Source organism: Bombina bombina, chromosome 1 (genome assembly GCF_027579735.1).
Source record: "Bombina bombina isolate aBomBom1 chromosome 1, aBomBom1.pri, whole genome shotgun sequence".
Lineage (NCBI taxonomy): Eukaryota > Metazoa > Chordata > Amphibia > Anura > Bombinatoridae > Bombina > Bombina bombina.
Genome location: NC_069499.1, coordinates 871,155,121 through 871,299,299, shown reverse-complemented (window position 1 = coordinate 871,299,299; position 144,179 = coordinate 871,155,121). Strand labels below are relative to the sequence as shown.

The 144,179-nt window shown below is 38.9% G+C and overlaps 1 protein-coding gene across 3 annotated transcripts; it reads left to right on the top strand.

Annotated features, from left to right (window-relative positions):
• The first annotated feature begins 42,889 nt into the window (after positions 1-42,889).
• ESRP2 (epithelial splicing regulatory protein 2) lies at positions 42,890-107,081 on the top strand. 3 transcript variants are annotated; one of them, XR_008400187.1, is made up of 18 exons: positions 42,890-42,992; positions 43,772-43,914; positions 44,804-44,932; positions 57,458-57,571; positions 57,693-57,807; positions 58,748-58,846; positions 72,962-73,016; positions 75,660-75,770; positions 76,369-76,501; positions 76,577-76,619; positions 77,290-77,591; positions 78,118-78,339; positions 93,673-93,871; positions 95,426-95,621; positions 98,109-98,277; positions 99,002-99,050; positions 100,514-100,621; positions 106,224-107,081. XR_008400187.1 is itself a non-coding variant. In XM_053699531.1 (17 exons), the coding sequence occupies exons 2-16, from the start codon at positions 43,780-43,782 to the stop codon at positions 100,601-100,603; spliced, it is 2,100 nt and encodes a 699-aa protein (XP_053555506.1). In that variant the 5' UTR covers positions 42,890-42,992; positions 43,772-43,779; the 3' UTR covers positions 100,604-100,621; positions 106,224-107,081. The 3 variants fall into 3 exon arrangements, 2 of the variants coding, with proteins under 2 accessions (XP_053555506.1, XP_053555505.1); XM_053699531.1 differs by lacking the exon at positions 99,002-99,050 and having other exon boundaries at positions 93,673-93,859; XM_053699530.1 differs by lacking the exon at positions 99,002-99,050.
• Positions 107,082-144,179: the final 37,098 nt, after the last annotated feature.

The following is a 144,179-nucleotide window of genomic DNA, read 5'->3' as shown; positions in this document are numbered from 1 at the left end:
TACAAATTACCATTACGCCCTCTCCCGAAAGCCTCCTGTTTTGCTCGCTCCCTAAGATCAAAAACAAAGCCAAATTGGCCCTTTTGCTGATCATGCTGACTAGAGCCAAAAGACTCATCCCGAAGAGATGGAAATCTGCAGAAATCCCCACACTTGGGGAGTGGTATCAACAGGTGTCAGAGCTGTTATTAATGGAAAGATACCATTATCTCAAAACACAAAAACTAGTCCTCTATGAGTACATCCTGGCAATCTGGCAGAACACAATCTAAAAAATTAAGAAACTAGAGACAAATCCCTCCTTTTTTTTTTTTTTTTCTTTTCTTCCCTACTACTCTTCCCCTTCCTCCTTTCCTATACTTCCCTTGACCAAAGCCTGCTGTGGACACTCCTTTAGTCTTGATATTTAGAGCTCTCTTGGAAAGATGGTGAAATACCAAAAAATGTGATTTGATATCTGAGCTCATGAAAGAATGTCATTATAAAAAGGAAAGAAATAAAAAGAAAATTAAAAATGTTACTATTGTAAGAAGGTTTCGCCAGTTCTGTGGGCGAGACTTTCCAATCACATATATTGATGTAATAAGAATTTGATTACTATGACTTTCGCAGCGTGTGTTGCAAATAACGTTACCTTGTCTTTGTTTAACCTCTTAAGGACATATGACAGAATTTTTACGTCATAAAACAATTGAGCAAACTGAAAGCTGTGTCCTTAAAGGGTTAAATGCGTTTATTGTACTGTTGTTTACATCAATAAAGCTTTTTTTGAAAAAAGAAAAAAAAAAAAAAAGGGACATTATACACTTGCTTTTTCTTTGCATAAATGTTTTGTAGATGATCTATTTATATAGCCCATAAGGTTTTTTTGTTTTTGTTTTTAAAATGGATAGTTTTAGTTATTTTTAAATATCATTGCTCTGATTAACCTTTTAAAACAGAGCTAAACTGGAAGCTTCTAATTAAGTTTTTAAACAGTTTTATACTCGATTTTTATGTCAGTATCTGTACATCTTATTCTTTATAGTAGTGTCTATTACATGCAGTTATATGAAAATTGGTGTATACTGTCCCTTTAAGGGGTTAAGGAACTTTGATCTGTGTTAGCTGCCCATTAATTAAATCGGTTTAAGCAGCCACTATTGACAGGAGTTGTTTCAGATAATTGAAGAATAGTGAATATAGTACCTCTTCATTAAAAAAGCAGTAACAAGCCAGTCGGTTTAACTACAATAGTAGGAAAATTAATGTAAACTATAAAAAATTCACAAACTGTATCTCCTTGGTCTAGACTCAAAAACTGTGAGCTGAGTAGAATGCTGGCTTAAAAAGGGACATAAAACCCAAATATTTTCTTTCATGATTCAAATAGAGCATGTGATTTTAAACAACTTTCCATTTTATTTCTATTATCTAATTTGTTTTGTTCTATTGAAATCCTTTGTTGAAAGAACAGCAATGAACTACTGGTTCCTAACTTATATGCAGCCACCAATCAGCAGCTAGAACCTAGGTTCTTTGCTGCTCCTGTTCTTACGTAGATAAACCTTTCAGCAAAGAATAACAAGAGAAGGAAGCAAAATAAATAATAGAAGTAAATTTGAAAGTTGTTTAAAATTGTATGCTCTATCTGAATCACGAATCAAGAAATAGAAAAACAGAACTTCTTAGTGAATAGAGTACTAGTGGTGTTCCTCATGGGTCAGTTCTGGGGCCTGTTTTAACATATTTATCACTGTGATCTCAAAGGGCTACAGGGGAAAGTATGTCTGTTTGCAGATTATACAAAATGTTCTTGGGGGGAGAAAGGGGCTTGGGGTGGACCAAATGAGAAGCGATATGCATAGGAGCATTCTTTTTCAAAATGAAAAATGCCAGAAGCAGCGATACCTTCGGTTCTTAGAATATAGCAAACATAGGGGCCTATCTATCAAGCTCCGGATAGAGCTTGAGGCCCCATGTTTCTGGCGAGCCTGCAGGCTCGCCAGAAACACCAGTTATGAAGCAGCGGTCTAAAGACCGCTGCTCCATAACCCTGTCTGCCTGCTCTGAGCAGGCGGACAGACATCACTGCAATTCAATTCACTGCTCCAAATCTAGGGTTAAGACCACAGGCAACGACCCTTTCCTAAGTACACTTAGTTAAATCCGAGTTAAGTTTCCTTTTTTCTTTCTGTATTATGGCAGCTTATCATAAGGTTGGAAAACGAGGCCCTCGGTTGTGTTTCTGTGGGGTTTTTTTTTGTTTTTTTTTGGTTTTTTTTTCTCCTTCTTTCATTTCTTTCTTCTCTTCCTGTGATAAATTAGATGGCCAGCATAATAAATAAACTTAAATTTGCCTCCTGGAATATTGGGGGTATTACCTCCCCGATTAAACATAAAACATTAATATCATATTTAAGAAAAATTTACACTGATATCGCTTTTATACAGGAAACCCACCTAAAGACAGAGGAAATTCTAAAACTCAAATGCTCATGGGTTAAGGAAGTTTTATTCTCACCTAGTAAACAGAGAAGGGGAGGAGTTGCAATTCTTTTGGGAAAAAAGTTAAACTATCAAATTCTGCATACAAAAAATGACACGGAGGGAAGATTTCTATTGGTAAAAATTAAGATTGACAATGTAATGTACACATTATGTAATATCTATGCCCCTAATGTGATTAAATTGGTCCTTCTGGGAAATACTACAGGCAGATATTATGACTTATAAAGAGGGTTACCAGATAGTTGGAGGGGACTTTAATATGGCACCCCAATACCCCTTAGATAGATTGAGACAACACTGGGCCCCAGAACTAAAAGAGATAAAATTGAATCAAAATTGTTTAATAGACTTTTCCAAAACCTTGGGGTTAGGGATATATGGAGGTTACAAAATCCGGATCTAAGGGACTACACATGCCTTTCCAAGGCGCATAAATCACTTTCAAGGATAGATCTTTTTCTTTTAGATGAAGAATTATGTAAAACGAGAGTAATAGCAGGAATTCTTCCTATTTGCATCTCTGATCATGCCCCTATTTTTTGGAGTTTCAGGCTAGCTATCCCATTACTAGATATAATCGATTTCATTTCCCATCGTATTTAAGCCATGGACCTTAAATTTAAGAATTGGGTAAAACTTAAGTTAGAAGAATATATTTCTTTCAACCAGGACTATATCAATCGTCCTACCACTTTTTGGGAAACAGCAAAAGCTGTGATCAGAGGCGAGATTTTGGCATATTGTATTAGGAGGACAAAGAAATTTAAATTCAGGGAGAAGGAAATTGTAAAAGCAGTATCTAATACATACAATTCTTATCTCCTACAAAAAAAACCAGAACCTGGAACGATACACGCAGGCGCTAAAAGATAGAGACACTTTTCTTCTCTATAAAACATCTCAAAAGGATCTAAGATTTCAAGCTAAACTTTACAGATATGGTAGTAAATCGGGCAAACTCTTAGCAAGGTTAGTTAAAAAAGATAAAGAGGTTTCCCTAATTGATTCCCTATCTGAAGATGGTAAATTGATAACAAAATTGGAAGATATATCACAGATACTCTTATCTTACTATAAAGATTTATACTCTTTGAAAAATTCAAATATATCTGCCTGTGAAGATTTTTGGAGTAAGATTGTATCTCCATCATTATCACTTGATCAGATGGAAAATCTGAATCTCCCGATTAGTGAATTGGAAATATCAAGAGCAATACAAAATCTATCCTTGAATAAAGCTCCAGGCCCGGATGCCCTCCCCAACGAATTTTATAAAATCGCAATGTTAACAATTTTGCCACACCTAACTTCACTATATAATGACATATATATATATATAAAGGGTAACTCTCCTTCTCCTAACTTTGCCGCCTCTTGTACCACTCTGATTCTTAAGCAAGGCAAGGACCCAAAGAGGAAGGAATCATATAGACCTATAGCCTTGCTTAACTCAGATTACAAGATTCTTACTACTATTCTGGCCTTGAGGCTACAAACAATTCTTCCCGGTGTTATTCATAATGACCAAGCGGGCTTTATGTCCAAGCGTAATTCTTCAGCCAAGATAAGAGAGTTGTTTCTCACTATTGATTTCTTCAGAACTAGGGAGGGGTTGGGGACTGGAGGGTACGGGGTCACCCCTGATTTAGCAGTTATAGCAATAGATGCCGAGAAGGCCTTTGATTCGATACATCATGATCACTTAATTAATTCTCTGCAACATTTCGGCTTCCATGGCAAATTCCTCAATTTTGTTAAAAATCTATATAACGTAGCTTCTACAAATATGTTAATTAATGGCTTGACTACTCCAGATATTTTTCTTAAAAGAGGAACTCGACAGGGGTGTCCTCTCTCTCCACTCCTCTTTAACGTCTCTATTGAACCCTTGGCCATATGCATCAGGCAGCAGCTGGAGGGGATTAAGATCGGTTCAGAAGAGCTGAAAATAGCTTTATACGCCGATGATATTCTTATCTACATGTCTAATAGTGTTAATAATATTCCCAAACTCCTATCTATTATTGAACAATTCGGCTCATTTTCCGGGTACAGAGTGAATACCACAAAATCGGAACTCATGTGGATCAAACCCCCTAAGGAACCCATGTTATGCTTACCTTTCAAAATAGTCTCCAGAGCTTTTAAATATTTAGGGATAATGATTTCACCTATCCCAGAAAAATGGTATAGCCTCAACATTACCCCAGTACTCAATAGAGTTATGAAGATTCTCAAAAATTGGCAGAATCTCCCCCTTTTTTTGTCAGGCCGTATAGCCTTATATAAAATGATATGTCTACCCAAAATTTTATATGTAATACAAAATACTTCATTGATCATAAGGGGAAGAGACTTAACAATATTCAACGCTACCTTGAGAAAATTTCTGTGGCAAAATAAAAAACCCAGAATTTCTCTACTTAAAATCTCTCTCCCAAGAGAACTCGCGGGTCTGGCTCTACCAGACCTAAAACTCTATAACTATGCCTTTTTTATACGTTTAATTATGGACTGGATTTATGAGAGAAACTATGTCACTAATAATAACTTAGAAAGAAATGTAACACATCCATACCTTCCTTTAGCAATTATTCATTGTAATGCTGTTCAATTATCAAAGGTGGTGAAAAAGATGAGAACAATTTATAGTCCCCTTCAAGCGTGGTGGAAAGTGTGTAAACTCCTAGGCGTTGAATATAGGGTCTCTAAATTTATGCCACTATCAGGTAACCCTCAATTCCAGGCGGGAATTCAATTTTCACCTTTTCAGAGGTGGCACAGGGTAGGTTTAAGTAAGGTCTCTCAGCTATTAGATCTTGAAAGGTCATGCATAAAAACCTTTGGCTCATTAAGAGCAGAATATAATATTCCCCAAAAAGATTTCTTCGCGTACTTACAAGCAAGACATTATGTATCTAATTTAATAAGTTCCTATGGATGGAATTGGTCCCAGGGGCCCATAGAGAAATGGCTCATCTTAGCTAATTCTGGTATTATTTCAATCTCAACTAGTTATATAGATTTGAGTTCTATAAGAGGGGTTTCTAATCTGGAAAAGATATCCACTAATTGGGCTGCAGCTCTAAGGCAAAGCCATATAGGGACTAGCTGTATCAAATTTTCAATCGCGGAAACTAAGCGAGTTACCCTTTCTTCCACATGGAGAGAATCCCACATTAAATTACTACTAATGACTTTTTTTACTCCAGAAAAGGGAGCGCGGATTGGTAACCCTAAATTTAGTTCTTGTCCTAAATGTTCTCTCCCTTCTGCTTCTCTCACACATATGTTTTGGGAATGCCCAAAGATGCAACAATTCTGGTTTAAATTACAATATTGGCTTAATACTATTTTAGGAACCTCCTCTCTGAGATTAGAGGTATCTCACATTATATTTCTATGGAAGGACTCAGGAGCTCAGACAGGCAATACTAAAATAGTCAATATGGCTATATTAGCAGCCAGATATTTAACCCTCAGAAAGTGGAAGGGGGGGACTGCCCCCAGTATTCCGGAGGTCAAAAATTGTCTAAAAAAAACAATGTATCCTTGAGCAAATGGATACTAATTTAAATAAGGAATGTGAGGTTATTTTATTTTTTAAGTCATCCTTTATTAAAATCTTTTCCTTCAAATGAAATTGACCTCCTAATTCATCCATTCAGAAACTCAGAAATGGTGTTGCTGGGCATCTGGTAATTCACTTACTTTCCTTCTCTGCTTATTTTTTCCCCTTCTTTCTCTTTCCCTTTTCGTTCCCCCCCCCCCTTTTTTTTTTGTTGTTGTTTGTTTTGCTGTTGTTGGTTTTGTTTTGTTTGTTTTGTTCTGTTGTATGTGTACCTGTGTGGTAGTCTTGTATGTGTGTCTATCAGTTTGTTGATTGTTGCTTGTTGGTGGGCTCACTCCAACTAAGGACGAGGGTTTTCGATAGAATAACAAGACATAAGTTCTGGATAATTCTTAATTGGAGGTATTTTAAGTTATAGAGGGAAAATAAAATCTTCTCCAACAGGTGAGCATTTAGTTGAGTGGAATATACATTGAAATTCAGTAATAGGCAGGTTAGTCTAATTCGAGGTACATTTCTTTTCTTTTTGTCCTTTCTTTTTTTTTTAATTACCTTGTAAGCATCAAGTAATGTATGGTTTTAAGTTTACTAAGCTGCATCTGTTATGTTGTATGCTCCTCTGTGTTAACAGTTGATCATATGAATTTGTATAACCTGTTGGATACTAAATAAAGACTTAAAAAAAAAATTGTATGCTCTATCTGAATCACGAATCAAGAAATAGAAAAACAGAACTTCTTAGTGAATAGAGTACTAGTGGTGTTCCTCATGGGTCAGTTCTGGGGCCTGTTTTAACATATTCATCACTGTGATCTCAAAGGGCTACAGGGGAAAGTATGTCTGTTTGCAGATTATACAAAATGTTCTTGGGGGGAGAAAGGGGGTTGGGGTGGACCAAATGAGAAGCGATATGCATAGGAGCATTCTTTTTCAAAATGAAAAATGCCAGAAGCAGTGATACCTTCGGTTCTTAGAATATAGCAAACATAGGGGCCTATCTATCAAGCTCCGGATAGAGCTTGAGGCCCCATGTTTCTGGCGAGCCTGCAGGCTCGTCAGAAACACCAGTTATGAAGCAGCGGTCTAAAGACCGCTGCTCCATAACCCTGTCCGCCTGCTCTGAGCAGGCGGACAGACATCACTGCAATTCAACCTGATCGAGTACGATCGGGTTGATTGACACCTCCCTGCTGGCGGCCGATTGGCCGCGATTCTGCAGGGGGCGGCATTGCACCAGCAGCTCTTGTGAGCTGCTGGTGCAATGCTGAATACGTAGAGCGTATTGCTCTCTGTATTTAGCGAGGTCTGGCGGACCTGATCCGCACTGTGGTCACCATAAACCTACCTAGAAGGAACAAAAGAGTGGCGGATGAGACCCAAAAAGCTAAAAACCATAATATTACATCTTCTATGCATTCCCCTTCTCCCTCTGTGTCCCTTCCTCCTCTCCCTTGTGCGTCTCCTCTCTCCCTGTCCCCTTCTGCATCTTCCTTTTCCTCTGTCCTTGATTCGCCCCCAAGCGCATGTTTTTCCAGGTCCCCCTCCCTTGATTTAGGCCAGTTCCCCTGTACCCCTGCAATTCCGGTATTCCAAGGTCTCCCCTTCACCTCCCCCTAGCCAAGCCCAGCGAGGGCCGACATAGGCAGTCGCCATTTTGCTCGCCCCCCCGGCCTACACAAAACATGGCCGGCGCACCAACAAGCCCCCCTCCTCCACCCAACCGGAAACTACAGCGGTCGTCTCTTCCGGTCGCTCCATCCCACAGCCAGCGCCAAGCCATTACAGCAGCAGAGCCTCCTCCCAGCCGGAAAACGACATCACTCGTCACTTCCGGTTGCGGAAAGGCTCAAACAAGCACCAGTTAGGTGCCGGGAACGGAGGATAACGCTAATTCCTCCGTTCCCACCCCTCTCTAACAGGCCCCAAATTGACCTGGGCACCGCATCAGGTGGCACAAGGTTTACACATGCCCAGTAGAACCCCCATACCTCTAAGCACCACGCACCAGGTAGCTCAAGGCCCCCGTATTAGAACCCCTCCAACTAAAAAACATAGCTCAGCAAGGGGTAATAAAGACATTACGTCAGAGGAGCAAGCGCATACTTCCTGGTCCCCTCCCGCTTTTCCAAGCCAGCAAAAAGGGCTACCTAGCAGGCTTAAACACCCCCAAAATTAAGAGAAAAAAAAAAGGGGGTAGATCCTGCTACCAGGCCCCCCTTCCCCTCTCCCAGGATGAGAGATTCTCAGGGCATCATAAACCTGGGGCGCACCCTGCACCATACCCCCCCCCCTGCCACCCCATATAAGTACCCCTACCCTCCACCCCTTTCAGCCTATTATTCCCACCCGGGAGAGGGATATCTGCCCGTAAATTTTTCTACTTCACCTCCTAGGGAACACATTAATCCACACTCTCTCCATTTTAATTATTGCAGCGGTAACCAGGGGAAACAGATGGATCCAAAAGGGACACACGGGCAATCGCTAGACATGGAAAGGGAACACAGGACGCGGAGCAGCGCAGAGGAAGGCTGGCAAGAGGGGGTTCTAGGCTATCAGACGGACGGCAACAAGGAAATGAGTGAGTACAATAACTTAAGTGATACAAGTGATCAAAACTCATTATCTGACTCAGAGTCAGACAGCTCTGGTTCTGACTCTGATTCAGACAAGGGAGGGTTTAAGAGATCAAAATGCGATAAAATCCTAAAATTGTTTCAAAAAATGAAAAAAAAAAAATAACAAGCAGGGTTCCATTCGAGGTGCATATGCAGATAGCAAGAGGGTAGCTAGGAAAACAATACAAATTGAATGCGAAGCGGCCACATCAGCGGATAGATCAGGGATCGCATGCGAACTAGACCCCTTATGGGAGCATTTGAGACAAAAGACAATAAGAAAAGCTAGATCAGGCCGTTATATAGATGTATTTCAGTTAAGGAAAGGAGGCAGTGAAGGATAAGGAAAAGAAAAGTGACAAATTGCAGAAAAAGATTGACACCCCTAGGAGGGACATAGTGCAGTGGATGAAGGGTTTTTTAATATATGCAGCTTGCTACTTAAAAGATAGACCAACACAAGGGGAGAGTATGGCTAGATATATGCATACAATATTGGAGGTATACACAACCTTTGGAGGTCAGGTGTGGAGGGATTATGACACAGAATTCAGAAAAAAAACTAGGAAAAGCAAGCTCCAAATATTTTGAAAGAAAGGAATTGGACATGTGGACAAGACTAGTTAAACCAGACAGTAGTCAACGACAGAAGGGAAGCTATTTTGGCTATGGGACAGGAAATAACACAATGGAGGAGGGTTATAAAAAATGATGTTGGGCATATAATGACAAAAAATGTGACAGACAAAATTGTAATTTTAAACATGCATGCAGATACTGTAAGGGAGGACACCCAGGTGCAGACTGTAATAGAAATGCCAGGCGGCCCTTTCGGCCCACACAAGGCAAGGGAAACAACCAATCACAATCTAACTAATCCCATTCAGCAATACACACCCTACAGATCCCCATAATTCTTCGAATGCTGCAAACATATTCTAATACAACAAGAGCCAACTTCCTGACAAATTCATTTAAAAAAGGTTTTTGCATACCAACGCAAAAAATATTATAGCCGGTAAATCACGTAACTTAATTTCCGCCTACCAATACCTTGAGACAATTAGAGACAAGCTTAGGAAAGAGGTAAAGTTGTGGAGGGTAGTGGCCCATTTAAAAACCCACCTTTAACAAATATGATAATCTCACCTGTGGGTGTAGTGCCAAAAAGAGAACCAGGTAAATTTAGGCTCATTCACCACTTGTCACCACGCCATAGATGAGCAGTTATGTTCAGTAAGATACCAATCCTTTGATCAAGCGGTTACAATGATAAGAGCATTAGGGCCAGGCGCAGAATTGGCAAAAATTGACATTGAGGCAGCATTTAGACTGTTACCATTACACCCGCAGAACTATAGGTTGATGGTCAAAAAATTGGGTTGCAACAGGCACAACAAAAAATCTCACACTTTTGGAGCTTTTCCCAATAGTATTCGCCGTGGATATCTGGCACCATCAGCTAAGCGACAAAAAAGTGTTAGATTTTGGACAGACAACATGAGTGTAGTGCATGCTACTAACAATTTGGCGTCACAATCAAAACTGGTAATTAAGCTCTTAAGGTTGTTGGTACTTAAGTGCATGCAAAGTTACATCACATTTACCGCAGTTCATGTGCCCGGGGTTAAAAACACACTCTCGGGGAAAATGGGATCTGTTCTGGAAAATGGCACCTAATGCAGAAAAAACTAGAACAGCATGCCCATGCTATCTTTGGCAGGTGGTGAATACGAAAACATCCTTGGGGAGTTGGTAAAAAATTAATTGGCCCCCAGAACATGGAGCAATTACACATGGTACTGGGGAGAATGGGTAGCATTCCTGAGAGGAAACCAGAGGCAGGTCAGCTCCCTAAGGGCGCTCTGCGAATATATGGCTACACAAAAACTAAAAGGGGTGAAAAAAGGTGTCAGGTTAGGAAAAGTCCAGAAGAAGACCCAAATGCTAGGGCGAACTTAAACAACACCCTTGCACTCTGAGTTTAATCCAGGATGTGACTCCACGACAACCTCTAAAAAACAATGTACTCACGATATGGAGCAGAGTTAGCCTGAGTCCAAAGTAATTCAGGATATCAGCCAAATAGACTTCTGAGTAATGAACTGGTTTCAGGAAATGTTTTCCACAGAATCAGGAGAGCAGGGATAGTCCACTTATACGCAGACAGAGGATGTGTAAAACAAGAAACAGTTAATAATGCAGGAGTAGGTAACTTGTTATCAGGCAGTTTGAAGGCTAACACTGTGTAGTCAGTCCTTGCAGAGTTTGGCAACAGGTTATCAGGCAGTTAGAGGGTTAATACTGAATAGTCAGTACTTGCAGAGATTGGCAACAGGTTAACATGCAGTTTGAGAGTTTCACAGAATAAACAGTACTTGCAGTGTTTGGCAACAGGATATAAAGCAGTTTGAAGGTTTACACTGAATAAACAGTATTTGCAGAGGTTGGCAACAGGTAAACATGCAGTTTGACAGTTTCACAGAATAAACAGTACTTGCAGTGTTTGGCAACAGGATATCAAGCAGTTTGAAGGTTACACTGAATAAACTGTACTTGCAGAGTTTGGAAACAGGTTAACATGCAGTTTGAGAGATTCACAGAATAAACAGTACTTGCAGTGTTTGGCAACAGGTTATCAGGAAGTTTGAGGGTTAACCCAGCATAGTCAGTCTTTGCAGAGTTTGGCAACAGGAAATCAGCAGTTACAGAGTTTCCACAGTGAAGTCCTCACAGGAGCCACAAAGAGAAACAAACAAACTGGCACTGAAGAAACAGGAAGCCCGGAATAAAAAGCCTGGTAGTGACATGAGGAAGGGGCGGCTCAGACTACCTGCCAATCAAGCACACAGAGAGGACAGCTGGAGCTTCCCAGTGGCCGGGCGTGACAGTGCCCCCTCCTCAAGGACCCCTCCGGGGGACCCGACCGGGCCTGGCAGGGTATTTCTTGTGAAAAGACTTGACAAGAGCTGGAGCATGAACATGAGAGGCTGGTTCCCAAGATAGTTCAGAGATAGGATAACCTTTCTAATGGACCAGGTAGTACAGCCGATTGCCCCGTAGCTTGGAATCCAAAATCTGGCTGACTTCAAACTCAGAAGTTCCCCCTACGGAAAGTGGAGGAGGTGGTTTACTCTTGATAGAGTACCGGTTGTAGATTACTGGCTTGAGTAAGGAGACATGAAACACTGGATGGATCTTGAGAGTCTTGGGTAAAGCCAGGCGGTATGCAGAAGAACAAACTTTGGAAACAATTCGAGAAGGTCCCAACTTAGTACAAGGTTGTTTTAGACGTATGAATCTGGTGGATAAAAATACTCTGTCTCCAGTACGAAGTAAAGGAGCCTTACACCTTCTGCGATCAGCATATCTCTTGTGTCTTAAGGAAGAGGAAAGTAGATTGACGAATGTGTTGCCAGTGGTTACTGAGATTTTTCACAATACGATCTGCTCCAGGGACTTCAGTAGAACTGGTAATCATAGGAAAGGTTCTAGGTTCAAAACTATAAGCTGCCTTAAAGGGAGAGGTCTGTAATGAGGCGTTATAGCGTGAGTTGTGAGCTAATTCCGCCAAAGGCAATAACTGAGACCAGTTGGAGTGGTGATGGTCTACATAATGTCTAAGAAAAGATTCTAAGGCTTGATTTACATGCTCAGTCTGTCCGTTGGATTGAGGATGATGTGCAGTAGAAAGAGATATGTTGATTCCGATGTGCTTACAAAAAGACCTCCAAAACTTGGAAACAAATTAAACTCCGCGATCTGAGACTATGTCAGTGGGAAAACCATGTAAATGAGATATATGTAGAACAAAGAGTTCAGAAAGTCTTTGAGCTGAAGGCAAGCCTGGAAGAGGTATGAAGTGAGCAGACTTGGAGAACCGATCCACCACTACCCAAATGGTCGTATTTCCAGCAAAAACAGGAAGATCTGTAACGAAGTCCAGAGACCAAGTGAGACCAAGGGTAATGAGGAATAGGAAGAGGGTGTAATAGACCAAACAGTCGATGAGAAGATTGTTCAAAGCACAAGAACTACAAGCAGCAATATAATCCTTAACATCCCTCCTCATAGTGGACCACCAAACATGCTGCTTCAGTTTCCACAAAGTATTGGTTACTCCAGGATGACCTGCTGAAATGTTGTTGTGAGCCCAACGTAGAAGCTTAAGACATAATCCTTTGGGTACATACAGGATACCAGACGGTAGTTTGCAAGAAGATGGTACCCGGACTTGAGCAGCATGTAAAGCCTGTACTGGAAAAGAGGATACTTGAGCCACAACTTTGACTGGAAGTAGTATAGGTTCAGAATCCAAAAGGAGAAGGCTCAGAAGATTGGAACTGCCTAGATAAAGCATCTGCCTTGGAATTTTTTGAACCAGGAACATAGGAAAGTACAAAATTAAACCTGGAGAAGAACAAGGCCCACCGAGCCTGACGAGGATTGAGACGAGTAGCTGTATGGAGGTATAAAAGATTCTTATGATCTGTCAGAATGAAAAAGCTTGACTGGTACCCTCTAACCAATGCCTCTATTCATCCAAAGCTAATTTTATAGCCAAAAGCTCCTTATTTCCCACATCATAATTTAACTCGGCAGGATTGAATTTTTTTGAAAAGAACGCTCAGGATGTATCTTGCTGGTAGTCGGATCACGTTGGGAGAGAACAGCTCCAGCTGCTATAGAAGAAGCGTCAACCTCCAAAATAAACTGGAGATCAAGAATTGGATGACTGAGAAGAGGTGCTGAAGAAAATGCTGATTTTAGCATTTCAAAAGCCTGTACTGCCAAAGTGGACCAGCTCTTACAATTTTGCCCTTTCTTAGTAAGAGAAGTGAGCGGAGACGTGATGTCAGCAAAGTTCTTAATAAACTTTCTATAATAATTGGCAAAGCCAAGAAACCTCTGCAGGGATTTGAGAGTAGTTGGTCTGGGCCAGTCCTTGATAGCCGAAAGTTTAGCAGGATCCATCTCAAAACCTGATTCTGAAATGATATAACCCAAAAAAGGAATGGAACTCTGATGAAAAGAGCATTTCTCCAATTTAGCGAACAGGGAATTGCCTCGTAACCTCTGAAGTACCAGTCTTAAATGATGTACACGTTCCTGTAATGTTTTGGAATAGATCAGAATGTCGTTGAGATAAATGATAACAAATTGATTTAGATAATGTCTGAAGATTTCGTTAACAAAGTGCTGAAATACTGCTGGTGCATTGCACAATCCGAATGGCATTACTAGATACTCGTAGTGACCAAATCTAGTGTTAAATGCCGTCTTCCATTCATCACCTTTACGGATTCTGACCAAATTGTAGGCCCCATGGAGATCTAACTTGGAAAAAATAGAAGCACCTTGAAAACGATCAAATAACTCAGGAATGAGCGGCAGAGGATAGCTGTTTTTGACAGTAATCTGATTCAAAGCCCGATAATCGATACAGGGACGGAGACCTCCATCTTTTTTCCCAATGAAGAAAAAACCCGCACCCACAGGTGATGAGGAAGGACGAATAAATCCTCTGGCTAAGTTGTCCTTTATGTATTCCTCAAGAGAGACATTTTCTTGACAAGAGAGGGGATAGGTCCTTCCCTTAGGTAGAGGAGCCCCTGAAAACAATTCAATAGGACAGTCAAATATCCGGTATGGAGGTAACGTCTTAGCCTCCTTTTTAGAAAACATATCACTAAAGGCATGATAGTAATTAGGCAATGAATCAGGAACTTCCACCATAGCTACGACAGGACAAGTTGGTTTTGAGGGATTTTGCAGGCAATGTTTGAAACAGGTAGTTCCCCAGGAAATAAGTTCTCCTTTAGACCATGAGAAGACTGGATCATGAAGCTGCAACCAAGGTAACCCCAGAATCAACGGTATGCGGGGAGAAGTGATGACGTCAAAACGAATAATTTCAGAATGGAGTATGCCCACAGACAAAAGAAGAGGAATCCAACAATCCTGCCTCTGCAGCTGCAGACCTTCCAGGCTTGTCAAAAACAGAAGAAAAAATTGACACAAATAATTCCACATCCTGTAGTAAAGGATCATTCTTCTCTAAAAGAGGAGACACCCAGGCTAGAGACTTACCCTTCATGAGGGATATAATAAAGGTGATTTTGGAAGTAGAACTGGAAAAAACTTGGATTGTTTCTGAAGTGTAAACAACATTGATTAAGGAATCCACAGCATTCTTCAGGATTACCGTCATATTTATCTGGAAGTGGGATTCGTGGTATATACTGTCCAACAGGTTGAGGTATGTTAAAGACAGCATTGGAGCTAGTAGCAGCTGCAGCAGGAGTCGCCGTAGTTATGTAGCAGAGCAGTAATCTGGTCAATCTTGGAATCCAAAGATTGCAAATGAGCAGAATGATTTCCCAGAAGTTGCCCTTGTAGAGCCACATCCCTGGATAACTCATCAGGGTCCATATTATGGCCCGTTTGTACTGTCAGGTTAGGAAAAGTCCAGAAGAAGACCCAAATGCTAGGGCGAACTTAAACAACACCCTTGCACCCTGAGTTTAATCCAGGACGTGACCCCACGACAACCTCTAAAAAACAATATACTCACGATATGGAGCAGAGTTAGCCTGAGTCCAAAGTAATTCAGGATATCAGCCAAATAGACTTAGTAAGTAAGTAAGGAACTGGTTTCAGGAAATGTCTTCCACAGAATCAGGAGAGCAGGGATAGTCCACTTATACTCAGAGGATGGGTAAAACAAGAAACAGTTAATAATGCAGGAGTAGGTAACTTATCAGGCAGTTTGAGGGTTAACACTGTGTAGTCAGTCCTTGCAGAGTTTGGCAACAGGTTATCAGGCAGTTTGAAGGTTAATACTGAATAGTCAGTACTTGCAGAGTAAGACAACAGGAAATCAGGTAGTTTGAGGGTTAACACTGTAGTCAGTCCTTGCAGAGTTTGGCAACAGGTTATCAGGCAGTTAGAGGGTTAATACTGAATAGTCAGTACTTGCAGAGTTTGGAAACAGGTTAACATGCAGTTTGAGAGATTCACAGAATAAACAGTACTTGCAGTGTTTGGCAACAGGTTATCAGGAAGTTTGAGGGTTAACCCAGCATAGTCAGTCTTTGCAGAGTTTGGCAACTGGAAATCAGCAGTTAGAGTGTTTCCACAGTGAAGTCCTCACAGGAGCCACAAAGAGAAACAAACAAATGGGCACTGAAGAAACAGGAAGCCTGGAATAAAAAGCCTGGTAGTGGCATCATCAGGAAGGGGCGGCTCAGACTACCTGCCAATCAAGCACACAGAGAGGACAGCTGGAGCTTCCCAGCGGCTGGGCATGACAAAAGGCCTAATCAAGGCAAAGCTAGCCGCAATTTCATTTTTTAATCAGTTGGGAGGACACAGGTACTTCTGTAAGCAGTTAATCATTAAGAAAGTGGTGAAAGGATGGGATAAGGGTTTCGCTAGGAAAGACCAAAGGGATCCGATAACGAAGGAGAGGCTGGTTTTAATACTAAAGAAATTAAAGGATGCGTGTAATGACAAATTTGAAACTAAACAGTTTAAAGCAATATACTCATTAGCATTTGCAGGTGCATTCAGGGTCACTGAAGTAGTAGCGCTAAACAAGAAGGATCAGGTAGGGGGCCTTCAACTGAGGCATATACAGTGGTATCAGGAGTCCATTATGGTATACGTGAATAGGTCAAAAACTGACCAAGAGGGAAAAGGATGTTGGGTATCCATTAACAAGGACACCAATAGATTAACATGCCCGTAAAGAACGTGCATAGTTATATGGCAAACCTTTGTTTATACATGCCGGGGGAGAGCCAGTGACCATTTTTCAGTTCAGACAAATACTTAAGTTAACAGTACAGAAGTTGGGGTGGGACTCCTCCAGGTATAATACGCACTCCTTTAGAATAGGAGCAGCTACGTCAGCAGCATTAAGGGGGGCCACAGGGGAGCAGATTAAAAAGCTAGACAGATGGAGGTCTGACTGCTTTAAGTCTTATGTAAGACCATAAAAAAAAATAAAAAAAAAAATGTTTTTTTGTAAAGTAGTAGGGTAGTTCAATATACTGCTAGAGCGTAACAGCCAATCACATTTCACTGAAGAATTAAGGCCCCTATGGAGATTATGTTACGTTTTTGAAGTGCAATTCGTTAAGTGCTAATGATGCCTTGCTTCCTTTTGTTTCCATACAGATGTCAGGGAAAGAGTGGTGAGAGTATGGATAGTGGGACACTCATACATACACTGGGCAGCAATTAAGGCAGCAAAAGATAATAACCAGCAGTTAGGTTTCCACCTGAAAAAAGCATCAATAAGATGGATAGGGAGGAGAGGTATGAGATGGGAGCACCTCACACAAGCTATTAACCAGGCAGCCGCGAGGTGGGGGGCCCCGGACATCATAGTAATTCATTTAGGGGGAAATGACATAGGTTATTGGCAAAATATAGATTTGATAGCAGCTATCAAATCAGAATATGCAGTGGCTTACCACAAAATGGAAACAACTGAGAATAGTATGGTCAAACATAATATCAAGGCAAATCTGGTGGGGGGTTGAGTTACAGAAGGGAGTATATAGAGCAAGGAAAAGAATCAATAGTGCGGTTACAAAATTTCTAATGACACTACACACGCCAGGGAGGCATGCATGGGCTAAGCATGCGGAAATAAGGGTGGATTGCGCGGAGATGTATAGACCGGATGGGGTACACTTATCGGATGGCGGGCTAGACATTTTTCTGGAACACATAAGAGTGACGGTACAAGGCATGGTAAGTGAAGGTCACAAGCAATTAGAGGAAGGTTTGCTAATGTTACGGGGGTGGCGGCAAAAGAGTACCCTCTTTTTCTTTTCTTTTTCCTAATGTTATGGTGGCGGTAATTTGTGGCCAGTAGTGGTGCACCGTTTGACCGAGTAACGCACACAGAGTAAGTGGAACTATAGGTCTACGACCCCGACGGTCGAACCGGTAAAAGTTTCCACATGCGCAATGCAGCGTTTGGTGCGGTGTAAGTATAGCACCTAGTAGGCTGGCTGGGGGAGCGGGGGCTCCCCTCATGTTTAACAATTGGATGGCAATTGTCAGGTTTGCCATAATTAATGGGGTTTAGTTAGGGGACTCATTGCCGTTAATGATAAATATACATATATACAGAGATATATATGTAGATGTAAAATAAAGTGACCGTTACTAATTTTGCCACTACTTTAGTGTTGTGTATTTACTGGGAACGGGAACCATGGGAGTCTTTTTATCAAGCAAATGGTACTACCATAGGGAAATATAGTTCTATACTGGGAACAGTTGTACATACACCACTTATGAGTGTGGAGTGCCATAGTTGGCAAGGAGCACAGTAAGGGTGGGGGACAATGAGGGAAGTAAGCATGACTGCAGCTCTCCACGCCCTCCCAGAAAGGGGAAGAAAAAGGGGGGGGGGGAAGCTGCGGGCAGCAAAGGAAGGGGAATAGTAAAGGGGACGAACAGAGGGTCATGGAGGGCAATGAGTCCGGATGCAATTCAGATAATGTCATGCTAGTCGGTCGACATGAAAAACGGCAAATATGTTTTAGTTAATGCACTGCTATCCCCATCTGTCGGGTAGCGTACCAAACGGACGTAACTGGAGGTGGAGGAATGGCAAACCCCAAGGGCGGCGGTAATTTGCGGCCAGTAGTGGTGCACGGTTTGACTGAGTAATGCACACAGCTCAAGTGGAACTATAGGTCTACGACCCTGACAAGCGAACCGGTAAAAGTTTCCACATGTGCAATGCAGCGTTTGGTGCGGTGTAAGTTTAGCACTTAGTAGGCTGGCTGGGGGAGCGGGGGCTCCCCTCACGTTTAACAATTGGATGGCAATTGTCAGGTTTGCCGCAATTAATGGGGTTTAGTTAGGGGACTCATTGCCGTTAATGATAAATATACATATATACAGAGATATATATGTAGATGTAAAATAAAAGTGACCTTTACTAATTTTGCCACTACTTTGGTGTTGTGTATTTATTGGGAACGGAACCATGGGAGTCTTTTTATCAAGCAAATGGTACTACCATAGGGGAATATAGTTCTAACTGGGAACAGTTGTCCATACACCACTTAACATAACATACAAGATCATAATCATTACTAGCTGAAGTTGTGAATAACACATCAGATTACATCTAAGACAAATCAATCCAACTGTTTTTGAGTTGTTGGAAGAAAGAAAGAAAGAAAGAAAGAAAGAAAGAAAGAAAGAAAGAAAGAAAGAAAGAAAGAAAGAAAGAAAGAAAGAAAGAAAGAAAGAAAGAAAGAAAGAAAGAAAGAAAGAAAGAAAGAAAAAACATAATTTATGCTTACCTGATAAATTCCTTTCTTCTGTTGTGTGATCAGTCCACGGGTCATCATTACTTCTGGGATATAACTCCTCCCCAACAGGAAATGCAAGAGGATTCACCCAGCAGAGCTGCATATAGCTCCTCCCCTCTACGTCACTCCCAGTCATTCGACCAAGAATCAACGAGAAAGGAGAAACCAAGGGTGAAGTGGTGACTGGAGTATAATTTAAAAGATATTTACCTGCCTTAAAAAACAGGGCGGGCCGTGGACTGATCACACAACAGAAGAAAGGAATTTATCAGGTAAGCATAAATTATGTTTTCTTCTGTTATGTGTGATCAGTCCACGGGTCATCATTACTTCTGGGATACCAATACCAAAGCAAAAAGTACACGGATGACGGGAGGGATAGGCAGGCTCAATATACAGAAGGAACCACTGCCTGAAGAACTTTTCTCCCAAAAATAGCCTCCGAAGAAGCAAAAGTGTCAAATTTGTAAAATTTGGAAAAAGTATGAAGCGAAGACCAAGTTGCAGCCTTGCAATCTGTTCAACAGAGGCCTCATTCTTAAAGGCCCAAGTGGAAGCCACAGCTCTAGTAGAATGAGCTGTAATTCTTTCAGGAGGCTGCTGTCCAGCAGTCTCATAGGCTAAACGAATTATGCTACGAAGCCAGAAGGAGAGAGAGGTAGCCGAAGCCTTATGACCTCTCCTCTGACCAGAGTACACGACAAACAGGGAAGACGTTTGTCGAAAATCCTTAGTTGCCTGCAAGTAGAACTTGAGGGCACGAACTACATCCAGATTGTGTAGAAGACGTTCCTTCTTTGAAGAAGGATTCGGGCACAGGGAAGGCACCACGATCTCTTGATTGATGTTCCTGTTAGTGACTACCTTAGGTAAGAACCCAGGTTTTGTACGCAGAACTACCTTATCTGAATGAAAAATCAAATAAGGAGAATCACAATGTAAAGCTGATAACTCAGAGACTCTCCGAGCCGAAGAAATAGCCATTAAAAATAACACTTTCCAAGATAACAACTTTATATCAATGGAATGAAGGGGTTCAAACGGAACTCCTTGTAGAACGTTAAGAACAAGGTTTAAACTCCATGGCGGAGCAACAGTTTTAAACACAGGCTTGATCCTAGCTAAAGCCTGACAAAAGGCCTGGACATCTGGATTCTCTGACAGACGCCTGTGTAACAAGATGGACAGAGCTGAGATCTGTCCCTTTAATGAACTAGCCGATAAACCCTTTTCTAAACCTTCTTGTAGAAAGGACAATATCCTAGGAATCCTAACCTTACTCCAGGAGTAACCTTTGGATTCGCACCAGTATAGGTATTTACGCCATATCTTATGGTAAATCCTTCTGGTAACAGGCTTCCTAGCCTGTATCAGGGTATCAATAACCGACTCAGAAAAAACCACGTTTTGATAAAATCAAGCGTTCAATTTCCAAGCAGTCAGCTTCAGAGAAGTTAGATTTTGATGTTCGAATGGACCCTGTATCAGAAGGTCCTGTCTTAGAGGTAGAGACCAAGGCGGACAGGATGACATGTCCACTAGATCTGCATACCAAGTCCTGCGTGGCCATGCAGGCGCTATTAGAATCACTGATGCTCTCTCCTGTTTGATTTTGGCAATCAATCGAGGAAGCAGCGGGAAGGGTGGAAACACATAAGCCATCCCGAAGTTCCAAGGTGCTGTCAAAGCATCTATCAGAACCGCTCCCGGATCCCTGGATCTGGACCCGTAGCGAGGAAGTTTGGCGTTCTGGCGAGACGCCATGAGATCTATCTCTGGTTTGCCCCAACTTCGAAGTATTTGGGCAAAGACCTCCGGATGAAGTTCCCACTCCCCCCGGATGAAAAGTCTGGCGACTCAAGAAATCCGCCTCCCAGTTCTCCACTCCCGGGATGTGGATTGCTGACAGGTGGCAAGAGTGAGACTCTGCCCAGCGAATTATCTTTGATACTTCCATCATTGCTAGGGAGCTTCTTGTCCCTCCTTGATGGTTGATGTAAGCTACAGTCGTGATGTTGTCCGACTGAAACCTGATGAACCCCCGAGTTTTTAACTGGGGCCAAGCCAGAAGGGCATTGAGAACTGCTCTCAATTCCAGAATGTTTATTGGCAGGAGACTTTCCTCCTGATTCCATTGTCCCTGAGCCTTCAGAGAATTCCAGACAGCGCCCCAACCTAGTAGGCTGGCGTCTGTTGTTACAATTGTCCAGTCCGGCCTGCTGAATGGCATCCCCCTGGACAGATGTGGCCGAGAAAGCCACCATAGAAGAGAGTTTCTGGTCTCTTGATCCAGATTCAGAGTAGGGGACAAGTCTGAGTAATCCCCATTCCACTGACTCAGCATGCACAATTGCAGCGGTCTGAGATGTAGACGTGCAAAGGGTACTATGTCCATTGCTGCTACCATTAAGCCGATCACCTCCATGCATTGAGCTACTGACGGGAGTTGAATGGAATGAAGGACACGGCATGCATTTAGAAGCTTTGTTAATCTGTCTTCTGTCAGATAAATCTTCATTTCTACAGAATCTATAAGAGTCCCCAAGAATGGAACTCTTGTGAGAGGAAAGAGAGAACTCTTCTTTTCGTTCACTTTCCATCCATGCGACCTTAGAAATGCCAGAACTAACTCTGTATGAGACTTGGCAGTTTGAAAGCTTGAAGCTTGTATCAGAATGTCGTCTAGGTACGGAGCTACCGAAATTCCTCGCGGTCTTAGTACCGCCAGAAGGGCACCCAGAACCTTTGTGAAGATTCTTGGAGCCGTAGCCAATCCGAATGGAAGAGCTACAAACTGGTAATGCCTGTCTAAGAAGGCAAACCTTAGATACCGGTAATGATCTTTGTGAATCGGTATGTGAAGGTAAGCATCCTTTAAATCCACTGTGGTCATGTACTGACCCTTTTGGATCATGGGTAAGATTGTCCGAATAGTTTCCATTTTGAACGATGGAACTCTTAGGAATTTGTTTAGGATCTTTAAATCCAAGATTGGCCTGAAAGTTCCCTCTTTTTTGGGAACCACAAACAGGTTTGAGTAAAACCCTTGTCCTTGTTCCGACCGCGGAACCGGATGGATCACTCCCATTAATAACAGATCTTGTACACAGCGTAGAAACGCTTCTTTCTTTATCTGGTTTGTTGACAACCTTGACAGATGAAATCTCCCTCTTGGGGGAGAGAATTTGAAGTCTAGAAGGTATCCCTGAGATATGATCTCTAGCGCCCAGGGATCCTGAACATCTCTTGCCCAAGCCTGGGCGAAGAGAGAGAGTCTGCCCCCCACTAGATCCGGTCCCGGATCGGGGGCCCTCGATTCATGCTGTCTTTGGGGCAGCAGCAGGTTTCCTGGCCTGCTTGCCCTTGTTCCAGGACTGGTTAGGTTTCCAGCCTTGTCTGTAACGAGCAACAGCTCCTTCCTGTTTTGGTGCAGTGGAAGTTGGTGCTGCTCCTGCTTTGAAATTCCGAAAGGAACGAAAATTAGACTGTCTAGCCTTAGCTTTGGCTTTGTCTTGAGGCAGGGCGTGGCCCTTACCTCCTGTAATGTCAGCGATAATTTCTTTCAAACCGGGTCCAAATAAAGTTTGCCCCTTGAAAGGTATATTAAGTAATTTGGATTTAGAAGTTACATCAGCTGACCAGGATTTTAGCCACAGCGCCCTACGTGCCTGAATGGCGAATCCTGAGTTCTTAGCCGTAAGTTTGGTTAAATGTACTACGGCTTCCGAAATGAATGAATTAGCTAGTTTAAGGACTCTAAGCCTGTCCGTAATGTCGTCCAGCGTAGCTGAACTAAGGTTCTCTTCCAGAGACTCAATCCAAAATGCTGCCGCAGCCGTAATCGGCGCGATGCATGCAAGGGGTTGCAATATAAAACCTTGTTGAACAAACATTTTCTTAAGGTAACCCTCTAATTTTTTATCCATTGGATCTGCAAAAGCACAGCTATCCTCCACCGGGATAGTGGTACGCTTAGCTAAAGTAGAAACTGCTCCCTCCACCTTAGGTACCGTTTGCCATAAGTCCCGTGTGGTGGCGTCTATTGGAAACATCTTTCTAAATATTGGAGGGGGTGAGAACGGCACACCGGGTCTATCCCACTCCTTAGTAACAATTTCAGTTAGTCTCTTAGGTATAGGAAAAACGTCAGTACTCGCCGGTACCGCAAAGTATTTATCCAACCTACACATTTTCTCTGGTATTGCAACAGTGTTACAATCATTAAGAGCCGCTAAAACCTCCCCTAGTAATACACGGAGGTTCTCCAATTTAAATTTAAAATTTGAAATATCTGAATCCAATCTGTTTGGATCAGAACCGTCACCCACAGAATGAAGCTCTCCGTCCTCATGCTCTGCAAGCTGTGACGCAGTATCAGACATGGCCCTAGTATTATCAGCGCACTCTGTTCTCACCCCAGAGTGATCACGCTTGCCTCTTAGTTCTGGTAATTTAGCCAAAACTTCAGTCATAACAGTAGCCATATCTTGTAATGTTATCTGTAATGGCCGCCCAGATGTACTAGGCGCCACAATATCACGCACCTCCCGGGCGGGAGATGCAGGTACTGACACGTGAGGCGAGTTAGTCGGCATAACTCTCCCCTCGCTGTTTGGTGAAATTTGTTCAATTTGTACAGATTGGCTTTTATTTAAAGTAGCATCAATACAGTTAGTACATAAATTTCTATTGGGCTCCACCTTGGCATTGGAACAAATGACACAGGTATCTTCCTCTGAATCAGACATGTTTAACACACTAGCAATAAACTTGCAACTTGGTTACAATCTTATTTAACAAAAACGTACTGTGCCTCAAAGAAGCACTAAACGATTAAATGACAGTTGAAATAATGAACTGAAAAACAGTTATAGCATCAATCCTTGAAAACAACACAAACTTTTAGCAAAGGTTTGTTCCCATTAGTAAAGTAACAATAATTAAATTTGAAACATAAAAATTACAGAGCAACGTTTTTAATCACAGTCAATATATAAGTCTCACAGCTCTGCTGAGAGAATCTACCTCCCTCCAAAGAAGTTTGAAGACCCCTGAGTTCTGTTAGAGATGAACCGGATCATGCAGGAAATACAAGAGTAACTGACTGGAAATTTTTGATGCGTAGCAAAGAGCGCCAAAAACGGCCCCTCCCCCTCACACACAGCAGTGAGAGAGAAACGAAACTGTCACAATTAAAACAAGCAACTGCCAAGTGGAAAAATAATGCCCAAACATTTATTCACTCAGTACCTCAGAAAATGCAAACGATTCTACATTCCAGCAAAAACGTTTAACATAATAAATACCTATTAAAAGGTTTAATGTACTTTTAACAGAGTAATTCCAGTGAAATACCATCCCCAGAATACTGAAGTGTAGAGTATACATACATGTCATTATAACGGTATGGCAGGATTTTCTCATCAATTCCATTCAGAAAAAATAAAAACTGCTACATACCTCAATGCAGATTCATCTGCCCGCTGTCCCCTGATCTGAAGCTTTTACCTCCCTCAGATGGCCGAGAAACAGCAATATGATCTTAACTACTCCGGTTAAAATCATAGTAAAAAACTCTGGTAGATTCTTCTTCAAACTCTGCCAGAGAGGTAATAACACGCTCCGGTGCTATTGTAAAATAACAAACTTTTGATTGAAGTTATAAAAACTAAGTATAATCACCATAGTCCTCTCACACATCCTATCTAGTCGTTGGGTGCAAGAGAATGACTGGGAGTGACGTAGAGGGGAGGAGCTATATGCAGCTCTGCTGGGTGAATCCTCTTGCATTTCCTGTTGGGGAGGAGTTATATCCCAGAAGTAATGATGACCCGTGGACTGATCACACATAACAGAAGAAAAAAAAAAAAAAAAAAAAAAAAAAAAAAAAAAGGTTTCACACTTATTTTATTATTTGTGAACTTGACAGTGCTAAAAAAAAAAAGCCTTATAATAAATAAAATCTCAAGCCAGTGGAGGTAGAACAAGGAATTAGAATTTTTTTTTTTTTTAAATCAAGTAATCCTATCTTGGTCAACTCAAACGTTATACATGAGAACATTTTTACAACCAGTACCTACCTCAATCATCTTCAATATGCAGGACAGTCATGAAGTTGGAGCTCAATCGTGCTTTCCCCGATTCCTATATTTGTGTCCCAGGTCCTCTATAACAAACCTTCTCAATGCACCAATAATGCCCAGACTGAATCCCAAATCATCCACATTCTATGCAAGTCTTGGGTTATATTTCTTAAAGGCACAGCATACCCTAATGTTTTATCTCCTTTAAATTTGTTTCCAATTATCTATTTTACGTGTTGGAGTGTGTGAAATTGTTTACAAATAGATCTATATTTATATTTGGATTTTAACTAGCTGATAATTTCACTGTAGTGTCCCTACCTATACAGAGAAAGGCTAAAGAAAAGCTGTTTAAAAACATAGCCAGCAGAAAATAAAATTACACTACCAGTGAGGATTAAGGGAGATGTTATAAAATATTAATTTCCAATAGCTCTCTTAAGAATTGGGCTTTGGTATACAAACATAAATAATATAAAGAAGCATGTGTGGGAACATAAAGTGATCATATATGGAGAAGATCGGGATTTCCCTGCAAGCGTTGTGGTTTTAAAGAACAAAATTAATTGAAAAGATAGTTTTACAGTAAACTGGCCCTTTAACATGTTAGAAGTTTTGAGGTTGAACTGCAGCCTCTGGGGCATGATTGATTTTAATCACATATTAGCACCTCTCAACTGTACACAATGAGCTAGGGGAAAATTTGAATGCATTTGGTAAGTAACCAGAGGTTTACAGAGAGTTTAGCTGATAAGGAATTGTAAATGAGGCAGGATTTTTTTTTTTATTTTTTTTTTTACACAATCAAAACAAGAAAATATTTATACAACCTTCAAATGTCCAGTTATTTAACAAGTGCCATATACCAGAAGGAAAAGCTACAGGTCATCAACAGTGAAGAAAAGAACATAGAAAATGAAAACTCTGCAATGTAAATGGGGAGAGGTAGTAGAGTGGTGGAACCCAGATGTACTGTTTTAGAAACTCCATAACCTCTTAATTGGGTGATCATTTAATTGTAAGTGCTCTCTGTGTTCTAGGGGGAATATATATATATATATATATATATATATATATATAAACCGAGATCAAAAGAAAAGGCACTCCATAAATAATAGCAGCTCCCAGGGTGCACTTCAAAAAATATCAAAAAATCTCCAGCATAAAAAGGCACTCACTGGTTAGGTAAAACATAACATTTAATTAGTTACATTTAAAAAACATGACGTTTCGGAAGCATTTCGCCCCCTTTATCAAATGTATGATACAGCTTGAAAGTGTTACAAAAGCAGTATGTCCCCTTATTAATCCCATCACCTTATATACCCATGTGTTGTTCCATTAGACGCCGAGCCACGAGTGCGGCCCGTGTACCATGCCAGGCGGAAGTGACGTCATCAGCGTGAATTACGCTCAGACGTCCGTTGCCTAGGGGATATACAGACTGGAGACCAGGTGGATTTACATGCTGGATACCCTGGCACCGAAGGGGTTGAACACCATGCTGGACTTTTCACCATTTTATATGGAATCTTAAATGTCCCACTAATGTGACTTTGGACTTCTGACAATGTCTTGATGCCTATAACCGTGCTTATTGTATGCCTCAAATTGATATGTCTTATAGGTCTCTGACACATGTCCTCTGGTATCAGGGTTTCTGCCATACTCTGGGATACATGACTATAGTGGATGTGTACTAGTGAAGCAGCTATGCATATTTATTGTCTGATAGCAGAATATGTTGTATATGCTATATTAGACATGCTAGCCTTTATTCCAGCAATAATTGTTTTTTGATGACAGAGTGCACGTCAAACTATTCATATCCTGTTTCTGTCCTCCATTTGTATAGTTGGATCGATGGATCTGTTTTAAATTTTAAATTGTAAATCATATGTGTTTTTAATGTTTGTGTCCATTATGCGCCACCGGGTATATACAGACTTAATGCGGCACCTAAACTGATTGTTATGTTTTTTACTAACAGGTATCTGAGCCATGCTATTGGCCGGTCTCACCGCGTCTGTATATCCCCTAGGCAACGGACGTCTGAGCGTAATTCACGCTGATGACGTCACTTCCGCCTGGCATGGTACACGGGCCGCACTCGTGGCTCGGCGTCTAATGGAACAACACATGGGTATATAAGGTGATGGGATTAATAAGGGGACATACTGCTTTTGTAACACTTTCAAGCTGTATCATACATTTGATAAAGGGGGCGAAATGCTTCCGAAACGTCATGTTTTTTAAATGTAACTAATTAAATGTTATGTTTTACCTAACCAGTGAGTGCCTTAAAAATGCTGGAGATTTTTTTTTATATATATATATATATATATATATATATATATATATATATATATATATATATATATATATATATATATATATATATAAACACACACACACACACACACACACACACATACACGCACAGACATATTTTCAGATATCAAGCAGATGTTTTGTGCTGATATAAAGTGTAGAGCTCTGAGCGTCTCTATGTGGCAGTTGTGTATCGGATATCACAGAATACTGTAATGTTTTGTTCACAGCTTCCATAGAAATTACACCCCGAGGACCCACGCACAGTCCCAGAAGCCTTCAGCAATATATAGAGAGGGAGTAAAATAATAGCATTAACCCCTTCATGAAACATAATATTTTTTTTATTATTAAAAAAATTTAAAAAAATAAAAACAAAAACACACAACACCACCCTTATCTGTAGGGCTCTTATTGAAACAAATAAAAATATCATTATAACAGACTAATTTTGACACAAACCACGGACTGGTCTGTCTGATAGAGAATTTTATTTGTGATAGCTTATTAATATAAATTACAAAATATGGTTTAATTTTATTTGACATGAAAAATACAAAACTGTATCAATTAAAAGGGACATTAAACAAAAAAAATAATTTAATTTTACGATTCAGATAGAATACATCCGTAGGCAAATGACAAAAGATATATGTGAAGCCACCAATCAGCAGCTAGCTCCCAGCTGTAAATTAGATAAAAGAAGTACACTGCAGTGGAGTATGAAGACAAGGCTTGTTTTTTATTTTTCTAAAACCTGACTCTTGCGGCAATGCAGTCACCACATATAATAGTATCAGATAATGTTCCATTCACAAACCAGACAATTGTAAAATTATCTCTCTTAGATCATTTAACACTAAATGCATTTTATGTACATTTTTTCAATTATGGGTTCCATCATTTTGTCAGCACTGGAATACAGTGAAAGCTAGATTTCAACATGGCAGCACCCATGACAAGAGGGAGCCTCATTACTATGTTTATAGTCCTTAGCATGTTTGTGTAAGCAAAATGCCTTTCAAGACCTGTGTTTTTATCACAATACTACATCACCAAATCCTCTTGTCATGCAGAGCTAGTATATTCTTATGCAGATTTCCTGACTGTTGGGCAACCAAAACAGACTATTTAGATACACCACATTTAATCCCTTTGCCTAAAACCTGGTAATGACAAAATAAACAGTAATTCCTGCTAATATTGTTGCCCTTTAAAAATGGATGTAGAAATCTCAAAAGGGGCCTGGTCTGGATTTAGATACATGGTATAATAATTATATATAAACACACATATATACACAAACACACAGTGTATATATACACACACACATACAGTGGGGTAAAAAAGTATTTAGTCAGCCACCACTTGTGCAAGTTCTCCCACTTAAGAAGATGAGAGGCCTGTAATTTTCATCATAGGTATACCTCAACTATGAGAGACAAAATATGGAAACAAATCCAGACAATCACATTGTCTGATTTGGAAAGAATTTATTTGCATATTATGGTGGAAAATAAGTATTTGTTCACCTACAAACAAGCAAGATTTCTGTCTCTCACAGACCTGTATCTTCTTCTTTAAGAGGCTCATTTGTCCTCCACTCGTTACCTGTATTAATGGCACCTATTTGAACTTGTTCTCAGTATAAAAAACACCTGTCCACAACCTCAAACAGTCACACTCCAAACTCCACTATGGTGAAGACCAAAGAGCTGTTGAAGGACAGCAGAAACAAAATTGTAGACCTGCACCAGGCTGGGAAGACTGAATCTGCAATAGGCAAGCAGCTTGGTGTGAAGAAATCAACTGTGGGAGCAATAATTAGAAAATGGAAGACATACAAGACCACTGATAATCTCCCTCGATCTGGGGCTCCACGCAAGATCTCACCCAGTGGGGTCAAAATGATCACAAGAACGGTGAGCAAACATCCCATAACCACATGGGGGGACCTAGTGAATGACCTGCAGAGAGCTGGGACCAACGTAACAAAGGCTACCATCAGTAACACACTACGCCACCAGGGACTCAGATCCTGCAGTGCCAGACGTGTCCCGCTGCTTAAGCCAGAACATGCCCGGGCCCGTCTGAAGTATGCTAGAGAGCATTTGAATGATCCAGAAGAGGATTGGGAGAATTTCATATGGTCAGATGAAACCAAAGTAGGACTCTTTGGTAGGAACACAACTCGTCGTGTTTGGAGGAGAGAGAATGCTGAGTTGCAACCAAAGAACACCATACCTACTGTGAAGCATGGGGGTGGCAACATCATGCTTTGGGGCTGTTTCTCTGCAAAGGGAACAGGACGACTGATCCGTGTACATGAGAGAATGAATGGGGCCATGTATCGTGAGATTTTGAGTGCAAACCTCCTTCCATTAGCAAGGGCATTGAAGATGAAACGTGACTGGGTCTTTCAGCATGACAATGATCCAAAACACACCGCCCGGGCAACGAAGGAGTGGCTTCGTAAGAAGCATGTCAAGGTCCTGGAGTGGCCTAGCCAGTCTCCAGATCTCAACCCCATATAAAACCTTTGGAGGGAGTTGAAAGTCCGTGTTGCCCAGCGACAGCCCCAAAACATCAGTGCTCTAGAGGAGATATGCATGCAGGAATGGGCCAACATACAAGCAACAGTGTGTGACAACCTTGTGAAGACTTACAGAAAACGTTTGACCTCTGTCATTGCCAACAAAGGATATATAACAAAGTATTGAGATGAACTTTTGATATTGACCAAATACTTATTTTCCACCATAATTTGCAAATAAATTCTTTCCAAATCAGACAATGTGATTGTCTGGATTTGTTTCCACATTTTGTCTCTCATAGTTGAGGTATACCTATGATGAAAATTACAGGCCTCTCTCATCTTCTTAAGTGGGAGAACTTGCACAATTGGTGGCTGACGAAATACTTTTTTGCCCCACTGTACATACACACACATACATACTATAATCGCATTTGTAACGCGTCCGTCACCAGCTGTGCATGCATCCTCAAAGGAGCAAAGCTGCATCCAAGTAGATTCCGAAAATGGCAGGGTAGTGAAAGAATCTTTCACCACCCTGCCATTTTCGGAATCCACCTGGATGCAGCATAGGCAAACCCGAAGCCTTAAAAAAAAAAAAAAAAAAAAAAAAAAAAAAACACACAACCACACGAAATAACCAAAACACACGTAACCGCCCATAAGAAATAAAAATACGTAACCACCCACACAAAGCATAACAACAAAAATCCCTAACCTTCCGCACAAAGTATTAAACACCTAAATCGTCAACCCCCACATCGCAAAACAAAGTAATTAACCCCTAATCCACAAATAACATAATTAAAATATTAACCCCTTAACCACCAACCACATCACAATAAACCTAATTAACCCCTAAACCACAAAACCCCCACATCACAATAACCCTAATATATTAACCCCTATACCTTCAACCCCCCCCCCCACAACACAAATTACTGAATTACTATGCCCCCTAACCTAACACCCCCTAAATTAACTCCAATTACTACTAAATTATATCTAAAAGAAAACTAACAAATTACAAAAAATAAAAAAGTCTAACATTACAGAGAAAAATAAACAAAATTATAAAAAATATAAAAAAATTACACCTAATCCCTATGAAAACAACCCCCCAAATATAAACCGCCCCTAATCTAAACTACCTTTTGTATAGCATTGCCCTAAATTAAACAGCTCTTTTAACTCTAAAAAAAAAGTCCCCCCTAACAGTAAAAACCTCCCACCCACCAAAGCCCCCAAAATAAAAAACACTAAAAAAAAATACTCATTGCCCATTTGCTCTGAGATTTCAGGCAATAGATTTTGTCCCCTTTCAACTTCAAGGAGTAGATAGATTCAAACGTCTCTTAGATAGAGAAAAGCAATGGATATTTAAGCTAAATACAAGAGAACCGCTAGGTATTAATTTAAGATGGGATATCGATCTATTCCAGGGTCCTTAATGTATACATGCTTCTCATTGTATGGTGCTCAAATTTTAAACTATATGTATCGGTTTCTGATAGACGTTCTTTTTCTATTTGTCTACTTTTCTATTGTTTATCATTTTCCGTTGCTCATGCTTTCCTATTATTATCCTGCAGTACTTGTTCTCTTTATGTATGATAAAGTTAAGATGTACACATGTGGACTTTTTCACTATGCGTAGTTGGTTGCAATATTTCCCCTGATCCCCATGATATTTGTAGCATATATATTAAACACTGCTGACTTCTTTTTCCACTCACCCACTAATGAATCATTCTATGAAATACGGCGGTGTAATATAGAAAGATACATTCTGCCCATTTGAGCAAGTAAATTCTTCCTAAAGTCAATATTTGGATAAAGTTTAACATAATGTAACATTTTGATATAACAAATTTTTAGTATCGGTTGTGTGTTTTTTCTAATAATAGAAAATGTTTATTGTAATCAAGTGTTTTTCCTACGTAATAACAGTGTGGTGGAGGCAGGTACTGGCTCTATGAAACTATTGGTCAGCGTTTTGCTAGATCATCCTATGAGGAGTTTCCCAGGTGTTTAAGTATCGCGCCCAAACTGTATCCACTACACTGTCTTTGAGAAAGCACCATCAGGGGCATGAAACGCGTCAGATGACATAGGCTGTGTCCTCTCATCTACACTCCTCCGTTTGTGTCCTCTATGAAATTGTAAGTTTTACGATTTACCAATAAAAGTTGGACTTTTTAACCCACATCGATGCTTCTGTGATATTGTTGCCTTTGAAACTGACCCATATCCCTGTCTGGAATACCTATATTGTACATTGTAACAGCAGGTTACTGTTCAGCACTCTGTTTTTTTGAGGTTGTTTATCCTTGCAGGCTGCAAGGGTCCATACCAAAAAAACCAATAATAAATAGAAAGTTCAAGCTGCAGCAGCACTGTATAAAAATATTTTTATTTATGCCAATAAATTAATACAACGTTTCGGACCAACTGTTCTTAATCATGTATAAAATCACACTGACACATACAGGCTTAAAATACCCTTAACCCCTCCCATTCAATTACAATACACACCTGTGATAATCTATCTACATCAGTTAACTCCACCTAGTGTTCACACACCTCTTTTCTTAGAGATTCTCATATAACTTCACAGTTGTTTTATCATTGTGTGTACACAACATAGACATTCTAAATCAAAGATACCTATACTTTTGTTAGCCCTAAGAATTTTTTTAGACCTTTTTAATGCCTTTACTTCTTATATTAAAGGGACAGTAATCAGAAAATACTCCAATCCATTTCTCTATTCATACCTCCTGGCCACATAGTACCTAATGTATAGATCCAAAACAATTCCTTTTGCTGAAGTTTTCTCTCTCGGTTGCCCCCCCCCCCCCTCCTGGGTTTCTCTACATGATCTATAATCTGAAATCTAATTTGACTCAGACTATGCCCAGCTGTCAAAAAATGGTGAGCCACAGGTGCATCTACATCTCCTGTTCTTATACTACTCTTGTGCTGGTTCAACCTCTCGCGCACCTTACCGGTGGTCTCTCCTACATAGCCCCACCCACATGGGCATTTGATTAGATACACAGCATATTCTGTGTTACAGGTGAAATAACCTCTAATCAAAAATTTCTTGACTGTACGTGGGTGGCAAAATGTAGAGCCCCGCATCATATTGTTACAGTTAGTACAATTTAGACAGGGAAAGCAAATATATATATATATATATATATATATTGTACATTGTTATACACAGTGTGGATAGCGTGTTTTTTCCAGCCGGCAAAACACCGGTTTTTCTATGCACCGTGAATGGGTTGTATGCCGAAAGTACACAAGGAGCTCTTACTCTGGGATTTTTATAGGGTTATTAGTTTAGGTTTACATTTTTTATTTTGGATAGCTTTCTTTTTTATTTTTTGTAAATTTAGCTTGGGGGTTTGTATTTTTTAAACATAGACTGGGTAGGCTTATTGCCTAGTATATATATATATATATATATATATATATACACACAATTTACGCCCCCCTTTCTCTTGATCATTTATTGAATCTTTAAGGGACATTAAATTCAAAAATAAACATTCAAGATTCATGGTGAAATTAAAAAAAATGAAGTTTCAATTTATCTCTTATCAAATTTGCTTTGTTCCCTTAAGTATCCTTAATTGAAGAGTAAACCTGGGTAGACTGACAGAAGCAAGAACATGTCTTCAGCATTCTATGGCAGCAGAGTACAATTGTGGGTTGCATTTATCAAAAGCCAGGTTAGTTCCTGGGAACCTCGTGGAACAGTGGCTGTCAGTCATCCTGATCCACTTTAGGTGGCGGAGAGGTCGAGCAGCTACAATATTAAAACCACAGCTACTTAAAAAGGGATGTAAACCCACAAAATCTTCTTTCATGACCAAAAAAAAAAAAAAAAAAAAACACTTTCCAATTCACTTCTATTTTAAAATCATCTTCTTTTTCTTGTTATCCTTTGCTGAAAAGCGGGGATGTAAGCTTAGGAGTGTGCACATCTCTGCAGCAATTAAAGGGACAGTAAAAAAAAAAAAAAAAAAAAAACCCTTTCATGTTTCAAATAGGGAATGTAATTTTTAACAACTTTCAAATTTACTTTTATCACCAATTTTGCTTTGTTATCTTGGTATTCTTAGTTAAAAGCTAAATCTAGAAGGTTCATATGCTAATTTCTTAGACCTTGAAGGCGGCCTCTAATCTAAATGCATTTTGTGTTTTTCACCACTAGAGGGCATTAGTTCATGTGTTTCATATAGATAACATTGAGCTCATGCACGTTAATTTACCATGGAGACAGCTCTGATTGGCTAAAATGCAAGTCTGTCAAAAGAACTGAAATAAGGGGGCAGTCTACTGAGGCTTAGATACAAGGTAATTACAGAGTAAAAAGTGTATAATTATAACTGTGTTGGTTATGCAAAACTGGGGAATGGGTAATTAAGGGATTTTCTATCTTTTAAAACAACAAATTCTGGTGTTGACTGTCCCTTAAATGGCAGCGGTTTTGCAACAATGTTATACATTAGCAAGAGCGCTAGATGGCAGCACTATGTTCCTGTAATTTAGTGTTTCAGGCATGTGCACCCTATCTAGATATATCTTCAACAAAGAAAAAAAAAAATTGATAATAGAAGTAAATTGGAAACTTTTTTTAAAATTGTATTCTCTATCTGAATAATGAGAAGAAAAAAAATTGGGATTTCATGCCCCTTTAACTAGCTTTTCAGACTTGCTTCTTGCAATTCTGAAACCCTGAGGCCCAAGCTGCATCTGCAGCTTAATAAATGGGAGTCTATGAATTATGTTGATATAAACATTGTTGCAAATACTGTTGCCAGATAGCTAAAGACACGTGCATGTTCCTGAGCTCACCTAGGATACCAATTGATAGATGTAAATTGTAAAAAAGTTTTTTTGTATGCTCAGGGTGAATCATTAAAAAGGGACACTAAACCCAACATTTTTCTTTTATGATTCAGATAGAGAATACAATGTTAACCCCTTAACGACCGAGGACAGGCCAGACACGTCCTACAAAAAAACAGTTTGTTAACGACCAAGTACGTGCCTGGCACATCCTCAGGTTTTCCCCAGTTAAATGTTTTATTGATTTAAATGTCAGATACATTATCAAATGCATAGCATTTTCAACAAGGAAATAATACAAAAACAGTAAGTAAAATACTCCAATCAGTCTTGTTAAGTCTTAATAGGCCTAGAGTTTAAATCGGGATTTCTAACACGCCAGATTGACGCGAGTTCCCTGGTGTAAATTCAGTTAGGAGCGGCCTTTTCCTTATAAGCAGAGTATATTTACTTTAAACTAAATTTTTAACCCTTTGATGACAGGGCTAATTTGTCTACATCAGAACAACAAATTGAAATCCTGCGATCGTGCACGCGATCGCGAGATTTCAATAATGGGATTGTGTCGGGGGGGGGGGCATAGCTGTAACGCTAGGCACGACCTCCAGACCGTGATCACATCATTGGAAGAGCAGTTGGCTTTAGGACAGCCAATGGTTATGACTTTCTATTTCGTCATAACGGCACTAAAGCCTGTGTAATTATGACGGAATAGAACGGCATAACGGCGTTAAAAGGTTAAACAAGGTGAATAAATTAAATAAATTACCATAGTGTACTTTCTGTTACAGAAATGTAGGGAAACCATTATCCATTTTGTTCAGTGGATGTATCCTCTTTGTGTTATTGTATAGTGTCGTATTGTCTCATATCGTGTCTCTGTTCCCAAATGTATAAAATGTCTGAAATAAAGTCTTGTTTACCTACAAAAGTGTAATGTAGTTTTTCTAACTCTAGAACATGGTCTATTTCTTTTAACCACATGGTATAGGTAGGGTGGGGGGGGTCGGATTTTTTTCACACAGTCTGGGTATGAGTCGTCTTGCACAATTCAGTATACAATAGAGAAGTTTTTTACGATAGACAGGGGATGGGGGTCATTCTATAATACTATAGTAGGGGAGAGGTTAATATTGGATCCTAAAGTTGTATTTATACAGTTGTTAATTTTTCCCAGTAGTCTTTGATAAGGGGACAGGACCACCAGATATGTGATAGCGTACCTGCCCCTCCACAATGTCTCCAGCAACGCGAGGATGAGTTGGGGAATATGCTGGGCCTCAGGGGTTTTAAGCGTGATTTACAATTTACCATGCTACTTTGTTAAAATGGACAGTCAACATCATAATTTTTATTGTTTAAAAAGATTAATAATGCCTTTAATAGCCATTCCCCAGCTTTGCACAACCAACATTGTTATATTAATATACTTTATAACATTAAACATTTTGAATTTCTGCCTGTTTCTAAGCCACTAAAGACAGCCTCTCATCACATGCTATATATATATATATATATATTTTTTTTTTATTTTTTTTTTTATTTGTCTTTATTGGATTTTAAGAATTACACAAGAAATTAAACAGTACATATAATTCTTATACAGATCAAATTGAGAATTAGATTAGCTTCACAATACAACTGTTTTGATGAAACATTTCAGTGAAATAACAAATGTACTGCTTGAATAAAAAAAAAAAAAGGCCTAAAAACTGTTAAAGTGCTTATAAATCAAAACAAAACAAACCATATAACAAAACTATATGAACTACCGAATCTCCAATACATAGTGATAGATCCAAAACCTAAATACCAAGCATATCCTGGTTTGATTTTGTTCTATCCGACTACTCATATGCTGGGTCATGCACGAGTCGATTTGTTACTCAGTCCGAGGGTTGACTTGGGGGGTAAAAAGTGTTAGAAGCCTTACAAAGCATCTGTCTGTCTTAAGTCAAGCGTTATCTATCTCATGTCACACTTGAGTCTTGTGAAAACGTCTTGATGTTGATAGGTAAGTTGTGTTGTACCTCATCCCATATAAATTTAAGATCAAGGAAAAAAGCTAACCTGTTAGTTTTAAAATATCCATATTCTTCCATTTGCAGGGTCTTTCATATGAGCTAACCATTCTTTAAATGTGGGGCAAATTTGAGACTTCCATTTCTTAGCTACCAATATTCTGGCTGTGTTTAATGTTAATTGGATCAGTCTACATCTCAATCTACACTTACAAATTGTGGGGAGGTTGAGTAATGCTACTTCAGGCTCCAAGGTATAATGGTTACCTAGGCCTAGTATAATCTTAATATTTTCTTGGATCATCTCTCAAAAGGGCTATTCTGGGGCATTCCCACCAAATATGTAATAAAGTTCCTTTCGTTCCACACCCCCGCCAGCAAAGGTCAGAGGAAAAGGGAAAAATACTCTTCAGCCTGGAGGGGGTGAGATACCATCTAGCTAGTAGCTTAAAGTTGGTCTCTAAAAACCTAGTGGAGAAACAAGACCTTCTAATGCTATGAAAAATACGCACCCAATCTGTTTCTGTTAAACTTTTACCCAGATCTCTGTGCCAACGATCTACATATTCAGGTAATCTCCCTTTTTGAGCGTTGACTAAACATTTTTTGGCCATAGATAAAGTGTGATGGGCTGGTAGGTCTGTCAAACATATTAGTTCGAATGGGGTTAGATTCCTTAGTATTGATTCTTTATGTGGGTGTGTTTGAATAAAGTGATGTATTTGATTGTATTTTAGCCAATTTGTGAAAGCACCGCCTAATATGTCAGATAAATCCTGTCTTTGTTTAAGCTTCCCATCTTTAGTTAATGAGGAGAATGGGACTGTGAATCCCATCTCCCACATGTTAGAGTTTTCTTTATCAAATCTGATGCCCCCCATCAATTCCGCGTTTGGATAAATGGGGAGCATGGGGGAATTCATTGTGGAAATGTTTGGGAGTTTGACTAAACTATCCAATGTGTCAAAAACATGTGAGAGTAGGGAATAATGTTTTAACCAAGGTGGTCTATTCTGCCTAGCTATCCAACATAGTGCCCCAGGGTGTGGTGTGTGTAGAATGTGGGTATCCATTGAAATCCAAGCCTTCCTATCTCTATTTCTGTGCCAGTCTATTATTCTTTGAAGGCTTGTGGCCTGATAGTAAGTCTCGATATTTGGCAACCCTAGTCCTCCCTCACCGACCTGTACATTGTTAGCTTTTTAATCCTAGGTTTTATTTTCCCCCATACGAATTGATTAAGTACCCTTTGAGCTTGCTCTAAAAAGGAATGTGGTAGAGCCATGGGGACTGCTTGGATAGCATAGAGTACTCTGGGTAGGATATTCATTTTAAGAATTTGCAGTCTCCCCCACCATGAAAATGGTCAATCTTTCCAGGACTGTAAATCTTGTGAGATAGTGTTGATAAGGTTTGTAAAATTCAATTGTAAAAGGGTTCTGGGGTTCAGATTCAGGTATATTCCCAAATCATCACATGCTTTTTTATTTGTGTTTTACAACAGGAGACTGCTAGTTCATCTGGGCCATATAGATAACATTATGCTCACGCCGGTAAAGTTGTGCACAACACAGAACTAATTGGCTAAAATGAAAGTCAATAGATAATAAATAAAGTCATGTGATCAGAGGGCTGTCAGACGATGCTTAGATGCAATGTAATCACAGAGGTTAAACGTATATTAATATAACCGTGTTGGTCATGCAAAACTGGTTAATAAAGAGATTATCTTTTTAAACAAAAAAATGGAGTTGACTGTCCCTTTAATGTTTCAATTAAAGGGACACTGAACACATTTTTTTTCCTTTTGTGATTCAGATAGAGCATGAAATTTTAAGCAACTTTCTTATTTACTCCTATTATCAAATTGTCTTTATTATTTTGGTATCTTTATTTGAAATGCAAGAATGTGTTTAGATGCCGGCCCATTTTTGGTGAACAACCTGGGTTGTTCTTGCTGATTGGTGGATCAATTCATCCACCAATAAAAAAGTGCTGTCCGGAGTTCTAAACCAAAAAAAAAAAAGCTTTTTCAAATAAAGATAGCAAGAGAACAAAGAAAAAATTGATAATAGGAGTAAATTAGAAAGTTGCTTAAAATTGCCTGCTCTATCTGAATCACGAAAGGAAACATTTGGGTTCAGTGTCCCTTTAATGAGCCTTTGTCTTCCTAAATTCTAGGTACTGTGAGGGTTATGACCACACTGTGCATAAAGTAATAAAGATGACAAATGCCTCCCCAATGTGTACCTATATTGTTACTATAATGTGCATCAAATCACTTTCATATTTCATAATAGGACATGGACAAATGGAGGGGTCATGCATACCCATTAGATAACCAAAAGGTCATTCGGTTTCAATTTTTCATAGTATTGTAAACATCTAGCAAGCATAGGAAGCTATCATGCCATAGACCTACTCATTAATATTTGCTGTCCCACTAAATATTGCTGCCCTAGACTAAAATGTTGCACTGCATGTGAAATATCACAATTAACACAATGTATTACAAACTAATATAGAAAATTAATGGGAAAATGCTCCTTTAGGTATATTTTTATATGAAGGAGATGTTTCTGTTAATTAAATGACTACTCAATGCAGTAGAATTGCATAATTAACAAGTGCATAATAAAAAGACAAGGCAATAACACCTACTCTGAATTTCAAATAAACAGATTTTATTCTAACAAGTTTATTTTTTTTTCTCCCATTTTGCCGACCCCTGTATCATGTGACAGACAACAGCTAATCATAGCTAGTATACTTACACCCTGTGATGAGCTTGTGCACATGCCCAGTAAGATCTTGAGCCCCAGAAAAAGACACTGCAACATTTGATAATGGAAGTAAATTGGAAGGAGTTTTAACCCTTTCATACAGAGCTTAAATTTGTCCACATCGGAACAATGTTCCGATGTAAACAAATTGAAATCACTCAATCGTGCATGCGATCGCGAGATTTCAATGATATCAGGTCAAGGGGGTTAGGCACGTCCACCATGACCCGATACAATTCGGTAAGCACCGTTGGCTTCAGTACAGCCATTCGGCTAGGACATTTCATGCCGTCCTAACGGCTCTAAAGCCCAGCGCAGTTAGGACGGCATGGAACGTCCTAACGTCTGGAAAAGGTTAAAACTGCATACTCTGAATCATAAACTTTTATTTTGACTTGAGTGTCCCTTTAACCTTTTAATGCAGTTATGCCGTTCTATTCCGTCATAATTACACTGGGCTTTAAAGCCGTTATGACGGAATAGAATGTCATAGCTAAGGGCTGTTTTAAACCTTCTGTGCTTCTAGGATTTGATCGCGGTCTGGAGGGCGTTCCTAGGATTGTAGGGACGCCCCCAGATGCGCACCAATAATTGAAATCTTGCGATCGTATGCACGAGCGCGTAGTTTCAATTTGTCTACATCGGAACAATTGTTCCGATGTAGGCACTTTAACCCTGTCACGAAAGGGTTAAAGCTACAATCCAATGAAATTACTTCCAGAGTGAGCAAAGTTTTTCTTGCTATTATTTACATAAAACCAGCTATTTTAAATGACATCAAGGCAATGGAGGAATGATCTATACACAATTTAACACACTCCAGCAGGTTAAACAGATCACTAGAAACACATTAAAGGGGAGGGGAAAGAAAGAAAAAAAAAAAAAAAAAAAAAAAAAATCACAGTACACTATTCCTTTTATTATGTGTAGCTGAACATATATTGCATGTGTTTGGCTTTTGTTTATTATTTATTTTGTCCCACTTTTCTGTAACGCAAGCCTGAAAAATTGTGGTTTTATAAAGACTACTGAGTTCCTATAAGCAATGGGAACCTCCATGTTTGAACGTAAGTTTTCTTTGTATCACTCTCCCCTGCTGAGAAATATTATGGATAGATTTAAACACAGGGAATATAGAATGTGCCAACAAGGCTGTGTGGAACATAGGATTGTTAAAGTAAATAAGAGTTTCCACACAGCCTTGCTAGCACATTCTCATATTTCCTGTGTTGTATCTGTCCCTAACTGTCCTCAGCAGGAGTAAAATATATATATATATATATATATATATATATATATATATATATATATATATATATATATATATATATATATATATATATGTTAATGTTCCTTTCAGCTACAAACTCTGCTGAACATAGTTCATTCCCATGAATCTCATGATATCATTTACGGATCCTTTTGTTCTTCACCACTGTGCTGCTGAAGGGTTAATATTTGTGATTGAAAACTGAACCAGAACCAAGAAAGGAGTTGTATGGGCAACAGTTTATCCCCTCCCCCTACAGCACATCCCAGGGAGGATCTTCACAGCCAACAGTATACACCATTATCTGAAAGGGAAACTCAGCTGTCAAACTAATGCAGATACTTCTATAAAAGAACAAAATATTATCTGGCTCTTAGTATTGAGACAAGGAAATAGGGTGCAAGCTAAACAGATATATAAAAAAAATAATATTTTTCCTGTTGGAAAAACCAGCATAGCACAGCTAGCCCTAGGCAATAACTATTACATGCCTGAATAATGTGAAGTCAAAAGGTGACACTTCAATAGAAAGAAAACTAGCGCTGTCAGAACCAGGCCTGATAATATTCATCCATATCAACTCACTATGCGTTAGATAGAAATCATTTTATGGTCTGTGTTAATTGTAAGCATTCCTAAGCATGGCACAGATCCCAAATAGACTTATGTAGAAGTCTCTTACTAGCAGTGAAAAGCTAACACAAGGTTTATGTGTTATTGCAAATCGTGTTCAGTGCAAAAATATGTGGTGGGACTGCAAACAAGATAGAAACCCAGCATTGCCTGATTCTGACATATCAAGTAACTTTAAAGGGACAGTAAACAAAAAATACAATTAAAGCTTCTTTATATAAAATGTATCATGCATATGAAAGATCAATATATAAACAAGATAAGTGTGTGTGGTCTCAAAAAAAAAAAAAAAAAAAAAAAAAAAAAAAGTAAACATAAAGCTAGTTATTTTGGTTATTTGTTAAAAGGAAGTGTATGGCTGTGTACAAACTGAACCCTAGTAACATAATGCTCACTGGCTGGGAAACCAATGCCCCATTGCTTCATTGGTTTGTGATCCCAGGACATACTTGAAAACGAGAGAAATCTCAATGTATCCTTCCTGGTAAAATATTTTATAAATAAATAAATAAATTGGTTGACAGTGACATGCCTCTCAAGCACAAAAGCTAACAATATTTTTTCCTTTTTCATCACATGTGCACCCACTCGTTTAAAAAAACAAAAACAACAAAAACACACAAAAAAAAAAAAAAGCACTAATGCATGTTAAGGTACCAGCTTTTTTTATGCAATTGATATCTCTTTAAATACATAGAAAGAATTAAAACAATGGGAATAAGCATAGACAGGCATGTGCTACTAATTTGGAGTTATTTATTTCATACCACATTAACTTGAAATGCAACACTATTTCAGCCTTTTAATGCAGACATCACAGTGCTGTATAAAACCATTCTAATAAAATGTAGTCTAAAGGCTACAATCTCAACATACTGAACTTGTCCTGATAGTTTGCAAATAAAAGTCAAGACAGTCAGAAGATCTATGTTAGACAAAGCTCCAGAACTGCAAGTGTGCTTCCTGTGAAACAGTACAGACCTCAATCTACATTCAGGAAAATAAATTGTAACAAAGAAGAAAAACTGGGCTAACACACAGTAAGAAACACAACACTAATAACAATATGTAACTGTGTATTGTGTTCTGCTCTTTTCCCCCCCTCTCAAGCACAGTACATATTGCTGGCAGTAGACACACTGCTGCTGCTCACCTGTGGCTTTCCAGCCAAGCCCAACTCCCTAGAAACAAGAGCAGCCCACAAACCAGTGCAAGAGGAGTGTCTCCCTGAGGCTTTAAATTGCCTAATCCTCCCACCTGCAATCCAAAACCCACACTCCAATCAGGTAAGCCCCATCCCCACACCTTTCCAAACCAACCAATCAGGAGCCCAGTTTAAGTCATGTGTACCAAATCAAGGCCAGGTAACTGTGTGACATCACAGGTGGAGAATCTTTCAGTCTGATTAGTGAACTCTCAGCCATTGCTGCAGGAAGCTCGCAGGACTCAGGTACTTTCACAGCCAGCACTGGCTCCCCCCACAGCACAACACCTTTACCTGGCAGGTTCAGCTACTCACTCCTAAAGTCAGTGACACTTAACCCCTAATCACCCAGAGGGGTTAGCAACACATTATGCTGCTAGCCTCTATGGTGGTCACTAACATACAAAGAAAAAATGAGTTTTGTTTCTACTTCCTTTTTTGTCCACACTCCTTTGTTGTCTAAACTGACACTTTGTTGTCTTTGCAGAGTTAGCATTCCTGTTGCTTGGAAGTTAGCATTTCTGTTGCTTGTTAATAATTTAAAGCAATACTTGCTTGCTTTTTTTTTTTTTTTGTTTTTTTAGAATAATAATGTTTTTAATTTATTTCTTTTTAGAAATAAATAAAATACAAATTTGAGCATCTCTTTAATTACCACCCATGTTTATTTCCAAGCAAGAAAGTATTTAGTTTTTTATTAAAATAGCCAAAAAATTACAAATTTGTCTTACATAATCCTTTTAGATGTTAGTTGCAAAAATGTAATTGTTTGATTTCTTTAAACATTATTTGTAATGCTTTTATCTTTTGTTTGTATTTCTATGCATGCTTTCAAACATTTTTATTTATATTTTTTTCACGTGTGCGCTGTGTTTTTTTTTTTTGGGGGGGGGGGGTGTTGTGTTTTTTTTCTTCACTCCCTATATGTTTTTGTCTTGTGTCCCTGTTACAACAGACACCCAACCTCAGAGGGCTGGGACAGGTGTGCTGCTGTTCTTACTGTGCTGTGTTGCTTTTGATTCTAGCTTGGCACATGGCAGCCTCACACAGTGACTCTCTGGTGGTCTTATTTGGGGCAACCGCTGGTCACAATGGGTCTAAATTGGGCTCGGATGAAAGGGAACTGATTCTCTTGGTGTGGCAAGTAGTGGATCTGAGCAGCAAGAAGGTATGGTGAAGGTTTGGTTACCCACCCTGCCCCCAAACACTTGAAGGCTGCTTTTAGAAAGCTGTAAGTCTGTCACAGATGACTTGTTCAAAATCTTCCATTCAACAGTCTTCATTGACTTGAAATTGGCCAAACTTCTTTTACATTAATCCACTAACCTCCAAGCTCAAATGACCTGCTTGGTGAAAACCTCTATGCTTGGATTTTTAGGATTATTTTACAGAATTGCTATTAACCCCTTCTACACCAGAAGGGTAGTAATCTTACACCGCTCTAAAAGCAGCCAACCTCTGCTTCAATCTTCATTTACTGTCCTACAAAATATGTTGCTCCTCTCTGGTCTGGTTTCTTTTTGACATTATCGAAAGCCTATTTCACAAAGTACCAGCTTTCATCGTAAACATTTTTTTTTGTTTACTTCTTTTAAACTTGTTAGAATAAATACTTTTAATTTGACACACATTTGTTTTTCCTTTAAAAAAAATGTTTCTTATTGATAATTCATAAACCCATAATATGGTTTTTGAGTACAAATTTCGATTTCAAGAAATGGGTTAAATATATTTAGCCATTAAAATATATATATATATATATATATATATATATATATATATATATATATATATATATATATATATATATATATATATATATATATATATAATTTTTTTATTTTTTTTTTTGGTTTGTTTTTGTAGGTTTTATTGACCTATATTAAAGCCTCTTTCCTTGCTCAGAAAATTTAATAAAATGATTTATGGTTGGAATTTGTGAAAATGGCTTAGAAATGATTACTTCACCTTTGCTAATAAAAGCTGGTTTGTCTGTGGTTATTGTGAGAGGGAGGGGGTCCTTATTTACTAGTGCTGTTCCCTTGTGTGTATTTCAGACGGGTACTCTGCACAAAGCTTTGGTCAAGGCAGATAATTTAGCCCTTACAGAAGAATGCAGAGAGGAGACCGGCCTGACTTCTGAAGGGCTAAGTAAAGCGGATCCATTGGATAGAATTTTGAGACAGGTAAGAAAGAAATAACCCTTATAGTTTAAATGTCCGGACTAATTACTGTCTTTGGGAATAGTTTATGCTAAACCCAAAGAAAAATGAGAATTGTGGATTAAATCCCAGACAAACATTTCAAGTATCTTAGGCCTTTAGAAAGTTGTCACTTATCCGTGCATGCGACTTATAATTTACAACATTACTATATTAGCAGAGTTATCTAACTTCTTTAAAGATAGTGGATTTGTTTCCCCGTCCTCAAATTTTTAACTTTTTTACACCAATGAATCTGTGAGAGATGTCATTATCAACATGAGTGACACCAGGAAGCAGTTGTACACAATTTCCTGTTTGGTTCAATATCAATTTTAAAGGCATATGAAACCCAAATATTTTCGTTTGTGATTTAGACAGAACATACCATTTTTAAAAAAACTTTCCAATTTACGTCTATTAGGAACTTTGCTTTGTTCCCATGATATTCTATGTTGAAGAGATACTTAGGTAGGCATCTGAAGCACTTCATGGTAGGAAATAGTGCTGCCATCTAGTTCTCTTGTAAATGGAAAACATTCTTTTTAAAACTGCTGCAATATAGTGCTCCAGGAATGGGCCGACTCCTAAGCATACTTACCTGCTTTTCAACAAAGGATACCAAAAGAAAAATTGATAAAAGAAGTAAATTTAGAAAGTTGTTTAAAATTGCATGCTCTATCTGAATAGTGAAAGAAACATTTTGGGTTACCTATCCCTTTTAACAACTTTACTGAATCTTACATATACACAGAATTAACTGAAGGACAAAACAACTTTGAAATTCTAGAAGTGGTAGAGGATGGTTGCGGAAGTGTGGGTAAATTCTGGGGGTCCACACTGTGGCCCCCAGGCTTGACAGACTTTAATGCATATATACTGTAATCTGGACAGGCTCAGACTGTGCTGGTTGTTTGCTGTATGGGGATTTGATTACTTTCTGCTGACAAGCTCAGGCAATGTGTTTAATGCAGAATAACCATTGATTTATACATTATCAGGACAGGCTCATATTGTGCTAGTGTTTAATTATTGGTGACTGTGTATAGTGTAGGAGTTATTTGACCATCTTCATTACCCTGCATTTTTGTTTTGTTTGTAGGATACAGGTTCTCGAATATATGTGTGTGTGTGTGTGTGTGTATATATATATATATATATATATATATATATATATATATATATATATATATATATATGTCTATTACTGTAGCTAATTTAACCCTTTGTCTGGCATGTGTCTAGCAATGTATTCTGTCATCTATGGAAACCATTGGGATTCAGAAACATGGATAAATGATGTGGCACTGTGTGCTTATAGATGGTGACACTTGAATACAATCGTGAATGTCTGTTTTAAATCTGCTGCTGCTATAAGTGAAATATAAATGTGATATTTGTTTATGTATGAAGCTGATTGTTGTGCTTAATAGTCTTATCACTGCATTGTCTTGTATTTGGTTTTTCACTTTTGCTTTTTGAATGAATGTAACACCATTTATTTTACTTATAAGACTATATGGCATATCTGCTTTTGAATAGGTTTTATTTTATAATAAAGTCTGAAATTAGTAGTTTTAAGTCGAATGTTGAGAATCTTCTAGAAATTATTTTCTGCTGAAGAAAACGTTGTTGTTGTTGTTCTACATGCAAACAAAACCATACATGTACACTGTTCATAACCCCTTTTTGCTGCTAGAGGCCTATATCATATTGCCTAGTAGCATTCCTTGCTGTGCTTGCTGAACCTCCCCATGAGTGTCACCCGGCTGTGTTTTATCCCTGGGCGTGGGCAGCGTCTTGTTGTGAAGTTGCCGGCACACCTTTGTTGGCGTGGCTGGCTGAACGGCACTCCAAGCTCGCTGGGGCAGAAAAACCGGTTTGTGTGTCTTGTACACAAGTACCAGGACGTATGGGGAGAGTGACTTCTTACCCTAAAAAGTAACTCTTCTAGTGCTAGAAAACATGACCTGTCACAATAGCAAGGTTGGACAGATTTGCTTAGCCAGTAAATCAAATCCAAACTTCTCTAGTTAAAAATGAAAGCAATAAAATGTATCATTGTCCGGTTTCAGTTGTCTAGAATGCCTTTAGGATGTCTAAAACGTATTTGTGATGAATAATAATTGCATTGTTTAAATGCAGAACGATTTTACATATTACTAATAAAAAAATATATATAATATTATTTCAAATGTTTTGAGTTGTAAAGTTGCGAGATGATCTCCTCCCTTCTTGAGGCTTGCTTGTTTTACTTATGTTCTTTTTTTGCAAATTAACAAAATGCAAAATATAATTTCTGTTAACTTCCAGTTATGGAGGCCTAAGAAATGTATTGTATGTGTGCATATGTTCAGGTGTAATCTTTAGTGTTCATTCTATTTATATTTTTTCCCCCCAACCTGAAGCACCACCCTTAGACACAGGCAATGTAATTTGAAACTAAATTACAAGCAGGGACCCGCAAACTGTTTTCCGCAGGTGATGTTTAAGAAAAGGAAGGGAGAACAAACACTTTCAAGCTTTCTCTAAAATCCAGTGTCACAGTTCTGCTAGTTAAAGGGAATCTTGTGTGTGTGTGTGTGTGTGTGTATATGTATGTATATTTATTATTATTATTATTATTATTATTATTTTTTGTGTGTGTATATGTATGTATATTTATTATTATTATTATTATTATTATTATTATTATTATTATTATTATTATTATTATTTTTTATATATATATAACACATCGATCAAGCAAGAATGACACATGCTGCGATTTTCCTTACGTGATAGAAACATTTTTAGAATTCTAATTTGGATGATATATATATATATATATTTTTTTTTAATAGTAATAACATGCACAGCACAAATACATATACATGTTTTCACTATAATAAACAACATTGGCAGATTTCCCCTAAACACACACATTTATTAATAATAATAATAAAAAATACTACAAATAATTATTGGCACAAACTAGCTACTTTGTTTAGGTACAGAATAGAATGCTATAAGCACAAAGTTGTGTTGCATATAATAAAAATCACTGACTAGTTTCTCTGGTTTCAGTTATGATCAAGTGTGGGGTATTCTTTCAGGTGATTTATCTGTGGCCTGGTCCCAGAATCACTAGGCTCCTTTCTTTTCCCTCATGTGCCACAGAAGGGAACAATGAGTAGTCTGCCTACTTATCTTGTTATCACTGGATCAAATTACTTCTCCACCTGCATGCAAATGCCACATAATAAGGCCTAAGCCTTTCTGAGTACATCCAGTAGTTTACAACGTTATCCTGCAGTCAAGCGCTTCCATTTGCTCAAATAAACTATCTGTGAAAATGTTAACCCTTACACACTATTATAACATCACTTGTCTATGCTATGTTTTATTTTTGTTTGTTTTTTTAATGTTTTTGACCTGTTGCTAAGTGAAATCTTATCCTTTTTGTACTGGGTAATGTTGTGGATATTTAAAAGGAAAAAGTAATGTTCTGAAGTGGAACATATTGAGAAAATGTGAGGAAACATGTTGTATTGGAATAACGTCACAGATGTTGATGGAATTAAGCATGATACAAATCTAAGGGTATGTCAGTGTGTTACAGTGCTTTGTCTTATGAAAATTGTTTTATGTTGGTGCTAAATAAAACTTTTTTTATTTGTATTGCTCTGTGAGTTCTCCATATCAGCCAGTGAGGCAACAGATACCTTCATATCAGATTTACTTAAATGTGTTAGTTTTTATGCTAAAATATTTCTGTAACATATTTAACTGTTGCATTTCTATTTGCAACAGAAACAAAATTGATTGCCAGGTCCCTTTTTTTTATAAAGATAGATTAAAGTCAAGATTATTCTTTCATGATTAAAGGGACACTGAACCCAAATGTTTTATTTCATGATTCAGATTGAGCATGCAATTTTAAGCAACTTTCTAATTTACTCCTTTTATCAAATGTTGTTCGTTCTCTTGCTATCTTTATTTGAAAAGGGCATCTAAGCTTCTTTTTTTGTTCAGAACTCTGGATAGCACTTTTTTTATTGGTGGATGAATGTATCTACCAATTGGCAAGAACAACCCAGGTTGTTCACCAAAAATGGGCCGGCATCTAAACTTACTTTCTTGCATTTCAAATAAAGATATTAAGGGAATGACAAAAATTTGATAATAGGAGTAAATTAGAAAGTTGCTTAAAATGTCATGCTGTATCTGAATCACGAAAGGAAAAAATTGGGTTCAGTGTTCCTTTAAGAAAGGGCATGTAATTTTAAACAAGTTTCCAATTTACTTTTATCATCAAATTTGCTTTGTACTCTTGGTATTCTTTGTTGAAGGCTGAATGACACCTCCTTATCTCAGTGCATTTTTTCACAGTTGAACAGAGCTAGTTCATGTGTGCCATATAGATAACATTGTGCTCAGTCCAATGGCGTTCTGCATGAGTCTGCACTAATTGGCTGAAATGCAAGTTTGTAAAAAGAGCTCAGATAAGTGGGGGGTCTGCAGAGGCTTAGAAGGTATCAGAGGTAAGAAGTGTATTAATAAAACCGTGTTGGTCATGTAAAACTGGTGAATGGGTAAAAAGGGATTATCAATCCTTTTTTATACAATAACATTTTTCTAGGAGGCTGTCCCTTTAAGTTAAAGGAGTCCTAAAACTAAATCCTCTCTCAAAATTAAAAACTAAGTTTGATGAATATTTGTGTCTGGTAATAAGTGGGTTTTCGCTGTACAGATGAGCATATGCTAGGGATGTGTATTCGGACATTGCGCTATAAAACAAATGCCGAATATGGCCACTGCCAGCACCATTTGACTATTCTTGGAGCCAATTGTCATCTTGTTAAAGGGAAACACACTAAGATCTGGATTTGCAGTCTGTTGCCCTTTCACATGAAGAAATCCATCTCTGAAAATAGCCGAATACCGCTGCCATCTTCGGCATTCGTCTGCTGCTGAATATCACGAATGCACATGTCTAGTAGTTACTGGGGGGGAAATACATTTTGCAATTTTATACAGGTTGGTGCAACAAAATTCTAAATACAAATCATTTTGTATTCAGTCTTACTGAATACATTCAAGCTTCTGTGAATTCTATTTCTCATTTAATGTGAAAGAAAGGTCAAAAATGGATTGTGCGAGTGCATTTCAATTTCAAATATAAGCTTTTTTGCAATATAATTCCGTTAGCAAAAATTCTTCTTGTAGAAGTGTTTTTTTTTTTTTCTCTTCTTTTCTACAGCATACACACATATCCTGTGAGGGCCCATGCACCAATTTATTTGAACACCACACCTTCTCAGAGAATCGGCAGGGGCTTATATGAGGCAAATTATGTCTTCAGAAACAATACACACCACCGTCAGCTCTCTGAGTAGGCATGGTGTTTGAATACTGGTGAACGGGCCCTTATAGGATATGTGCGTATGCCGCTGATAAACAGTAATGCAATTTACTAGAACCATTTTATGCTGATGAAAGTATTTTGCAAAAAATGCTTATTTGAAATGGAATTGCACCCTTGCACATTTTTTTTATTTTTATTTTTTTAACCTTTCTATCCCTTTAAAGCACAGTGGGGATAAAGACATTAAAGGGACAGTGTACCAAAGAATTGTTATTGTTTTAAAAGATAGATAATCCTTTTATTACCCATTCCCCAGTTTTGCATAACCAACACAGTTATATTAATGTACTTTTTTACCTCTGTGATTACCTTGTATCTAGGAACCTTCTTCCAGCCCCCTGATCACATGACTGTGACTGTTTATTATCTATTGTCTTAAATTTAGCATTGTTTTGTGCTAAATCTTAAATAACTTTCTGTGGCTGAACACGGTTTTATCTATATGGCCCACTTGTACTTGCTGTCTCTTTGTGTTGAAAAGTGATTTAAAAAGCATGTGATAAGAGGCAGCCCTCAAATGCTTAGAAATTAGCATATGAGTCTACCTAGGTTTAGTTTAAACTAAGAATATCAAGAGAAAAAAGCAAATTTGATGATAAAAGTAAATTGGAAAGTTGATTAAAATTAAAAGTCCTATCTGAATAATGAAAGTTTAATTTATACTAGACTGTCCCTTTAACAGATATATCACAATTATAATTTTCCATTGTTCTCTCTAAGTATTGAGCTTTGGTTTTCTAGACAAATATAAGATAAGGAAGCAAGTGTGTGTACACAAAGTGATAACATAATGAGATCTGATATTACCTGAAGCTCAACCCATTGTAATAGGCTGTGGTTTAAAAGCACAAAACCAGCTACTTCATATACACAAATAAACCGAAAAATGCAATCTCTCATAAATTTTATACTCTGCAGCTGGTATAACAAGTTATTGAAAATACATTCATAAAAACACAATTTTACAGTGTACTGTCCCTTTAAGTCTTTCAGGTGGGAATAGGGTTGCCAACCCTCCTCTTTTCTAGGGTCTCCCTTATTTTCCCAAACTTTTTTTTTTTACACAATCTCCCAAGATGCCCTTAGAACATTTTTCTCTATTTTTTTAAAACACGTACAACTTCCATTCAAACATTTAACCTTTTACTTTTGTACTTTATGAATTTTATTACTTAACTATCATACCCCCCACTGAGAGTGTAATCTCTTCTGCTGGCTGTGTTTACTTAGGCTATTCAATAGAATATACTCCAGTATAGAAAATTTCAGTATAGGTTGGGATACCACAGGCTAAACCAGCTATTTCAAATGCCACAATAGTGGTAAAGGAGATACTTGTAATCAATTTAAAACACTCCAGCAGGTAAAATGAATCATTGGGAACAATATAAAGGGGAGAAAAGTTTTGGGTAAACTGTCCCTTTAAAGGGACAGTCTCCTCCAAAAATTATATTATTTAAAAAGATAGATAATCCCTTTATATTACCCATTCCCCAGTTTTGCAAAAACACTGTTATATTAATATACTTTTTACTTCTGATTACCTTGTATCGAAGCCTCTTCTGACAGCCCCGTATCACATGACTGTTTATTGACTTGCATTTTAGCTAATTAGTGCTTTTGTCCTGCACAACTCCACGGGAGTAAGCACAATGTTATCTATATGGCCCACATGAATTAACAGTCTCTTGTAAAAAGCAGGTGATAATAGGCTATCTGTAGTGGCATAGAAACAGTATATTAATATAACAATGTTGGTTGTACAAAACTGGGGAATGGGTAGTAAAGGCGTTATCTATCTTTTTAAACGATAACACTTTTGGTGTAGACTGTCCCTTTAAATTGTATTGGTGCAGTGGAGGAGTGTATTTATGGAGCAGCTGTATGGGGAAGCCCACTTTATATACACTAGGTTCCTGGTGCAATGTGCAGATCAATTATACACACAGCCCTGGTCACTTTCTCTGCTCAATTTTGTTTGCTATTTTGTCTCTGTTTACAGAGTGAGTTGTGACCTTGGAGAGGGCTGTTCTGGTTACAGGGACTCTGCACCCTTCAACCTGCACTGCTGAAGTGCCCACATAGCTATGAGGGGGTAAACTCTGCTTTTGCAATACAGGCTAAAAAAAAATATATATATATATATATATATATATATATATATATATATATATATATAATTATATCTTTAGTTTTTTAACAAGCAAATTTATATTAAAGATTAGCTAGATCATATAAAAAAAATGTTAGAATGGTAATGGGTGTAGGAAGCTGTAGAGAACGTCTTTAGGATATGCAAGTGACTGTCATGGTGTACTGAGCCCCAGCCAGGACACTGCTGTATTGGATGGTCTGTGGCATTGTAGGGTGAAAGCAAAAATTTGTTTTATTCCACCACAGGTCCAACTGTGCTTAAATCTGTTTTGTTTGTACATTCCTGTTGGGCATTTTTGTTTCTGTTTATACTGCACATGGATCTATTGGAATATTGTACTCGTCTGTTTGTTGTATTCTATTTATTTTTTTGCATTTTGTGTGCAGACTTCCTGTAGCTTTATTTACAACTTGTCGTGTTTTTTTTTTTTTTTTTGTTTTTTTTTTCTTCTATAAAGGAGATAAAGTTGTGTAACTGTTTAGGTCTACAGTTGCCTTCTCCCCCCTAGAATCCTCTTTTTCCAGCCCCTGACCTTTGTTACATTTTGAGTTAGACCATCTCTTTGCAGATCTGGTAGTGTCAATATTAATCTATTCTTTGTACCCTTCTGGGATTGTAATTTGTGTGCTGAGCTTTCTCCCCCCCCCCCCTCTTTTTAATAGTGCTGGGTGTAAATATTCTCACTAAACCATACTTTTAAAGTTTAGCACAAATCTAGATTTGTATGCACAATAAACCATTTAAATTTAATTTTCAGCCAAGTAGTAGCTAAAGGCTGTAAACAAGCATATCATAGTGTAGTATTATAAGTATTTTCACTACCAAACTAGTGTATGATGTGAGATGACTGCTAATTTGGATTGGCAGCTGTCTTCCATAAAAATACTGGAGATCTGTAGGTGAGTCGGTGACTGGGAATGATGATCTTTGAGGGTCACACAATGCCACCTACCCAAGCTATACCTTACACCCCACTCTTGATCCTACCATATATATGTTTCACAGCTAGGCAGTCATTTTACCCCTTAGCTGCCAGTAACCTACAAATCAATAATTTGTACCACCCTGGTTACCAGTAACACATTAGAATTAAACCTCTTAACTGCTCCTCACTTTTCTGTTCTATATTTCTAATGCATTGAGGCATATTCTGTGAAATTTTTAGTAGCAACCCTACTGCTAATTATGATCCACCTAGCATTCTACTAACTGTCAGAGCCATCTTTTACTGCCTGTGACACACAGGTTTGCCATTGAGGATTTATTTAAATCAGGCAAATTTATTCTAAACAACTACCAACTATTAGGGCTACCAAATTTTTCTTAAAAAAACAAAAAAAGACAAACCTGTATAAATAATTATACAGCATAAATTAGGGTTGCACCGATACCGATACTAGTATCGGTATCGGTACCAAGTATTTGCATGAGTACTTGTACTCGTGCAAATGCACCGATACTTTTACCGATACCTCCAATTCCTACCCATATGCTATCTTGTGGCGTTTTTTCAAACTGCATGTTCCCATTTCATTTTAAGCTGAAGTGGAGACTAAACTAAAAATTGTTTACTACTGTTCTGCCAATACAAATTGCTGTTATTTGTATTATTGTAGGAGAGATCACTGTACCTCGTTCAGACAAATCCCTGAAGTACTGGTCAGTTAATAAACTGAGATTTCCAGCTCTGGCTAAAATGGTCCAAAAATATCTTTCTGCCCCATGCAGTAGTGTGGAAAGTGAAAGACTGTTCAACTTAGAGTCAAACCTCCTTACTAATAGCAAAAACAGTCTTATAGCTGAACATGCAGAGAGGCTTCTGTTCCTTTAAAAGAACTTGCCACTAACTTTTGAAAAATTATTCTAATTGCTAAATTGCCTTTTTTACTGCTAGTTCTCATCTTGCACAATGATGTTAAAAACATACTGTACTCTGAGGAACATCCATAGGTTAGCTTATATAATTGCAGGAAGAGTACTCATGGCAAAAATTAAGTTAATTCCAATGAACACTCATCCTGCAATTTTAGGACTAGATTTAGATTACATTTGATTGGTAAGCTTTATCAATGCTTTGTTCACATTTCCAACTCCATAGACTTTAGCATAGCATTGGTAAAACTTACCAGTCAAATGTAATTTAGCCCATAGTGTTGTTCCCCATGATTAAACAGTGCACTGTTCTATTTTTACTATTTTTCACTGTATTGCACTTTTGGTTGGTTGTGATTTTATTTTTGTTATTTGTTGTTATTATTAATATATTTTATTGTAATATTTTTATTTATAAACATGTTCTGTGAACTTTGTGACAAATAAAACCTGTTTTATTATTTCATAATGTCTTTTAAGTTACAGTCCTTCATAATTATAAAGAAGGAATCTTAAATAATTAGTCTGTATTGTGCTTGGTTAACTGTCACATGACATAAAAAAAAAAAGTATCGGTAATTGGTATCGGCGAGTATTTGAAAACAAGTATCGGTACTTGTACTCGGTCTTAATAAAATGGTATCGGTGCAACCCTAGCATAAATCAAGAACGTAAGCTGCTAGCATTGATCCTTTTTTCTATGTTTAATCTTTATTTTCAACTTTGACCTGAGCCTTCAAAATACCAGCCATGACCTAGCTTCCATTGAGGTGGTAAAGGTTTGAAAAATTATCGTAATATAAACATTTTCCATAGGCTTTAATGGAGAGAAATGTTGTTTTTCCACCAATTTCCAAACTTTACCACCTCAATGGAAACTAGGCCTACGTTGGTGAAATACCGGCTGGTGACAACCCAATTAAATGAGGCTGCGTTCTTCAATCCGTCCGATCCTATACGATCAGGGTGATTGACACCACCTGCTAGCGGCCGATTGGCTGCTAATATGCAGGCGGCATTGCACAAGCAGTACCCGGTGAACTGCTTGTGCAATGTTAAATTCAGCAATATCTGTCGGACATTATACGCTACAGCGTATAATGTCGGACAGACATTGGTAAATCTACCCCTTAGTCTGAACTTCAAATGAGTAGTAGATTTATTTCTGACTTTTTTTTTTATTTATTTTTTATTTTGTGTCTTGTATTAGTAATAGTTACTATATTTTCACACGCACTGCATAGCTACTGTTTACAGTTGGCTGCAGTATGTTTTTATATCCCCACCTAAAAAACATACAAAAAAACCAACTGTCCACTCTAATTTTCTATAAAAGGAGTATGTTTTAAAGTGAAAATGACACACTCGCACCAAATAACATCAAATACATCTGGCATGGTAATGAGATATTGTGTGTTTGTGACAGCGCAGGTTGCGCACACTGCATCTCCTTAGGCCAAATCACATTAAAATGGTATGTAGGAGGCTGAGCTAAAGCCAGGTGTTCATATATCTAAAGGGTGTTAAAGGGATTCAGAGGTAAAAAAAATGTTTTATGATTCAGATAGTGTATGTTGATTAAACTTTTTAAGTTACTTACTTTCGCTTGGTATTTGTTAAAAGGGACGGTCTACTCCAGAGTTTTTATTTTTTTTAAAAGCTAGATAAACCCTTTATTACCCATTCCCTAGGTTTGCATAACTAACACTGTTATATTAATCTACTTTTTACCTCTGTGATTACCTTTTGTATCTAAGCCTCTGCAGACTGCCCCCTTATGTCAGTGCTTTTTACAAACTCACATTTTAGCTAATCAGCGCTGACTCATTCATAACTCCATGGCAGTGAGCACAATGTTTTATATATGGCACACATTAACTAGCACTGTCCTGGTGTGAAAAGCTAATAAAAAGCTCCTATATATGAGGACAAAATGAGCTAGGCTAAGGAGCGTGCATGTCTTAGGAACTATATGGCAGCAGCGTGGGGTGTTTTTTTGTTTGTTTTTTTTGTTTTGTTTTTTGTCTTGTCAATAAATAGACGTTGTAGTGCAAAAATCACATGCTGTTAGTCATTAGAGCATGTAATGTTTGCACTACTGGCCTTGAAACTCTACTTAACCCCGAAAAATGAGTTAAATACATGGGTAAGGTCCCACTTGTGAGCCACAAGCATTACAGCTCCTGAGCTGAGCACAGCAGTTATCTGCAGGAGAACCCAAAGTGGTTTAACGCATAGGTAATCTTAGAGTTTGAGGGCCAGTACTGCAAAAATTACATGTTCTAATGAATTCGATTTTTGTTACAGTTAATGCAACTTCCCTCATAATCTGAAATTGTGTGTGTGTATCACTAAGACCTCAGATTGGAGACCCTTGCTGTAATGAGTTCTACCTAACATTTCTGGGTTCAGATATATCTGTATTATAAATAATTATTCTTCCACCCCCAACCTGCTCTCATGGCCAAACTTGTGCCAACTTTACAGTGTTCATAGGGATATAAATCTGTTTCATTGTGGAAACCACCCAAAAAAGCACTAAGCACCGGCTTATACTTAATAGAAATCATTGCAATATGTATTATTCGTTTTTAAAAGGTTTTACCTTTTTATTTCCTTCCTAAACTTTTATTTTTTTCCATCCATTACTTCCTGTCACTGCCCCTAAATGGGGCTTATGTCTCTCTAACTTCATGTCCTAAATCATTTAGAGTAACACAAACTTGTTTACTATCTAGTGAAAACTAGAGAGACAGGAAGTTGGTTTCTTGCCCATACTCAGACGAGGCAGAATGTCTGCTGTCTTTATCTAGCTGCAGGCCTTGGTTACACTGACAATTGCTCATTTTGTTATCTCCTGTTTAACACAATCTGTTTCTTTTTATGTTTCTTTTGATTTAAAAACAATAATAATAAAATATAGGAGACTGGAATTACAGAACTTTGCCAGTGTTCTGCATAAATTCACTTGAACTAAGCATAGTACCACTAAACCTCTGACCTGTTTTTATGCTGACAGATTGTGTCTAGTTCCATATGTTGTGAAGTTGTAATATGATTTGTGTACTTCCTACAGTTCACACAGATTGTTTATTCAGACCTTCGAGCATTAGGCAGGACATCGTACACCCTATGCACCGATGGCCAACTCTTCCTACGCCAGGTTCTGCACCCAGAGGCATCTAAGAAGGTAGGCTACCATTTAACTGCAGTCTGCTTTACTTTCAAATTGTAGCATTAGACTCGCTTGTTGTCAAATGCTTTTCATTGAAGAATGATGCATACAACTCTCCTTCTTTCTTCACCCATAGAATTTTCTTCTGCCGGACAGCTTCTATTCCTTTTTTGATCTACGGAAGGAGTTTCATGAGTGCTGCCCAAATGCAGCCCCCGTCGGTGACCTGACCATCAAATCAATGGCAGAATGTATCCTTTCCTCTGGTAGAGAGTGGGACTTTGTTGCGAAAGTGCACAGATATGATTACTGCTGTCATTCGGGTGTGGAGCCAGGATCCTAAAATATACTGACTCCATACTGTAATTATATAATTATATATAGATTATAAGGTCTCATTACTCATTAAGGAGACATAAAAGATGGGTAAAAAAATAGCAGTATGTTTATTGACTAACAGCATCTGCCCTATTTGTTTGTCAGTCAACAATGCAATGATGCCTAAAAGTGCTGCACCCACTGCCCACAAATCAACACTCTCACCATTGGATATGATCAGATTAGCCAGTCAGCAGCTGCAGTGGGACCAGCTAGAGCCTCTGATTGGCTGATCTGCCATCCATCCAAAGTGTAGGTGGCAATATACACTAATTGTAGACTTTATTGTATATCATATCTGCTAATGTAATAGAGCAAAACATAAAGTAAATCTTCCTCCCTTGATGTGTCAGAGCTTGTACTGGAACACAAACATCTCTCTCAACAGTTGTTTAGCTAATGCCCACTGTGGCTATAATACCAGTGGTATGCAACGCTTTCAAACAAGTGGCCATTGTATTTTTCTTTCCCCCCCTGCTAATAATGCTATGGGAAAAGAAAAAGTTAAATAAAACGTTTGTTTGTGTGTGTCTCTCTCATCATTTTCACTATAATAGTATTGCACAATCACGTGCTGCATATAAACAGCTTGGATTGTCATGGATTATTGGTGCATGTGCTGCAAAACAACTCCATGGTTCAGATATAAACATTATACAATTTTGGCAGATGAAGCAGATTGGAAAGTTGTATTTTTCCCCAGGGCCTTAGGCTACACGAGCATGCAGGGTTTCTTAAGAACATTCCTTTTCTACCAGTAATAAAGGGACAACTACTTGGTGATGGCAAAAATTTCCTTTACATACAAGAAAGATCTGGAAATTCAAGTGGATGACAGCGATAATGACTTTGGGGTCTGGCAAGTAACCGCCATGGTTGATACAATACTTGCACTACTAGAGGAGCCTTACAGTAAGTAAATCACATTATGAAATTTAAATGTTCATGTTTTGATATGATTGTGTGTGTGTGTGTGTGTGTGTATGTATGTATATATATATATATATATATATATATATATATATATATATATACATACACACACACACGTGTGTGTGTGTGTGCGTTTTTTTTTTTACAAGACCAGCATTGTTTAGATTTCATCAATTGCTCATTTAAAAGCGTGAGGCTAATTTACTTTGTTTATTTTTTTGTACTTGTTTAGCTAGTTTAATCATTTGTGTGTCTAGTAGGATTGTTTCCCTAAAAAGTGGGATTTCTTGAACTTGCTACTTAAGGATTGTTATTGTTAACCATGTGATTAGACTTGTCCTACCGTTCTGTTTTGTTTCCAATAAGGATCCGACAGGGTGGTCCATAAATAATAGTTTATTGTGACTTTAAGAAAATTACTTTATGCTTTTTTTAATTGAGTAGTATAGAGCTAAAATTAAAAGAAAATACTTTAATGTATTGCTTTTTATAACCCCTACAAAGTGGTTAAACACACAGTTAAAATCCACTGCAAAACCGCAATACACTACTGGGATCTATGTGAATGCATTTGGTGAGCCAATGACAAGAAGCATATGTATATAGCCACCAGTCGCCAGCTAGCTCCAAGTAGTGCCTACCTAGATATGCTTTACAAAGATTCAGAGAATGAAGTACATTTGATGATAAAAGTGAACTGAAAAGTCTTAAAATTGCATGCTTTATCTGAAGCATGAAAGTTTAATTTTGACTCCCATATCCCTTTAAGCACGGCATTGTAATTGCATTGTAATTGCATAAAATGGTTTATATGAATCATTTTGTTGTTAAAACAAGCAAGCCTCTGGATATACTTAAAGGGGCACTGCACTGTAAAGTTATTTTACCCTTAATGTGGTCCAAACGTGGTCTAATTATAGCAGAGTATTAAATGTATGGAAAAAATGTTCCTTTTGTGTTTGTATTTGAAATATCTTTTTTCGCTCATTAAAACCATCATCATCCTCTCTTGTTCTCAAGCATATGCCCCTTTTAAATGGGCTGGCCCTGCATGAAGAGTAGACATCGGCTGGGCATGGGCTTTGCACAAAAAAAAAAAAACATGCAACCTCAATGGTACCAGTATGATCCCTTTGACATATAAACATTGCATCCATTTTTTTAAAAATGTATTTATTAAAGAGACAGTAAACACCTTGAGATTTGTATAATATGTTTTTATGCTTAATGGAAGAACTTTGCAGTATATTTTTATTTATTTTGCTCCCTTTTCATGTCCTGTAGTTAGAATTGTCTGCAGACTAAAGACTAGTTTGACTCCTCCCAAATAAGGCAATTGTTGGCTGGATGTAAATTTTGATTTTAAAAAAATGTTTAGACTTGGGGGCGTGTCCTAGCAGCGACTCTGCACGGTCGCATCTTTCTGGAGCTCAGGGAGAGGGGATCATAATTCGCTGATTATCACTCCAAAATTCCAGCAATAACACGACTGGTTTTGTGTACCCAGTGATCTACATTATAACTCTAAAACAATACTGCTGTATTTATGACCCCAGGGACTGTAAAGGACATCTGAGGCCTGTAACGGCGGTGATCTCACAGGCAGCTTCTCCACCCCCCGGATTTCCGGGGTATCCTACCAGAACTGAACGCATATCTACCACATCCTATTATATCAAGTAAATTACAATACCTATCACCATCTCTGACAAGCCTGATTTATTAATTAGTGGGGACACAAAGCGGAAAAGCAAAGAAAACATGATGATTAACATCGTAATGGAAATGCGGACTGAAAATTCCACTAAAGAACTTGACTTGCTACTCCTTAGGCTGGAGGCAGTGTTCCAACCACTGATAAAGTGCCCTCTGAGCAGGACCTTTAAACCCTCATTAATTAAATACTGCCGATACAATCAAGGCCACCGGGATTGCAGCAAACAATTTCTAGTGCCCGGGGAAGTCGTGTAACCCAATGTTCAGCTGCTTGGGAATTTCCATCACCTTCTTAGCCACAAACTAGTGCCCTCGAAGATGTTGGGCAGTTCACAAGCAAAAAACGCTAAGAAGGGGGACTCAACAGGTTCAACACTCAAAGACCTCTCCGGTATACAGAGCAAGACTCAACGGACGGTTGCGGCTGAGTGCGGGTCCGGGGGTTGCCCTTGTGTGGTTGTGACTGAAGAACACAGGTCCATAATCACATCTGATCTTTGACCATCACAGCAGCCGACCGGACAAAATCTTCATTCTACACTGCCCTGTTCAATTTAATGTTCACATGAGAACTATACCGAGCATGAACTTATCCGTTTACCTCTCACAACGAAACTCATGCACTCACAGTAAGACGCTGCCCTGTTTGTAAACAAAAGCATAGGGGTGATAACATATGTCACCTGTTCTTATTGCCACTCGTTTCCTAGAAGGTGCTTTTGTTGAGTCACTCATCCATATCCGCAAATTTAAACTTTGTTTTCTATAAGTTAGTTCTTTAATATGTTTTACAATTGATCGACTGATTTAAATATGTCTGTCTGATATGTAGCCGCTGACACAGTATGGAGATCAACACTATCAGTCATAAGTTAACCATAAAATATGCTCTAAGTGTTTGTCTGTTTCATGTGTATTTATATGTATTGCAGCTGCCTACACTCAGTTAAGATAAGTAATGTTTTCTCATAAGCTGATATTTACAATATGCGCTGCTAATACATATTTGCCATGCGCTTTTTTCTGCACTGACGCCGTTAACATCAGGGCTAACTCTGACTTTTATAAGTTCATTTATTCATGATGTTCATAATGGGTATTAAATGTCACCAACACTAAGCAACTCGGGTTATAAGGGAGATAGGTATTATCTTTAACATTTGAGTGTTGCTGACCTTCTCCTCGTGGGTTACGGCCAGAGTTGCGGGAGAGGCAAGAACACTACTAGTTGTTGTTGTTGTTGTTGCCTGTCTCTACTAGATGGAAAAAAATTGGTACCTTCATTTTTCCCATGTGAAACATTATATAGTCCTAGCATAAAATTACATAACTCTGTGGCTTAAACTGTTAAGAGATATACGTTTTACATATCCACACTCCTTCCATTATTTAAAGTGTTTTTCTTCTGTTATGTGTGATCAGTCCACGGGTCATCATTACTTCTGGGATATAACTCCTCCCCAACAGGAAATGCAAGAGGATTCACCCAGCAGAGCTGCATATAGCTCCTCCCCTCTACGTCACTCCCAGTCATTCTCTTGCACCCAGCAACTAGATAGGATGTGTGAGAGGACTATGGTGATTATACTTAGTTTTTATAACTTCAATCAAAAGTTTGTTATTTTACAATAGCACCGGAGCATGTTATTGCCTCTCTGGCAGAGTTTGAAGAAGAATCTACCAGAGTTTTTACTATGATTTTAACCGGAGTAGTTAAGATCATATTGCTGTTTCTCGGCCATCTGAGGGAGGTAAAAGCTTCAGATCAGGGGACAGCGGGCAGATGAATCTGCATTGAGGTATGTAGCAGTTTTTATTTTCTGAATGGAATTGATGAGAAAATCCTGCCATACCGTTATGACATGTATGTATACTCTACACTTCAGTATTCTGGGGATGGTATTTCACCGGAATTACTCTGTTAAAAGTACATTAAACCTTTTAATAGGTATTTATTATGTTAAACGTTTTTGCTGGAATGTAGAATCGTTTGCATTTTCTGAGGTACTGAGTGAATAAATATTTGGGCATTTTTTTTTTTTTTCCACTTGGCAGTTGCTTGTTTTAATTGTGACAGTTTCGTTTCTCTCTCACTGCTGTGTGTGAGGGGGAGGGGCCGTTTTTGGCGCTCTTTGCTACGCATCAAAAAATTCCAGTCAGTTACTCTTGTATTTCCTGCATGATCCGGTTCATCTCTAACAGATCTCAGGGGTCTTCAAACTTCTTTGGAGGGAGGTAGATTCTCTCAGCAGAGCTGTGAGACTTATATATTGACTGTGATTAAAAACGTTGTTCTGTAATTTTTATGTTTCAAATTTAATTATTGTTACTTTACTAATGGGAACAAACCTTTGCTAAAAGTTGTGTTGTTTTTAAGGATTGATGCTATAACTGTCTTTCAGTTCATTATTTCAACTGTCATTTAATCGTTTAGTGCCCTTTGAGGCACAGTACGTTTTTGTTAAATAAGATTGTAACCAAGTTGCAAGTTTATTGCTAGTGTGTTAAACATGTCTGATTCAGAGGAAGATATCTGTGTCATTTGTTCCAATGCCAAGGTGGAGCCCAATAGAAATTTATGTACTAACTGTATTGATGCTACTTTAAATAAAAGCCAATCTGTACAAATTGAACAAATTTCACCAAACAGCGAGGGGAGAGTTATGCCGACTAACTCGCCTCACGTGTCAGTACCTGCATCTCCCGCCCGGGAGGTGCGTGATATTATGGCGCCTAGTACATCTGGGCGGCCATTACAGATAACATTACAAGATATGGCTACTGTTATGACTGAAGTTTTGGCTAAATTACCAGAACTAAGAGGCAAGCGTGATCACTCTGGGGTGAGAACAGAGTGCGCTGATAATACTAGGGCCATGTCTGATACTGCGTCACAGCTTGCAGAACATGAGGACGGAGAGCTTCATTCTGTGGGTGATGGTTCTGATCCAAACAGATTGGATTCAGATATTTCAAATTTTAAATTTAAATTGGAGAACCTCCGTGTATTACTAGGGGAGGTTTTAGCGGCTCTTAATGATTGTAACACTGTTGCAATACCAGAAAAATTGTGTAGGTTGGATAAATACTTTGCGGTACCGGCGAGTACTGACGTTTTTCCTATACCTAAGAGACTAACTGAAATTGTTACTAAGGAGTGGGATAGACCCGGTGTGCCGTTCTCACCCCCTCCAATATTTAGAAAGATGTTTCCAATAGACACCACCACACGGGACTTATGGCAAACGGTCCCTAAGGTGGAGGGAGCAGTTTCTACTTTAGCTAAGCGTACCACTATCCCGGTGGAGGATAGCTGTGCCTTTTCAGATCCAATGGATAAAAAATTAGAGGGTTACCTTAAGAAAATGTTTGTTCAACAAGGTTTTATATTGCAACCCCTTGCATGCATCGCGCCGATTACGGCTGCGGCAGCATTTTGGATTGAGTCTCTGGAAGAGAACCTTAGTTCAGCTACGCTGGACGACATTACGGACAGGCTTAGAGTCCTTAAACTAGCTAATTCATTCATTTCGGAGGCCGTAGTACATTTAACCAAAATTACGGCTAAGAACTCAGGATTCGCCATTCAGGCACGTAGGGCGCTGTGGCTAAAATCCTGGTCAGCTGATGTAACTTCTAAGTCCAAATTACTTAATATACCTTTCAAGGGGCAAACTTTATTTGGGCCCGGTTTGAAAGAAATTATCGCTGACATTACAGGAGGTAAGGGCCACGCCCTGCCTCAAGACAAAGCCAAAGCTAAGGCTAGACAGTCTAATTTTCGTCCCTTTCGGAATTTCAAAGCAGGAGCAGCATCAACTTCCACTGCACCAAAACAGGAAGGAGCTGTTGCTCGTTACAGACAAGGCTGGAAACCTAACCAGTCCTGGAACAAGGGCAAGCAGGCCAGGAAACCTGCTGCTGCCCCAAAGACAGCATGAACCGAGGGCCCCCGATCCGGGACCGGATCTAGTGGGGGGCAGACTCTCTCTCTTCGCCCAGGCCTGGGCAAGAGATGTTCAGGATCCCTGGGCGCTAGAGATCATATCTCAGGGATACCTTCTAGACTTCAAATTCTCTCCCCCAAGAGGGAGATTTCATCTGTCAAGGTTGTCAACAAACCAGATAAAGAAAGAAGCGTTTCTACGCTGTGTACAAGATCTGTTATTAATGGGAGTGATCCATCCGGTTCCGCGGTCGGAACAAGGACAAGGGTTTTACTCAAACCTGTTTGTGGTTCCCAAAAAAGAGGGAACTTTCAGGCCAATCTTGGATTTAAAGATCCTAAACAAATTCCTAAGAGTTCCATCGTTCAAAATGGAAACTATTCGGACAATTTTACCCATGATCCAAAAGGGTCAGTACATGACCACAGTGGATTTAAAGGATGCTTACCTTCACATACCGATTCACAAAGATCATTACCGGTATCTAAGGTTTGCCTTCTTAGACAGGCATTACCAGTTTGTAGCTCTTCCATTCGGATTGGCTACGGCTCCAAGAATCTTCACAAAGGTTCTGGGTGCCCTTCTGGCGGTACTAAGACCGAGAGGAATTTCGGTAGCTCCGTACCTAGACGACATTCTGATACAAGCTTCAAGCTTTCAAACTGCCAAGTCTCATACAGAGTTAGTTCTGGCATTTCTAAGGTCGCATGGATGGAAAGTGAACGAAAAGAAGAGTTCTCTTTTTCCTCTCACAAGAGTTCCATTCTTGGGGACTCTTATAGATTCTGTAGAAATGAAGATTTATCTGACAGAAGACAGATTAACAAAGCTTCTAAATGCATGCCGTGTCCTTCATTCCATTCAACTCCCGTCAGTAGCTCAATGCATGGAGGTGATCGGCTTAATGGTAGCAGCAATGGACATAGTACCCTTGGCACGTCTACATCTCAGACCGCTGCAATTGTGCATGCTGAGTCAGTGGAATGGGGATTACTCAGACTTGTCCCCTACTCTGAATCTGGATCAAGAGACCAGAAACTCTCTTCTATGGTGGCTTTCTCGGCCACATCTGTCCAGGGGGATGCCATTCAGCAGGCCGGACTGGACAATTGTAACAACAGACGCCAGCCTACTAGGTTGGGGCGCTGTCTGGAATTCTCTGAAGGCTCAGGGACAATGGAATCAGGAGGAAAGTCTCCTGCCAATAAACATTCTGGAATTAAGAGCAGTTCTCCATGCCCTTCTGGCTTGGCCCCAGTTAAAAACTCGGGGGTTCATCAGGTTTCAGTCGGACAACATCACGACTGTAGCTTACATCAACCATCAAGGAGGGACAAGAAGCTCCCTAGCAATGATGGAAGTATCAAAGATAATTCGCTGGGCAGAGTCTCACTCTTGCCACCTGTCAGCAATCCACATCCCGGGAGTGGAGAACTGGGAGGCGGATTTCTTGAGTCGCCAGACTTTTCATCCGGGGGAGTGGGAACTTCATCCGGAGGTCTTTGCCCAAATACTTCGACGTTGGGGCAAACCAGAGATAGATCTCATGGCGTCTCGCCAGAACGCCAAACTTCCTCGCTACGGGTCCAGATCCAGGGATCCGGGAGCGGTTCTGATAGATGCCTTGACAGCACCTTGGAACTTCGGGATGGCTTATGTGTTTCCACCCTTCCCGCTGCTTCCTCGATTGATTGCCAAAATCAAACAGGAGAGAGCATCAGTGATTCTAATAGCGCCTGCATGGCCACGCAGGACTTGGTATGCAGATCTAGTGGACATGTCATCCTGTCCGCCTTGGTCTCTACCTCTAAGACAGGACCTTCTGATACAGGGTCCATTCAAACATCAAAATCTAACTTCTCTGAAGCTGACTGCTTGGAAATTGAACGCTTGATTTTATCAAAACGTGGTTTTTCTGAGTCGGTTATTGATACCCTGATACAGGCTAGGAAGCCTGTTACCAGAAGGATTTACCATAAGATATGGCGTAAATACCTATACTGGTGCGAATCCAAAGGTTACTCCTGGAGTAAGGTTAGGATTCCTAGGATATTGTCCTTTCTACAAGAAGGTTTAGAAAAGGGTTTATCGGCTAGCTCATTAAAGGGACAGATCTCAGCTCTGTCCATCTTGTTACACAGGCGTCTGTCAGAAAATCCAGACGTCCAGGCCTTTTGTCAGGCTTTAGCTAGGATCAAGCCTGTGTTTAAAACTGTTGCTCCGCCATGGAGTTTAAACTTAGTTCTTAACGTTTTACAGGGTGTTCCGTTTGAACCCCTTCATTCCATTGATATAAAATTGTTATCTTGGAAAGTTCTGTTTTTAATGGCTATTTCCTCGGCTCGAAGAGTCTCTGAGTTATCAGCCTTACATTGTGATTCTCCTTATCTGATTTTTCACTCAGACAAGGTAGTTTTGCGTACTAAACCTGGGTTCTTACCTAAGGTAGTCACTAACAGGAATATCAATCAAGAGATTGTTGTTCCATCCTTGTGTCCAAATCCTTCTTCAAAGAAGGAACGTCTTCTACACAATCTGGATGTAGTTCGTGCCCTCAAGTTCTACTTGCAGGCAACTAAGGATTTTCGACAAACGTCTTCCCTGTTTGTCGTGTATTCTGGTCAGAGGAGAGGTCATAAGGCTTCGGCTACCTCTCTCTCCTTCTGGCTTCGTAGCATAATTCGTTTAGCCTATGAGACTGCTGGACAGCAGCCTCCTGAAAGAATTACAGCTCATTCTACTAGAGCTGTGGCTTCCACTTGGGCCTTTAAGAATGAGGCCTCTGTTGAACAGATTTGCAAGGCTGCAACTTGGTCTTCGCTTCATACTTTTTCCAAATTTTACAAATTTGACACTTTTGCTTCTTCGGAGGCTATTTTTGGGAGAAAGGTTCTTCAGGCAGTGGTTCCTTCTGTATAATGAGCCTGCCTATCCCTCCCGTCATCCGTGTACTTTTGCTTTGGTATTGGTATCCCAGAAGTAATGATGACCCGTGGACTGATCACACATAACAGAAGAAAACATAATTTATGCTTACCTGATAAATTCCTTTCTTCTGTTGTGTGATCAGTCCACGGCCCGCCCTGTTTTAAGGCAGGTAAATATCTTTTAAATTATACTCCAGTCACCACTTCACCCTTGGTTTCTCCTTTCTCGTTGATTCTTGGTCGAATGACTGGGAGTGACGTAGAGGGGAGGAGCTATATGCAGCTCTGCTGGGTGAATCCTCTTGCATTTCCTGTTGGGGAGGAGTTATATCCCAGAAGTAATGATGACCCGTGGACTGATCACACAACAGAAGAAAGGAATTTATCAGGTAAGCATAAATTATGTTTTTTGTTTTGTTTTTTTACGCCTTAATTTTATCTATGCAGGGTGTTACATAATTTGTTTTTTAGCTAGTATCAAAAAGATCAGTTATGGTTTTACTCTATACATTTTTACAATAATTTGTTTACACAGCTTGATTCAACCTAAAATATCCCATTATCTTTTGTTTATATACTGAAAAAGGACTCATGAGAGACCTAAAATATTATTACTTGGGACAAAAATGAGGATAGTTGTATTAGATCTATGTATTAGTTTATGAAGCATTATCTGTATTTTCACCTATTGTATTTTCATTTATGTCAATATTGTGACTAATGTGCAACTCCTCAATAGAAACACAGCAGGCATATCTTGTAATTACAAGGTGTTTACTGTCCATTTTATAAATAGAAAACAGGCTTTTATTATTAGGGATGTGACTTCTCAATCAGTAGTTTCACAGATTTATGACCAGCTGTCTACCTTTCTGTGTTTCTAACTTATTTGATCAGCAAGTTCTAATTATATGAATTCCCTTAGATAATGTTGTAGAATAGTTGGCAGCATGGGCAGAGTTTTGATGATGATGACGTTATTATTTGTTTGAAATTATAAACTTAAAGGGACAGTTTATTTTTTTCCTCTCCTTTTAAAGGGACAGTCTACTCGAGTTTTTATTTTTTAAAAAAAGATAGATGGATAATCCCTTTATTACTCATTCCCCAGTTTTGCATAAACACAGTTATAATAATATATATATACATTTTTTTCCTGTTATTACCTTGCAGCTAAACCTCTGCAGACTGCCCACTTGTTTCAGTTCTTTTGACAGACTTACATTTTAGCCATTCAGTGCTGACTCTTAAGTAACTCAATGGGAGTGAGCACAATGTTTATCTATAAAGCTCACATGAACTAGCGCCATCTAGCTTGAAAAACTGTCAAAATGCACTGAGATAAGAGGCAGCCTTCAAGGGCTTAGAAATTAGCATACAAGCCTAAACTAGGTTTAGCTTTCAACAAAATACCTAGAGAACAAAGCAAATTTTGATGATATAAGTAAATTGGTAAGTTGTTTTAAAATTGCATGTCCTATCTGAAACGTGAAAGTTTAATTTTGACTACACTGTCCCATTTTAATGAGTTCCCAATTCTCTATTTTACTTGCTGGAGTGTAGTAAATTGTCTACAAATAGCTTCTTTACCCTGATTTTTGTCATTAGCAATAGATGGTTTTTTGCCTGTTGTAGTCCAACCTATGCTGAATTTAGTACAGGTTATAAAAAAGCTATATAAACATGATGGTTTTTGAAGTAATCGCACTCTCAGTGGGAGTAGTGAAAGTGAGATAATAAAATGGTAATTTTCCATTGTTCTCTCTAAGTATTGGTCCCACTTTGTATAGAGAGGCTAGGTAAGGAGGATTTAGTGTAAATATAAACTGATGAGCTAATGAGGTCTGGTCTCCCTGTCCATTTAATTGGAATGTGGTTTAAAATAGCAGAGAATGCTAATTTATCTATGGTTTTTGTATATGAAATAGCCATTTTCCATATATTTTAAACTCTGCAGCTGGTATAACAAATCATTGTAAATACATTAAGGGAATACAAATTTTACAGTAAACTTTACCTTTTAAAGGGATACTGAACCAAAATTTTCTTTCATGATTCAGATAGAGCTTGAATCTTCCTAATTTACTCATTATCAATTTTTCTTCATTCTTGCATCCACCAATCAGCAAGTGCTATCTAGGGTGCTAAACCAAAAATGGGCCGGTGTTCTAAAGTAATGTGTCTACCCGTAGGAATGTGTATATCTCATCACTTCCAGTGACGTTTCTCAGCTGGTGGAGGTTTGTGGCGCTCACTGCGCCTGCGCTAGAGGCACAATCTCCTTACAACAGCTGAGCTGAATTGATGAAAATACGATAAATTATGTGGCACGCTCACGTTACTTATAACTCTGGAGCTAATAATATTATAGACTTAATAAACTGTAATAGGCATCTCCCTTTTTGGTGAAATGGGTTAGTCCAGATCTGAGCATAGACTTGTGGTCTGCTGAGGATGAATATGTGATGGATACCCAGACAGATAAATATGTATGTGCGGACGTATGTGTAATGATCAGTAGTCATCGTGCTGCAAATGCTTACTACACGTGCAAATATACAGATTTAGGTGACTATTGAAATCCTGGTGATCCATCAAACTGATGTTAGATACTGCTGTATAAAGTTTTCTAATAAATACAACACCCCCACCCCTCCTATGTATACAACTAATATGCACATTAAATCTGTATATTTGCACGTGTAGTAAGCATTTGCAGCACAATGAGTTTATTAAGTCTATAATATTATTAGCTCCAGAGTTATAAGTAACGTGCGCATTGATCATATTCTCATCAGCTGTTGTAAAGAGTTTGTGCCTCTAGCGCATGCACAGTGAGCTCCACAAACCTCCACCAGCTGATGGGACGTCACCGGAAGTGACGTGGTAAACAAATTCCTATGGTAGACGGTTTAATTTAAGACACCGGCTCGTAAGCTTGCATTCCTACTTTTTTCAAATAAAGATAGCAAGAGAACAAAGAAAAAATTAATAGGAGTAAATTAGAAAGTTTCTTAAAATTGCATGCTCTATCTGAATCATTAAAGAAAAAAAATGGGTTCAGTGTCCCTTTTAAGGAAAATACTGGTTTATTTGTCATATATCATCTGTCCCTTGATGAGGATAACCAAATTAAATGTTTTATAAGGTGACATTTTTTCATAAAGACGCTTTGCAAATAAACAGCAACTATTAAAACAATAACATTCTACAGATGATGTGAATAAGAGAACAGTTGCATTTTGCAGAGTTGCAAAACTTATGAAGTTGTTTCCAGTGTTCTGTCGAACTCCAATTCCTTTAAACTCCAATCTGACATCACTTCCGGTGACTCTTCTCTTTTCACTATCTGTTTTGCCTGTCTTGGGTGGCGCACCTCTGATCCCCTGGCATACACTCCAAGTAAACCTTGAGGGCTTTGCCCCCTTTCAACCCCACCAGGCGGAGGCAAAATAGATAGTGAAGGTAAGCGATTACAGTGCCCATCTGATTGGTTGTGAATTAGGGGTCAAGTCCCACAAAAAAGTGTGGGAACTCTCCAAGACTTCCACCCCCCTCACAATTAATATTGTTTTATACACACACACTGTATTTATATGTATATAATCTATACACTTTGGTTAAGGAAAGCAAATTAAAACCAATTAAGGTTTAAACGGTTGCTTTTGGGCCTGAGAATCCTCCTCTGTCACAGACTCTCACCCACTTAAGGTGCAATAGTTGTATTTCTGCTGAGTGGAGCTAAATAACTCCAGAGCAAGCCACACAGAAATGTAAGCTCCATGTGCATTTAGTGTATTGTAGGAATTGTTACTGCCCATTACTAGAGGCTCTCAGTATTCCTCTAACCAGACTGTGCTCCAACAGCAGCAGTATTTACTGAGGTGTTTCTGTTCTCTGTCCAGTGGGAACTTAGTTCCTCCTGCAAAAATAGTGCAGGGACTCCGTTCCCGCTCGACTTGACCCCTGTTGTGAATCCTGTCACTCACTGAGACTCGAACCAATCAGATGTATGGAATCACCAGAAGTGACGCCAGATTGGAGTTCTCGATAGAACACCAGTAAATTAATCCTCTGCTCTTCAACTATTTGCGACAAAATTGTAATATTGCTTAGCTGTTGACAGAGATAAACAATTAAGGTATTAAATGTACAGAAACATAAAAATGAAACTTTCATGATTTTGTAGAACATACATTTTTAAACAACTTAACATTTTACTTCTATTAAATTTGCTTTGTTCTCTTGGTGTCCTTTAAAGGACCACTAAAATCAAAATTAAACTTTTATAATTCAGAGCCAATTCTCATCCATTATATCAATTTGCACAATCTTTTTATAGTCGCACGGTACCAGTTCCTACTGAGCATGTGCAAGATTCCCAGAATATATGTATATGCATTTTGTGATTGGCTGATGGCTGTCACATGATACAGTGGGAAAGAAAATAAAATTCTAATGAAATTCAAGCTAAGTGCTTTTGTATTGTCTATTTTACTATGCTTTTTTGGTTATGCTATTCTACTGTTTACTGGCCCTTTAATTAAAAAGCATGCCTAGTTAGCTCCCAATAGTGCGTTGCTATGCCTGAGTCTATCTGCTGATTGGTGACTGCAAACATGCCTCTTGTCCATGGCTCACCCAATTTATCTGCTAGCTCCCAGTAGTGCACTGCTGCTTCTTCCATATATTTTTTTTTTTTTTTTTCAAATATTGAAGAAATAAGTGGCTTAGTCTCTCTAAGGCAATGGTTGCTGTTAGGGATGGGCGAATGTTTCTAAAAATTCGAAATTTAAAACAAATTTTTATACGTTTGTTCAAATCGAATTTCGAATGTTTATATAACATTCTATTTTCGAATTTTCATTTTCAAATTTTTCAATAAAATTTGAAAATATTCGTTAGAAGAATAGAATGTTTAGCTATGTATTCATTCAATTTCGAAATGTAATATTCTAATTTGAATGTCGCATTTCAATTTGAATATTACATTTTGAAATTGAATGAATACATAGCTAAACATTCTATTCTTCTAACGAATATTTTCAAATTTTATTAAATTCGAAAATGAAAATTCTAAAATAGAATGTTAGAATGTTATATAAACATTCGAACGAACGTATAAAAATTTGTTTTAAATTTCTAGTCTACAACTGTGTTTAATAAATGTCCCATTCGAATTTGAAATGGTATTTCTAGTCTCATCTTGTCTGCCAGGAGGAAAACAAGGATATCTTTTAAACAGAAGTGATTATAACCTGAGTTTTATTTATTTTAATTTAAAAAACATAATAGACCTTCTTGTACCAATACGGCTTGTAATTTGATATAGTTATTCAACTATACAGGTAAGACACTTGATGGGGCATTGCATTTTGAGTTATATCAGCAATACCAATAAAAACAAATACATTTTTGTATCCTAAACGGTGTTTTGTTTTTTAAAGATATTTTAGTGAGAAAGTTATCCAGTTAATGTTCCTTTATTTTCTCCTATTTTGCAGATCACCATTTTTTTGGACCAGAAACTGTAAAATACAAGTATGAGACAGGGCCATGGTAAGTGTTTTTTATCTATCTATCTATCGCTCGCTCTGTCTCTCTCGCTCTCTCACTCTCTCGCTCTCATCTATCTCTCTCTTCACTGTAAATTTGTTGAAGAACCATTATAGTGGAAAAAAATATGTAATTATTTCTTGTTATCCTTTGTTGAAAAGCAGGTAAGTTCAGGAGCGTGCATGTATCTGAAGCAGTTTTACATTAGCAAGAGCCCTAGATGGCAGCATTATTTCCTGTCATGTAGTGCTCCAAACAGTGCACCCTAACTATCTAGATATCTCTTCAACAAAGAATAAAATGAGAATGAAGCAAATTTGATAATAGAAGTAAAATGGAAACTTTTTTTTTAAATTTGTATTCTCTATCTGAATCATAATAGAAAAACTGTTAGGTTTTATGTCCCTTTAAACACATAGCATTGCAGGGTTCCTCGTGTTAGAGCATGTAATTTTAATGTATTAAAACATGATTTTTTTCGACTATAAATTGTCCTTTAAACATAGTGGAAAAAATATATTGCAACTTGTGTGCTTCAGTGCAGTTCTGTTGTGTGTAATTTTACCTGTGCTTAAAGGGACATGAAACCCACTTTTTTTTTCTTTCATGATTTAGAAAGAGTATGCAATTTTAAAAAACTTTCTAATTTACTCCTATTATCTCATTTTGCTTAATTCTCTTGATATTCTTTGATGAAAAGCATATCTAGATAGGCTCAGTAGCTGCTGATTGGTGGCTGCACATGGATGTCTTGTGTGATTAGCTCACCCATGTGCATTGCTATTTCTTTAACAAAGGATATCTTTAAAATGAAGCAAATTATATAATAGGAGTAAATTGGAATGTTGTTTAAAATTGTATTCTCTACCTGAATCATGAGAGAATTTTTTTTGGGTTGAGTGTCCCTTTAAAGGAGTTTTATAATTTCCAACTTCTGTCTTGTCCCTTTTTTAATATTTTTTTTTTTTATTCTTGTAGTTACATTTGAGCTCTAAATCTGTATCTGTATTTTCCTTGACGTATTATGTGCCATAAATGTATAGTATACATTATATTGTATAGCTCTGACAAAATTCTACCGTGAGATGTGAAGCTTTTACAAGCAGTGATAATATTGCTCATTTATGCACTGTCTTCATTGGTCTCCTTACTGAATGCCATATGGCAGGGTGGAAATCTTTTACAAAATCAAAAAATAAATATATTGCAGGAACTGTCTGTATAATAATCTACCAAATGCAATAAAGTCCGTCCTGCTGCATTCTTACATGAAGAACACACCTTTATATAAAAGCAGCAAAGAAGCCAAAGTGTTATTTTTTTCTTTCATATAAAGTGGATTTCACTGAGGAGCAGAGAGCTTTTTCCTATGTATTCTGCTGTCTTCTGTACATAGTGCAGTGATGACTGTTTAATGCAGGTCTGTAAATCAGTAACTGGTCATTAGCACTTAGTGGACATTTGCTGGGTCAGTCCCAGAGAATGTCTGTCTGGTCTTATAAAATAATGAAGTGAAACTAGCGCACACATCCAGTATCAGTAGTGCTAGTTATTAAAGGGAAAGTCTACTTGAAAAGTTTTATTGTTTAAAAAGATAGATAATCCCTTTTTATTACCCATTCCCCAGATTTGCATAACTAACATGGTAATATTAACACTTTTTACCTTTTGTGATTACCTTGTATCTAAGCCTCTGCAGACTGTCTCCTTATTTCAGATCTTTTCATATACTTGCATTTTGGCCAATCAGTGCTGACTCATAAATAACTCTACAGGAGTGAGCACAGTGTTTACCTATTTGGCTCACATGGACAAGCACTGTCAAAATGCACTGAGATAAGTGGCAGCCTTCAACAGTTTAGAAATCCATTTGAGCCTACCTAGGTTTAGCTTTCAAAAAAGAATAAGAGAGCAATGGGAAAGTTGTTTAAAATTGCATACCCTCCAATATCGATTTTAATGTTATTCAGAGCTCCATTGTCAAAGTTATGCAAGTCACTTTATCTACATCATGGAGAGAATCCCACGTCAAAGTTTTTTTTATATAGGTCATATTATAGCCCTGAAAAAGGTTATAGATGGGGCAACTCTAACTTTAATAAATGCTTGAAATGTTCTCTACCTGCAGCTAACTTTTTTTTCATATTATTTGGGAGTGTCCTAGAATTAAACTATTTTGGTTGAAACTGAATATTGGGCTAACAAGGCATTGAAGGTCTCCTCTTTGGTATGTTCATTGTTTCACATAGTTTTCCTATGGAAGGATGCAAAGGAATCCCAGTCAAATAAAATTATTAACATGGTTATCTTAGCTGTTAGATATTTCATATTTAAGAAATGGAAAGGGAAATCCATCCCTAACATATTGGAAGTTAAAAACTTTGTGGAAAAAAACAATGTATGTTAGAACAGCTAGACGATAATATGAATGATGAACGAGACATTGGGCACTTATTTAAGAAATGGTCAGTATTTATTAAAACACTCTCTCCGAATGAGATTATTTGATTTACCCATTTAGGAACTCTGGTACTACTGGTGATCCACTCTTTCTTCCATATTTTTTATTTTTTTATTTCATTTAAATGGTCCTTTAAAGAAGACATCTGTAGTTATGGTCCCATTCTATGTTTTGCTTTTCTGTAGTAGTAAGTCAGAGATGGTGGACAGTGATACAGTAATCCGAGCTCGTGGTTTACCGTGGCAGTCATCTGACCAGGACATTGCACGGTTCTTCAAAGGCCTCAACATTGCCAAGTAAGTGGTCTGTCTAAATTCTTATCTTTAAAAAGCTATTAAGTCATGCTTGAACAGAGAAGCAGCCTATAAGAGGCGTAAATAATATTAAACATTTGATGCTGTGATCAACAAATCAAGGCAAATTGTGTCTTATTTGAGCTCTAGCAGGAGTAAAATATCAGCATATCCTCTGTATTAAAGGGACATTGTGCACTAGATTTTTCTTTGTATAAATGTTTTGTAGATGATCCATTTATATAGCCTATCTGGGGGTGTATTTGTAAAAGTATAGTTTTTGCTTATTTTTAAATAACATTATGCTGATTCTCAGACTCACAACCAAGCCCCCAAAGTTTTAGATGTATACAGACTTCAGACTGCTTCTGTTTGTATAATGGGCCTTTTCATATGCAGGGGAGGGGGGGTCTGCTCTCAGTCCATTTCATTGGGTGTCCCAGCTTAACCTCGTCAACCGTGCTAAACAGGGAGCTTCTTAGTAAGTTTTTTAAAAGGATACTGGATTTTTAGATCAGTGTCTGTGCATATTCTGCTTCTACATGCAGTCATTGGAAAAGTTGTGTATACTGTCCCTTTAACTCCATTATCTCTAACCTAGGGGTGGTGTGGCACTTTGTCTGAATGCCCAGGGCAGGAGGAATGGAGAAGCTTTAGTACGATTTGTAAATCCTGAACAAAGGAACTTGGCCCTTGAGCGACATAAACACCACATGGGGAGTCGCTATATAGAGGTAATTTGGGCCCTGCAGTGGATGATTGAGTTACGTTGCATTGCAGGGTTTTAATAACTATTCTGTTTTTCTTAGGTTTACAAGGCTACAGGAGAAGAGTTTCTAAAGATTGCAGGAGGTAAGTTCCTAAAAAGTTAGTAGTCCACTCAATGTTAAAGATAGGAAAAAAGTCCAGTTTCTAAGTAGTCCACTTCAATGTCTAAAATACATTTTTATTTTGTTTTGGATGCATCCCCTACAATTAGGAAGGTCATCCTTCTGAAGCACCACTACTTCAAATTAACTGGAGTACTATTTAAATGACATGGAGGAATGATGATGCAACTAATAAAGTGATAAAATAACAAAAAATAAATAAAAAAAATTACAGGCAAAATTAATAAGGAATATGCTTAAAAATGGCAAAGTACCTGCATTTACCTTAAAGGACCAGTCAACACATTAGATTTGCACAATCAACAAATGCAAGATAACAAGACAATGCAATAGCACTTAGTCTGAACCTCAAATGAGTAGTAGATTTTTTTTATAACAAATTTCAAATGTATATTTCCACTCCCCTTGTACCATGTGATAGCAATCAGCCAATCACAAATGCATATACGTATAGTCCGTGAATTCTTGCACATGCTCAGTAGGACCTGGTGACTCAAATAGTCTAAATATAAAAGGCTGTGCACATTTTTTTTAATGGAAGTAAATTGGAAAGTTGGGTAAAAGTACATGCTGTATCTGAATCATGAAAATTTAATTTAACCTGAGTGTCCCTTTAATTTGTTCTCCTCTAGGAACATCTAATGAAGTGGCCCAATTCCTGTCAAAGGAAAACCAAGTTATTATTCGGATGAGAGGTCTTCCATTCACTGCGACTCCAGAGGATGTTCTGGCCTTCCTTGGCGCTGAGTGTCCAGTCACAGGGGAAAAGGAGGGGATATTATTTGTGAAGTACCCAGACGGCCGACCAACAGGTGATGCCTTTGTGCTGTTCTCCTGTGAAGAATACGCTCAACAAGCTCTCATGAAGCACAAAGAGATCCTGGGGAAGAGATACATTGAGCTGTTCCGGAGCACAGCTGCTGAGGTGCAGCAGGTAAGAGGAGAAAATCTTTTAGGAATAGAAGAGCTGGAAATTGACATTCTTGATTATCTAATTTTTGCTCTTGCTTAAAGGGACAGTCTAGTCAAAATTTAAACTCCGTCCATTTGGCAGTTTTTCACTGCTATACAGCGCTAGTTCATGTATGTCATATAGAATTTTGTGCTCACTCCTGTGGAGTTATTTATGAGTCAACACTGATTGGCTAAAATGCAAGTCTGCCAAAAGAACTGAAATACGGGGGGTATTCTGCAGAGAGAAAATTGTATTAATATAAGAGTGTTGGTTTGCAAAAACTGGGGAATTGGTACTAATAAAGGGATTATCTCTTTTTAAACTAACAATTTTGGAGTAAACTGTCCCTTTTAAGTAAGCTTTCTATATATATTGCCTTTTAAACACCTCTTATTTCTATTTGTGTGTTCTTTTAGTCAGTTACAGTAAAACATGAAATACTATGTGTCCATTTTTGTTTTAAAACCTTGAGAAATACAGATTTTATTTTTTGTTCTACATACAGGTTCTTAACAGATACTTGTCAACTCCTTTGATTCCAACCCTTCCTGCCCCCCTTATCTCGGTTCTTCCTCCTCACTATTCTATGGCCACCAGTAGTTCCAGAGACTGTATCCGACTTCGGGGTCTTCCATATACAGCCGGCATTGATGATATCCTAGAGTTTATGGGTGATTCAACAGCAGATATCAAGCCTCATGGAGTGCATATGGTGTTGAACCAGCAGGTAAAATGTTAACAGCTGTCTGATGGGATTTCTAGGGATTTTGGACCCACTGATACAAACTAAAAAGATGACATTCAACTCTCATTGAAATGTAATGAAAGTAATTCTGTGCTTAGATGACAAATTTACTGTTTCAAAATAATAGCTAATATATATATATATATATATCAGCCAAAAAGAAGTGCACTCTCAGGTCTTTCACAGCAAAAGTTACTTTGTTGATGTAACGTTTTCGGAGGACTTGCCTCCTTCATCAGCATAGTAAATTAAACACAAAACACAAAATAAATAGTGTCATACTCACAATTATCATTCAAAACCATGCCCCTTTCCCTTGGCACCAAACTACCGATGTTGGAACGCATACTGCGTTCCACCAGCGATAAGAACCGGAAGTGGTGTACTGCATCACTTCCAGAAGACAAATATTACTTACAATATTAAAGTAAATCGTGAAAAGTGAATCAAAAAATTCAAAGCGTGTCTAATGGGTGACTCATAAAAACAACAAGTATTGGTGCAGATACTATAATCTGAAAAGTAGAACATGTGCAGGAAATAAGTGTTATTCCACAACGGGTTGCCCGTTGCCATGGCAACCTATGTACACTAATCGTGCCCCACTCGCATACTGAAAATAATTTTTCAAAAAATGTGCTCACTGAGTTTGTGCAGTAACCTGTGAACTTAAACGGTGCAATGCTTAATCATACGCATATGTATTAAGAGTAACTGGAAGATACACTGCCTACTTTGGTAGCGTGTAATTTTGTATTATGCTGAAAATTTAAAGCCATACACTACTGCATTTAAAATATCATCCCTACTTCTTTTGGGTAAGGTATACCCTTAAAGATTGCTGGATTGCACCTAAATAAGGGGGACATATTCCCCAAGATTGCAATGTATACAAAATTTCCAGGGTGATGATGTATATTAGGTATACTTAGGCTAGGATATCCCTGAGAGCTTAATTTTGAATGATATGTAGGTACCCTATGCTTTATAAGACCCTGGTTATTTCAATAGGCAACCTAGTAATAGAATCCCCCCAGTTATGGTTAACTGGCTAGCTGAGACTAGGTCATTCTCTCCATGAACCTTAGTTTTTGCTAAAAACAATGTTACCACACATTCCACATTTAACCCCTTACTGAATATTTCTGATTCAATAAGGATAACAAAAAAGGGAAATAAAAATTAAAAATTAAAATAAACATAAATTATGGTTCCCACATTCAATGCAGAAGTCCCACTGGGTGATGGTATGACTCTATAATTCCCAGGATTTATCATGTCCTTCTTGTCACAGAACCAACTGGAGTTTTGTATTACTCCCATGATTCTTCTTTGTTTAGGATATTATTTCACATATTTTTTCACATATTTTTTCACTCTTCTGCCTCTTCTAGCTGTTCTAGGAGCATCATTGTGTCTTTACAGCCTTGCTGGATTTAATAAACTCTGCAGATTGTAGAAAATGAAGATATTTCATCCACCTAGGTTGACCTATATGGGTTGTCCTTAATGCGAGCCCAGAACTCACAGAGTCATAGTAGTCTAGGTACCGTACCCTTAGAATGTATCACACCTTAGTGCCACATTACATTAAGCTTTGAAATCGGGAGTTGTGTTAAGTCCACCTGGGTATACCGTGCCCAATCGGTACATCCACTGTGCTTCCCGCTGCAGGAGTATCTTGCCCCTGTCCCCAGCCCTATCTAGAGGGGGGACATGATCGATGAGTGTGTATCTTATTGATGCCACCGGATGTTTAAGTTGTGCACAATGCCTGGCCACAGGTTGATCTGAATCTCCAGACTTCAGAGCTGACCGGATAGCATGACAATGATTTGCCATTCTTTCTCTGAGGGTGCCCGTCGTCTTGCCAACATAAAAGCGAGAACAAGGACACACCAACAGATATATGACAAATACTGAATTGTCGATTGGTGTGTGGGTGATGGAATGTCTTCGTATTCATAAGACCATTACAGGTGGTGCACCCCAGACATCTATATGATCCCTTGATGTTAGTATATGTCATGGATCTGTAGCTTGCCCTTGGGTCCGTTTTGACCAGTAGGTCCTGCAGGTTTGTGCCCCTCCTGTATCCCACCATAGGTGTAAGGTGGTTGCTAAAGCGTAGCTTTGGGTCAGATGACACAATCGGCCAATGCGTCCTTAGAATCGATCCCACTTTTCTGGTACTGGGAGAAAATGTGGTAGCCATTATGAGCTTTTCATCTGTGGTTTGTCTTGGTTTCTTTGTTAACAGTTGTGTTTGTGTATATTGTGACACTTCCTCCATCATCTGTTTGATGTCTTGTGACTTATACCCTCTCTCTGCAATTTTTTCACCCATTTCCAACAACTGGGAGGCTCCCTTCGTAGGATCAGAGTTGTTCCTCACTGTCCTAATTAATTGTGATTTCAGTATGCCCTTTAGGAGTGCTGGGGGATGACAACTATCTGATCTCAACAGGGAATTCCTGTCTGTGGGTTTGCTAAATAGTGTGCACCCCAGTCCCTGTGCCGTTTTGAACACCTTAAGATCAAGGAAATTGATGGAGTGCAAATCGGCAGACATTTTGAACCGAACCGTGGTTTGTGTGTTGTTAAACAGATCAAACCAGCCATGGAGTTCATCCATGCCCCCTCTCCAGATCAAAAAGATATCATCTATGAACCTACGGTAGAAAATGATGGAAGAGTCACATTTACCCCATAGGTACAGATTCTCAAAGTGGGACATAAATAAGTTCTCATATGAGGGGGCCATGGATGACCCCATGGCTGTACCTGCTACCTGCAGAAAAAATTTGTCCTTAAATCTAAAATAATTCTTACTGAGACAGAAATCGATCAATGCCAGTAAGAATTCAATAGGCGGTCCCTCGTATAGGGGGCTATTCACTAGATGTGCTTTCACTGCCTCCTGTCCTATGTGAGGAATGATTGTATAGAGGCTGTTCACGTCCATGGTGACCAAAATGTCCCCAGACTGGACGTGAACAGACCCCAACAATCTAATAAATTCACTAGTATCTAGCAAAAAGGACCTTGTTCCCTTAACAATCGGCTGTAACAGCAGATCAATAAACTGCGACACCGGTTGGCATAGGGAATTCACAGCGGATACTATGGGGCGTCCTGGAGGTCTCAGCATTTTTATGAACTTTCGGGATTGTGTATAGTATGGGTATCTTGGGATGGGCAGTGGTACAAAATTTCAGTATGTGTTCAGAGATAAAGCCCTGTTCATATCCCATACATGGAAAAATAGAGATGGGCCCAGCACTCACCATCCAATTTAGGGTGCACGCTATAGGGGTTTCTGCACTAACCCCCAAAGTAGACAAATTTGTAGAAAAGAGCAGCAGCACCACACTTTATGAACTTTTAACTGCTTTTAATGATGAAACATACAGGAAAGCAACAACGTTTCGGTCATCAACTGACCTTAATCATGTTGTATACAGAAGTAACTAAACACACTACTTAAATAGCTACGTGGGGAGGGGTCACAGATACCTGTGTGGGTGTGTACCCATATAGTTAACACTTTCATACATCAAACACAGTATGGTTCTCAAACTCCCTCTAGTGGATAAAGGTACTTCATTTTAAACTTCTATAGTAACCTATAAGACAAAATATAAATATATATATTTTATAAAAACATCAATTTACGGTATTCTGACATCGCAAAAAGCAAATTTTACAGAAACAATATATGTACATAATTACCACACTTTTAACAATATATCCAGATAACATCTTAATATAATATATTCACAGCGTTACTTGCCAATCTATTTCCTTATTCATTCCTAAGGGGGCAAGAGTTTGTAATGTATAAATCCAAAATGTCTCTCTGCTTTTGAGTATAGATTGTCTATCCCCACCTCTCCTGTGCCTCTTGATCTGTTCTATGACCTGGAATCTCAGTTGGGAGATAGTGTGGCCTGCCTGTAAGAAATGGTTAGAGACTGGAGCGTCCCTGTTCCCACATCTTATGTTGGATTTGTGTTCAACAATTCTATCCCTTATCCTACGTGTAGACTCGCCTATATAAATCTTCGAGCATGGACATTTGATTAAGTAAATCACATACTCTGAGTTACATGTAAAGTAACCAGGGATTTTATATTTCTTGCCGGTCAGGGGATGCAGGAAACAGTCACCTCTAATTACATTATTGCAGTTACAACACCCTAAGCATGGGAAACAGCCGAATTTTTGTGTAGATATATATGTTTGTGTCTGTTTCTTACCAGAACCTAAGTCTGCTCTTACTAATTTATCCCTTTAGGTTTTTACACCTTCTATAAGCTGGCATAGGTGGTAGTTCAAATTCTTTAATTTGAGGGTTAAGGTCTTTAATAACAGACCAGTGTTTCCTAATGATGTTATTAATGTTCTTGCTAAGTGGGTTGAATTGTGAGACAAAGACCATACGTTTATTATCTTTTTTCTGCTTTGTTGTATTGCCTCTCAGGATAGAATGTCTAGGAATTTCACTCACTTCTTCTATCTGTTTCTGGATAAGTTGTTTGGGAAAACCTCTCTCAATAAATAGTTTACCCATTTCAAGTAATCTGGTATGTGCTATACTATCATCTGAGACAATTTTCTTAACCCTCAGGAGTTGGCTCCTAGGTAGGCTATTAATCAAATGGGGGTGGGCAATTTCATACCTCAGAAGACTATTTCTGTCACTCTCTTTCCTATATAGGTCAATTTTTAATGTCCTCCCATCTTTGATTACCTTAGTGTCTAGAAAAGCCACTGACTCTTCACTAAAGGTCAACTTAAACTTGATGTGTCTAGTAGACACATTCAAATCAGCCACAAATTCCTGCAAGGAGTCAATGTTGCCCCCCCATATGCCAAACACATCATCGATATATCTGAACCAACATAGTCCATATTGTTGAAACAACTGGTTAGTGTATACAAATCTCTCCTCATATACATTCATAAAGATGTTGGCATATGTGGGGGCGACATTTGACCCCATCGCAGTACCCTGACATTGTAGGTAAAATTGATCCTGAAAAAGGAAAAAATTGCAGTAGAGGATGAGTTGTAATAATCCTAAAATAAACTCACAATGAATGTTAGAAAATCTATCATTACTCTGGATAGCCTGTCCAATAGCCCCTAAGCCACTTGTATGGGTAATGGATGTGTATAGACTATTCACATCAAGGGTAAAAAGGATAAATTTCTCACTTGACATACTTAATTCCTCTAATTTCACAAGGAAGTCACCTGTGTCCTTAATATAGGACATAGATTCCATAGCTAATGGTCTAAGTAGCTTGTCAAGGTATTTGGATACATTTGTCATGATCGAGTTAGTACTGGCAACAATTGGACGGCCAGGGTGAGCCTCTCTGTTCTTGTGTATTTTGGGTAATGTATAAAATACAGGTGTAACAAATTCTTCAATCAACAGAAATTTTTGTTCTTTTTCAGTTATCACCCCATTACACATTGCTTTATTAATGTATTTAGCCAACTCACGTTGTACCTCAAATGTTGGGTCTCTGTCTAGTAATTTATACACTGTTTTATCTTGTAATTGACCCCTGATCTCTTGGACATAATAATTCTTATCGAGAATGACGGTGGCTCCGCCCTTATCTGCTGGCTTGCAAATAATCTCACTATTGTTTTTCAAACTTAATAGTGCATCGTTTTCAGGTCTAGAGAAATTACTCTGTAGAGTTTTCCTGTCCCTATCTGTGACTAGCTGTTTTTGTTTGAGTACATCTATGTCCCTCAGAACTAGCTGTATAAAAGTTTCTATGCTGTTGTTATGCACCTGAGGATTAAAATTGCTTTTACATCTAAGACCCAAATTTTTGAGAGACAAAGGTTTATTACCATACTCAGAGTCTGCATTAGTATTATGTCCTTGAACACCCTGTAATTGTCCAAAATATGCCTTTAATTTAATATTGCGGAATAAAGTATGCAATTCTCTTTGTAACTGAAAAAAGTCACATCTCGGTATGGGACAAAATGACAGTCCTTTGTTGACTACCTGTTTCTCTATGTCTGTTAGAGTATGTTTGGAAATATTCACCATCAGTTCTGCTTGGTCTTGTTCCGTGCCGTCCTCTGTGGCCTGGCTTCCTTCGTTTTGGTATCCATTGTTTTTCCGGCGGTGCTTCCGACCGCCCCTGCGTCTCCTTCGGAGTCCCCCGACGTGTCGCTTGTGGATGACGTGGAAGATGCGCCCGTGTCGCGCATCCGACGTTGCCGTCTCCAATTGGTCGACCCTTGTCGCCTCCTATCATCGTAATTGGGATCCGTTGCCCATCGATACACCATACCAGTGCGATAGTCATCTTCGTCCCTCTGGAACTTTTGGCGTTTTCGTGCCTCGATGACCTTCATTTCCGCAATATTACTGTTCACAGATTGCAGTAATTTATCCACATCCTCGGCCGTCATCATCGCTCTCAATGCTGTCTCCAGGCGTGACAGTTCCTCTTTCTGCATATCAAGGTCCCGCTGCAGATAATCCACTGTGAGTACCAAGAGGTCAAAGGAACACTTATTCAGAATGTAGGTGAATTTTTCACAGTATTCCTTGTTGTCACGCATGAGTGTTGGTCTCACACTCATGCGGAGGCCCCTCGGTATACGTCTCACTCTATGGTACTCCGCTAGAGTCGTGGCATGTAGCCCATAAGCCAGATTCTTCTTTGTTAATTTCTCAAATTCTTTAGTTGATACCTCTGTTGGAGGAGTTTGGAGAAAGTTTTGTGAACCTCGTACTAAGGTGGTAATCCGTGCCGCCTCAAGGTCACTATAGGTAAAAGTCTGTGGTTCTGTTCCATCATTTTTGTTCTCCATATTTTAATAAGAAGCAGGGAGTGCACGAAGCCCAGTGCAAACAGTCAGTATGGAAAAATAGAGATGGGCCCAGCACTCACCATCCAATTTAGGGTGCACGCTATAGGGGTTTCTGCACTAACCCCCAAAGTAGACAAATTTGTAGAAAAGAGCAGCAGCACCACACTTTATGAACTTTTAACTGCTTTTAATGATGAAACATACAGGAAAGCAACGACGTTTCGGTCATCAACTGACCTTAATCATGTTGTATACAGAAGTAACTAAACACACTACTTAAATAGCTACGTGGGGAGGGGTCACAGATACCTGTGTGGGTGTGTACCCATATAGTTAACACTTTCATACATCAAACACAGTATGGTTCTCAAACTCCCTCTAGTGGATAAAGGTACTTCATTTTAAACTTCTATAGTAACCTATAAGACAAAATATAAATATATATATTTTATAAAAACATCAATTTACGGTATTCTGACATTTTGGATTTATACATTACAAACTCTTGCCCCCTTAGGAATGAATAAGGAAATAGATTGGCAAGTAACGCTGTGAATATATTATATTAAGATGTTATCTGGATATATTGTTAAAAGTGAGGTAATTATGTACATATATTGTTACTGTAATATTTGCTTTTTGCGATGTCAGAATACCGTAAATTGATGTTTTTATAATATATATATATTTATATTTTGTCTTATAGGTTACTATAGAAGTTTAAAATGAAGTACCTTTATCCACTAGAGGGAGTTTGAGAACCATACTGTGTTTGATGTATGAAAGTGTTAACTATATGGGTACACACCCACACAGGTATCTGTGACCCCTCCCCATGTAGCTATTTAAGTAGTGTGTTTAGTTACTTCTGTATACAACATGATTAAGGTCAGTTGATGACCGAAACGTCATTGCTTTTCTGTATGTTTCATCATTAAAAGCAGTTAAAAGTTCATAAAGTGTGGTGCTGCTGCTCTTTTCTACAAACATATCCCATACATAGCAGGTCGTCCAGTTGTTTTTTAAAAACGCCAGTTGGATCAGACCCCAGGGTATTGTATGTTGTTATATCAGAAGGTTGAGTTGCAATGTCCTCTTTGTCCGCTGGTCTAATGACAAGGGAGGTGTCTTTTTGTAGTGTGGTGATAGCCTTTCTTTCTGCTGGAGTGAGATTATGTGCCCAAGTGGTATGTGCCCTTTCTTTGTCTAGGTCCTGAGAGACCATACGTATGAAAGTTTTAGTGCTGGCACTGCAATTTGCAGGTTCAAAAGTACTTTGTATATGACAATTGCGTTCAATGGGAGTTTTAATATTCTCAGACTCAGTGTTTTGAAAAAAACCCTTAAGTTTCAATGTTCTGTTCAGTTTATGAATGTCTAATTTCTGTTCATATTCAGTAGTAATTGTACTGGGGACAAATGAGTCCTTTATTTAGCAGTTGTACTTCATCAGCTGACAGAACATGGGAGCTTAAATTAATTATTGCATCCTTCGTCTCCCCCTCCTTGGGGGTCTGTGTCTTAATGCCCGCCCGCCTGATATGGGGTCTAGAGTGTCTGCTCCCCGTGAACGTGTTGTGACCCCTAAAAAATGTCGAGGGGTAGATTGTACATTATATTGATCAAGAGTGTCTACTGGACTAGAAGAAGTGTATGCTTTATTACCATATGTTCTCTCTGTATCTGTGGACTCTGCTCCACTGGTATCTATCGTGTCAAACCGTACATGCCTTTCGCGTTGTCTTCTTGGTTGGATCTCCCTAGTACCAGTGAGCCACTTATATACCTTGCCTTGAGTGTAGTCTGACTTGACAGCCTCCAATTTCCTATTTTTAAATTATATCAAGTCATTCTTATACTTTTCAATCTGTGTGTTAATTTTAGATAACCAATTCTCCTGTTGGTCATTTGCAAGTACTGTTTTGTGTGTTGTTTCAAACTGTTGGATTTCTGTTTTAACTTTAGCTAGAATAGATGTAACCTCTTCAATTACTAATAGTATTAAATCAAATGAACATTTGTTCAAGATATAGCACCATTTCTTTCTAAATTCGGGATTGTCCCTACCAATAGTGGGAATGTTATGTACTCTGAAACCCCTTGGTATATGCCCATTTCTATGGTAATCTGAGAGATAACTGCCGTGCAGGGATAGGTCTATCTCACGCTTCCTAAGCTTTAACAGTGCAAAATACAAGTTTAAGGGAGTCTCACCAGTTGTCCTGGATAATGGAGCAAACAGTATTCGGTCAGCATCATCCTGGGTATACGATGCGGTCCCTATTTGTGCTGCTCTGGCTTGTCCTGCAGGGTCTTCTACCACATCTATGGCACTCTCCGTGGAGTCTTGCTGGCCATCCCCTTGAGTTGATATGTTTGGATACAGATGAAAAAAATGTTTTTTTTAAAAAGTCAGTGCTAGACAATACTCACAGTAGAAATAATGGTTACCAAAAAAGTCCTGTATGTATATAGAGCCAATCAGCAAAGAATAGTCCCATAAAATATGATGGCTTGAATGATGAGGTTAAAGCAGGAGGGGCATCATTCAAGCCATCATATTTTATGGGACTATTCTTAATGTCCCGTAGGTTCATAGATGATATCTTTTTGATCTGGAGAGGGGGCATGGATGAACTCCATGGCTGGTTTGATCTGTTTAACAACACACAAACCACGGTTCGGTTCAAAATGTCTGCCGATTTGCACTCCATCAATTTCCTTGATCTTAAGGTGTTCAAAACGGCACAGGGACTGGGGTGCACACTATTTAGCAAACCCACAGACATGAATTCCCTGTTGAGATCAGATAGTTGTCATCCCCCAGCACTCCTAAAGGGCATACTGAAATAACAATTAATTAGGACAGTGAGGAACAACTCTGATCCTACGAAGGGAGCCTCCCAGTTGTTGGAAATGGGTGAAAAAATTGCAGAGAGAGGGTATAAGTCACAAGACATCAAACGGATGATGGAGGAAGTGTCACAATATACACAAACACAACTGTTAACAAAGAAACCAAGACAAACCACAGATGAAAAGCTCATAATGGCTACCACATTTTCTCCCAGTACCAGAAAAGTGGGATCGATTCTATGGACGCATTGGCCGATTGTGTCATCTGACCCAAAGCTACGCTTTAGCAACCACCTTACACCTATGGTGGGATACAGGAGGGGCACAAACCTGTGGGACCTACTGGTCAAAATGGACCCAAGGGCAAGCTACAGATCCATGACATATACTAACATCAAGGGATCATATAGATGTCTGGGGTGCACCACCTGTAATGGTCTTATGAATACGAAGACATTCCATCACCCACACACCAATCGACAATTCAGTATTCGTCACTCTATCACCTGTACAACAACATTTGTCATATATCTGTTGGTGTGTCCTTGTTCTCGCTTTTATGTTGGCAAGACGACGGGCACCCTCAGAGAAAGAATGGCAAATCATCGTCATGCTATCCGGTCAGCTCTGAAGTCTGGAGATTCAGATCAACCTGTGGCCAGGCATTGTGCACAACTTAAACATCCGGTGGCATCAATAAGATACACACTCATCGATCATGTCCCCCCTCTAGATAGGGCTGGGGACAGGGGCAAGATACTCCTGCAGCGGGAAGCACAGTGGATGTACCGATTGGGCACGGTATACCCAGGTGGACTTAACACAACTCCCGATTTCAAAGCTTAATGTAATGTGGCACTAAGGTGTGATACATTCTAAGGGTACGGTACCTAGACTACTATGACTCTGTGAGTTCTGGGCTCGCATTAAGGATAACCCATATAGGTCAACCTAGGTGGATGAAATATCTTCATTTTCTACAATCTGCAGAGTTTATTAAATCCAGCAAGGCTGTAAAGACACAATGATGCTCCTAGAACAGCTAGAAGAGGCAGAAGAGTGAAAAAATATGTGAAAAAATATGTGAAATAATATCCTAAACAAAGAAGAATCATGGGAGTAATACAAAACTCCAGTTGGTTCTGTGACAAGAAGGACATGATAAATCCTGGGAATTATAGAGTCATACCATCACCCAGTGGGACTTCTGCATTGAATGTGGGAACCATAATTTATGTTTATTTTAATTTTTAATTTTTATTTCCCTTTTTTGTTATCCTTATTGAATCAGAAATATTCAGTAAGGGGTTAAATGTGGAATGTGTGGTAACATTGTTTTTAGCAAAAACTAAGGTTCATGGAGAGAATGACCTAGTCTCAGCTAGCCAGTTAACCATAACTGGGGGGATTCTATTACTAGGTTGCCTATTGAAATAACCAGGGTCTTATAAAGCATAGGGTACCTACATATCATTCAAAATTAAGCTCTCAGGGATATCCTAGCCTAAGTATACCTAATATACATCATCACCCTGGAAATTTTGTATACATTGCAATCTTGGGGAATATGTCCCCCTTATTTAGGTGCAATCCAGCAATCTTTAAGGGTATACCTTACCCAAAAGAAGTAGGGATGATATTTTAAATGCAGTAGTGTATGGCTTTAAATTTTCAGCATAATACGAAATTACACGCTACCAAAGTAGGCAGTGTATCTTCCAGTTACTCTTAATACATATGCGTATGATTAAGCATTGCACCGTTTAAGTTCACAGGTTACTACACAAACTCGGTGAGCACATTTTTTGAAAAATTATTTTCAGTATGCGAGTGGGGCACGATTAGTGTACATAGGTTGCCATGGCAACGGGCAACCCGTTGTGGAATAACACTTATTTCCTGCACATGTTCTGCTTTTCAGATTATAGTATCTGCACCAATACTTGTTGTTTTTATGAGTCACCCATTAGACACGCTTTGAATTTTTTGATTCACTTTTCACGATTTACTTTATTCAATATTGTAAGTAATATTTGTCTTCCGGAAGTGATGCAGTACACCACTTCCGGTTCTTATCGCTGGTGGAACGCAGTATGCGTTCCAACATCGGTAGTTTGGCGCCAAGGGAAAGGGGCATGGTTTTGAATGATAATTGTGAGTATGACACTATTTATTTTGTGTTTTGTGTTTAATTTACTATGCTGATGAAGGAGGCAAGTCCTCCGAAAACGTTACATCAATAAAGTAACTTTTGCTGTGAAAGACCTGAGAGTGCACTTCTTTTTGGCTGCTATTTGTTGTTTAAAGTTGCGCCCAGGCAGTTTTCCACTTGTGGGTAAGATCTGGAATTTTGGATGGATATATATATATATATATATATTTTATTATTCTTTATTTATAAAGCGCCGACAGATTCTGCAGCGCTGCCCATGGGTACAAGGATAACAGTACAATGGAGAAACAATACGATAAGACACAAAATTTTACAGACAAATACAGGGGGAATTGAGGGCCCTATTCCCGTGGGAACTTACAATCTAGATGGGTAGGAGGATGGAAACAGGAGGTGGGGACTGCAGAGGTGAGAATGATATTAGTGAGGAGATAGAGGGCAACTGTTAGTTAAGTGAAGTTAGTTTGTTGATAAGTCGGGTGATAAGCTTCCCTGAACAGAAAGGTCTTTAGGGAACGTTTAAAGGAGGAGAGGTTAGGGGCAAGTCTGACATCTCAAGGAAGTGCGTTCCAGAGGGTTGGTGCCGCACGAGAGAAGTCCTGTAGTCTAGAATGAGAGGAGGTGATGGTAGAGGACACAAGAAGCAGGTCGTTGTTGGATCTTAGGGGACGGGCAGGAGTATATTTGTTGATGAGTGAGGACAGGGTGGGACATCATTGAGGGCTTTGTAGGTCAGGGTGAGAATTTTGAATTTAACTCTGTTGTGAATGGGGAGCCAGTGAAGGGACTTCCAGAGAGGTGCAGCAGAAACAGAGCGTCGAGAGAGGTGGATTAGCCTGGCATATGCATTTAGGATGGACTGGAGGGGAGAGAGGTGGGAGAGAGGGAGGCCAGTTAGTAAGTTGTTACAATAGTCAAGTCGGGAAATTACCAGGGAGTGGATGAGCTGTTTAGTAGTTTCAGCACTCAGAAACGGACACATTTTGGAGATGTTGCATAGGTGGTTGCGGCAGGATGAAGAGAACAGTTGGATGTGGGGAATGAAGGACAGATTTGAGTCAAGCATGACTCTTAGGCAGCGGACTTGGGGTAATGGGGAGATAGTGGTGCTGCCAACATTGATAGAAAAATTAGAAACTGGAGTGGAGCTAGAGGGGGGGAATTAGAAGTAGTTTGGTCTTGGACATATTTATTTTTACGTGGTGAGAGGCCATCCAGTAGGAAATGCCAGATAAGCAGTCGCTGATGTGGGAGTTGACAGAAGGAGAGAGTGCAGGGGTGGAAAGGTAGATCTGGGTATCATCAGCATAGAGGTGATAGCTGAAGCCATAGCTGTTGATAAGTTTACCTAGTGAAGAAGTGTAAATAGAGAAGAGTAGAGGACCCAGGACGGAGCCTTGAGGTACTCCAACAGACAGGGGCAATAGAGAGGAGGAGTTACCAGTAAAATAGACGGAGAAGGATCTGTTAGAGAGATGAGTGAATCCAGGAGAGGGCAGTGTCACAGAGACCAAGAGAACTGAGAGACCGTAGGAGAAGGGGATGGTCAACAGTGTCAAAGGCAGCAGATAGGTCAAGTAAGATGAGTATAGAGTAGTAGCCTTTGTTTTTAGCAGAAAGGAGATTGTTAGTAACCTTGGTGAGGGCAGTCTCTTTTGAGTGTTGGGGACGGAAGCCAGATTACAGGAGGTCGAGCAATGAGTTGGAGGACAGGAAGTGGGTTAGGCGATTGAAAACTAGTTTTTCAAGGAGTTTTGAAGCTAGCGGGAGCAGTGATATGGGACGGTAGTTTGCAGGGGAGTTAGGGTCAAGGGAGGGTTTTTTGAGGATGGGGGTGACCTTTGCATGTTTGAAGGAGGCAGGGAATGAGCCGGTAGAAAGGGATAGGTTAAATATGTGAGTAAGAGCCGGAGTGAGGGTGGTGGACAGAGGAGAAATTAGATGTGAAGGAATCGGGTCAAGTGGGCAGGTAGTGAGGTGTGAGGAAGACAAAGGGAACTGGGAGCAGAGTTGGGAGATTGCAGGTTTGTGTTGGGATGTTTCCTTGGATTGCAAGTGTTTTATTGAAAAAATAGTCAGCAAGGTCTTGAGCACTGAATACAGATGAGGGGGGTGGTGAAGGTGGGTGGAGGAGAGAGTTGAAAATGGAGAAGAGTCTTTTAGGGTTTGAGGAGTGAGTGGATATAAGAGAAGAGAAGTATGTGTGCTTAGCTAAGCGAAGGGCAGAGGTGTAAGAGTAAAGAATGAACTTATAGTGCATGAAATCAGGTTCAAAGCTGGATTTCCTCCAGACACGTTCATTTTTGTAGGTGACATGTTTGTTGGGAGTGCCAGGGTTGGAGCTGATGACATGGGGCTTTGCGAGGTTGGGGTGGAGCGAGAGTGTCAAGTGCAGCGGAGAGAGTATTGTTATAGCAAGGTCAGGGCAGGATATCGTGGAAATGTGGGGGAGATGTAGTTGAATAAGATTGGAGAGTGTCCACAGTGTGCAGATTACTACTGGTGCGGGGGCGAGAGGGGGAAGTAGGTTTAGTATCTATATGAGGATTAAAGGTGAGCAGATGGTGGTCTAAGATTGGAAATGGGCGACATGCAACCTCAGAGAGAGAGCAGAGATAGGAGAATATCGGGTCAATCGAGTGTCCATCGCAGTGGGTAGGGAATAGGGTGGATTGTGAGAGGCCGAAGGAGTTAGTGAGTGAGAGAAGTTTAGAGGCAGGGGCAGATGGGTTGTCAATGGGGATGTTGAAGTCCCCTAAGATTAGAGCAGGAGTATTTGTAGAGAGAAAGTAAGGAATTTAGGCAGCAAAGTTGTCAAGGAATTGGGAGGTTGGTCCAGAGGAAGATAGCCAGGTTTCAGTAATTGCTAAAAGGTTGAAAGCGTTGGAAACAAACAGGTTGTAAGTTTGCTACAGACGGAGCGAGCATTCCAGAGGGCACAAGAAAAGGGAGGGGTTAGGTGCTGTGTGTTAATGGAGATGAGATTGTTGGTATTGCGTGACCTAGAATTTTTGCAGTGGGAGATGGATCGAGAATGTAAAAGTGTGGAGAGATATAGAGATATATAGAGATTTAAATTTCAGAATCATTTTGATCAAGAATACACACACACATATATATATATATATATATATATATATATATATATATATATATATATATATATATATATATATATATATATATATGTGTGTGTATTCTTGATCAAAATGATTCTGAAATTTAAATTTTTATTAAAAACCAGCAGCTGAATTGTTCAACACAAATCGGAAATTCAGATAGGCATGTTTTTCTACTTGTGTGTGTTTTTTTTTTTTTTTTTTTTTTACTGAAATTAGTAGTTGCAGCGTATGTATTTGTGTTCCTTGTACCTTTTTTGTTTACCGTTTAGTTCTCCAATAATGGTAATATTTGTTATTTGGTTCCTTTAGGGAAGGCCGTCGGGAGATGCGTTTATTCAGATGAAGTCCTCTGATAGGGCCTTGCTAGTAGCTCAGAAATGTCACAAGAAGATGATGAAGGATCGCTATGTAGAGGTTTTCCAGTGCTCTGGGGAGGAGATGAACTTTGTGTTAATGGGTGGCACATTGAATCGTAGTGGTTTATCACCTCCGCCATGTAAGTTACCATGTAAGTCTGCCGGCCTTCACTCTCCGCTGCTACCTGCTGGTAATGTGGTAGGTCTTTGCGCTGCTCGCTCGCTGCATAGTTGCCAACTTTTTATGTTAATTTCAAGTGTTTTTTTTTGGTTCTTTAAAGAAATAAATAAATATACAATATTGAGGAGAATATACTGTTTAAATGTCCACTTTAGGGTTATAATAGTAAATAGGTAAAAAGGAATATAACATTTCAAGTCCATACTTTTATGTTTTATTTTTTTTGGGTTGTGTTTTTTATATATATATTTATTTATTCATTTATTTTTTTAATGGGGCTATCTTAAATCTATATTATATATATAAAAAAAAAAAAAAAAAAAAAACTGTTTTTGTCCTGAATAAAACTACTTCCTGTTTTTAAGCTTACGATGGTACGTCCCAGTTCACCAATCAACTGATGCTTGAGTTATGCACGCACATTGCCGGTTTTAAGTTGACATTAAAACAACTTTCATATTTTTCATGCACAACATTTTTAACTTGTTTTAAATACTACTATTCAATAACATATATATATTTTTTTAGCGTTAAAGGGATATGAAGCACAAAAATTTTCTTTTTAGATTCAGATAAAGAATACAATTTTAGAAAACATTCAAATTTACTTCTTTTTATCAAATTTGCTTTGTTCCCATGATATCCTGTGTTGAAGAGATACCTAGGTAGGTGTATAGAGCACTACATGACAGGAAATAGTTGCCATCCAGTGCGCTTGCAAATGGATAACATTTTTGCAAAACTGCTGCCATATAGTGCTCCCGAGCTTATGTCCCTGCTTGTCCCTAAAAGATACCAAGAGAAGGAAGAAAACTTAATAATAGAAGTAAATTAGAAAGTTGTTTAAAATCGTATGCTCTATCTGAATCATGAAAAGAAAACAATTGGGTTTAATGTCCTTTTTAAGGTGTTTTATTTTTTTCCCCCACAGACTTTTTTTGTGTATTGGCCAATGCGCATGTTGTAATTTTGTTAATGAATAACAAGATATTTGTGCTATGGGTCTTAAAATACCAATACTGAAGGATACTTTTGTGAGTCTGCACACAAGAGTATAGCATGGAATAGAGAGGGGGGATTCTCCTGGAAATCCCTGTCAGTTGGCAACTATGATCTTATGGTGTTTTTGACTAAAAAGTAGTCTGACCACACACAACCGATGCCCTAAATTAGATCTAATGTAAGCAAGACTTTGGTACATTTTTCTCTCTTGCTTTCTCTGCTTCCAGGCTGCTCTGTAATTTTCAAAGCTTGCATTGGTTCTGTGGGAACTCTTCATTTGTATTTTATTCACAATAAACTTATGCAGATATACAGTGCATAAGTGATTTGTCAACTAGTAAACCATTTGAGGGTTTTTGGAACATTAAACATTCAAGGGTGGTATTTGAGCTAATTACTGTAGGTGTTCATGAGCAATCTCTAAGAGTGGACTTCAGTTTCTCAATTTTGCTTTCATTGGGTGTTTTTTTTTTTTTTTTTTTTTTTTTTTACGCTCTTATTATGACCCTTTTATCCCCTGTAGGTCTCTCCCCTCCGACATATGCTGCTTTCCAGGCTGCGGCCATTATGCCATCAGAAGCTGCTGCACTTTACCCATCCCCTGCACTGTTGGCTGCCACGAGGAGTCCCCACACGCCAGCTGTAACGCCTTCTGCTGTGGCATATTACCCAGCCCAGGCCACACAACTTTACATGAATTACACAGCCTATTACCCTAGGTAAGGTTAATAAATATAAATTTATATTAAAATGTTTTTTATATTCTAATTCGAATGTTAGAATGTTAGAACGAATGTTATTGTACATTCGATTTCCATATTCTTAAAAATTCTATTACTGAATCTTATTTACAGTTTTTGAATGTCACGTTCAAATTTGAATATTACATTTCAAAATTGAATGTGATATCAAACATTCTATTATTATTCAAATGAATATTTTCGAATGTTATTGAAAAATTCAAAAAAACGAAAATTTGAAAATAGAATGTTATATAAAAATTTGAACAAAGGTATCAAAATTAATTAAATCCTGTATATGTGTATATATGTGTGTGTATGTGTGTATGTGTATATATATATATATATATATATATATATATATATATATATATATATGTATATATATTTATATTGGCACCTTCTGTCGGTTGCTTTTCTTAGTGGTCAAGTGATGTGCAATACACATTCCAACAAAAACTATTCTGTATAGGCTATTGATAAAGTAATGCTTTTTAGCTTTTCTGGTTTAGTAGCATAGCTCCCAACATTTCCTGGAGACAAAGGTGAGGACGACTTTTAAACAGTGCTCGCTTGGTGGGTGGGGTTGTAACATGGGGGGTGGAGTCAGTGTTGCAAGTGGAAGCAGGGTGTGGCATGGGTGAGTTTGTGCAGGGACAAGCAGATTGTTGGTTGCGTTAGGGCAGTTCCTGGAAGCGGGGACATTTTTAGCTGTGTGGAGAAGCTGAAGGAGGGACAGTTGTCAGACCTCCTAGCCTGTTACAGAAAGACCCAGACCAGTTGGAGATATCTAGTGGACAAACAACTATTTTCCTTTCTAAAGTGATTGTAAATGCCTTGTAAGACAGTTTTGTTGTATTGCTGTAGAATGGCATATCAGCTAAATCTCTATTTTTAACATCCTTCTCACTTAAATTATTTTTCAGTAGCCAAACTTCACCCACCATTTTTCTTATTTGGAGGAACCAATATGGCATTTAGTCTGCAGACAACAAAGCTGTCACTGTCATATAGTGCATTGATTTCCTGATGTTCTGGGAACTATGTTGCAGGGTCTGAAGGGTGCATTTCACCTTCTGACAATTAGTCATACATTTTCAAAACTAAATTTAAATGGAAGGGGACAAAATAAATACGGAAAAATATAGATGTTTCATTATTTAAAACTAAACATTTTTATATAAAAATCTCAACTGGTTTATTGTCCCTTTTTGCCCATTTAGGACTAGGATTATCTTTCTTTTTAAACAACAAAAATTCTGGTGTAGACTGTCCCTTTTTAAATGGAGTGCGAAAAGTGGGAAAGAAAACAAAACTAACACCCAACAAGTCACCCAAACCCGATTGAGTTTAACCAAGTGCACTAACCCAACATACTTAAACACTTTATTAAATATGACTATTGCATAAATGATTTTACATGTTTTCATCTAATTGGGTGCAAGGGGCTCAAATATACACACACATTCGTTAAAAAAAATATAAAAAATGTGTGTGTATGTGTATATATATATATATATGTGTGTGTGTGTGTGTGTGTATATATGTGTATATATGTGTGTGTGTGTGTGTGTGTGTGTATATATATATATATATATATATATATATATATATATATATATATATATATATATATATATATATATATATATATATATATATATATATATATATATATATATATACGCAATAAACCCCTTATTACTCATTCCCCAGTTTTGCATAACCAACACTATGATAGAAATACACCTTTTACCTCTGATTACCTTGTTTCTAAGCCTCTGCAAACTGGCCCCTTATTTCAGTCCTTTTGACAGACATCCATTTTAGCCAATCAGTGCTCACACCTGGGTAACTTCACGTGCATGAGCTCAATGTTATCTATATGAAACTCATGAACTAATGCCCTCTAGTGGTCAAAATACATTCAGATTAGAGGCAGTCTTCAAGGTCTAAGAAATTAGCATATGAACCTCCTAGTTTTAGCTTTCAACTAAGAATACCCAGAGAACAAAGCAAAATTGGTGATACAAGTTAATTGGAAAGTTGTTTAAAATTACATTCTCTATTTAAATCACGAAAGTTTTTTTTTGGACTTGACTGTCCCTTTAAGTGTTTGGGGGAATACGTTAATGTGGTCACAATATTCCAAGTATGGCTTTTTGCGTGCGTCGGGTTGGCAATTGTGCAAAAACTTTTAACTTTTAATACGCTCCACTCGAAATCTAGCCCTTTAATCACTAATAGGTTTGTTGGATGGTAGTAGTGAGTTTACAGGATAGTGGTGACACGGCAAAAGTGTGGTTTAAAAACCCAGAACAATTGATGACCCGGAGTTCTGTTGGTGCAAACCAATACATCCCTGTTATAAGGGCTATGCAGCAGCATATTTGGGCAGCTTTTAACTTGATCTGCAGGAACATGTTTCTACCCAATAACAACACATCAATGTGTCCCTATTTGCAGCCCACCGGTCTCCCCTACTACAGTTGGTTACCTTGCCACCCCAGCGGGAGCACTAGCATCTGCCTCTCATGCTGCAATGTTGCCACAGCCTGGCGGGTTGGTTCGTATGCAGGGAATGCCATACAACATGGGAATGAAGGATATCTTGAGCTTCTTCCAGGGTTACCAGGTGAGTGTTTACTTCATATAAAACCATGTTTTCTCACTTCTCTCTCACTCTCACTCTCTCAATTATATTTTACAAAACACCTCATGCTCTATGGTGTTTTTCAGCTTTGGGTTTATAATTGTGTAAGAGTCTGTGGAAGTCATTAAAGGGACATTTAGATGAAACAAAAAAAACGTAGTCTACAAAGGTATTTTCAAAATGTATTTCAGGCTTGTTTTTTTGGGGGACAAATTGTTCCTGCACTGAATGAACAAATTTTTTTTTTTGTTTGTTTGAACTTGTAGAGTGTAATAAATAATAGTAGTGCAAAATAAATGAATAGTGAACAGTAATAAGGTAATAATAATACAATCTATATTTATATGAACTAACCTATCAGACTAAATTAATTGCCTGACCTTAGTCAAAAACACATTTTTACTAAGACTACATAAGTCAACATAATCTCAAAAGGGAGCCCTCTGTTTATATATTAAAAAAAAAAATGCTGCTGATTTCTTTTTAGTTAAACACATTAAGTTTATGTAAAGAACATACTCTTTATTAAAAAAATATATATATTTATTTGGATACTTATAGGACAGGTTTTTGACCTTGTTAATTGGAAACAAGGTAGAAAAAAAAGCTTCAGTGTTAATTACTATATATTTATAGAGCTGCGTTTCAAAGTGGGGATCTTGGAATCTAATGTCCTGTTTTTCTCCCCTCCCCTGCTCCTCGTCAGGATGATGTTTCGCCACTTCTCTTATGAGGTGCCCCCCCTCTTTGTTGTGGTATGGTTTGTAAGCCTTCCTGGTGTTCATTGGTGTTGTTGGTTTTATTGGGATACAAATCCAGCGGGGGCCATGATGGGGAGGTTGTTTGAAAGCTGACACCTGATTGGCTGTTTCCCTCAGCTTATCTGATAATTTAAATTTTTTTCCACGCAGAATGCATGAATCCTGAGCTCTTGCACCTGATTTTTAGTTTAGCTCACTTGGTTTTCAAACCTGTCCTCAGGCCTCTCTAACAAGCCACATTTTGAGGATATCTGAACTAGAGCGCAGGTGAAATAATCAGCTGATTAGTAAACTTGGTTATTTTACCTGCTCTCATCCCAGGTAATCCTGAAAACCTGGCCTGTAGGGGAGGCCTGAGAACAGGTTTCAAAAACATTGGTTTAACAAATTGCTCCTCATTACCAGACCTGCTGAATAATTCAGTAGTGCAATAACCTAAATTATACATCATATAAAACACATCTTGAACAAAACCTTTTTTGTATTCATAATTTCTTTTTTCCATCCACTGATATGTCTCTGTAGTTACATGCACAAACACCTTCATTTTCTAATTGGCTTAGCCATTTTGCTGTGCCTTATAATACTGTATGTGCTAACCTTTCACACTTTTTATCTTCTGATATCCAAGAATAGGTTTCTCTCAAACTCTATCAGATTCTCAAGGGCAGGTCTGGTACTGCAAATAATTCTTTGTTTGCACTTTTGAAGCTGCACCCCAGAGATTAGATGCTAGCAGGACCGTGTTGTGTTTTCGGGTGGTGGCTTCTGATAATTTGAGGACAATCACAGGTTTCCAAGGGTGTAGATGTTTTTAGACGCTGGCATGTTAATTTGCACTTATTTTTTTTTTTTTAATTTTATTTATTTATTTTTAAAATCTGTGTGGTGCCAGAGGGTTTTGCTGGGTGAGGCCTGGTACTGAAGGGGTTAAATTATAGAGGAGTGTTATTGTTTTTGTTTTAACTCTTTGCTGTCAGATAGCTGCATATGCAGTGCAGCAGTGAATGGATCAGTCTGGCAGAAGACACTGAGCCTAAAAGATGCAGGAAGTTCTACATAAAGTGTTCTAACACAGGTTTATGTGTACACATGTCACTTTATACACATACACAAAGGGGTACATACTGCATGCGCACATACGTGCAGCCTTTGCACAGCATGCTAGACTCTTTTTACACAATCCAGAAGTCCTAAAAAATAACACGTTATCTAACTTGCAGCTAAAGCTGTTCGACCTGGACTTCATCTAAACAAAGTTGTCTGGAAATCTAGTTAAAATGCTGCTACTGTGAGCTTGTTGGCCAGTGTCTCCTGTCAGTTTGGGGTGGGGGGTGGGGGTTTACAGAGAAGCTTTCTCCTGTGTTGGTGAAGGGACCTGCAATACAGCAGGTGCAGCTATGAAGTACAGAGATTTTGGAGGCCCCGATTTATTTGTTTTGTTACTTCTACTTTAGCTTTCTCCAGATGAATACAGTGGACTTGTGCAGATGGGAGACCAGACACGAAGTGTATTGCAAGCACCAAAAGAGTGGGTCTGCTTATGAAAGGGATACCTCATCAAGGTAAGAGTTGGTGATGGGGGAACTTGACCCACCTCTATTAACATCAGTCTTCATTACTCATAATTAACCCATTGCATTCTGACTGTATATTTTGCAACCATCTACAAAATGATTGGCCTTCCCAAGTAGCTAGTTTCCAATTTTATTTTTAATATAATTTCTCCCAATATCTTAAAACTATATCAGTACTATCAGGAAGAGGTCTGAGAGGGTCATGAGAACCTCTAGATTTACGCCTTCTATACCATTTGAGTAAGGTAGACTGAGGGTGTGGGTAAAAGCCGGATCCATGCCTAATTTAGACAAATACACAAATTTAAGTGTTTTCCACACAAACACATCCATACACTTCTGTATCAAACAACATTTTACTCAAAAACATTTGGGTCCTTTCAGAACCAACACTTTTGTACAGAAAACAGCCGGATCCATGCCTAATTTCAACACACACACACACACACTCTTAAGTGTTTTCCATACAAACACATCCAGACACTTCTGTATCCAACAACATTTTACTCAAAAACATTTGGGTCCTTTCAGAAAAACAGCCGGATCCTGCCAGATCCATGCCTAATTTTGACAAATACACACAAATTTAAGTGTTTTCCACACAAACAAACATATACAGACACTCCTGTATGAAACAACATTTTACTCAAAAACATTTGGGTCCTTTCAGAAGCAGCACTTTTTTCAGAAAAACAGCCGGATCCTACCGGATCCATGCCTAATTTAGACAAATACACACGAATTTAAGTGTTTTCAACACAAACACATTCAGACAATTCTGTATCCAACAACATTTTACTCAAAAACATGGGTCCTTTTAGAACCAACAGTTTTGCTGTTTTTCTGTAAAAAAAAAAGTGTTGGTTCTGAAAGGACCTAGATGGATGTATTTGTGTCTATCTGTCAAAATAAGACATGGATATGTTAGGATCAGATTATTTTTGCGTAAAAAAAATGTTACTTCTGAAAGGACCCAGATGGTTTTGTGTAAAATAGTGATGGATCAGAAGTATCTGGATGTATTTGTGTGGAAAACACTTACATTTGTGTATATCTGTCTAAATTAGACATGGATCTGGCAGGATCTGGCTGTTTTTGTGTAAAAAAAAGTGTTGGTTCTTAAAAAGACCAGATGTTTTTCTTTAAAAAAAAGTGTTGGTTCTGAAAGGACCCAGATGTTTTCGAGTAAAATGTTGTTTGATCCAGTAGTGTCTGGATTTGTTTGTGTGGAAAACACTTAAATTTGTGTGTATCTGTCTAAATTAGGCATGGATCCGGTAGGATCCGACTGTTTTTCTGTAAAAAAAAAAAGTGTTGGTTCTGAAAGGACCCACATGTTTTGCAGTAAAATGTTGTTGGATACAGAAGTGTCTGGATGTGTTTGTGTGGAAAACAATTACATTTGTGTGCATTTGTCTAAATTAGGCATGGATTCGGCAGGATCCAGTTTTTTTCTGTAAAAAAAGTGCTGGTTCTGAAAGGACCCAAATGTTTTTCAATAAAATGTTGTTGGATCCAGAAGTGTTTGGATGTGTTTGTATGGAAAACACTTAAATTTGTGTGTATTTGTCTAAATTAGGCATGGATCCGGCAGGATCAGGCTGTTTTTCTGTAAAAAAATGTTGGTTCTGAAAGAACCCAGATGTTTTCAAGTAAAATGTTGTTGGATCCAGAAGTGTCTGGATGCGTTTGTCTGGAAAACACTTAAATTTGTGTGTATCTGTTAAAATTAGGCATTGATCCGGCTGTTTTTCTGTAAAAAAGTGTTGGTTCTGAAAGGACCCAGATGTTTTGGAGTAAAATTTTGTTGGATCCAGTAGTGTCTGGATGTGTTTGTGTGTATCTGTCTAAATTAGGTATGCTTTTTTTCTGTAAAAAAAAGTGTTGGTTCTGAAAGGACCCAAATGTTTTGCAGTAAAATCTTGTTGGATACAGAAGTGTCTGGATATGTTTGTGTGGAAAACAATTAAATTTGTGTGTATTTGTCTAAATTAGGCATGGATCCGGCTGTTTTTCTGTAAAAAAAAAAAAGTGCTGGTTCTGAAAGGACCCAAATGATTTGCAATAAAATGTTGTTGGATCCAGAAGTGTCTGGATGTGTTTGTATGGAAAACAATTACATTTGTGTGTATTTGTCTAAATTAGGCATGGATCCGGCTGTTTTTCTGAAAGGACCCAAATGATTTGTAGTAAAATGTTGTTGGATCCAAAAGTGTCTGGATGTGTTTGTATGGAAAACAATTAAATTTGTGTGTATTTGTCTAAATTAGGCATGGATCCGGCAGGATCTGGCTTTTACCCACACCCGTAGACTGATATGGATCTCTGCTCTAGCAAGTGTCTATATTACTCAGATGAAGAAAGGATTGGCCCCTCTATGTACAGCACGCTCCATACAGCAAGGGTCCTGCCACCCTCTGCTCATTGTCAAAGCCTTCAAGTTGTCCCTGTCAAAATAGGGTTCCAACATTTTTTCCAAAAAATAAAGGAGTTGACAAATTTCAAGAGTGAAATTGACCAATTACATAGTAGTTACTGAAAACCCCCCACTATTAATTTGATAGTCAATATTTAAAGGGACAGTCTATACCAGAATGGTTACCATTGAAAAAGATAAATAACGCCTATACTACCCATTCCCCAGATTTGCACAGCTAAAATTTTATAATATACTTTATAACATTTAAACCTCTTAATTTCTGCCTGTTTCTAAGCCACTACAAACAGTCTCTTATCACATGCTTTATTAGCTTTTCACAAGAGACAGCTAATTCATGTGAGCCATATAGGTAACATTGTGCTCTCTCCTGTGGAGTTGTGGATGATACTGCACTTATTGGCTAAAATGCAAGTCAATAATAAATAAATACAGGGGGCTGTCAAGAGGCTTAGATACAAGGTAATCACAGAGGTAAAAAGTATATTAATATAACCAGGCTGTCTGTGTAAAATTGGGGAATGGGTAATAAAGGGATTATATATATTTATAAACAATAACATTTTTGGAGTAGACTGTCCCTTTTTTAAGCTTTCATGATTCAGATAGGGTATGCAATTTTAAACCACTTTCCAATTTACCTTTCAATAAATATGCTTTGTCCTCTGGTATACTTTGTTGAAAGCTAAACCTAAGTAGGCTCATAGAGTAACTTCTAAGCCCTTTAAAGGCTGCCTCTTATCTCAGTGCATTTTGACAGTTTTTCACAGTTAGTGTTCATGTGTGCCATATAGATAAAACTGTGGCGTTATTTATCTGTCAGCACTGATTGACTAAAATGCAAGCCTGTCAAAAAAACTGAAATAAGGGGGCAGTCTGCAGAGGCTTAGGTACAAGGTAATCAGAGGTAAAAAGTATATTAATATAACCGTATTGGTTATGCAAAACTGGGGAATGGGTAATAAAAGGATTATCTGTTTTTAAACAATAAACATTCTCAAATAGATTAGACTGTCTCTTCATTCAACAACTTTCTATAAATTCATGAATTCTATTTCTCATTTTAAGGCACAGTGAGTGTAAAGACCTTAAACTGTCAGATACATCAAAATCATCAACAAAAAAAAAGAGTACAATATTAAATGTTTGAAATTTAAGATTTTAAGGGCTAGAATAAAAGTTAAGCGCTAAATTATTGCACACGCGCTATAATTAACCAGCCATTACAAGTGGCTAGTTATTGCTACCGCAAGCTCGAGGTAGCAATTGGCACTTATAAAGTAAACCAGAGATCCGATCTCTGGTTCATTTTATAAATGTGCCCCCAAAATACAATGTAGTGTATTTTATTAAAAAATAAATAAAGATAGCAGCATCTTTATTTTTTAAAGGGCCAGTAAACCTAGCAAATAATGTTATATAATTCTGCACATAGTGCACAATTATATATATTAGCTGAGCGCCAGGTTTCTAAAGCAAATTGTTAGAACGATATTTAGCAAAGAAAACAGAACGCTGCTCCTGGCTCTACTGAGCGGGTCTGTTTTCTTCTGCTAAGCGCATCGCGTGCACGCTGTCTAATCACAGCCGTCCCGATCATGCTTATAAACTCAATGTAGCTCGCTTAGCAGAAGAAAACAGACCCGCTCAGTAGAGCCAGGAGCGGTGTTCTGTTTTCTTTGTTAAATATCTATCTATCAATTTGTTTTAGAAACCTGGCGCTCAGCTAAAATATATATATATATATATATATATATATATATATATATATATATATATATATATATTATATATATATATAATTCTGCACTATGTATAAACAGCAATAGCTCTCTCTGGATTTAAGTCACAGCAAACTTTATTGTGAACGTTTTTGGAGCATTCACTGAGGAAGGAGTGAATGCTCCGAAAACTTTCACAATAAATTTTGCTGTGACTTAAATCCAGACAGTGCTATTGCTGGACTGTGTTTGAGGATCTTATGCACCCTGGTACTTGTTATATAGCAATTGGGAGTGTGCTTTTCCACTATTGAGATATACATACATACACACACACAAGTATGTATTTACATTCTTATATGTGTATCCTCTTCATTAATCCCCTTTTGGGTGTCCACTTACTTTATAGTCTCGGTTGTAGAAACTTTCAATCTTAGGGCTGATCATTGACTTTAATCCCGACCGTGCAGACAGAAATCCAGATTTTTATCCCATGAGCACTGAGGGAGCCTGGGAGATTGTATGTTATTTTGGCACAATTTTTGTTTCCCAGCATTCCCTATTGCTCCTACCGACAATGGTTAAGTTTCCATTGAGGTGGTAAAGTTTGGAAACTGGTGATAACATTTATCTCCATTAAAGTCTATGGAAATTTTTTATGTTACCACCAGTTTCCAAACTTTACCACCTCAATGGAAACTAGGGCAATGTGTCCTTTCCTACATTGGGCTAGTTTCCATTAAGGTGGTAAAGTGTGGAAACTGGTGGTAACTTAAAAAATCTCCATAGACGTTAATGGAGATAAATTATTTTATGTTACCACCAGTTTCCACAATTTACCACCTCAATGGAAACGAGCCCTATGTGTTTTTCTATTATACAGTTGTTGTTTTTTTTTTTTTAATATCTCTTCAGTCATTCCACCTCCTCCATTTTTTTTTTTTTTTATTATTATTATTATTGTGCCTTGATTAAATGTATTTTAGGCTGTGCTTTAGGATCATTTTAGAGCTGTCCATTCTGTGTCCGGTTGTCAATCTATTCCAACGACATACACTTTTTTCTTTTTTTCCCTGCAGCCTTTTGTCTTTGGAACAGTTAGATTTAAGGTTTAGACAGGTGTTTTTTTTTTGTTTTGTTTTTTGTTTTTTTTAATGAAAATCTTAGCTGGAATTATGCACTACCACACTGCTAGAAGGCAGGTCTGGGTATATTGGCCACTCCCCCAGCGTGTTGCTTCTCAGGGGCTCCCATAAATGTTTCTGACATAAGATTACCCACAATATCTGGGACCAACATTATTCAGCAACAACTTTATCACAAATTTTATACAAATGTTAAAAATGGCTCACACACCAACCGTATGGGTTAGATTAGAATGATCTATTCATTCAACATTTTTTTATTTTTATTTTTATTTTACTCCCTTCAGCTTCATCCTGAATCTATCCTGATTCAACCCACCCTGAGTGACCATCAAAACACGGATGCCCTTGTAACCTGCCCCTACCTTCAACTGGTGCAGAAAGCCATTTCTGAAAAGCAAGGTTTAATTTTATGCGACCAGCGAGTGAACTTGTGTCACACATGAGAGGCACAGGGATAGGGAAATAGGAGGGCTGGAAAAAAACAGGAGTGGTCAGACCGACTCGCACCTCCCTTACAAAATAAAGTTAAAAAAAAAAAAAAAAAAAAAGACTGTGGCAAACTGGCTTATTTTGGCAGTGGGTGAGAGATGTTGTGACTCTAACTTCAAATGTTACTTCAACTGTACATAATACTTCCATAAACCAGAGCATTTAAAAAATATATATATATATAAAAAAAACACTTACCCATCCACCTATTATGCCCAGTTAATGTCTTCCAGACTCCATTCATACCCTAATTCTCTGTTCTACTTGTTACATATATTCATTAACCTCTCAAAAAAGCAAACTTTCTTTTTTTTTTCCCCCTGCATAACGAAAAGCAAGATGGCTACCCTGTCAAAAGGGTATGACCTATATATCTGCTTATCACAGACATTCACTTAAACCACCAACTTTAAACTGCTCTCAGCCAAAATACCTCCAAGTGTCACTAACTTATTATATAGATTTTTTTAATTTAAAGAAATTGCTTTTGAACAGTAAGTTTTCTACTTCCGTTTACAATGTTTGCTTAGATCCTTGATGCTTTAAGGCACTTTGTGCATGTGTGTGTATATATTTTATTATATATAATATGCAAACACATATGTGCATGATTTTTAGTGACAGAGGAGGAAATAAAGAAATTTTGAATTCTGCATGCTGTCTTCATATCCGTTTTTGTATTGTATATAATATGTATAAATCTAAAAAAAAAACTATCAATGAAATATGTTTAAGGAGCCATTAGCTGACAAAGCACTAAATATTTTTTTTTATTGTTAATGGATGTGCAGCAGCTTTGAGACATTATTTGTGGTTTTGTAAATATTTGTGTTCTGAAAAGCTAATGTATTCACCATGTATTAGGAAAAAAAATAAAATGTCTACAAAAAAGTGTGTGTGGAATTGAATAATTTATTCCTCAAGTTTAAGAAATATATAGAAGGATTTTTTTTCTTGGTGCAAAAGCTGTCAATATCAGTGTAATTATTAATAAAAAATAAATGCAAATTTCTCTTGTAAAGGTGTATCCAGTCCATTGGATATTCTCCTTCCCAGCAGGAAGTTGCAAGAGGACACCCACAGCAGAGCTGTCTATATAGCTCCTCCCCTAACTGCCACCCCCAGTCATTCTCTTGCAACTCTCGACAAGAAAGGAAGTATCAAGAGATATATGGTGACTTAGTGTAGTTTTTACCTTCAATCAAGAGTTTGTTATTTTTAAACGGTACCGGCGTTGTACTGTTTTACTCTCAGGCAGAAATTGGAAGAAGAATCTGCCTGGAGGTTGATGATCTTAGCGGTTTGTAACTAAGGTCCATTGTTGTTCTCGCACATAACGGAAGAGTATGGAAAGAAAACTTCAGTTGGGTGGGACGGTTTGCAGATCACCTGCTTTGAGGTATGTTCAGTATATTTTTTCTAGAGAGATAAGGTGTAGAAAATGCTGACAGTGCCTGGTATATTTTGAGGTAAGCCTGATACAGTGATTTAACAATGACTGGGATCATGCTTACAAGATAAGGGTAATATTCATGTTAATTCTCATATTACTTAGTGTAAAAACGTTTGCATAACTTACAGAACAAACATTTTTTCTCTGAGGGTGATAAATCTTTATTTGGGGCCTAGTTTTCCACTTGGCTTGTTAGATTACTCCTAGGAGTACTTTTTTAAGGCCCTCTGACATTGAGTGCATGGTGGGAGGGGCCTATTTTTGCGCACTTTATGCTCAGTTGATATTCAGACTGAGACATCCAGCTTCCCTAAAGGAGTCCTCTGGCATCTAGGACCACTATAGAGGATTTTTTTCCTGCAAAAATCGTTTTTAAGGGCAGGTAGGAGCCACAGCAGAGCTGTGGCAGTGTGTTTGACCGTTTTTTAACGGTTTTACCGTTTTTCTAATCCGGTTTGGGGCCTAAGGGGTTAATCGTCTATTTGCAAGTGGGTGCAATGCTGCTTTGGTCTCTTATACACACTGTAAACATTTCGTAGAGTTTACTACTTTTTAACACTGTTTTGCAGTTTATGTGGTAGTTTTTTTCTCTTAAAGGCACAGTACCGTTTTTGTTTAATTGCTTTTTCACATTTATTAAAGTGTTTTCCGAGCTTGCTGGTCTCATTACTAGTCTGTTAAACATGTCTGACATAGAGGAAACTCCTTGTTCATTATGTGTAGAAGCCATTGTGGAACCCCCTCTTAGAATGTGTACCAAATGCACTGACCTTTCTATAAGTTATAAAGACCATATTATGGCTTTTAAAGATTTATCACCAGAGGTTTCTCAGACTGACAAAAGGGAGGTTAAACCACCTAGCTCTCCCAATGTGTCAGAACCTATATCTCCCGCGCAAGTGATGCCAAGTACATCTGGCGCGTCCAATGCGTTTACCTTACAAGACATGGTGGCAGTTATGAATCATACCCTCACAGAGGTATTGTCCAAACTGCCAGGGTTACAAGGAAAGCGAGACCGCTCTGGGGCTAGAAAAAATACAGAGCTTTCTGACGCTTTAGTAGCTATGTCTGATATACCCTCACAATGTACAGAAGCCGAAGCAGGAGAGCTTCTATCTGTGGGTGACATTTCTGATTCAGGGAAGGCGTTACTTGAGTCTGACTCTGAAATGACAGCATTTAAATTTAAGCTTGAACACCTCCGCTTGTTGCTCAGGGAGGTTTTAGCGACTCTGGATGACTGTGACACCATTGTAGTCCCAGAGAAATTGTGTAAAATGGACAAATACTTTGCAGTGCTTGTTTACACTGATGTTTTTCCAATCCCTAAAAGGTTTTCAGAAATTATTACGAAGGAATGGGATAGACCAGGTGTACCGTTCTCTCCCCCTCCTGCTTTTAAAAAGATATTTCCCATAGATGCCGCTACACGGGACTCGTGGCAGACGGTCCCTAAGGTGGAGGGAGCAGTCTCTACCCTAGCTAAGCGTACAACTATCCACGTCGAGGACAGTTGTGCTTTCCTAAATCCAATGGATAAAAAATTAGAGGGTTTCCTTAAGAAAATCTTTATACAACAAGGTTTTATTCTCCAGCCTCTTGCATGCATTGCCCCAGTCACTGCTGCTGCGGCTTTCTGGTTCGAGTCTCTTGAGGAGGCTCTACAGGTGGAGACCCCTTGGATAATATCCTTGACAGACTTAAAGCTCTTAAGTTAGCCAATTCATTTATTTCTGACGCCGTTTTTCATTTAACAAAGCTAACGGCTAAGAATTCAGGTTTTGCCATTCAGGCGCGTAGGGCGCTATGGCTTAAGTCCTGGTAAGCTGATCAACATCACCCTTCAAAGGGCAGACCCTATTCGGGCCTGGACTGAAGTAGATCATTTCTGATATTACTGGCGGAAAAGGCCACGCCCTTCCCCAGGATAGGTCCAACAAATTAAGGACCAAACAGACTAATTTTTGTTCCTTTCGAAACTTCAAGAGTGGCGCAGCTTCAACTTCCTCTACTGCAAAACAAGAAGGAACTTTTGCCCAGTCCAAGCCAGTCTGGAGACCTAACCAGGCTTGGAACAAGGGAAAGCAGGCCAAAAAAAACCTCCTGCTGTCTCTAAGACAGCATGAAGGAGTAGCCCCCGATCCGGGACCGGATCTAGTTGGGGGTAGACTTTCTCTCTTCGCCCAGGCTTGGACAAGAGATGTCCAGGATCCCTGGGCTCTGGAGATTGTTTCCCAGGGATATCCTCTGCATTTCAAAGCGTCATCTCCAAAGGGGAGATTTCATCTATCACAATTATCTGCAAACCAGATAAAGAGAGAGGCATTCTTACGTTGCGTTCAAGACCTTCTGGTTATGGGAGTGATCCACCCAGTTCCAAGGGAGGAACAGGGGCAGGGATTCTATTCATATCTGTTTAGAGTTCCCAAAAAAGAGGAAACTTTCAGACCAATCTTGGATCTCAAGATCCTAAACAAATTTCTCAGGGTTCCATCCTTCAAGATGGAGGCTATTCGAACCATCCTACCTATGATACAGGAGGGTCAATATATGACTACCGTGGACTTAAAGGATGCTTATCTCCACATTCCGATACACAGAGATCATCATCGGTTTCTCAGGTTTGCCTTCCTAGACAGGCACTACCAGTTTGTGGCTCTTCCCTTCGGGTTAGCCACAGCACCAAGAATCTTTACGAAGGTTCTAGGGTCCCTACTGGCGGTTCTAAGGCCACGAGGCATAGCGGTGGCTCCTTACCTAGACGACATTCTGATACAGGCGTCGTATTTTCAAATCGCCACGTCCCATACGGACATTGTTCTGGTATTCCTGAGGTCTCACGGGTGGAAGGTGAACAAAGAAAAGAGTTCTCTCTCCCCTCTCATAAGAGTTTCCTTCCTAGGAACTCTGTAAGATTCAGTAGAAATGAAGATTTTTCTGACAGAGGTCAGGTTGTCAAAGCTTCTAACTTCCTGCCGTGCTCTTTATTCCACTTCTCAGCCATCAGTGGCTCAGTGTATGGATGTAATCGGCTTAATGGTAGCGGCAATGGACATAGTTCCATTTGCCCGCCTACATCTCAGACCACTGCAACTTTGCATGCTCAATCAGTGGAATGGGGATTACACAGATTTGTCCCCTCTGCTAAATCTGGATCAGGAGACCAGGGATTCTCTTCTCTGGTGGCTATCTTGGGTCCATCTGTCCAGGGGAATGAGTTTCCGCAGGCCAGAATGGACTATAGTGATGACAGATGCCAGCCTTCTGGGCTGGGGTGCAGTCTGAAACTCCCTGAAGGCTCAGGGTTCGTGGACTCAGGAGGAAGCCCTCCTTCCGATAAACATTCTGGAACTAAGAGCGATATTCAATGCTCTTCAGGCTTGGCCTCAGCTAGCTGCGGTCAGGTTCATCAGATTTCAGTCGGACAACATCACGACTGTAGCCTACATCAACCATCAGGGGGGAACAAGGAGCCCCTTGGCAATGTTGGAGGTTTCAAAGATAATTCTATGGGCAGAGGTTCACTCTTGCCATCTCTCAGCTATCCATATCCCAGGAGTAGTGAACTGGGAGGCGGATTTCCTAAGCGCCCTGGTTCTTCAGCCTGGCTTATGTGTTTCCACCGTTTCCTCTGCTCCCTCGTCTGATTGCCAAGATCAAGCAGGAGAGAGCTTCGGTGATTTTGATAGCTCCTGCGTGGCCACGCAGGACTTGGTATGCAGATCTGGTGGACATCTCATCCTTTCCACCATGGACTCTGCCGCTGAGGCAGGACCTTCTACTTCAAGGTCCTTTCAAACATCCAAATCTAATTTCTCTGCGTCTGACTGCTTGGAGATTGAATGCTTGATTCTATCGGTCATTGATACCTTAATTCAGGCTCGAAAGCCTGTCACCAGGAAAATCTATCATAAGATATGGTGTAAATATCTTCATTAGTGTGAATCCAAGGGTTACTCATGGAGTAAAGTCAGGATTCCTAGAATCTTATCCTTTCTCCAAGAAGGATGGGAGAAGGGATTGTCGGCTAGTTCCTTAAAAGGACAGATTTCTGCTCTGTCTATTCTTTTGCACAAACGTCTGGCTGAGGTTCCAGACGTTCAGGTGTTTTGCCAGGCTTTAGTTAGAATCAAGCCTGTGTTTAAACCTGTTGCTCAGCCATGGAGTTTAAATTTAGTTATTAAAGTTCTTCAAGGGGTTCCGTTTGAACCTTTGCATTCCATAGATATTAAACTTTTATCTTGGAAAGTTCTGTTTTTAGTAGCCATCTCCTCGGCTCTAAGAGTTTCAGAGTTATCTGCTTTACAGTGTGATTCACCTTATCTGATTTTCCATGCAGATAAGGTAGTTTTGCGTACTAAACCTGGGTTTCTTCCTAAAGTAGTATCTAATAAGAATATCAATCAGGAGATTGTTGTTCCTTCATTATGTCCTAATCCTTCCTCAAAGAAGTAACGTCTTTTTTTACACAATCTTGATGTGGTTCGTGCTTGAAAGTTTTATTTACAAGCTACGAAGGATTTTCTTCAAACATCTGCTTTGTTTGTTGTCTACTCTGGACAGAGGAGAGGCCAAAAGGCTTCGGCAACTTCTCTTTCTTTTTGGCTGAGAAGCCTAATCCGCTTAGCTTATGAGACTGCTGGCCAGCAGCCTCCTGAAAGAATTACAGCTCATTCCACTAGAGCGGTGGCTTCCACATGGGCTTTTAAAAAATGAGGCCTCTGTTGAACAGATTTGTAAGGTGGTGACTTGGTCTTCGCTTCATACTTTTTCTAAATTCTACAAATTCGATACTTTTGCTTCTTCTGAGGCTATTTTTGGGAGAAAGGTCTTGCAGGCAGTGGTGCCTTCCATTTAAGTTCCTGCCTTGTCCCTCCCTTCATCCGTGTCCTAAAGCTTTGGTATTGGTATCCCACAAGTAATGGATGAACCCGTGGACTGGATACACCTTTACAAGAGAAAACAAAATTTATGCTTACCTGATAAATGTATTTCTCTTTTGGTGTATCCAGTCCACGGCCCTCCCTGTCATTTTAAGGCAGGTGTTTTTTATTTTTAAACTACAGTCACCACTGCACCCTATAGTTTCTCCTTTTTTCTTGCTTGTCTTCAGTCGAATGACTGGGGGTGGCAGTTAGGGGAGGGGCTATATACACAGCTCTGCTGTGGGTGTCCTCTTGCAACTTCCTGTTGGGAAGGAGAATATCCCACAAGTAATGGATGAACACGTGGACTGGATACACCACAAGAGAAATAAATTTATCAGGTAAGCATAAATTTTGTTATTTGTGAAATCCACCATTATAAATATGTATAATAATGAAAGCTGTGCAATGATGATAGTGATGAGACAAAAAAAGTGCAAAATATATGTAATAAACAGACATAAAAATATCACAATGAATAAATGAAAGGGGAAAAAACATTCTGAAAGTGAAATAAGAGAAATATTTGCAACATTTATAGCCCGAGGTAAAAAAAAGTTATTGAAATGACAATTTGTCTGAATCTCAAATTGGTACATTTAAACAAACAAAAAAATATCCTATAAATTTCATTGTTTTGTTCCATTTTCTTTCATGTAATTGGCAAGAGTCCATGAGCTAGTGACGTATGGGATATACATTCCTACCAGGAGGGGCAAAGTTTCCCAAGCCTCAAAATGCCTATTAATACACCCCCCACCACACCCAAACTTTGCCTCCTATGGAGGTGGTGAAGTAAGTTTGTGCTAGATTTCTACGTTGATATGCGCTTCGCAGCAGGCTGAAGCCCGGTTTTCCTCTCAGAGTGCAGTGAATGACAGAGGGATGTGAAGAGAGTATTGCCTATTTGAATGCTATGGTCATCCTATCGGGGATCTATTTCATAGGTTCTCTGTTATCGGTCGTAGAGATCTCTTCTCCTACCTCCCTTTTCAGATTGACGATATACTCTTATATACCATTACCTCTACTGATTCTCGTTTCAGTACTGGTTTACATATCTACTATATGTAGATGAGTGTCTTTTGGTAAGTATGTCTTATTTTATTTATGACACTCTCAGCTATGGTTTGGCACTTTATATGTAAAGTTCTAAATATATGTTTTATACTTATATTTGCCATGATTCAGGTTAATCAGTATATTTCCTTCATTCAGACTGTCAGTTTCATTTTTTGGGAAATGCATATGAATAAATATTTTCCTTACCTGAAAATTTTTCAAATTGACTTTTCTTTCTAAATTGCGGGCTGTTAGGCTCGCGGGTGCAAAAAATGCTAGAATTTATTGCGTAATTTTTGGCGCGAAAATTAAGTTTGTTGACGTTAATGATGTCATTTCCGGCATCGTAGTTGACAAGAGTTTTCACGTAGTTGCGTCATATATGATGCTCGTGTTTGTTGCAGACGTTTTTGGCGCCAAAAAATTTGTCAATTGTGGGCGTCATACTTGGCGCCAGTTTTTTTGCCATTATTTAAGTCTTTGTTTCTTTTTGCTTCTGGTTTCCAGAGGCCTATTCTGTTTGCATTTTTTCCCATTCCTGAAACTGTCATTTAAGGAATTTGATAATTTTGCTTTATATGTTGTTTTTTCTATTACATATTGCAAGATGTCGCAATCTGACCCTGTATCAGAATCTACTTCTGGAAAGCTGCTGCCTGATGTCGGTTCTACCAAAGCTAAGTGCATTTGTTGTAAACTTGTGGTAACTGTTCCTCCGGCTGTAGTTTGTGTTAGTTGTCATGATAAACTTTCAAAAGCAGATATTTCTATTAGTAGTAATCCATTACCTGTTGTTTCTTCAATATCTAATGTTCAGGATATTCCTGTTAATGTAAGAATTTGTTTCTAATTCTATTCAGAAGGCCCTGTCTGTTATACCACCTTCTAATAAATGTAAAAGGTCTTTTAAAACTTCTCATAAATTAGATGAATTTTTAAATGACCGCCAACATTCTGATTTATCCATCTCTGATGAGGATCTATCTGGTTCAGAAGATTCTGCCTCAGATATTGACACTGACAAATCTTTATATTTATTTAAGATGGAGTTTATTCGTTCCTTACTTAAAGAGGTGTTGATTGCATTATATATGGAGGAGTCTAGTCCTCTTGATATTAAAACCAGTAAACGTTTAAATTCGTTTTTTAAACCTCATGTTTTTCCAGTTCCTGATGCTATTTCAGATGTAATTTCTAGAGAATGGAATAGTTTGGGTACTTCATTTACTCCTTCTTTAAGGTTTAAGAGACTGTACCCTTTTCCGGCTGATAGATTGGAGTTTTGGGAGAAAATCCCCAAAGTTGATGGGGATATCTCTACTCTTGCTAAACGTACTACTATTCCTACGGCAGATAGTACTTCTTTTAAAGATCCTTTTAGATAGGAAACTTGAATCTTTTTTTAAGGAAGGCTTATTTATGTTCAGGTAATCTTCTTAGGCCTGCTATTTCTTTGGCTGATGTTGCTGCAGCTTCAACTTTTTGGTTGGAGGCTTTAGCGTAACAAGTACCAGATAATGTGTATAGCATTGTTAAGCTTCTTCAACATGCTAATAATTTCATTTGTGATGCAATTTTTTATATCATTAGAATTGATGTCAGGTATATGTCTTTAGCTATTTTAGCTAGAAGAGCTTTGTGGCTTAAATCATGGAATGCAGATATGACTTCTAAGTCAACGTTGCTTTCTCTTTCTTTCCAGGGTAATAAATTATTTGGTTCTCAGTTGGATTCTATAATTTCAACTGTCACTGGGGGGAAGGGAGCTTTTTTGCCTCTGGATAAAAAATCTAAGGGTAAATTTAGGGCTGCTAACCGTTTTCGTTCCTTTCGTCAGAATAAGGAACAGAAGCCTGACCCTTCCCCTAAAGGAACGGCTTCCAATTGGAAGCCTTCTCCAGTCTGGAATAAATCCAAGCCTTTTAGAAAATCAAAACCAGCCCCCAAGTCCGCATGAAGGTGCAGCCCTCAGTCCAGCACAGCTGGTAGGGGGCAGGCTACGATTTTTCAAAGATGTTTGGATCAATTCAGTCCAAAATCATTGGATTCAGAACATTGTTTCTCAAGGGTACAGAATAGGTTTTAAGGTAAGACCGCCTGTGAGAAGGTTTTTTCTCTCACGCATTCCAGTGAACCCAGTAAAGGCTCAGGCTTTTCTGAAGTGTTTCAGACCTGGAGTCTTCTGGGGTAGTTGTGCCAGTTCCATATCTGGAACGGGGTCTGGGGTTTTATTCAAATCTGTTCATTGTACCAAAGAAAAAGAATTCTTTCAGACCAGTTCTGGATCTAAAAAATTTGAATTGTTATAGTCACCATCTTGAATGTTGGTATTCTTACATAAGGACTATTCTGCCTTTTGTTCTGCAAGGGCATTATATGTCCACAATAGATTTACAGGATGCTTATCTAAATATTCCAATTCATCCAGATCACTATCAGTTCCTGAGATTCTCTTTTCTAGACAAGCATTACCAATTTGTTGCTCTTCCTTTCGGCCTAGCAACAGCTCCAAGGATCTTTTCAAAGGTTCTCGGTGCCCTTCTCTCTGTAATCAGAGAGCGGGGTATTGCGGTGTTTCCTTATTTGGACGATATCTTGGTACTTGCTCAGTCTTTACATTCTGCAGAATCTCACACAAATCAACTTGTGTTGTTTCTTCAAGAACACGGTTGGAGGATCAATTTACCAAAAAGTTCCTTGATTCCTCAGACAAGGGTAACCTTTTTAGGCTTCCAGATCGATTCAGTATCCATGACTTTGTCTCTAACAGACAAATGACGTCTGAAATTGGTTTCAGCTTGTCGGAACCTTCAGTCTCAATCATTCCGTTCAGTAGCTATGTGCATGGAAGTTTTATCTCATGACTGCAGCATCGGACGCGATCCCCTTTGCTCGTATTCACATGAGACCTCTTCAGTTTTGCATGCTGAATCAATGGTGCCGGGATTATACAAAGATATCACAATTAATATCTTTAAATCCCAATGTTCAACACTCTCTGACTTGGTGGTTAAATCACCATCTTTTATTTCAAGGGGCTTCTTTTCTTCGTCCAACCTGGACTGTGATTTCAACAGATGCGAGTATTTCAGGTTGGGGAGCTGTCTGGGGATCTCTGACAGCGCAGGGGGTTTGGAAATCTCAAGAGACGAGATTACCAATCAATATTTTGGAACTCCGTGCGATTTTCAGAGCTCTTCAGTTCTGGCCTCTTCTGAAGAGAGAATCGTTTATTTGTTTTCAGACAGACAATGTCACGACTGTGGCGTATGTCAATCATCAAATTGGGACTCACAGTCCTCAGGCTACGAAAGAAGTATCTCGGATACTTGCATGGGCGGAATCCAGCTCTTGTCTAATCTCTGCGGTTCATATCCCAGGTATAGACAATTGGGAAGCGGATTATCTCAGTCACCAGACTTTACATCCGGGAGAATGGTCTCTCCACCCAGATGTGTTTTCTCAAATTGTTCAGATGTGGGGGCTTCCAGAAATAGATCTGATGGCATCTCATCTAAACAAGAAACTTCCCGGGTACCTGTCCAGGTCCAGGGATCCTCAGGCGGAAGCAGTGGATGTGTTGACACTTCCGTGGTGTTATCAACCTGCTTATATTTTCCCGCCTCTAGTTCTTCTTCCAAGAGTGATCTCCAAAATCATCATGGAGCAATCGTTTGTGCTACTTGTAGCTCCAGCATGGTCTCACAGGTTTTGGTATGCGGATCTTGTTCGTATGTCCAGTTGCCAACCTTGGCCACTTCCATTAAGACCAGACCTTCTATCTCAAGGTCCGTTTTTCCATCAGGATCTCAAATCATTAAATTTGAAGGTATGGAGATTGAACGCTTAGTGCTTAGTCATAGAGGTTTCTCTGACTCAGTGATCAATACTATGTTGCAGGCTCGTAAATCTGTGTCTAGAAGGATTTATTACCGAGTTTGGAAGACTTACATTTCATGGTGTTCCTCTCATAAGTTCTCTTGGCATTCTTTTAGAATTCCTAGAATTTTACAGTTTCTTCAGGATGGTTTGGATAAGGGTTTGTCTGCAAGTTCCTTGAAAGGACAAATCTCTGCGCTTTCTGTTGTGTTTCACAGAAAAATTGCTAATCTTCCTGAAATTTGTTGTTTTGTACAGGCTTTGGTTCATATCAAGCCTGTCATTAAATCAATCTCTCCTCCTTGGAGTCTTAATTTGGTTTTGAGAGCTCTACAGGCTCCTCCGTTTGAGCCTATGCATTCTCTGGATATTAAGTTACTTTCTTGGAAAGTGTTGTTTCTTTTGGCTATCTCTTCTGCTAGAAGAGTTTCTGAGTTATCTGCTCTTTCTTGTGAGTCTCCTTTTCTGATTTTTCATCAGGATAAGGCGGTTTTGCGGACTTCATTTAAATTTTTACCTAAGGTTGTGAATTCCAACAACATTAGTTGTTGTCCCTTCATTGTGTCCTAATCCTAAGAATTCTTTGGAAAAATCTTTGCATTCTTTGGATGTGGTAAGAGCTTTGAAATATTATGTTGAAGCTACTAAAGATTTCAGAAAGACTTCTAGTCTATTTATCTTTTCTGGTCCTAGGAAAGGTCAGAAAGCTTCTACTATTTCTTTGGCTTCTTGGTTAAAACTTTTGATTAATCATGCTTATGTGGAGTCAAGTAAATCCCTGCCTCAGAGGATTACGGCTCATTCTACTAGGTCAGTTTCTACCTCCTGGGCTTTTAAGAATCAAGCTTCTATTGATCAGATTTGCAAAGCAGCAACTTGGTCTTCTTTGCATACTTTTACTAAATTCTACCATTTTGATGTGTTTTTTCTTCTTCAGAAGCAGTTTTTGGTAGAAAAGTTCTCCAGGCAGCTGTTTCAGTATGATTCTTCTGCTTATAATTTCAGTTTTTTTCATTATAAGATTAAAACTTTTTGATTTGGGTTGTAGATTCTTTTTTCAGCGGAATTGGCTGTCTTTATTTTTATCCCTCCCTCTCTAGTGACTCTTGCGTGGAGTTCCCCATCTTGGGTATTTGCTATCCCATACGTCACTAGCTCATGGACTCTTGCCAATTACATGAAAGAAAACATAATCCATGAGGCTCACCCTTTTTGTGGTGGTTATGATTTTTTTGTATAAAGCACAATTATTCCAATTCCTTGTTGATGCTTTCGCTCCTTTCTTATCACCCCACTTCTTGGCTATTCATTAAACTGAATTGTGGGTGTGGTGGGGGGTGTATTTATAGGCATTTTGAGGTTTGGGAAACTTTGCCCCTCCTGATAGGAATGTATATCCCATACGTCACTAGCTCATGGACTCTTGCCAATATGAAAGAAATGAATTTATCAGGTAAGTTCTTACATAAATTATGTTTTCCAACACCATTCATCATGTGACAGCTATCAGCCAATTACAAAATGCATGTACATTTATACGGAGAACTCTTGCACATGCTCAATAGGTACTGGTGTCACAGAAAGTGTGCATATAAAGATTGTGCACATTTTGATAATGGATATTAATTGGGAAATTGTTTAAAATTTGTGTGCTGAATCATGAATTTGTTTTAATTTTTACTTTCATTATAAATTGCCTTAAATACCTACTTCATTATAATAGTGATTACTATCCCATTTAAGATCGATCCTGTTGGATCACATTCTCCAAAAATATATAGGACCTAACTCTGCATACTATACAGTCACTGATCAACAACGGAGAAGGAGACCTTTTTCCTAAAATCAATAACCATTTCCTTGATTTTATGAGTGTTCAGATTGACTTCATGTAACTAGCATGTCCGCTTCCATTCGGTAACTTTGCTCGTCTTCATTTGAAATAAGGCCACACATGTGGTATCATCAACCCAAATGCAGTGTTCTCCATAGAGAATTTGCCAGCCAGGTGGCATTATGAAGTAGCCATATGTGGGGCAGTGTAATATTTTCTAATATATGCTATCCAAAGCACACATTGATTGCATTATTTAATATAATTGTTTTTAATGTTAATTTGTGCAATAAAAACATCTGTCTCATTTTTAGCTTATGGCAGAAACTAAAGCACTACTCCTAAACTTTAAACAAACTAAGTATCTTTGTGACCAATCTGAAAGCTTTTACTACAATTCCAAATTTAAACCGCATTGGAATCATAGTCAAAGTACGTAAACAACAGAACAGAGGTAGATCAAGGAAATGGAAGTAAAAATACACGTTACATTTTCAGATACTGAAGTGGAATCTGGGGAAGATGTTATGTATTCCAGTGGGGAAGATCAGCCTAGAGAAAAAACAAGGTATTCTAAAGAGTATCCCCAGTACTAAGATACCATACTCCACTAACTCTGATCCTGGTTCTCATACAGAGCGAGTTGTATGTTCTAAGATCAGTTCCAGTAAATACAGTATCACTATACCAGCCATAGAAGTAGTTGTGGAACCTTTAGGAGGTGCAGACTGGGGTTTTAATGATTTGCAAAGACAAGATAAACATTTGGATCAGGTTTTTTCCTGCCCCAAAGAAACCCAGAGGAGGGAGGACAAAATGGGCGAGGTCAGAACAGATACCCATTGAGAATAAACAGACCACAGACAAAGTACAAATCAACTGTGTGATTAATTTATCTAGTGAGATCTTGTCTGGGCCCCAGTTGTGTGTTCTCTGTTATGATTGGGGTTTGTACCTACTATACATTTTAATCTGTTTAAAATGATTATAGATGTTAATCATTTGATTTGTAACATAACTTTGAGAAGGCATTTCTCAGGCTCAGATGATATCACTGGAGAAATTATCCCAATGAGAAAAATCAGAAACTGGGTTAGTACCAATTTGAACATGGCAATGTCCTTTGCTGATACGTCTGATTTTGTTTTCACTTGAAAGTTTACCCAGGGAAGGCTTTATTGTTGACACACAATCTAAAATATACAGTGTGGGAGGTTTCAAGAATTTTTACCCAATACACAGCAGGGGCCGGGCCCTCTCCTGGACACATTTTACAATAGGGTTGAAGCTGATTTAACATATTTAGCTAGTAAAAATAGGTATGTCCCAAACAATTTGAGTAAAGAAGAGAAGAGTACTTATGGAGTTAGAATAATCAAAATTTGGTCATACAAACTGTGGCTAAAGGTGGATCAATTAAAGTGCAGAATAAGCGTGATTATATTAATGATGCACTATGTCAGCTAAGTGATGACAAATGTTATGCCAAACATCAATCCAATCCCACTCGCATATACCAAAGAAAACTTTTGCATCTTTTGGATGAGGGTATAGAGAGGGGTTTAACTGATAGAGAAACATTTGATTTCCTTCTTAATATAAGGAGAGTCCACGACTACATTCCTTACTGTTGGGAAATACTGAACCTGGCCAACAGGAGGAGGCAAGGACACCCCAGCCAAAGGCTTAAATACCTCTCCCACTTCCCTTATCCCCCAGTCATTCTCAGCCTTCCATCACAGGAGGATGGCAGAGAAGTGTCAAAAGATTTTGGAGTTGTTCCTTAGGAGGGGTATCTGCCCTTCAATATGGGAATAAAGTTTTAAGTAGTCTTGTCAGCCTCTCAGTGAGAGCATTGACGAATGTTAGAGTCTGGAGATGCAGGGAGAGTCTTTCTGCGAACCCATCCAGACTGCCTGCTAACTGCTCCTTAAGCAATCAGTGTTGACGAGTTTCACTGCCTGCTTTTCCTTCACTCAAGTCCATGTCAGGAGTGATGCTACAAGAGTGTCACACTTGAGAGGCTGTGTTTCTGTTCCACAGCATGGATTCTGGTAAGATCGTTTTAAATTTTTACATATGTTGAAAACGCTTGAAGACCTGGTCACAGTGTGACTCCTTTTTATCTTAATAGAACCGTGGGTTAATATCTCCTGAGGGAGGTTATTGAACAGTAGGGATTAATCAAATATGTTGTTTTTTTTATTTTATTCTGCTTTGTGTGAGATTTCATTGGGTTCATAGACTGTTTGTTAGGTGGATGGAACACACAGGTTTTTACTTTCCCTTTGAACGCTGCACAGTTGTAGCTTGGCCCACTTTTTCTCATAGCAGGGGCGGTCCTGCCTTGCGTACCACGTGACCGGGAGTGGTCACACTTTCATTTCCTGACCTAGCTAGCTGTCAGAGAAGACTTTTTTTTTTCTCTGTTTGCCTGGGTCTAGGAGGTGGTGAGTGCCCCAGCCATTGGGAGCATAAAGGTGCTGTTTTTGTGAGAAAAAAAAAAAGTTTTATTCTGTGTCCTACTGTCATTAGCGCAAGCTATGGAGGATTCTGATATTCTTGATGGTAGTCCTCTATTCCAAATAGTAATACCTGTTTATATTGTGAGGAGGCCTTGGAATGCCTGCCCTCTCAACTATGATCCACATGCATCAACAAAGTTATTATGTCTAAGAAGGTTAACCCCATTTAGTACAACTGAGCCGCCCACCTCTGAGGACTCGCCCTCCCGTGAGGTGCATACCCATCAGTCATCTCCCTCATCATATGCAGATTCCTGTAGCATGCCTAATCCTCCATCTGGAGGGAGCCTTTTACCATCAAACTTTACCGCAGAGTTAAAAATGGCAGTTTCTGAGGCTCTTAGTGCTTTACCTCACCCTGCCAAGCGAAAGGTTAAACATAGCTCTCCTGTCCAGGAGTCATCAAGTGATTTATTGGATTTATCTGTTCTTCAATTATCCAAGGATGGGTCACACTCTGAGTCTTCAGAAGGTGAACTTTCTGGATCAGAGTCTGCTACATCTAGGCCTCCTGCTGGGGAGGAACCAGCCTTTAGATTTAAGATTGAACACTTACGTTTTCTTCTAAAGGAGGTTCTATCTACATTAGAGGTTCCATAGGCCAAGCTGCCTGATGAACTGTTGATCCCTAAATTAGACAGAATTTATGAGGACAGAGTAGTGCCATTAACTTTTCCTGTACCTGTAAAAATGGCGAACATTATTAAGAACGAGAGGGATAGAATTGGATCTTCCTTTTCTCCTTCGTCTTCCTTTAAAAAATTATTCCCAGACTCTCAATTGAAGTTGTGGGGTTCCGTCCCTAAGGTGGATGGTGCTATCTCCACACTGGCTAAGTGCACTACTATCCCACTTGAGGATAGTTTGTCATTCAGAGAGTCGGTGGATAAGAAGATGGAAACTTTTTTTTCTCAGAAAAATGTTTCAGCATACGGGATACTTGTTTCAACCGGCAGCGGCTGTTGCCTCGGTTACTGGAGCTGCGGCCTACTGGTGCGACTCCTTATCGGATTTGATCGAGGTGGAGGGTCCCCTCGACATTATTTAAGAAATAATTAAGGCCTTGAGAATTGCTAATTCTTTTATCTGTGATGCAAACATGCAGATCATTCGCCTAAATGCTAAGATTTCTGCTTTTTCAGTGCAGACCCATCGGCGCTCTGGCTCAAATCCTGGTCTAAACTCCTTTCCCTTCCTTTTTAAGGGAAAAAATGTATTTGGTCCAGGCCTGGACTCCATTATCGTCATGGTTACAGGGGGCAAGGGTACCTTCCTACTGCAGGATAAAAGAACAAGTCTAAGGGACAAGGCTCTAATTTTTGTTAATTTCGTTCTGAGAAATCCAAATGACAACAGTACTCCTCTAAGGCCAAGCAAGCCAAGAGTACTTGGAAGCCGGCTCAATCCTGGAATAAATCCAAGCAGAGCAAGAAGCCCGCCGAGACCAAGTCGGCATAAAGGGACGGCCCCTGATCAGGCGCTGGATCATGTAGGGGGCAGACTGTCGCTGTTTTCAGATGCTTGGTTCAGGGACGTGCAGGATCCATGGGTCCTGGAGGTCATAGCTCAGGATACAAGATAGGTTTCAAATCTCAACCACCCAAGGGAAGATTTTTCCTTTCCAGCCTGTCTTCAAAGCCAGAAAAGAGGGAAACCTTTCTGGGGTGCATGCGGGATCTGTCCTCCCTAGGGGTCTTTGTACCGGTTCCTATCAAAGAAAGAGGTTTGGGATACTATTCAAACCTGTATGTGGTTCCAAAGAAGGAGGGAACTTTCTGCCTAAATGACACCTCATTCAAGATGAAGACTATAAGGTCCATCCTTCCTTTAGTTCAGGAAGGACAGTTCATGACCACTATAGATCTGAAGGATGCTTACCTTCATGTGCCAATCCGCAAGGATCCTGGGGGTTTGCGTTCCTGGATCAACACTTCTAGTTTATTGCACTTACGTTTGGTCTAGCTGCAGCTCCAAGAATCTTTACGAAGGCTCTAAGGGCTCTTCTGGCTGTTGCCAGAACCCGGTGTATAGCAGTAGCTCCCTACTTGGACGATATTCTGGTACAAGCACCATATTTTCATCTGGCGGAGGACAATTCGGTATCTCTTCTCTCTCTTCTTTGATCTCATGGATGGAGGATAACCTTATAAAAGAGTTCTCTGATTCCAAGCACCAGGGTAGAATTCATGGGTACTATAATAGAAATATCCTCATGGATATGGAGTCTAACAGACCTAAAACGTTGGAAGCTAGCTTTGGCATGTCTTGCCCTCCAGACCTTCTCTAGGCCATCTGTGGCTCAGTGTATGGAGGTAATTGGTCTCATGGTCTCCATCATGGACATAATTCCTTTTGCCACTCAGACCGTTACAGCTGTGCATGCTGAGGCAGTGGAACGGCAATCATTCAGATCTGTCTCAACAGATTTCCCTGGACAACTGGTCAAGAGAATCACTCTCTTGGTGGCTCTGTCCAGATCATCTGTCCAAAGGGACATCCTTTCTAAGACCATCCTGGGAGATTGTGACTATAGGCACAAGTCTATCAGGATGGGGAGCTGTTTGGGATGCCAGGAAGGCACCAAGGCCTGTGGTCTCAGGAGGAACTCTCCCTCCCGATCAACATTCTGGAGCTTTGAGCAATATTCAATGCTCTGAAACCTTGGCCTCTTCTGGGTTTGTCCCGTTTTATCAGATTCCAATCAGACATTATAACCTCGGTGGCTTACATCAACCATGTGGGTGGAACGAGAAGCTCCCTAGCAATGAGGGAAGTACCTCGGATTCTGGAGTGGTTGGAAGCCCACAGCTGTTCGCTGTCAGTGATCCACATTCCGGGTGTGGACAATTGGGAAGCGGATTTTCTCAGCAGACAATCCTTTCATCCGGGGAAATGGTTTCTCCATCCCGAAGTGTTTGCAGAGAAATGCTACAGGTGAGGGACACTGGAGATAGACCTCATGGCGTCTCGTCTCAATACCAAGCTACCCAGATATGGGTCGAGGTCCAGGGATACTCAGGTGGAGCTAATAGATGCATTAGCAGTTCCTTGAAGGTTCAATCCAATATACCTTTTCCCGCCGTTACCACTCCTTCCTCGAGTAGTGGACCACATCAAGCAGGCATCAGTGATACCGAGTGCTCCATCGTGGCCACAAAGGATTTTGTTAGCGAATCTGGTGGCAATGTCATCTTCTCCATGGAAGTTACTGTGTTGCAGGGATCTGCTGGAACAAGGTCCTTTTGGTTCATCAAAATCTAGATTCTTTGAGGCTGACTGCGTGGAGATTCAATGCTTAGTCTTAGCCAAGAGAGTTTTTTCTGAGAGAGTTGTTGATACTCTTATTCAAGCTCGTAAGCCAGTTACTCGTCACATCTATCATAAGGTGTGTAGAACCTATTTATTCTGGTGTGAAGAGCGTGGATTCCCCTGGCATAAAGTTAAGGTTGCCAGAATCCTATCGTTTCTCCAGGATGGACTGGAGAAGGGTCTTTCTGCCAGTTCCCTGAGGGGACAGATTTCGCCCTGTCTGTTTTACTGAACAAGAGGCTCTCAGAGCTTCCAGATGTACAGTCCTATAGCACTGTTTCATATATAGTCATTTGTCCCAACAGAAAATAATCCCAACAATGAGAGTGAAAGTACATAAATATTGTGGATCATATCTACATATGCCCTAATGGTTTACCGAGTGTTTAGGCTTGAATCTACTGAATTTAAACAGTTTTGTTAGCAATTCTGTAATCACTGAATATACACTTAGATATTACAGCAGTGGTATTAATATTATTAATGTTGTTTCAGTTTTTATATAGTTGTGCGATTGACAATCTATATTTATATAAGAATATATATTGGGTTAACCACAGATTAACAGATGGCTTTATATTATAAAATCCACAAATATCAGTACTTAGTGTATGTTTATGATTGTGTTCACAGTACTAATTCAGATGGTTAAACGGTTATTGAGGTTCAGTGGCGTCACTAGGGGGGGGGCGGGCCGCACCCGGGTGACACCCACCAGGGGGTGACACCAAAAAAAAAAATTTTTTTTTTTTTTTTTTTTTTAAATTTTATTGAAATTCAAAGAAATACAATGTTGAGATGCATAGATTTATTTTTATTAGAGGGGCTGGCAGTTGTGAACATTGGTGGGGGGGAAGATGTAGACACACAATTTTTTTGCCCCTTGAGCCAGTGCTGCAATTTCAACAAATAGTTTTCCCGGCTGCTTTTGCTTGTTTGTACTTTGCTTCTCCCCTGCCCAATTTCGCTATGAATGTTGTGGGCATGCCGTGGGGCTTGCAAAGTTGCGCTGCTAGCCTAAACCTGCCTGCCTATCTGTGCTCACTGCTCAGTGACATGTGGAGCAGTGGAGTCATTCACTGCTGTGCTGTCTCTCTAAACGGGAACTGGCAAATCATAAGGGGATGCCTGGCACCTGACCGCATGACTGTTTGACACTGTCTTTAAAGTGAAGGAGCCACGTATGATGCCCACCAGACCATTACGGTTACGGTACACTAAGTGCACACTGAACAGGTAGGAGGGCGGGCGGGGGTCTGGGGGTGGGCAGAGTGCAGAGGTGATTGGCCATAAGAAGCGGTAGGCACGCGGCCCGGGGCTGTGCACTGACAGACTTGGAACAGAGTCAGAGAGCAGAATTTTCATAGTTTGCACCTAAACCTTTTCTTTAGTGATTTATTTTTAGAGTGCTCTGTTTATCTTTCATTTGATGCTCTGCTGAGCCAGGGAGCAGCTCTAGGCATGAGCTTTATAATTAATGCAGTGCAGTTTACATATTTTGTATGTGTGTGTCTGATTTTTTGTGTGTGTCTCAGTGTTTTTGTGTGTGTGTGTGTGTGTGTCAGTGTTTTTGTGTGTGTGTCTCAGTGTTTTTGTGTGTGTGTGTGTCTCAGTGTTTTTGTGTGTGTGTTTTTGTGTGTGTGTCTGAGTGTGTTTCCGAGTGTTTGTGTGTGCATCTGAGTATGTTTTAAGTGTGTCTGAATGTTTGTATGTGTGTTTGCCTGTGTTTTTGTGTGTGTCTGCTTTCTGGGGGGGGGGGGTGACACCATAACTTACCGCACCGGGTGACACCAACCCTAGTGACGCCACTGTTGAGGTTTATAGAATATTTGCTCCAAATTTTAGGTGCTCCATATATAGAGAGTTTCTAAATGAATCTACTACACAGTGATTTCCAAGTAGCTGTGAGTTGATATTCTGTTATCCGGCAACTGTATCATATATCGGGTACTTGTATCACTATCTAATATCTCTGTGTGCTTATAGAGTAACTGTTTATACAGCTGTCAGTTATAAACCACCAACCACCAGACTCCTGAATCTACAAGTACTAGTAACTATAGTATATTAGTTAATGTGTTTACAGGAACTTATTAAGAAAAATGTGTACGATAGCTATGATCTTGTTATGTTTTCAGGATTCTGTATACTCTTATGGAGTTGAGCTCGGTATACTCAGAGTTTACAGTTTCATTATGCTGCACATAAATTTCGGAGTGATTATAAATATGGCGATATTACTCTTCTATTGAGCTACAGTTGTATCGTAATGTTTGTGATCTTTATCTCACTTTCTAGTCTCATATACGCTTGCAGAGTAACAATTATTGTTCGGCTTATCTTTTTATTTTATCCCCCGACCATCACTGTTCTAGTGCGTAAATATGTATATTATGTTTGGTCTCATGGATCTTCAAGTATCAGTCAATAGATTTTCTAAAGTCTACCGATATACTTAGATTTTACCAGTACAAACTGTATATAGTCAACGGAGAACAAAGAGAGGTATCCTTATAAATTATGAGTATGTCCACGGTAAGAGCCAAACACTGTTAGCTCTTGACAGATTTAAATTTTTGTATTACAGCTTATAGTTTACACTATTAGAAGTGGCACTAATGTGCCATGTCTTTATAAATTATCGTTCAGTTGAAACATATTAGTTGCGTGTTCAGCAGGCGTTCACTAATATACAAACGCTCAGCTACGGTGCATACCGCTAATGTTAAATATCGAGTGGCCCACTAAGAAACCCCACTTTTAAATCATAATTCAAGCATTGGATTAGTACGAGTTCTATTTTAACATTTGCATTTTAAAAGTGTCCTGCACACTGCTCTGACGCGTTTCGCCCTAACCGGGCTTTTTCAAAGGCATCGAGCCGCCCGATCTGTGCATATTAAGTGTTCCGGTATCCGGAAGTATAGCCTCCATATTGCTTACATTGGATGTCTCGGCTGTCATTCAAACCGGACTGTTAATCATCTAAAGGTGGTATATACCTGTTAGTATTGGTTCTTAATCCAATTCAATATCTATTTTCTTATTACAGTATCTGCTCAAAAGCGATCATATTTAGCCGATCGTTATGCCGTTTCTATTTTGGTTCATACTGGTGCTGGTACTTGTATGGGTTATTCCTACTGTTATAATTAATTATGACTGGATTACCATATCAAGCAAATTACAGATATTAGTAATTTCTTTCATGTAATTAGCAAGAGTCCATGAGCTAGTGACGTATGGGATATACATTCCTACCAGGAGGGGCAAAGTTTCCCAAACCTTAAAATGCCTATAAATACACCCCTCACCACACCCACAATTCAGTTTTACAAACTTTGCCTCCGATGGAGGTGGTGAAGTAAGTTTGTGCTAGATTCTACGTTGATATGCGCTCCGCAGCAAGTTGGAGCCCGGTTTTCCTCTCAGCATGCAGTGAATGTCAGAGGGATGTGAGGAGAGTATTGCCTATTTGAATGCAGTGATCTCCTTCTACGGGGTCTATTTCATAGGTTCTCTGTTATCGGTCGTAGAGATTCATCTCTTACCTCCCTTTTCAGATCGACGATATACTCTTATATATACCATTACCTCTGCTGATTCTCGTTTCAGTACTGGTTTGGCTTTCTACAAACATGTAGATGAGTGTCCTGGGGTGAGTAAATCTTATTTTCTGTGACACTCTAAGCTATGGTTGGGCACTTTGTTTATAAAGTTCTAAATATATGTATTCAAACATTTATTTGCCTTGACTCAGAATGTTCAACTTTCCTTATTTTTCAGACAGTCAGTTTCATATTTGGGATAATGCATTTGAATTAATCATTTTTTCTTACCTTCAAAAATTTGACTCTTTTTTCCCTGTGGGCTGTTAGGCTCGCGGGGGCTGAAAATGCTTCATTTTATTGCGTCATTCTTGGCGCTGACTTTTTTGGCGCAAAAATTATTTTCCGTTTCCGGCGTCATACGTGTCGCCGGAAGTTGCGTCATTTTTTTGACGTTATTTTGCGCCAAAAATGTCGGCGTTCCAGATGTGGCGTCATTTTTGGCGCCAAAAGTATTTAGGCGCCAAATAATGTGGACGTCTTATTTGGCGCTAAAAAATAAGGGCGTCGCTTTTGTCTCCACATTATTTAAGTCTTATTTTTTCATTGCTTCTGGTTGCTAGAAGCTTGTTCTTTGGCATTTTTTCCCATTCCTGAAACTGTCATTTAAGGAATTTGATCAATTTTGCTTTATATGTTGTTTTTTCTCTTACATATTGCAAGATGTCTCACGTTGCATCTGAGTCAGAAGATACTACAGGAAAATCGCTGTCTAGTGCTGGAGCTACCAAGCTAAGTGTATCTGCTATAATTTTTGGTATCTGTTTCTCCAGCTGTTGTTTGTATTGCATATCATGACAAACTTATTAATGCAGATAAAATTTCCTTTAGTACTGTTACATTACCTGTTGCTGTTCCGTCAACATCTAATTTTCAGAGTGTTCCTGATAAACATAAGAGATTTTATTTTTTAAATCCATTAAGAAGGCTATGTCTGTTATTTCTCCTTCTAGTTTACATAAAAGTCTTTTAAAACTTCTCTTTTTTCAGATGAATTTTTAAATGAACATCATCATTCTGATACTGATAATGGTTCTTCTGGTTCAGAGGTTTCTGTCTCAGAGGTTGATGCTGATAAATCTTTGTATTTGTTCAAGATGGAATTTATTCGTTCTTTATTTAAAGAAGTATTAATTGCATTAGAAATAGAGGATTCTGGTCCTCTTGATACTAAATCTAAACGTTTAAATAAGGTTTTTAAATCTCCTGTAGTTATTCCAGAAGTGTTTAATCTCCCTGATGCTATTTCTGAAGTAATTTCCAGGGAATGGAATAATTTGGGTAATTCTTTTACTCCTTCTAAACGTTCAAGCAATTATATCCTGTGCCATCTGACAGATTAGAGTTTTTTTGGGACAAAATCCCTAAGGTTATGGGGCTGTCTCTACTCCTGCTAAATGTGCTACTATTCCTACGGCAGATAGTACTTCATTTAAGGATCCTTTAGATAGGAAAATTGAATCCTTTCTAAGAAAAGCTTACTTATGTTCAGGTAATCTTCCTAGACCTGCTATATTTTTAGCGGATGTTGCTGCAGCTTCAACATTTTGGTTAGAAGCTTTAGCGCAACAAGTAACAGATCATAATTTTATAGCATTATTATTATTCTATAACATGCTAATAATTTTATTGGTGATACCATCTTTTGATATCATTAGAGTTGATGTCAGGTATATGTCTCTAGCTATTTTAGCTAGAAAAGCTTTATGGATTAAACTTGGAATGCTGATATGTCTTCTAAGTCAACTTTGCTTTCCCTTTCTTTCCAGGGTAATAAATTATTATCTCAACTGTTTATGGAAGGAAGGGAACTTTTTTACCAAAGGATAAAAAATCTAAGGTAAATTTAGGTCTAATAATCATTTTTCGTTCCTTTCCTCACAATAAGGAACAAAAGCCTGATCCTTCATCCTCAGGAGCGGTATCAGTTTGGAAACTATTTCCAGTTTGGAATATATCCAAGCCTTATAGAAAACCTATAGCCAGCTCCTAAGTACCCATGAAGGTGCGGACCTTATTCCACCTCAGCTGGTATGGGGCAGATTACGTTTTCTTCAAAGAAATTTGGATCAATTCCGTTCTCAATCTCAGTTTCAGAACATTGTTTCAGAAAGGTACAGAATTGGCTTCAGTTAAGGCCTCCTGCTAAGAGATTTTTTTTCTTTCCCGTGTCCCAGTTAACACAGCAAAGGCTCAGCATTTCTGAAATGTGTTTCAGATCTAGAGTTGGCTGGAGTAATTATGCCAGTTCCAGTTCTGGAACAGGGGCTGGGGTTTTATTTTGTCTCTTCATTGTACCAAAGAAGGTCAATTCCTTCAGACCAGTTCCGGATCTATCAATATTGAATCGTTATGTAAGGATACCAACATTCAAGATGGTTACTGTAGGACTATCCTGCCTTTTGTTTAGCAAGGGCATTATATGTCTACAATAGATTTACAGGATGTGTATCTGCATATTCCGATTCATCCAGATCACTTTTAGTGTCTGAGATTCTCTTTTAGACAAGCATTACCAGTTTTGTGGCTCTACCGTTTGGCCTAGCCTCAGTTCCAAGAATTTTTTTCAAAGGTTCTCGGTGCCCTTCTTTCTGTAATCAGAGAACAGGGTTTTGGTATTTCCTTATTGGACGATATCTGGGTACTTGCTCAGTCTTCTCATTTTCGAAGAATCTCATACGAATCGACTTGTGTTGTTTCTTCAAGTTCATGGTTGGAGGATCAATTTACCAATCAGTTCATTGATTCCTCAGACAAGGGTAACCTTTTTAGGTTTCTAGATAGATTCAGTGTCTATGACTCTGTCCTTGTCAGACAAGAGAAGTTTAACATTGATATCAGCTTGTCAAAACCTTCAGTCACAATCATTCCCTTTGGTAGCCTTATGCATGGAAATTTTAGGTCTTAGGACTGCCGCATCAGATGCGATCTCCTTTGCTCGTTTTCACATGCGACCTCTTCAGCTCTGTATGCTGAACCAATGGTGCAGGGATTACTCAAAGATATCTCAATTAATATCTTTAAACCGATTATACGACACTCTCTGACATGGTGGACAGATCACCATCGTTTAGTTCAGGGGGCTTCTTTGTTCTTCTGACCTGGACTATAATCTCAACAGATGCAAGTCTTACAGGTTGGGGAGCTGTGTGGGGGTATCTGACGGCACAAGGGGTTTGGGAATCTCAGGAGGTGAGATTTCCGATCAATATTTTGGAACTCCGTGCAATTTTCAGAGCTCTTCAGTCTTGGCCTCTTCTGAAGAGAGAGTTGTTCATTTGTTTTCAGATAGACAATGTCACAACTGTGGCATACATCAATCATCAAGGAGGGACTCACAGTCCTCTGGCTATGAAAGAAGTATCTCGAATTTTGGTCTGGGCGGAATCCAGCTCCTGTCTAATCTCTGCGGTTCATATCCCAGGTATGGACAATTGGAAAGCGGATTATCTCAGTTGCCAAACGTTGCACCTGGGCGAATGGTCTTCACCCAGAGGTATTTCCTCAGATTGTTCAAATGTGGGAACTCCCAGAAATAGATCTGATGGCTTCTCATCTAAACAAGAAACTTCCCTGGTATCTGTCCGGATCCCGGGATCCTCGGGCGGAGGCAGTGGATGCATTATCTCTTCCTTACAAGTGTCATCCTGCCTATATCTTTCTGCCTCTAGTTCTTCTTCCAAGGTTATTCTCCAATATTCTAAAGGAATGCTCGTTTGTCCTGCTGGTAGCTCCAGCATGGCCTCACAGGTTTTGGTATGCGGATCTTGTCCGGATGGCCTCTTGCCAGCTGTGGACTCTTCCGTTAAGACCAGTCTTTCTGTCTCAAGGTTCTTTTTTCCATCAGGATCTCAAAACCTTAATTTTAAGGTGTGGAGTTTGAACGCTTGATTCTTGGTCAAAGAGGTTTCTCTGACTCTGTGATTGATACTATGTGACAGGCTCGTAAATCTGTATCTAGAGAGATATATTATAGAGTCTGGAAGACTTATATTTCTTCAGGATGGTTTAGGTAAAGGTTTGTCCGCAAGTTTCTTGAAAGACAAATCTCTGCTCTTTCTGTTCTTTTTCACAGAAGGATTGCTAATCTTCCTGATATTCATTGTTTTGTACAACCTTTGGTTCGTATAAAACTTGTCATTAAGTCAATTTCTCCTCCTTGGAGTTTGAATTTGGTTCTGGGGGCTCTTCAAGCTCCTCCTTTTGAACCCATGCATTCTTTGGTCGTTATATTACTTTCTTGGAAAGTTTTGTTTCTTTTGGCCATCTCTTCTGCCAGAAGAGTCTCTGAATTATCTACTCTTTTTTGTGAGTCTCCTTTTCTGATTTTGCATCAGGATAAGGCGGTGCTGCGAACTTCTTTTGAATTTTTTACCTAAGGTTGTGAATTCTAACAACATTAGTAGAGAAATTGTGGTTCCTTCATTATGTCCTAATCCTATGAATTCTAAGGAGAAATCATTGCATTCTTTGGATGCTGTTAGAGCTTTGTAATATTATGTTGAAGCTACTAAGTCTTTTCGAAAGACTTCTAGTCTATTTGTCATCTTTTCCGGTTCTAGAAAAGACCAGGAAGCTTCTGCCATTTCTTTGGCATCTTGGTTGAAATCTTTATTTCATGATGCCTATGTTGAGTCGGGTAACACTCCGCCTCAAAGGATTACTGCTCATTCTACTAGGTCAGTTTCTACTTCCTGGGCGTTTAAGAATGAAGCTTCGGTTGATCAGATTTGCAAAACAGCAACTTGGTCCTCTTTGCATACTTTTACTAAATTCTACCATTTTGATGTGTTTTCTTCTTCTGAAGCAGTTTTTGGTAGAAACGTACTTCAGGCAGTGGTTTCAGTTTGAATCTTCTGCTTATGTTTTTTCATTAAAATTTTATTCTGGGTGTGGATTATTTTCAGCAGGAATTGGCTGTCTTTATTTTATCCCTCCCTCTCTAGTGACTCTTGTGTGGAAAGATCCACATCTTGGGTAATCATTATCCCATACGTCACTAGCTCATGGACTCTTGCTAATTACATGAAAGAAAACATAATTTATGTAAGAACTTACCTGATAAATTCATTTCTTTCATATTAGCAAGAGTCCATGAGGCCCGCCCTTTTTTGTGGTGGTTTTGATTTTTTTGTATAAAGCACAATTATTCCAATTCCTTATTTTATATGCTTTCGCACTTTTTTCTTATCACCCCACTTCTTGGCTATTCGTTAAACTGAATTGTGGGTGTGGTGAGGGGTGTATTTATAGGCATTTTAAGGTTTGGGAAACTTTGCCCCTCCTGGTAGGAATGTATATCCCATACGTCACTAGCTCATGGACTCTTGCTAATATGAAAGAAATGAATTTATCAGGTAAGTTCTTACATAAATTATGTTTTTAACTTTTTATGAGTTCTAATAGCCATCAAATCAAATGTTGTATGTTATTGTTGTTATAAATAATATTAAATGTTACAGAATACTGTATCTTCATGTAATCAATTTATTAATTACTCGTTTTAAACTATCTTTATTACTACTACTTTTAAGTATCCAATTGTTGTGACCTATCTTTGTTACTGCTACTATTATTTACTTAATGATCAGAGATCCTGTATAACCTAATGTGTAATATATAATTTTATAATTTAGCGATTTGTGTCATCATTACTCTGAAATGTGTGAACCATCTAGTGAAATTAACTGTGATATATTGTGATCTCATTGGGTGGGATAGTACCAAAACTATCAAGCATATAGTGTATATGTTGGTTAGAATACCGTGTGAGAATGGATAAGTTAGGTAAGAGAGAAAAGAAAAGGAAAAAGGGGTGCTAAAATATGTATGAAAATGTGAGTTTACTACAAATAGGGGAATAGTATTGTGTGACTGGATGAAAAAGTGAAAAAATTTGTGTTGGTAAAATAATTAATGTAAATTTCATTTGATATTATTTGATTTTTTAATTTTGTGAGTGGTAAATGTTGTATTATAAATTCTCATGTTAATTTTACTGTTCCATGTATTAAAAACAAGTTGGTTTCTTTTACTTAATTATTGATTAATAATCAATATGTCATTTAATTTTAAATTTTTTGTTTTTATGAATAAAAAGTTGTATTCACGTTAGTCTTGTTAATCAATATGTTTAAAACAGATTGTGTTTTTTATGTTCGTTATTAGCCAGTTTTTCATTATAAGAAAATATAGTAATTATTTTGCTTGTTCATGCCCTTAGGAAAAACAGTATTTAGTAGGTAAATCCATCTACTCTCTGCTTTGAGGAGTGCTGTTTCCAAGTCACCTCCTCTAATTCCAAAACTGACTTTCTCAACATCCCAGCATTGTAGATCAGCTTTATTGGAATGATGGTATTTCAAGAAATGCATGGCAACACATAAGTGTTTTGCCCCTTTTTTAAATCTGATGCAGCATTTTTGAGGTTCCGTAAATGTTCCATTAATCTAGTTCTCATCTTACGCGTTGTCATTCCTAAGTAGACTAGATTACAACTGCAGCATAATGCGTATATCACCCCTTCAGTATTGCAACTGATGTATCTTTTTATAGTGTGTTTTCTCTCAAATCTGTCACTGTGGTTTTGGGTATCAATGATCATATATTTGCATGTGCTGCAGTTTTCACATTTATGTGATCCTGGTCTAAAGGCTGATTTTGTTTTCTTGGTTTGAAGGTGACTGCTGCTGATCATATCCTTAATGTTTTGTGACCGTCGGTATCCAATTGAAGGTTTATCCCCTAGTTGTGATTTGAGTATTGGGTCAGACATTAGAATATTCCAATGTTTATTAATAACTCTCACTATTTCAGGAGTTTGATCACTATAAGTAAGGATAAGTCTTGGGATTTGGGATTCAGTTTTCTTATGTAGTAAATCTTTTCAATTGGTATGTAGTGCTCTATACCTTGCTTCTTTGATTTTCCTTTTGCTGTAGCCTCTTTGGATTAGTCTGTTAGTTCCTGTGCTCTAGTTTTAAATGTCTGTTCATCTGAGCAATTTCTTCAAATTCGAAGGAATTCACGAACAGGTAAGCTCTTGGTGGTCCCAGGTGCATGTGCACTTGTCTTATGTAATAGACTATTTGTCACAGTTTTCTTCCTATAGAGATATGTTTTAATATCACCCTGGGAGTCTTTGTTTATAGTGACATCAAGAAAATTTATTTTGGTCTGGTTAGCCTCACATGTGAGTTTAATATTTAAGTTGTTAGGTATCAGATGATTCAGAAATTCATCAAGTTTCTCACGGCTGCCTTCCCAAATGAAGAAGATGTCATCTATAAAACGTAGCCATAATGGGATCATACAAGCATATGCTGAATTTGCATCAGTAAACGCATGCTCTGCCTCCCACCAGCCTAAAAACAAATTGGCGTAGGTGGGGGCACACGCTGTTCCCATGGCTGTCCCTCGGGTTTGTAAATAGAACATTTCATTGAATATAAAGAAATTATAGTTCAATATGAAATTCAATAGTCTTATGATAAAGCTATTGTGTTCTTGATCTTCTGATTGTATATCTAAATAGTATTTTACTGCATGTGCCCCAATTTTATGGTCAAGAGCTAACAGTGTTTGGCTCTTACAGTGGACAGACTCATAATTTATAAGGATACCTCTCTTTGTTCTCCGTTGACAATATATAGTTTGTACTGGTAAAATCTAAGTATATCGGTAGACTTTAGAAAATCTAGTGACTGATACTTGAAGATCCATGAGACCAAACATAATATACATATTTACGCACTAGAACAGTGATGGTCGGGGGATAAAATAAAAAGATAAGCCGAGCAATAATTGTTACTCTACAAGCGTATATGAGACTAGAAAGTGAGATAAAGATCACAAACATTACGATACAACTGTAGCTCAATAGAAGAGTAATATCGCCATATTTATAATCACTCCGAAATTTATGTGCAGCATAATGAAACTGTAAACTCTGAGTATACCGAGCTCAACTCCATAAGAGTATACAGAATCCTGAAAACATAACAAGATCATAGCTATCGTACACATTTTTCTTAATAAGTTCCTGTAAACACATTAACTAATATACTATAGTTACTAGTACTTGTAGATTCAGGAGTCTGGTGGTTGGTGGGTTGTAACTGACAGCTGTATAAACAGTTACTCTATAAGCACACAGAGATATAAGATAGTGATACAAGTACCCAATATATGATACAGTTGCCGGATAACAGAATATCAACTCATAGCTACTTGGAAATCACTGTGTAGTAGATTCATTTAGAAACTCTCTATATACGGAGCACCTAAAATTTGGAGCGAATATTCTATAAACCTCAATAACTGTTTAACCATCTGAATTAGTACTGTGAACACAATCATAAACATGCACTAAGTACTGATATTTGTGGATTTTATAATATAAAGCTGGAAAAAAACATTTATAGAGTAGCGCCCCAAGCTAACTTAGGGCTGAAGGTTAAATGAAAGCAATAACAGAATTTATGCTTACCTGATAAATTACTTTCTCCAACGGTGTGTCCGGTCCACGGCGTCATCCTTACTTGTGGGAATATCTCTTCCCCAACAGGAAATGGCAAAGAGTCCCAGCAAAGCTGTCCATATAGTCCCTCCTAGGCTCCGCCCACCCCAGTCATTAGACCGACGGATAGGAGGAAAAAAACAGGAGAAACTATAGGGTGCCGTGGTGACTGTAGTTAGAGAAAATAATTAATCAAACCTGATTAAAAAACCAGGGCGGGCCGTGGACCGGACACACCGTTGGAGAAAGTAATTTATCAGGTAAGCATAAATTCTGTTTTCTCCAACATTGGTGTGTCCGGTCCACGGCGTCATCCTTACTTGTGGGAACCAATACCAAAGCTTTAGGACACGGATGAAGGGAGGGAGCAAATCAGGTTACCTAAACAGAAGGCACCACGGCTTGCAAAACCTTTCTCCCAAAAATAGCCTCTGAAGAAGCAAAAGTATCAAATTTGTAAAATTTGGCAAAAGTGTGCAGTGAAGACCAAGTCGCTGCCTTACATATCTGATCAACAGAAGCCTCGTTCTTGAAGGCCCATGTGGAAGCCACAGCCCTAGTGGAGTGAGCTGTGATTCTTTCTGGAGGTTGCCATCCGGCAGTCTCGTAAGCCAATCGGATGATGCTTTTAAGCCAAAAAGAAAGAGAGGTAGATGTCGCTTTTTGACCTCTTCTTTTACCAGAATAGACGACAAACAGAGAAGAAGTTTGTCTGAACTCTTTTGTAGCTTCTAAAAAGAATTTTAGAGCACGGACTACGTCTAAATTGTGTAACAAACGTTCCTTCTTTGAAACTGGATTCGGACACAAAGAAGGAACAACTATCTCCTGGTTAATATTCTTGTTAGAAACAACCTTTGGAAGAAAACCAGGCTTAGTACGCAAAACAACCTTATCTGCATGGAACACCAGATAGGGCGGAGAACACTGCAGAGCAGATAACTCAGAAACTCTTCTAGCAGAAGAAATAGCAACCAAAAACAAAACTTTCCAAGATAACAACTTAATATCTATGGAATGTAGAGGTTCAAACGGAACCCCTTGAAGAACTGAAAGAACTAGATTTAAACTCCAGGGAGGAGTCAAAGGTCTGTAAACAGGCTTGATCCTAACCAGAGCCTGAACAAATGCTTGAACATCTGGCACAGCTGCCAGTCGTTTGTGTAATAAGACAGATAAAGCAGAAATCTGTCCCTTTAGAGAACTCGCTGATAATCCTTTATCCAAACCCTCTTGTAGAAAGGAAAGGATCTCAGGGATTTTGATCTTATTCCATAAGAATCCCTTGGATTCACACCAGCAGATAAATCTTTTCCATATTTTATGGTAAATTTTTCTAGTTACCGGTTTTCTGGCTTGAACTAGAGTATCTATCACAGAATCTGAAAACCCAAGCTTTGATAGAATCAAGCGTTTAATTTCCAAGCCGTCAGCTGGAGGGAGACCAGATTTGGATGTTCGAATGGACCCTGTACAAGAAGATCCTGTCTCAAAGGTAGCTTCCATGGTGGCACCGATGACATATTCACCAGGTCTGCATACCAAGTCCTGCATGGCCACGCAGGAGCTATCAAGATCACCGAGGCCCTCTCCTGCTTGATCCTGGCTACCAGCCTGGGAATGAGAGGAAACGGTGGAAACACATAGGCTAGGTTGAAGGTCCAAGGCGCTACTAGTGCATCCACTAGAGTCGCCTTGGGATCCCTGGATCTGGACCCATAGCAAGGAACCTTGAAGTTCTGACGAGACGCCATCAGATCCATATATTGAATGCCCCATAATTGAGTCAACTGGGCAAAGATCTCCGGGTGGAGTTCCCACTCCCCCGGATGGAATGTCTGACGACTCATATAATCCGCCTCCCAGTTTTCCACACCTGGGATGTGGATCGCAGATAGGTGGCAGGAGTGATCCTCTGCCCATTTTATTATTTTGGTCACTTCTTTCATCGCCAGGGAACTCCTTGTTCCCCCCTGATGATTGATATAAGCAACAGTCGTCATGTTGTCTGATTGGAATCTTATGAATCTGGCCTTTGCTAGTTGAGGCCAAGCCCTGAGAGCATTGAATATCGCTCTCAGTTCCAGAATGTTTATCGGGAGAAGAGACTCTTCCCGAGACCATAGTCCCTGAGATTTCAGCGATTTCCAGACCGCGCCTCAGCCCACTAGACTGGCGTCGGTCGTGACGATGACCCACTCCGGTCTGTGGAAGCTCATTTCCTGGGACATGTGGTCCAGGGTTAGCCACCAACGGAGTGAGTCTCTAGTCTTCTGATCTACTTGAATCACTGGAGACAAGTCTGTATAGTCCCCATTCCACTGTTTCAGCATGCACAGTTGTAATGGTCTTAGATGAATTCGCGCAAAAGGAACTATGTCCATTGCTGCAACCATCAATCCTACTACTTCCATGCACTGAGCTACGGAAGGACGAGGAATAGAATGAAGAACTTGAAAGCGTTTAGAAGTTTTGACTTTCTGACTTCTGTCAGGAAAATCCTCATTTCTAAGGAATCTATCATTGTTCCCAAGAAGGGAACTCTTATCGACGGAGACAGGGAACTTTTTTCTATGTTCACCTTCCATCCGTGAGATCTGAGAAAGGCCAGAACGATGTCTGTGTGAGCCTTTGCCTTTGAAAGAGACGACGCTTGTATTAGAATGTCGTCCAAGTACGGTACTACTGCAATGCCCCTTGGTCTTAGAACCGCTAGAAGGGATCCGAGTACCTTTGTGAAAATCCTTGGAGCAGTGGCTAACCCGAATGGGAGGGCCACAAACTGGTAATGTTTGTCCAGAAAGGCGAACCTTAGGAACTGATGATGTTCTTTGTGGATAGGAATATGTAGATACGCATCCTTTAGATCCACGGTAGTCATAAATTGACCTTCCTGGATTGTGGGTAGAATCGTTCGAATGGTTTCCATTTTGAACGATGGTACTCTGAGAAATTTGTTTAGGATCTTTAAATCCAGAATTGGTCTGAAAGTTCCCTCTTTTTTGGGAACTACAAACAGATTTGAGTAAAATCCCATTCCTTGTTCTGCCGTTGGAACTGGGTGTATCACTCCCATCTTTAACAGGTCTTCTACACAATGTAAGAATGCCTGTCTCTTTATTTGGTTTGAGGATAAGTGAGACATGTGGAACCTTCCCCTTGGGGGTAGTTCCTTGAATTCCAGAAGATAACCCTGAGAAACTATTTCTAGTGTCCAGGGATCCTGAACATCTCTTGCCCAAGCCTGAGCAAAGAGAGAGAGTCTGCCCCCTACTAGATCCGGTCCCGGATCGGGGGCTACTCCTTCATGCTGTTTTGTTAGCAGCAGCAGGCTTCTTGGCCTGCTTACCCTTGTTCCAGCCTTGCGTCGGTTTCCAGGCTGGTTTGGTTTGAGAGGCATTACCCTCTTGTTTAGAGGATGCAGAGTTAGAGGCCGGTCCGTTCCTGAAATTGCGAAAGGAATGAAAATTAGACTTATTCTTGGCTTTGAAAGGCCTATCTTGTGGGAGGGCATGGCCCTTTCCCCCAGTGATGTCTGAAATAATCTCTTTCAATTCTGGCCCAAAGAGAGTCTTACCCTTGAAGGGGATATTAAGTAATTTTGTTTTGGAAGATACATCCGCTGACCAAGACTTTAGCCAAAGCGCTCTGCGCGCCACAATTGCAAACCCTGAATTTTTCGCCGCTAATCTAGCTAGTTGCAAAGTGGCATCTAAAATAAAAGAATTAGCCAACTTGAGTGCGTGAACTCTGTCCATAACCTCCTCATACGGAGTCTCTCTACTGAGCGACTTTTCTAGTTCCTCGAACCAGAACCACGCTGCTGTAGTGACAAGAACAATGCACGAAATGGGTTGCAGGAGGTAACCTTGCTGTACAAAAATCTTTTTAAGCAAACCCTCCAATTTTTTATCCATAGGATCTTTGAAAGCACAATTATCCTCGATAGGAATAGTAGTGCGCTTGTTTAAAGTAGAAACTGCCCCCTCGACCTTAGGGACTGTCTGCCATAAGTCCTTTCTGGGGTCAACCATAGGAAATAATTTCTTAAATATAGGAGGGGGGACAAAAGGTATGCCAGGCTTCTCCCACTCCTTATTCACTATATCCGCCACCTGCTTGGGTATAGGAAAAGCGTCAGGGTGCACCGGAACCTCTAGGAACTTGTCCATCTTGCATAATTTTTCTGGAATGACCAGGTTGTCACAATCATCCAGAGTAGATAACACCTCCTTAAGCAGTGCGCGGAGATGCTCTAATTTAAATTTAAATGTCACAACATCAGGTTCTGCTTGTTGAGAAATTTTACCTGAATCTGAAATTTCCCCATCCGACAAAACCTCCCTCATGACCCCTTCAGATTGGTGTGAGGGTATGACAGAGCAATTATCATCAGCGCCCTCCTGCTCTACAGTGTTTAAAACAGAGCAATCACGCTTTCTCTGATATGCAGGCATTTTGGATAAAATATTTGCTATGGAGTTATCCATTACTGCCTTTAATTGTTGCATAGTAATAAGCATTGGCGCGCTAGAAGTACTAGGGGCCTCCTGCGTGGGCAAAACTGGTGTAGACACAGAAGGAGATGATGTAGAACTATGTCTACTTCCTTCATCTGATGAATCATATTGGGCAACTTTACTATCTGTGGCAATACTGTCCTTACTTTGTTTGGATGCTATGGCACAATTATCACACAATTTTGAAGGGGGACACACATTGATCTTCAAACATATAGAACATAGCTTATCTGAAGGTGCAGACATGTTAAACAGGCTTAAACTTGTCAAAAAAGTACAAAAAAACGTTTTAAAACAAAACCGTTACTGTCTCTTTAAATTTTAAACAGTGCACACTTTATTACTGAATATGTGAAAAAGTATGAAGGAATTGTTCAAAATTTACCAAATTTTCACCACAGTGTTACAGTTTTAACCCCTCTACAGTCCCAGCTACAGCCTTTGCTCCGACTTTACCAAACCCAGGGGGGAATACGATACCAAATGAAGCCTTCTAGGAACTTTTCCAACTACTTTCAGATCCTCACACATGCATCTGCATGTCTTGCTCTCAAAAGTAACTGCGCATTAATGGCGCGAAAATGAGGCTCAGCCTACAACTGGGAAGGCCCTTCCTGACTGGAAAAGTGTCTAACACAGTGCCTGACGTTAAAAAACGTTCCCCAAGCTTATAAGTGTGAATTACAAGCATAAACATGTATAAAATGCCCAAATAAAGCAATCGATTTTGCCCATAAAAGTGTCTACCAGTTTTATAGCCCATATTAAGCCCTTTATTCTGTTTGAGACTAAGAAAATGGCTTACCGGTCCCCATGAGGGGAAATGACAGTCTTCCAGCATTACACAGTCTTGTTAGAAATATGGCTAGTCATACCTTAAGCAGAAAAGTCTGCTAACTGTTTCCCCCAACTGAAGTTACTTCATCTCAACAGTCCTATGTGGAAACAGCAAACGATTTTAGTTACTGTCTGCTAAAATCATCTTCCTCTCACAAACAGAACTCTTCATCTTTTTCTGTTTCAGAGTAAATAGTACATACCAGCACTATTTTAAAATAACAAACTCTTGATAGTAGAATTAAAAAAAAAAAACTACAACTAAACACCACATACTCTTAACCATCTCCGTGGAGATGTTGCCTGTGCAACGGCAAAGAGAATGACTGGGGTGGGCGGAGCCTAGGAGGGACTATATGGACAGCTTTGCTGGGACTCTTTGCCATTTCCTGTTGGGGAAGAGATATTCCCACAAGTAAGGATGACGCCGTGGACCGGACACACCAATGTTGGAAAAATATAAATTAAGTCTGACTATCAATGAATTCTATTATAATTTATCTTAAATAAAATGACAAAAATTCTAAAACCTCTGTATATACAAATATTTATTACAATGATCGGTTTATAACCTAAAAATAAGTTAAAACAATTAATCTTAAACAAAACAATTTATCTCAGAGCAAGCAGTTGTGGCCACAACTTAAAAAACAAAATTAAAACAATATATAATAAAACCGAGTGGTAAAATTTTCAGACCCGGTTCCTTTATAGGCAGTAAGAAGGCTTTATAAATGTCCTGATTAGCTCACAGTGTGAAATTATCCTTTAGTGAATTAATAAGGATACTTGGTTTTCAATGTTTGTGTCAATGTTTATATCTTTTGAGTATTGTTAGATAGTTTCAGTTATGTATATACACACCGGGCAGCGTCACTTTAGCCGTTAGGCTTTCCCAGTCAGCTGTAAATCTCAGAACCAATCAGCTGTTGGTATTTTGACAGTTTCCTTATTTGAATTTCAAATGCCGGTTAGGAATTTTGTAATGTTGTAACAATACATCTCAATGTTGTGCAAGATAGTAAATATTCTCCTTTATATCCAATACAAAAGTCTCTTTTCACCGTTCACTTTCTAACCACTCTTAACTTGCAGAAGAAAAAAGCGCTCTTACCTCGTCTGTGTCCCCTGTCTTTCTTAGGCGGCTTCTTAATTGAAGCCTTACCTGGGCACTTTTGAGCGTTTCTCTGCAGTTACTGGGTATCTTGGAAAGTTGTATTTGTAGATTATAGTTCTGACAGCCGCAGCTTGTCTTGTCGATAGGCTCCTGTTAGTGGG

What these genes read in the sequence shown, in the direction of transcription:
- ESRP2 (XM_053699530.1), top strand. Translation starts at nt 43,780, where the DNA reads ATGGCAGCCTCACACAGTGACTCTCTGGTGGTCTTATTTGGGGCAACC. An exon ending in CATCAAATCAATGGCAGAAT is followed by an intron (nt 57,808 to 58,747) that starts GTATCCTTTCCT and finishes CATACAAGAAAG; the next exon opens with ATCTGGAAATTCAAGTGGAT. An exon ending in ATATGGTGTTGAACCAGCAG is followed by an intron (nt 78,340 to 93,672) that starts GTAAAATGTTAA and finishes TGGTTCCTTTAG; the next exon opens with GGAAGGCCGTCGGGAGATGC.